General features: G+C 38.2%; 4 protein-coding genes and 1 non-coding gene across 5 annotated transcripts; 3 read left to right on the top strand and 2 right to left on the bottom strand.

Annotated features, from left to right (window-relative positions):
- Nucleotides 1-16,162: 16,162 nt before the first annotated feature.
- LOC145776477 (U6 spliceosomal RNA) lies at nt 16,163-16,265 on the bottom strand. Its single transcript, XR_014290264.1, has one exon. It is a non-coding gene; the product is annotated as a U6 spliceosomal RNA (small nuclear RNA).
- A 36,255-nt stretch (nt 16,266-52,520) lies between these two features.
- Nucleotides 52,521-55,851, top strand: LOC145775208 (putative ATP-dependent RNA helicase DDX41). Its single transcript, XM_082586448.1, has 2 exons — nt 52,521-52,698; nt 52,756-55,851. Exons 1-2 carry the CDS (start codon nt 52,521-52,523, stop codon nt 54,405-54,407), a joined length of 1,830 nt encoding a protein of 609 aa, XP_082442574.1. The 3' UTR covers nt 54,408-55,851.
- Nucleotides 55,852-58,192: 2,341 nt separating this feature from the next.
- On the top strand, nt 58,193-69,232 carry LOC145775209 (Golgi-associated PDZ and coiled-coil motif-containing protein-like). The gene is made up of 8 exons (XM_082586450.1): nt 58,193-58,489; nt 59,384-59,554; nt 63,200-63,375; nt 63,843-63,993; nt 64,886-64,981; nt 66,292-66,456; nt 66,953-67,095; nt 67,594-69,232. The coding sequence occupies exons 1-8, from the start codon at nt 58,271-58,273 to the stop codon at nt 67,769-67,771; spliced, it is 1,299 nt and encodes a 432-aa protein (XP_082442576.1). The 5' UTR covers nt 58,193-58,270; the 3' UTR covers nt 67,772-69,232.
- A 12,913-nt stretch (nt 69,233-82,145) lies between these two features.
- Nucleotides 82,146-124,117, top strand: LOC145776069 (NACHT domain- and WD repeat-containing protein 1-like). The gene is made up of 26 exons (XM_082587473.1): nt 82,146-82,160; nt 82,480-82,621; nt 85,026-85,111; nt 85,919-86,035; nt 87,277-87,401; nt 91,045-91,277; nt 92,072-92,235; nt 92,778-92,871; nt 93,817-94,047; nt 94,633-94,826; nt 94,903-95,108; nt 95,254-95,515; nt 96,484-96,647; nt 96,729-96,932; nt 97,914-98,088; nt 98,255-98,408; nt 103,564-103,668; nt 104,835-104,999; nt 115,277-115,465; nt 115,958-116,124; nt 116,620-116,767; nt 117,038-117,330; nt 118,029-118,256; nt 118,560-119,369; nt 119,706-119,850; nt 122,803-124,117. Exons 1-26 carry the CDS (start codon nt 82,146-82,148, stop codon nt 123,054-123,056), a joined length of 5,070 nt encoding a protein of 1,689 aa, XP_082443599.1. The 3' UTR covers nt 123,057-124,117.
- Nucleotides 124,118-124,613: 496 nt separating this feature from the next.
- Nucleotides 124,614-139,687, bottom strand: LOC145775295 (uncharacterized). The gene is made up of 13 exons (XM_082586559.1): nt 139,553-139,687; nt 138,694-138,803; nt 138,372-138,501; nt 134,426-134,554; nt 133,820-134,024; nt 132,383-133,435; nt 131,782-131,945; nt 128,933-129,102; nt 128,416-128,594; nt 126,028-126,774; nt 125,733-125,809; nt 125,488-125,625; nt 124,614-124,970 (listed from the first exon to the last, which is right to left on the bottom strand). Exons 1-13 carry the CDS (start codon nt 139,556-139,558, stop codon nt 124,677-124,679), a joined length of 3,402 nt encoding a protein of 1,133 aa, XP_082442685.1. The 5' UTR covers nt 139,559-139,687; the 3' UTR covers nt 124,614-124,676.
- Nucleotides 139,688-144,179: the final 4,492 nt, after the last annotated feature.

Here is a 144,179-nt window from a genome sequence, read left to right as displayed (position 1 = left end):
TAGTTTGCAAAAGATTAATGACTTTATTGTAAAAATTAAATTGCTGAGAATCGGTACAAATTGGTGAAGTTTAAGTTATTACAAGATAAAGCTAGTAGCCTACTTACTTTACAAAACGGATGGCCACTTGACAAAAATGAGCTCACCGATAATGTTAAGCCGTATTTTTCACTGCGTGACACTTTAAGTTGTGATGAGGGTTTGGTATTGAAAGGTGAACGTATTTTTGTGCCTAAAATGTGTCGTAGTCTTTTTAAAACTCACTTGCACCGAGCTCATCTTGGTTACGCCAGCATGATGCGCAGAGCGCGAGAAACCATTTTTTGGCTGGGTATGGCCAAGGAAATCAACCAAATTGCTGATAGCTGCGTCATCTGTCAGGAGCTCAAACCAAGTAACCAAAAAGAGCCTTTAAAACAGCACCATGAAGGCTCATATCCTTGGGAAAAGTGCGGTGTTGACATATTTGAAGTGAATGGTAAAAGTTTTCTTGTCGTTGTGGATTATTTTTCAAATTTTTTTGAAATTGACCTTTTCACCCAAACTACCAGTATGCAAGTTATTTGTTGTATCAAAAAGCATTTCGCACGATATGGAATTCCCAAAATAATTGTATCTGATTGTGGTTCGCAATTTTTATCTTGTGAATTTAAACGTTTCTGCAAAAAGTGGAGCATTTCACACGTTACTTCCTCACCTGGCCATCAAAGGGAAAACGGGAAAGCCGAAGCTGCGGTGAAATCAGCGAAGCACCTCCTTCGCACAACAACCCGAAACCAAAGTTTTCGACACCACATAGCCTAAAGTCCTCTTCAGAAATAATTATAAGCTACATCTAAGAGAAATAAAAAAATGAATTTAAAAATTTTAAATTAAAGATGGACAATAAGTGACACTTCTCAACTGCACCATCAAAAACTGACACACGAATTCAATGCAGGATAGCCTACACAAATTGGCGAGGGACAGATCACATGAAATGCACAACACAAAGCACCAAATAGTAGTTTTATTGCAGCCTGATACTATCATTGCGCACAGATGTCCAATTCTGCAGTAAAACGTTGTGTGGTGTGCAATACGCCTAAGCAAACATCACACTTTTTGCCCATGACAAAGGGGGCCGGAATGACTTTTCGATTTTTAACATTTACTTTAGCATTATTATTTGTAGTTCATGATATCAAATTGCGATAATTCATAAATTTTAAAAAGTTACAACCAACTCAATTAGCCTACACAAATGCAACTAGACATTTTCGTTTTAACATTGTGTTTGTATGAAGCAACTTTAGGCTACACACAGCCTGCTGTGTAAGCTATTGCTGATTGCGGTATGAAACAATTTCATGATATGGATCTATTATAGGCTATTAAGTAGGCTAGTCTGCATGCGGTCTGATTACCAGTGATCTGGCTGCTCTCTAGTAGACTTCCAGTGTAGCCCGGGAACATCGTGAATCTGGGGTGATAAAAGGATAGACCCTCGGCCCCAGAGGCTCACGTGAAGACGACCAGAGATGAATGTTCATATTAAATTAACAATAATGCTCAAGAAACTGCTTAGGCTAATATTGCCAAAAAAAGAACGTTCAGAATAGCTTTACAACTTGGAAAAAAACATACCACAGCTACGGACCCACAGTATCCTTACAGGCATATTCTGAGTAGTATCATATGTCCTGGAGTGTGAAGGTAGGCTATCCCTGGTTTTTGCTTGTTGACCTAACGGTAGGCTACTATTTATTGTCTTGAACTTTTATTAGTTGCACCGAAGCTTAAACACTTTTGCTACAAAAGTTTATTGATTTCAAAAGTTTTAATTTTTTTCTATTCTTTTTGAAACAACCAAACTAACATTTATAGCCTATTTAAATAAAACCACAGGACTTTACTTGAGTATCGCAGAAACACATGACTTTTTTTTTTTCTTTCATTTTTTACTCAACATCAGCTTATCTTGTTTCAACGTAGGCTAATTTGCCGATGCTGGACATTTGTCACATAAAGAACAGGGAAGCAGCTGACTCGATAACTGATATAGTCTTTCGCTGCTTTCGCTGCTCTGCTGTGGTATTTAGATTGCTATGGTATGGTGCTATTCTATTTGTATTGTTTATATTGGCAGCAGTGGCCGAGTGGTTAGCGCGTTAGGCTCGCAGTCGAGAGCCTGCTTGTTCGACTCCAGCCACCCTCACTTGCTGTTGTTTAAACTTTACGATAATTGCCTCTACCCAGTGATCGATTTCGAGTACTGGGTAGTACCAAATTTAAGTCATAAGCAGAGTAGACAAACGGAAACAGACATTGCCGTCGGCTACAGCGTGGGTCAGGTGTAGGCCTACGTCGGAAGGCGTATACCGATGCATAGCGCTCAAGTCTGCTTTCTCGCAATGCAGGATAAAGATAATAAACAAAATTTGTACCGTAGCCTATACTATTCTCGCAACAGACGAAATAAAACCTAAAACTTTTTTTTTCTCTTATCGCATCTAACGTATATACTTCATAATGGTCGATTCCAGAACGCGACGTTCGCAAAGACGTCATTTCTCAACAGAAGTCAGAACTCAGAACAGCATTAAATAAGGCATTACCAAATACCAATACAGGTTGGTTGGTTTTGAATCTTTATCCTAGGACGGACAGATTCATGATAGGTTATTCCTGGTAGTTTCGCATACTTGTAGAGGCTCTTTTTTTATTATTATTAAATTGTACTCTGGTCCAGTACCGTACACATGGTACTACAGAGAAAAACATTAATATACAGTAGTACTCGCAAATAACAATTAAGGAAGTGGCTATTTTTACACACTTGTTGCCATGGTTAAACTCAGGTGTTGCCAGAGTTAGGCTTAAAGTTAGGAAGGGTTAAGGGAAGGTTTAAAGTTAGGAATAAGGTTAAGGTTTTGATCTTTGCCCAGGACTAAAAAAAATTCCAAAATACAAGTTTTTGTTTTCAACAGCTTTAAACTTTTCTCAAATTAGGGCAGAATTCCTGGTGCTCTTGCACAAGACGCCCTGTTGGTCAAGTGGACAAAATGATGACGTCACACACATTGGAATATACTATTATGAAAGAGGAAGTGCGGGGTGGCAATGCAATGAAACACACCAGAAGGAAATTGTCTCCCATTTATTGATTTGTTGTTCAATTTAAACAAATATGCGATCGGTGAAAAGCACAAGCATAGATCTAACCAAAAAAGTTAATACCAAGTCCCACTATGCTACTAGCTCCATCTGGTGGCCACCTAAACTTGACCAAATTCAAACCATAACGAAAACATCATTTTAAATGATGAACAATCTAAATCAAATCCAATTAAAAGAACATGTTACTGTTTATTGAAGTGCTAACTTTCATTTTTATATCTTATTGAATATGCGAGCAATCGTTGTTCGAAGACAGCCCCCCAACGAAGCTTTTGCCCAACGCATTTCAATGGCGAATCGATCGTCTTTCAGTTCACGCCCTGCTTGTTCACGATAATTAATTGTCTCCCATTTATTCATTTCTTGCTCAATTTAAACAGATTTGCTATCGTTGAAAAGCACAAGTATAGATCTAACGAACTAAGTTAATACCAAGTCCTAAAATACTACTATCTCCATCTAGTGGCCACCTAAACTTGACCAAATTCAAACCATTATCAAAAGTTTATTTGCAATGATAAAAACATTAAACGACAACCAATTAAAAGAAAATGTTACTGTTTATTGAAGGGCTAACTTTCATTTTTATATCTTATTTAATATGCGAGCAATCGTTGTTCGGAGACAGCCCCCCAACGAAGCTTTTGCCCAATGCATTTCAATGACGAATCGATCGTCTTTCAGTTCACGCCCTGCGTGATCACGACAATTAATTGTCTCCCATTTATTCATTTCTTGCTCAATTTCAACAGATTTGCTATCGTTGAAAAGCACAAGTATAGATCTAACCAACTAAGTTAATATCAAGTCCCAAAATACTACTAGCTCCATCTAGTGGCCAACTAAACTTGACCAAATTCAAACCATTATCAAAAGTTTATTTGCAATGATAAAAACATTAAACGACAGCCAATTAAAAGAAAATGTTACTGTTTATTGAAGGGCTAACTTTCATTTTTATATCTTATTTAATATGCGAGCAATCGTTGTTCGGAGACAGCCCCCCAACGAAGCTTTTGCCCAACGCATTTCAATGACGAATCGATCGTCTTTCAGTTCACGCCCTGCGTGATCACGACAATTAATTGTCTCCCATTTATTCATTTCTTGCTCAATTTCAACAGATTTGCTATCGTTGAAAAGCACAAGTATAGATCTAACCAACTAAGTTAATAGGGCCTATCAAGTCCCAAAATATTACTACCTCCATCTAGTGGCCAACTAAACTTGACCAAATTCAAACCATTATCAAAAGTTTATTTGCAATGATAAAAACATTTAACGACAACCAATTAAAAGAAAATGTTACTGTTTATTGAAGGGCTAACTTTCATTTTTATATCTTATTTAATATGCGAGCAATCGTTGTTCGAAGACAGCCCCCCAACGAAGCTTTTGCCCAATGCATTTCAATGGCGAATCGATCGTTTTTCAGTTTACGCCCTGCTTGTTCACGATAATTAATTGTCTCCCATTTATTCATTTCTTGCTCAATTTCAACAGATTTGCTATCGTTGAAAAGCACAAGTATAGATCTAACCAACTAAGTTAATATCAAGTCCCAAAATACTACTAGCTCCATCTAGTGGCCAACTAAACTTGACCAAATTCAAACCATTATCAAAAGTTTATTTGCAATGATAAAAACATTTAACGACAACCAATTAAAAGAACATATTACTGTTTATTGAAGGGCTAACTTTCATTTTTATATCTTATTTAATATGCGAGCAATTGTTGTTCGGAGACAGCCCCCCAACGAAGCTTTTTCCCAATGCATTTCAATGGCGAATCGATCGTCTTTCAGTTCACGCCCTGCTTGTTCACGATAATTAATTGTCTCCCATTTATTCATTTCTTGCTCAATTTCAACAGATTTGCTATCGTTAAAAAGCACAAGTATAGATCTAACCAACTAAGTTAATATCAAGTCCCAAAATACTACTAGCTCCATCTAGTGGCCAACTAAACTTGACCAAATTCAAACCATTATCAAAAGTTTATTTGCAATGATAAAAACATTAAACGACAGCCAATTAAAAGAAAATGTTACTGTTTATTGAAGGGCTAACTTTCATTTTTATATCTTATTTAATATGCGAGCAATCGTTGTTCGGAGACAGCCCCCCAACGAAGCTTTTGCCCAATGCATTTCAATGACGAATCGATCGTCTTTCAGTTCACGCCCTGCGTGATCACGACAATTAATTGTCTCCCATTTATTCATTTCTTGCTCAATTTCAACAGATTTGCTATCGTTGAAAAGCACAAGTATAGATCTAACCAACTAAGTTAATATCAAGTCCCAAAATACTACTAGCTCCATCTAGTGGCCAACTAAACTTGACCAAATTCAAACCATTATCAAAAGTTTATTTGCAATGATAAAAACATTAAACGACAGCCAATTAAAAGAAAATGTTACTGTTTATTGAAGGGCTAACTTTCATTTTTATATCTTATTTAATATGCGAGCAATCGTTGTTCGGAGACAGCCCCCCAACGAAGCTTTTGCCCAACGCATTTCAATGACGAATCGATCGTCTTTCAGTTCACGCCCTGCGTGATCACGACAATTAATTGTCTCCCATTTATTCATTTCTTGCTCAATTTCAACAGATTTGCTATCGTTGAAAAGCACAAGTATAGATCTAACCAACTAAGTTAATAGGGCCTATCAAGTCCCAAAATATTACTACCTCCATCTAGTGGCCAACTAAACTTGACCAAATTCAAACCATTATCAAAAGTTTATTTGCAATGATAAAAACATTTAACGACAACCAATTAAAAGAAAATGTTACTGTTTATTGAAGGGCTAACTTTCATTTTTATATCTTATTTAATATGCGAGCAATCGTTGTTCGAAGACAGCCCCCCAACGAAGCTTTTGCCCAATGCATTTCAATGGCGAATCGATCGTTTTTCAGTTTACGCCCTGCTTGTTCACGATAATTAATTGTCTCCCATTTATTCATTTCTTGCTCAATTTCAACAGATTTGCTATCGTTGAAAAGCACAAGTATAGATCTAACCAACTAAGTTAATATCAAGTCCCAAAATACTACTAGCTCCATCTAGTGGCCAACTAAACTTGACCAAATTCAAACCATTATCAAAAGTTTATTTGCAATGATAAAAACATTTAACGACAACCAATTAAAAGAACATATTACTGTTTATTGAAGGGCTAACTTTCATTTTTATATCTTATTTAATATGCGAGCAATTGTTGTTCGGAGACAGCCCCCCAACGAAGCTTTTTCCCAATGCATTTCAATGGCGAATCGATCGTCTTTCAGTTCACGCCCTGCTTGTTCACGATAATTAATTGTCTCCCATTTATTCATTTCTTGCTCAATTTCAACAGATTTGCTATCGTTAAAAAGCACAAGTATAGATCTAACCAACTAAGTTAATATCAAGTCCCAAAATACTACTAGCTCCATCTAGTGGCCAACTAAACTTGACCAAATTCAAACCATTATCAAAAGTTTATTTGCAATGATAAAAACATTAAACGACAGCCAATTAAAAGAAAATGTTACTGTTTATTGAAGGGCTAACTTTCATTTTTATATCTTATTTAATATGCGAGCAATCGTTGTTCGGAGACAGCCCCCCAACGAAGCTTTTGCCCAACGCATTTCAATGACGAATCGATCGTCTTTCAGTTCACGCCCTGCGTGATCACGACAATTAATTGTCTCCCATTTATTCATTTCTTGCTCAATTTCAACAGATTTGCTATCGTTGAAAAGCACAAGTATAGATCTAACCAACTAAGTTAATAGGGCCTATCAAGTCCCAAAATATTACTACCTCCATCTAGTGGCCAACTAAACTTGACCAAATTCAAACCATTATCAAAAGTTTATTTGCAATGATAAAAACATTTAACGACAACCAATTAAAAGAACATATTACTGTTTATTGAAGGGCTAACTTTCATTTTTATATCTTATTTAATATGCGAGCAATTGTTGTTCGAAGACAGCCCCCCAACGAAGCTTTTTCCCAATGCATTTCAATGACGAATCGATCGTCTTTCAGTTCACGCCCTGCTTGTTCACGATAATTAATTGTCTCCCATTTATTCATTTCTTGCTCAATTTCAACAGATTTGCTATCGTTAAAAAGCACAAGTATAGATCTAACCAACTAAGTTAATACCAAGTCCTAAAATACTACTAGCTCCATCTAGTGGCCACCTAAACTTGACCAAATTCAAACCATTATCAAAAGTTTATTTGCAATGATAAAAACATTAAACGACAGCCAATTAAAAGAAAATGTTACTGTTTATTGAAGGGCTAACTTTCATTTTTATATCTTATTTAATATGCGAGCAATCGTTGTTCGGAGACAGCCCCCCAACGAAGCTTTTGCCCAACGCATTTCAATGACGAATCGATCGTCTTTCAGTTCACGCCCTGCGTGATCACGACAATTAATTGTCTCCCATTTATGCATTTCTTGCTCAATTTCAACAGATTTGCTATCGTTGAAAAGCACAAGTATAGATCTAACCAACTAAGTTAATATCAAGTCCCAAAATATTACTAGCTCTATCTAGTGGCCAACTAAACTTGACCAAATTCAAACCATTATCAAAAGTTTATTTGCAATGATAAAAACATTTAACGACAACCAATTAAAAGAACATATTACTGTTTATTGAAGGGCTAACTTTCATTTTTATATCTTATTTAATATGCGAGCAATTGTTGTTCGGAGACAGCCCCCCCAACGAAGCTTTTTCCCAATGCATTTCAATGGCGAATCGATCGTCTTTCAGTTCACGCCCTGCGTGATCACGATAATTAATTGTCTCCCATTTATTCATTTCTTGCTCAATTTAAACAGATTTGCTACCGTTGAAAAGCACAAGTGTGCGCGAACGGGCTACTTGTTCACTTTTCTTTCTTCGGTCTCAGTTTTCAACGCCTTGCACAATGAAGAGAAACAATAATTGTGCACTTTTGTTTTATTAATTCAGTTTCTTCTCTCTCGTGATAAGCAAAAAAATGAATAACCGTCCTGTAACTCAACCAACTTAAAACTCCTGCATTTTTCTCAACCTAGTCAAAAAATGAAACGTGTAACTTACAAAAAATGTGAGATCATCTGAAGGCAAGCGCGAGACTAATTTAGTTTCTCGCGCGGGCTTGCGGTGATCGAAGCCAAACGTCACACCAGCCCTCCCCCAGATGAACCATGTGATATTCCAAACAAAAATGGTGAATCGACAAAACATATGTGATGTGCACAAATGAAATCACTGGATGAACAGAAGAGATGACCATGGTACTTTTGCACGAAAGAACAAAGTAGGCCTACTTCCATTACATATCACTTTTTTTGCTACGGACAAATTGGTTTCTTGGGCGAATTACATAAATCACTTTTGAGAACGTTTTTTGTCCTGCGAATCAGCAAGAAATTGATGTTTGATTAACACATGCTAAAAGATACAGTATTTCTATCAAAACCCATGACTTTAAATAATCACTAAAAAGTAACAATCTCATATTACAAAAATAATGATGAACTACATGAGCTTTTGCCAAAAAACGCAAAAACCTTCAGACAACATAAGATTACACTAAGTCAACATGAAATCTAACTACACAATTCTTACTTTAGCTAACATGCTATGCAAAGGACGCAGAACACAATGTAAAACAAAAACCAACGCAATATATATAACTACTGTGACACAAAATAGCACTGACATCAAAAAGCATCTTCAATCATTGAAGTAAATCCTTTTTCAAAAAAAGAAAACTATTTTCACTGAACTTTACTTTGTTAAAATGTGTATTTGTGTCAGTGCGTGCATATAACAATGAATTTTTCAACAAAATCCAATCACAAAGCATCAGTTTTGATCAGCAACAATCAACATGCAAGTTGGATGACATTGCTTTATGTAGAAGATTTCCATTTGAAACTAGCATAAATATTGCCATAACATCTCCAATTACAGTACAGTATGGTAAACATTTTAAAGCATAAATCTAAAATAAATCACATGCATATCCATCAAAACCATCAGGAATGGTTATAAAAGACATTTGAGGCCTGAACTCTTGAATTTTAAAGAAAAAACTAAACAAATTTATCAACTCTTGATTACCAATAGAATGAATAAAGATAGAATGTTTCGTTGTTATCGGGGTTTACCAGACAAATTGATCCACCAACTAAGAACGGCCATGCAACCTTCCTGCAGAAAGAGAAAACGAAATCAAAGAGACTGTCGAAGACAACCCTCGAATGTTTTTATTTGTCAGCTCAGATCTCATCGGCCACGAATCCATTCTTTCTGGATGTGCCACAGCGATCTGGAATTATAAATCTGACTGGTGTGATGCCGCCAGGATTGCTATTCCTTACTTCCTGCCAGTATATCGCAATCGATCGCAGTTCTGTTATAAACTGAAATCACGTGAAAAGGATCACGTGAAAAGGATCACGTCGGGGTCACCAATGTGCGCTAAACGGGCTACTTGTTCACTTTTCTTTCTTCGGTCTCAGTTTTCAACGCCTTGCAAAATGAAGAGAAACAATAATTGTGCACTTTTGTTTTATTAATTCAGTTTCTTCTCTCTCGTGATAAGCAAAAAAATGAATAACCGTCCTGTAACTCAACCAACTTAAAACTCCTGCATTTTTCTCAACCTAGTCAAAAAATGAAACGTGTAACTTACAAAAAATGTGAGATCATCTGAAGGCAAGCGCGAGACTAATTTAGTTTCTCGCGCGGGCTTGCGGTGATCGAAGCCAAACGTCACACAAGCATAGATCTAACAAACTAAGTTAATATCAAGTCCCAAAAAACTACTAGCTCCATCTAGTGGCCACCTAAACTTGACCAAATGCAAACCATCACCAAAACTTCATTTTAAATGATAAACAATCTAAATCAAATCCAATTAAAAGAACATGTCACTGTTTATTGAAGGGCTAACCTTCATTTTTATATCTTATTTAATATATGAGCAATCGTTGTTCGAAGACAGCCCCCCAACGAAGCTTTTTCCTAATGCATTTCAATGGCGAATCGATCGTCTTTCAGTTCACGCCCTGCTTGTTCACGATAATTAATTGTCTCCCATTTATTCATTTCTTGCTCAATTTCAACAGATTTGCTATCGTTGAAAAGCACAAGTATAGATCTAACCAACTAAGTTAATATCAAGTCCCAAAATACTACTAGCTCTATCTAGTGGCCAACTAAACTTGACCAAATTCAAACCATTATCAAAAGTTTATTTGCAATGATAAAAACATTTAACGACAACCAATTAAAAGAACATATTACTGTGTATTGAAGGGCTAACTTTCATTTTTATATCTTATTTAATATGCGAGCAATCGTTGTTCGAAGACAGCCCCCCCAACGAAGCTTTTGCCCAATGCATTTCAATGGCGAATCGATCGTCTTTCAGTTCACGCCCTGCGTGTTCACGATAATTAATTGTCTCCCATTTATTCATTTCTTGCTCAATTTCAACAGATTTGCTACCGTTGAAAAGCACAAGCATAGATCTAACCAACTAAGTTAATATCAAGTCCCAAAAAACTACTAGCTCCATCTAGTGGCCACCTAAACTTGACCAAATTCAAACCATCACCAAAACTTCATTTTAAATGATAAACAATCTAAATCAAATCCAATTAAAAGAACATGTCACTGTTTATTGAAGGGCTAACCTTCATTTTTATATCTTATTTAATATATGAGCAATCGTTGTTCGAAGACAGCCCCCCAACGAAGCTTTTTCCCATTCCCAATGCATTTCAATGGCGAATCGATCGTCTTTCAGTTCACGCCCTGCGTGTTCACGATAATTAATTGTCTCCCATTTATTCATTTCTTGCTCAATTTCAACAGATTTGCTATCGTTGAAAAGCACAAGTATAGATCTAACCAACTAAGTTAATATCAAGTCCCAAAATATTACTACCTCCATCTAGTGGCCAACTAAACTTGACCAAATTCAAACCATTATCAAAAGTTTATTTGCAATGATAAAAACATTTAACGACAACCAATTAAAAGAACATATTACTGTTTATTGAAGGGCTAACTTTCATTTTTATATCTTATTTAATATGCGAGCAATCGTTGTTCGAAGACAGCCCCCCCCAACGAAGCTTTTGCCCAATGCATTTCAATGGCGAATCGATCGTCTTTCAGTTCACGCCCTGCGTGTTCACGATAGTTAATTGTCTCCCATTTATTCATTTCTTGCTCAATTTCAACAGATTTGCTACCGTTGAAAAGCACAAGCATAGATCTAACCAACTAAGTTAATATCAAGTCCCAAAATACTACTAGCTCCATCTAGTGGCCACCTAAACTTGACCAAATTCAAACCATCACCAAAACTTCATTTTAAATGATAAACAATCTAAATCAAATCCAATTAAACATACATACCAAACAGCGAATCCCACTTGACATATCCATAAGAGGTGATCTTCGAATGTTTCTCACTGGCTTTACACCGGATGTGAAGAAACTGACATTTTCTCACCAAGCCCAAGGTTCACACTGACTACCAGTAGGCCTATACTATTTTCATGCTCGCAAATATATATTGCTTTTCATCAAATATAGTTACTAGTCTCTAAAACCCTTACAGCCTGTTTCACCCTAAAAGGGGATCATCAAAAGGTCCTTATTCTAATAGAAATATAATTCTATTTGAATAAGGACCTTCTGATGATCCCCTTTTTAGGGTAAAACAGGCTGTAAGGGTTTTAGAGACTGGTAACTATATTTGATATAATTATATCGCTCTGCTTGTCTTTTTGCTTGGCATTGAGCACTTTTTGTAGAATAAATAATATTTATTGTTTTATATTCGATTTTCATAATTAATCGTTTTTGTTGGTGGGCGGTAAAATTTTGCCAGTTCATGAAGGGGGCTTTGGGCCAAAAAAGGTTGAGAAACACTGATTTAAAGTTACTTTGGGAGCAGAAAAAACAATCAACTGACCTCGCCACTTAATTGCACACCTCCTTTTCAAAAAGCACGATGGCTCATGTCAAAAGAATTATGCATCCATTAAAAATAAATTTACCAATTTAACATGTTTTTGTTCTTTCTATTTGGAAACCGTTGCAGCAAGCATTTTACGCTGAAATTTATTTAAAGTTGCTTTCGTATGTTTTTAGATCTTGGATATCGCCACTAAACGGTCAACCATCACCATCATTATGTTTCGGCCACAGAGGTTCATACGAACCAAATTGAAAACCTGTGGTTGAACTGTAAACGGAAATTTAAAAGAATGGGTGGCACCACAAGACACATGATACCTGGGTATCTTGATGAATTTATGTGGCGACATCAGTTTCCACGGGGACGACATTTTCCGGAAATTCTCCGCGCCATAAGGGAGTCCTACCCATTACTGTAGCCGCCACATCGTCCATTTGCCAAAAAACAGCCCTTTTCAGGGCTACCTAACGATGAAAAAGAGTTGCTGCCCACATACTTTGTGATGTTTATTCTATTACAAACAAACTAGGCTAACAAAAGTGCAATGTCGCATGAAACAAAATTATTTTTTTAACTTAATAAAAGTTACGTTTGTAACATGATTTTTGTGTGTCAACGTTTAAGGTTTGGACCTATGAATCATTTTGTTTACACACACGGATGCCTTTGGGAAAATGACTTCATGTGGTTATGAAAGAACACGAGAATGCAAGCCCAAGTCATTTCATTACGGTTTCGTTACTTACCTTTGATCCATATTTAAGCCTAGGTTTATTCGGCTTAGCCTATGTGTTGTGAAAAAATTATTTGGCTAAGCATTGAACAAAACATAGGTATCCGCACCCACTGTATCGCTGGTTGTTGTTTCTTTTTATTATTTGCAGAAGTTTCTCCATCCAAATAGGAACAAGTTTCTGGTTCCTGCACTTGGAGCTGACATCACTTGCTTCCTCAACCGAACTTTTCCAGTTGATGTCGACTGTGGGCCGAGTGACAAGAATTCTTCCACGACCTCACAAAGGATCAAAGTTCTACACCGCTCTAGAGCACACATCGCTTTCCTATTGATCAGTGTTTGTTACATTACTTGATTCGGACAAGCCATTACACCACCAATTAAGCTATTTGTGTGCCTGATCCTAATCCTTTGTATGACTTTAGCATTTTTTCAATATAAATGGGAGACAATTAATTATCGTGAACACGCAATGCGAATCCAAAAAGACGATCGATTCGTCATTGAAATGCATTGTGCAAAAGCTTCGTTGGGGGGCTGTCTTCGAACAACGATTGCTCATATATTCAATGAGGTATAAAAATAAAATTTAGCGCTTCAATCAGGGACCTCAGTACTTCAGAGATCCCTGGCTTCAATAAACAGTAACATATTCTTTTAAATGGTTGTCGTTTAATGTTTTTATCATTGCAAATAAACTTCTGATAATGGTTTGAATTTGGTCAAGTTTAGTTGGCCACCAGATAGAGCTAGTAGTTTTTTGGGACTTGATATTAACTTAGTTAATTAGATCTATGCTTGTGCTTTTCAACGGTAGCAAATCTGTTGAAATTGAGCAAGAAATGAATAAATGGGAGACAATTAATTATCGTGAACAGAACACGCAGGGCGTGAACTGAAAGACGATCAATTCGCCATTGAAATGCATCAGGAAAAAGCTTCGTTGGGGGGCTGTCTTCGAACAACGATTGCTCATATATTAAATAAGATGTAAAAATGAAGGTTAGCCCTTCAATAAACAGTGACATGTTCTTTTAATTGGATTTGATTTAGATTGTTTATCATTTAAAATGAAGTTTTGGTGATGGTTTGAATTTGGTCAAGTTTAGGTGGCCACTAGATGGAGCTAGTAGTATTTTGGGACTTGATATTAACTTAGTTGGTTAGATCTATACTTGTGCTTTTCAACGATAGCAAATCTGTTGAAATTGAGCAAGAAATGAATAAATGGGAGACAATTAATTATCGTGAACACGCTGGGCGTGAACTGAAAGACGATCGATTCGCCATTGAAATGCATTGGGCAAAAGCTTCGTTGGGGGGCTGTCTTCGAACAACAATTGCGCGCATATTCAATAAGATATAAAAATGAAAGTTAGCACTTCAATAAACAGTAACATGTTCTTTTAATTGGATTTGATTTAGATTGTTTATCATTTAAAATGATGTTTTCGTTATGGTTTGAATTTGGTCAAGTTTAGGTGGCCACCAGATGGAGCTAGTAGCATAGTGGGACTTGGTATTAACTTTTTTGGTTAGATCTATGCTTGTGCTTTTCACCGATCGCATATTTGTTTAAATTGAACAACAAATCAATAAATGGGAGACAATTTCCTTCTGGTGTGTTTCATTGCATTGCCACCCCGCACTTCCTCTTTCATAATAGTATATTCCAATGTGTGTGACGTCATCATTTTGTCCACTTGACCAACAGGGCGTCTTGTGCAAGAGCACCGAATTCCTTATCTGGCAATGCTATTGAGGTTATTTTTACACTATATAGTGTAAATATAGCCACAGCAAACAATTAAATGCAGGGCCAGTGACCGAGATTGACAGAGTGAAGTATTCCGATTGTTGAAGTGTTGTTGCCGAGGAATTATTCCATTTACTACCGTAGGTGCCACTGAGTCTGAATGGAGAGCAGTCCTGAAATGTGTTGCTCAAGTGCACACCCCGAGAGTCGAACCAGCGTCGCATGATCGGGTCATTCCATTATATTTCAGGTCATGAAAAAACCAATACTCTTGGAAATGTTTCATACTTTGGCAGTAAGTTCACAATCATTAACTGAGCACACCAAAAAAATTTTTTTTGAAATTGACCAAGTGGTTTAGAAGTTGTGGGGGTTTGAAACTCACCACCTGACCGGGGCATCGTGCCCCCCAAAAATTCAAATTTTGCTAATATCTTGTAATTTATAGCTAAAAAAACAACCAAAATATGTAGAATACCATTTTTGGGGGCAAGGTCCCAAGGAGTCTGAATTTCCAGTCAAAATTGGTAAAAAGATATAGGTAGATGAAAACAACGTTTCAAAAATTTTGTGGGGGATAACTTTGGGGGGTGCTTTGGCCATGTAGCCATGACCAAATTCAAAACTTTTTTTTCTGAAATTATTTACCTGTTCATGTTATGTCTTTATGATGAGTTATTTTAGTTGTTCCATGTATTTTTTGAGAGGGACTGCAGTTTAAAACTGATACTCAGTTTGGCAAAATTCCAATTTCTTTGACATGAAGTTTTGGCATTTTTGAAACAGCAAATTGTAATGTCTGTCATCTGACAGGTATTTGTTTCAATCCATATGATTAAAAAAGTTAAAAGTATAATTAACTCCCATAGGTAGCCTACAGCTTAGAAATTATTGAGTGAGCATCAAGTAATAAAAAATACACCAAATTGCACATCAGTCTAGTTCAGGGGTCCCCAAATGGCGGCCCGCGGGCCGCATGCGGCCCGCCACGCTGTATCGCTGCGGCCCGCGGAAGGTATCAGCGTACAAGTATAACCAAAAATACTTTTCTTGAGGAGTTAAAGAGCACGAAGGCAAAAATACTTTCCGGGAAGCATATTTTCGCTTTGCATACGATTCCTCCGACCGACCAATCAGATTATAGTTCTAGGTGGGGGTTGCTTAAAGCTATTCCAATGCGATGTCCAGCCACACTGTCCCAGTGGTTGATTAAAACGTCTGTTTTCGAATTTCGAAAATGTCTGTGAGCATAGGGTTGCTTATTTTAAGTTTGCAAATGTTATGTAAACACTAGTGTGCGTTTCACCGTTACTGTGTTTCACGACCAGTGTTCTCTTTATGCAAGTTTTTGTTGGCAAAATAGTTCGGTGTGCCAACTCAATTTATAATAAATTAGCAAAATATTATATATAAATTTAAAGATTTTTTCTGATTGTATTATCAAAATATTTAGCTTAGTACTGCAAAATATTTTTTTCTTCTTTTTTTAAAGAAATTAATATGGAACGCTTCACGATGTCGCGTGTCATCCTTGCGCAGGAGCCATGCTAATCTTCTCTGTATCGTTCCAATTGTAGTATATCTACTGCCGAAGCAAGTTTTGCAAAATGTTGTTAATCAACAAATTCTTGCCACGCTGATAAGCATCGCAAGTGACAGTTGTATACAACAAAAGAAAGATGGTTTTATAGACTCTCACAAAAAGATGAAAAACCAACTCATGCTTTTAGGGAAGACTGTTCATGAATTACGATAGAATTACAATTTTTGGGTGATTTCTACAAGCATTTGTTTCATGGTGCCTGGTTTCTTTTTCCCTGTTATTGGAGCCTCTTTTTTGCTTATATGTTTGTAGGTCACTATTGTTGCCTGTATTGCGATGTGTCAAACATTTCCTTGTTTACTAAAATTGTTAATTGCAAGATATTTTTTGTAAAGCGAAGTGACAACACCACTCTTGCTTGGCGATGAATATTCTGATGAAACCGCTCGCCTCGCCATAAGTGCGCAAAAGAAGTGGCTTCGTTTATTAGGCATTGTTAAAAAAAGTCAAAAGTGTTGTAAAAGGAGGTTGGCCTGGCAGTAGCGTTGTTCGATTAATTTTGTTGCTGCGGTATTCTAACATAAATATGAGCAACATGTAACGCTGGATACTGGGTACGAAATGCGTTCTTTTTTAGCATAAGAGTCAACCTACTTAGGCCGCACTAATAAAATGTTAAGAGTCAACCTACTTAACATTTTATTAGTGCGGCCCGCCACAGCTCTTCTTAGTGCCAAAGTGGCCCGCATGCAAAAAAGGTTGGTGACCCCTGGTCTAGTTAAAAGGAAGTTTGTTCAGTTCCTGCGAGCTAAAAGTGTAACTTCTACCATAGGATGTAAAAGGTGGAGTTAGTTTCAAAAGTGCAGAAGTGGGTGGCATCCAGCATATATCGTCTCTAATAAGCTGAACTATCGTAACTCCAAAAATGCAGTTTTGAGAAAATTGAATTTTAAAGTTCACGCTGTGTTTGCTGTTACGATAGTTCATCGTTCTGTATCATCAAAACTAAAGTAGATAGAGTTACGATGCTTTAACAAAATAAACTGTAGTCTATAAAGATACCAAATCAATTAAAAACGCAATTTTGAAAAATTTGGATTTACGATAGTTCAGCTTATTAGAGACGATATCGTCTTTTCCAAACCTAACTGTTTAACTCCTTCCCTGCTGAATAATAAAAACATCATAGCCAGGCAGTTTTCTAGGTGCTGGTTTGATAAGAAATGGTAGTAAAATCTTGATCAGACTAGCTGTGTGATATCAGCTGAATAATAAAACATTGGTAGTATGACACATAAAACAATTCTTAAAGAAATAGACCATAATATGGCTGAACCCTGCAAATATTGTGACAAAGCATCAGTTATATATGTTTCAATTATTTTCATTTTTTTGATATGTATATATGGGTTGATATTTTCTAAGTTGAATATTTTGGTTTATGCAAAACTTACATCAATCAAATTTCGTGAAAATATTATATTATAGCCTACTTTAATTGCTTTGTTTGAAAAAAAATTTTTTTTTGGGATTTTTTTCTCAGCGCTCCGAAATATTCCCCCAAACTTAGCGTATCAAAAATAAATTAAGAAAAACTTTAAACCTAAATTACCATTTGAAATGTTCATCTTAGCATATTTTTAATTGCAATTTAAATTAGGGGCGGATCTATCGGGTGGGCCTGATTGGTACAGGCCCACCCAGATTGATAGTGGGCCCACCCAAAATCAGATTTATGAAAAAAAACATTAATGTTTAGGGTCTGCTACTATTCGGTGAGTCCGATTCAGTGAGTTCGATTCACCGAGTTCCTAACCTCTAACCCTAACCCCTAACCTTAAAACGGCAATGATAATTAGGCTACGGTACCCGATAATTTTAAAAAAAAATTGAAAAAATCCCTCGTTAAAGGATTGAACTCACCGAATCGGACTCACCGAAACGGGCCATTCCGTAATGTTTAATGCTAGAACAACCAAGTGGCACTGAATTGTCTGCGGCATCACTATTTCACAGCATTTGTAAGAGATATTCGGTAACACTAAGTTTTTGTGTGCTGGGCCGCCGTGGCATTATTGGTGACAGGCCCACCAAGATATTTCTTAGGCCTATCCCAGATTGGAAAGTTTGAACATTGCGCGGGGGAGAAGAGTTTCAGGTGTTGCATTTGCGCGGCTTTCAACATCAAACGCTGGAAATTGCGCGGTTGTCAATATCAAACGCTGGAAATTGCGCGTTTGAAAATTATTTACAAAAACGTAAGGAAAATGCTTACTGAAACCTTAACTTTGCAATTGCAATGCTGTCCTGCCTCGTTGAGCTTCTTTTGGAAATAGCATAACAGCAGCAGCTTAATAACTGCGCTAAGCGTGCTCCTATAGAATCAAGGCGATCTCTATCGTCTTATAGGGATCGTCTTGTATATAATCCGCCTCCCTGGTTAATATGACGTCACAAAACGGACGCAGCTATTATTGGGAGGGTAAAAAAAAGGAAGGTAAAAAGCGGCGGAATGGAGATGATAAGGCGGAATGGATATGGATTTTTTTACAATTTTACTATGTTTTTACAATAAAAACATTACACCAACGTCGAGTGTTCGATATAAGGCCCTAGGATGACTTAAAACTTATCAATTTGCATCAACTCAACTAAAAAATTGTCTAATTAAAGTTTAACATCAAAGATATAAAACCTTTGCCACTATAGTCAGTAAAGATCAGTTGACTGGTAAAACGGGTCGTACCAGGGCAATTGATAGCACTTTAATTCAAGAACCTTTAGCCAGAGTACATATCGATACTCCTTACCTTACCGGAATGGTGGAAGCCTTGTGTTTGGAAAGGTGTTTGTTTGACATTGATTTAGTAATTGGTAATGTGGATGAAGCAAGGCCACCTAGTGAACCTGATCCGGAGTGGGGTATATGTGCTGCCGCTGTTACGAGGGCACAGGCAAAGAAGATGGAAGATAATGTAAAGCCTCTAAGAATAGCTGAGGTACAGTCTAAATTAACCGTTACGAGGAATAAATTGGCTGAGATTCAAGAAAACGACCTGACAGTCCAGTGGCGCCGCCAGACCTTCAACATTGGGGGGCAAAATATTGACAGTGCAAGACAGTAGCATAATCAAAAATTTTGAAAGGGGGTTGTTGACAGCCGGCGGGCGAAACCCGATGGCGTGTTCGCCGAAGGCGACATTGAGCGGCGGGGGGGTCTGGGGGGCTTCCCCCAGAAAATTTGAAAAATTACTTTCAGTTTGGTGCATTCTAAGAGCATTTTCAACAAAATTGTGGGTATGAATATTTCTGTAAAATGGTGCTGTCCGGTGGCACAGCAAAAGGATAAGATCATGTTTTCTTCGGCATTTTTCGGATATAAAGCTAAGTCTCTATGTTTTCTTGTTGCTAATTCCAGACTGAGATATTTGAATGTTTGGTATTGGCAAAACTCGCTCTTTTAATGCAGTTTGGTTTAAAATTAGGCAAACTTTGTTTTAGAGACATAGGTTGATTGCTTTTTTTTTGCGAGATTATTACAGTTTTATTATTTATCAATTTTCTCCTTGGTTGATTCAAAAAGCGATCTTATTCGGTAAGTCACTAACTTTTATGCTCTAAAGTCAACCAAAAGTTTAGAAAATGTAACGTCATAGAGGTCATACATCTTGATGAGTGTCAAACAAAAAGCTTTGAGACAATGAAGTTACTTTAGGCTATTTCTGATATATTCAAGTTTTGTATAGCGAATAGCTGTTTAGATGTTAATCTAGATCGAACAAGCGATCTCAGCAGTTGCAGATGGCTTGCATCCTTGCACAGTTTGACGAGAAAGTACATCATAGGCTAAAACTTTTCTTGTAGCCTAAACAATGTAGAACATCCGTAAATTCAATTTGAAAGGTTGAAACCCCGAACCCCCCCTCCCTTGGCTACGCCACCTGTGCAAGACAGTGGTATATTATTGGTCACAGCGGTAAACCATAATCTCTTCTTGGGAAAATTTTTACATAAAGTTCCCGAATCCGTTCGTCTGTATATAATGACCGAAGAAACACACACTTGAACTTCTTTTCAAACAGTGTATTTCTGTAAAATTAGCCCGCGGCTACCGAAAACGAGGGGGTGCAACGCCTTACACCACTGAAAAACTGTCACTACAGAACAGATTACTTGGATAAAAGACGGAACCTTTGTCCAGCTAGCAAGCACTAAGCCAACAGTTAAATGTGCGGCCAACTTTCAAACAATCATTTTACGAATGACCAGAATAGATAGCAATATCTCAAATTCACGTATGCAGTACTGTGACGCAATAATGAAAGACAATTATGAAGTCATTCCAACAGGTGTTTAAAGCTGATGTAATATTTCCTGTTTAAACAGGCCCAAACAGGTTTGACACAATTCTTATGAACGCTGGTGCAATTTTGGCTCATGTTTTAGGAATTTCCATGACGTAATATTCAGTAGACTTGAACGGTTTTTATATGACGTTTGATTTGGTGAAAATTGTCGGGAACATAGCGACCCCTAGTTATGACAGTCTGACATGGCATAACTAAAAAGAAATGACGACAATTGTGAGCCAATGAATAAAAACACACGATACACAAATTGTTTGAATCACTCACGTTTAAGTACGTAAATACAAAGGGCATGCAAAGAATGAACAACAATACGGAATAATACATGACGATACATGAAATTGGTACCATAGGTACACGCTAAAATGACGCTATATACAATTGTTGCGATAATAACCGACTGTTCTGGGCTCAGACAAGGGTCGGCCACCGCAGACAAAACCAGGCTCAAACCCTAACACTTAGGTGTTCTTTACGGGGGCGAGGCACGAAATATCCCTCAACACGTAGTCTACTTTCACTTTCCCCGTACTCTCATCATAGTTGCAGACGGCAACTTTGGCTCTACGAACCACAGGCTTCCCTTTCCTAATTTGTGGAACTACCTCATGCACCCTCCCAAGTTGATACTTCCCACGTTTACCAATGTCTTGGAGAGAACCTACCACTACAAATTGACCAGGCTCCAAATTCTCGGCCATTTTTAGCCATTTTTTCCGGCCCTGAAGACCTGGCAAGTAAAAATCGATCCATTTACTCCAAAACTGCTGAGAAAGTGACAAATTGAACCGATAATCCCTTCTTAATTGGTCACGATCATGTGGTTGCCCAACAGCACAGTATGGGTCTAAGTATGGGGTCAAAAGTGAGGCAGGGGTGATGACAGTAAAATCCCTAGGGTCGTCACTCAAAGGTACCAAAGGGCGTTCGTTCACGATCTGAACGGCACTGCCTGTATACGTAAGCAGTTCAATGAAATTGGGCTTACGTAATGAAGAGTCCAAAATGTGAAAGAAGTATTTGGTCACATCGGCCATGAAACCAAGTCTACTTAGCCGAAATCTAGCCAAGAGATCTGCCAGAGGGTTTAAGAAATCAGGACACGAAAACATTACATCATTAACACAAGTTCCTCGAAATTCAGACTTGCCATCGTAAACAATGCGCTTTTTTAATTGTGACGTCACAAAGTATGGTAAATACCATTCAAATCCCTTGACATTTCCTGCTTCACCAGCACGCTCAATATAGCCATTAGATTTAAGATCTTTCATGGTGTCAGTAAGGAAATCACGAAGTTCAGGTTGTTTTAATGCTTTCTTTCTTAAAGCAGCAGCTCTATCTGACGCCAACACAAAATTGTTAGGTAGATCAATAACTTCCTTCAACGGAACAGGTATCTCAAATCGACCATCTTTCAACTCAATATTCGGTTCGACAAGTTCTCTAGCCAAAATATCATTGCGAGACAATTCACAGGTTTCATTTTGCAAAGTCAAATCCTGAATGACTTTATTCAGGTCTGCTATTTCCATATCACGAGACTGAATTTTACGCTGAAAGCCAGAGATGACATCCGACTCTGAAGACGTCTGCACTCTGCACACTTTAGCAACGCTTTCAACTAAGGGTGACTTACCACCACAAGCCAACCAACCGAGAGGAGTGAGTAAAGCATGCGGTTCACTACGATTTTCACCAACACGTTCTTCTTTTGTCCACATCAAATAAGCGTTGTCATTGCCAATCAGTACATCTACAGTACTACAATCATTCAAATGAAACATATTCACGTCATGAAAATGACGGAAACCACTTAAATCTTGTTTATGGGGTAAAGTTTTAACATCGTCAGCCCAAGCTGGGTTAACCACCGAGGTTATATCACAAAACAGTTCATCAGTCTCTAACGACTGAATGTTGAGTTTAACAAGTTCAGCACAAGTAGGTTTCTGACCAGCCAGAGTATCCATTTTAAACGACGCTTTATCATACGGTTTAAGACCAAGTTCGCACACCAAATCACTCGAAACAAACGTCAACTGCGAACCAGGATCATGCTGACAATACACCAACTTTGATTTGCCAGTCATTGGATTCAAAACACGAGCAGCAGTAACGCGGTTAAAGGCTGCTTTAACATTTCCAATCTTAACATTACGCACAGGAACTCTGGCACCAGCCTCATCTTTACCAACCGAATCCAGAGAATCACGTGACGTCACATAAAAATCATGCAGAAGAAAATAATGTTTCCTATCGTTGGTAGGTCCACACTTACGACAGTTATTTGCATGATTACAGTCTCTAACCATATGCTGGCGCAAACAATTCAAGCATTTTCCAGCTTTCACAATGACATCTCTCCGATCTTTAGGTGTCAAGCGCAAAAATTCTTTACAATTAGACAAAAAATGATATTCAACTTGACCACGTGACGAACAACAAAAACATGCCGGTATGTCACTACGTCTGGCCACACCGCCGCGCGGTGCGCCAACAGCAGTCGAGTACTGCGAACTCCCTGAAATCACATTATCATGGGGCTTTACCGACGTCTGCCTAACCGGACATGAAGGCAATTTTCCTTTGCCAAACTTTTTAAAATGCTGCGACTCACCAGAATCGCCCATTAGCATAATGCTAAAATCAGTCGACTTGCGCGTTTCCTCCCGTACTACAAAATCAAACAAACTCTGAAAGGTAGGTTCCTCAGTGCTACCATACTGATCACCTAAAAAGTCAAGATAACGCTGCTTAGCGTCAAACGGGAGTCGCTTAGCCAAATCCAAAACAAAACGTCCTTCTAATTTATCACGCTGACCATAAGCTTTCGCGTAAAGCAAACACTGCGACAATTCATCTTTAAACTCTTTCAAATCACTGGAAGAGATAGAAGTCAATTTGCTACCATAGCGATACTTTCTAATTTCTGGTTCTGCGAAAAGACCTCCACGAACTCCAAAACGTTGGGACAAGCGAGCTAACGACATTTCTATCCTGTCTTCCTCTGACAAGCCAGGAGTGTCAGAAACCAAATTAGCAATCGTTTGTGCAGCTGTTCTAACACAAGCTGCTTGCAACAAAGTCAAACGAGTTCCCTTAAAGGGCGAAGCTGCCATCAAGGCCATAACACGATTTTTAAAGAAGACAAATGGCATATTATTACCATCGTAACCAATCAAGGCCGCCTTATCGAAGAACGTCCTACTATTTTGGTATTCATAAAAGCAATCCTGCTGTTGAGAACTCGATTTAGCGGGAGAAGACAAGCTATATCCCTTAAGGGGCTGAGTGGGCTCAGTCACATGTACAGCCCGATCACGATCCTCAAACACGTTAAAATCAGGAGACACGATACGCCTCTCACAACCACCCAAATTACGTGTAGCTGGGCGATCAGCAACTAGCGGCGCAGAAAACTTTGTAGGGGGCAAAGCATTACTGCTAATGGCGGCCCCGTGACCTGTACGCTCTGGGGGAGGAATTCGGTTGTAATTTGCAGACCTTGGCTCTACAGCCTTCGGAAGACCCTTAGCCGCGGCCCTGAGACCTCCTGAAACAGCTTGAAAAGATGTGGATTGTACTGGTCCACTTACAGATTGAACAGGCGTCTGGAAAAGGTTATGTAAATTAAACTGTGATTGATGTTCACTTCTGGAATGCCTAGAAGATCCCTTCTTAGAGCTACGCCGGGAGCCCGCCTCTGATCGATATTCAGCTAATGTCACTTCCTTACGTTGTTCAGCCCTCAACTGAGCGTCTTTGAGTGCGAACTCAGCAGCTCTCGCTTCGGCTTTCGCGGCAGCCTCAGTTCGTACGGCCTCAGCTCTCGCGGCGGCCTCAGCTGCTCTCGCTTCGGCCTCAGCTCTCGCGGCAGCCTCAGCTCGTATGGCCTCAGCTCTCGCGGCAGCCTCAGTTCGTATGGCCTCAGCTCTCATGGCAGCCTCAGCAGCTCTCGCTTCGGCTTCGGCTTGTATCTGGAGCTCCTCTCGTCTTAGCTGTAGGTTAATTTGTGCCACTATCCGTGACGAGCTCTCAGACATCCTAGTGCTTACATTTGAGGTGCTATCCTCAGGATGTATGTCAGCATCCAACCTATCTGAGAACTCACTTTCTTTTTGTTCGAAGTTATTTTTTAACGAGTTAAATTCGGGGTCTACGCTATCACGAAGTTCTGCTAAGATTGCAGAGTTAAAAATTTTACTCAAGAGAGCATGGAAATGCCGTAATTCCTCTTCTAAAGTAGATAAGTTAGATCTAAAAATTAACAGTTCCTGCTTATCACTCAAAGAACCTAGGGCCACAGAAAGTTTCCCAATTTGAGTCAAAATATCCCGTCTAAGATGCCGGGCCTCTCGAACTGACTTAGCCTCATCGTTAATGGGTCCCTCCCCAGAATGGCCTGCCCGACCGCAAAGAACATCATCAGGCTTAAACTCAGTCGAGTCGACGGCGGTCGAGTCCCTGTCACCACCGAGTGTAGACATATTAAATGTTAGGGCTAAATTTAACAATTAAAAAATTAAGTTACACAAACACACAAAATTTAAGTTATAAAAAACTTAACTGTAAAGACCGTAAAAATACAAAAAAGAATTTAAATGCACGATACCGTAGCTGTACGAGTATGAAGTCCTAACGTCCACAAAACTTGCTTGGATTCTTCCACTTGAATCTTCAAGCACAGATGGATTGCCTTTAATCTTCTTTCTTGCCAATAAATGTCAAAGTTATTTTTCTTCTGTACCAAACTGAGAAGAAATGTCTTTACTTTTTAGCTTAAAGTTCTTCAGTTGCCTACCGAGAAGAAATGTCTTTAATTTTCTTTGCTTCTTTAGACTACCAACCAATAAGACCTTCTTTTATTATTTCTTTGCTTCTAAGTGCTTCTTAGCCTACCAACTACAAACTTCGTCTTTTATTTTTTACTTCTAAGTGCTTCTGTGCCAAACACTAGACAGAGAATCGTCTTTTATTTTTTTGCTTCTAAGTGCTTCTTGGCCTACCAGCTAACAAAAACGTCTTTTATTTTTTTATGGTCACAGCGGTAAACCATAATCTCTTCTTGGGAAAATTTTTACATAAAGTTCCCGAATCCGTTCGTCTGTATATAATGACCGAAGAAACACACACTTGAACTTCTTTTCAAACAGTGTATTTCTGTAAAATTAGCCCGCGGCTACCGAAAACGAGGGGGTGCAACACCTTACACCACTGAAAAACTGTCACTACAGAACAGATTACTTGGATAAAAGACGGAACCTTTGTCCAGCTAGCAAGCACTAAGCCAACAGCTAAATGTGCGGCCAACTTTCAAACAATCATTTTACGAATGACCAGAATAGATAGCAATATCTCAAATTCACGTATGCAGTACTGTGACGCAATAATGAAAGACAATTATGAAGTCATTCCAACAGGTGTTTAAAGCTGATGTAATATTTCCTGTTTAAACAGGCCCAAACAGGCCCAAACAGGTTTGACACAATTCTTATGAACGCTGGTGCAATTTTGGCTCATGTTTTAGGAATTTCCATGACGTAATATTCAGTAGACTTGAACGGTTTTTATATGACGTTTGATTTGGTGAAAATTGTCGGGAACAATTATTTAATTTCTCTTGTTTTCTACCAGGGCTGAAAAAAATGTTTAGCTTCCCGGGAATCTGTTTTTTAGAGAAAAAATTTCCCGCGGCTTACAATCACGATAATGAGAACCTTATATTTTACTGATCTCCGGAGCTGACGTAAACCTTAAAAGTCATGTCGACATATTCTTGATGCCCCCCTTATCGAAAATTGTTCTTTGTAGGCCTAACAGTGGCGTAGCCAGGAAAAAAATTTGGGGGGGGCCAAATATTTGATGAATTGAAGAGAACGACAAAGTGTTTAATTTAAGACATCACTACCTGATGTGCAGTGGCGTATCCTGGTGGCTTGAGCAAGGGGAAGCAATGAAACTGGTGGGGGTTAGAGCGTGCCGAAGGCACGCGTATTCTAGGGGGGTCCGGGGGCATGCTCCCCCGGAAAATTTTTGCAAAATTACACTTAAATAATGGATTATAGCGCTTTCTGGAAACACTTTTAGGGTAATATTTGTATGAAATTTATTAGCAGATAAACAGCTATTAACTTATTAAAGGTAGCTCTTACACACGAACGGGCAAAATCTGCGGCTAAAATTAGAGAACACAAAAAACTCAGCTACACAAAAACCCAACAGAGTAAGCGATTCTGAAATTGCTTCCACAAATTAGTTAAAAGAAACGTAAATCGAGTAAATTTTGCGCGATTTACGATTTGCAAAATTTATTGGTGTCTTTCTGTGTGTCTAAAACAAGTCCTTGGGGTGTTAATAACCAGATGTCTTGGAAAATGTTATAAATTTCTACAAATTTCGTTATATTTTCAACAAAGGGCTCAAATTCGGAATCCAAACTTTGAAAATTTGGGGGGGCCATGGCCCCTTTCGCCCCCCCCCCTGGCTACGCCTATGAGGCCTAATACCGCTTTGAAGGAGGATTACGACTATGAACAAAAGAATAAATTTTAAACTTCATTTTGAATTGAAAAGACATGACGTAATGTCTTCCAACCTTAGTTATATATTTTTTCATTATGTAACGTCTTGTAGGAATAAATTGAAAATCAGTATAATCACTCAAAATGAAAGTAATGGGACTACGAATCCTCACTAAACCAATCAATCAATGGTCTTGTTGCACTGAAGATGACAACCTTATATTTTACTGATCTCCAGAGCTGACGTAAACCTTAAGGCATAGATCTGTTAACTCAATTCAAACCCTTTGAAAGTTGGGGGGGCTGTCAATTCAACTTTTTTGTATCAACAGTTGTATCTCTAAAACCACTGAGGCCGCGACTACGAGATTTCTTGACTTTTCCTAACTTTTATTCACTTTTATTGAGCTTAAATTTTGAGCGAATAAAGATTATAAATTGAAAGATATAAGGCATTTCTCAGCACATCCTCTGAAATATTTTCCCACCAGCTGGATGAAAGTAATTAATTTGGCCCATGTCTCGTTAATCCTAACTGTTTCACAACGTGAAGGGCATTGGCTGTATGTAAAATAATGTAAAAAAAATTAATTACAACATTACTATGCACGTTCTTCATTACTCTACCAAAAAATAATGTGTAAACTCACGCTACAAATTACACTCATAAGTGACCTCAACACTTCAACGTATAGGCCTATTAGGCTATGACCAGTTCTAAAATTCACATAGCCTACCGGTAGTTTTAATTTTCGGATATGCTCAGCGTGAATAATTTTACAAAGTGAATCCCAAATTTTGAAACCGTGCGAAAATAACAGAGATATCACTCCTAAAGCATAAAAAGAATTGACAGCTCCCCCCCAAACTGAGCAAGACTCCAGGAGCTCAAACTTCTAAGGGTTAAAAGTCATGTCGACTTATTCTTGATGCCCCTCTTAGGGAACGTTCAAATATTACGTAACGCTTTTTTTCCGAATTTTTGACCCCCCCCTCCCCCATGTAACGCCAACGTAACGCTTTTTTCAATCCCCCCCTCCCCCATGTAACGCTTTTTCAGTACGAATTCAGCACAAAAAACTACCATTCCGTACTCGAAAGCGTTACGTAACGTTTTGCTTGAACCCATCCCCCCCAATGTGACGCTAACGTAACGCTTTGCATAAACCCCCCTCCTCCCCCTCGAAGGCGTTACGTAATATTTGAACGTTCCCTTATCGAAAATTGTTCTTTGTAGTACCGCTTTGAAGGTGGATTACGACTATGAACAAAAGAATAAATTTTAAACTTCATATTTGTATTGAAAATATATGACGTAATGTCTTCCAACCTTATCACATTTTTTTCATTACGTAATATTTACCACCACCAAACCACTTTTGACGATCGAATTTGTTAATTTATTATTCGGTAAAATGTTTAGATGATGTCACGTCATTACGCCGATTTGTAATTTCATTCATGACGTCGTATGGATGAAAAACTTTTACAAGTTTTATACTCTGCTGAGATTAAAGAAGAAACATAAATGATAAATATTGGAGAAATTGAGTCTCCTTTACAACTTAAGAATCGAACAACTCAAAACTGCTGAAACAAAACGTTTTGTTTAAGTGAAAGAATCACTGCAAGCAACCAATGCCAAAATGCGCGCGGAAGAAGTCATGGGAGTGTGAGGTATCAAAAATTTAACAGGTTGTTATTTTTCTACATCAATATGTGACGTTAGTTAAAACTTTAAAAAGTCTATATCTTTGCTTCTGTAGAAAATCTTTTTATCTACTGTAACTGTACAATTTAGTCATCAAGGTTTTCCATACTTTTTTTTAAAGAGAGAGCTTTTACCCCCTCCCCCCCCCTTGCAACTTGAGGTTGGGATCCAAATATTAAAAAAATAATATTAATATGTATTAATAAAAAAAAAAATTAGAAAGATGATGCCCAAAACATTGGGGGGGCAGCTGCCCCGCCTGCCCCCCCCCCCCGCCGGCGTCACTGCCTGACACTGAAGAAATTTGTTAATATGAAAGACTCAATTAAAAGAGGAGGCAGGCGACGGCCATTTGGAGTTTGTTACAGATGCGGTAGACACGGACACTTCGCCAGGAAATGCGTTGCTGACGGCGAACATTCGGAAAACAGACGTTGCCGTGACAACCATTGCTACCGATGTGGGGAGATTGGACACATAGCTTGGAGCTGCCCTTTTGATGAAAGGCTTGCTACAATTGTCACAAAGAAGGTCATCTCGCCAAGGACTGTCCGGAGAGGAAGTGTTTCCGATTTAAGAAGATGGGTCATCTCGCTCGCCGGTGCACTGAAGACATTGAGGACGTTGGAAACTTTCGCAGAAAACGTAATTATTGTTTTGAAAAACGCCGTCCTTGGTAATTCATGCAACGATGGACTAATGAGTCGTTGAAGATAACTTATGAGAATTGTTTTATCGAGTAATTATTTGTTTTGTAATGTGTTTTGTATTGATTGTGTTGTTATATTGTTTCCAACAATATTCTAAGGGGAGGCGTATGTCACAATCAATGTGCAATGTCTCGCGATGGGTTGCTTTGTATCTTGACCGAACGCGCTGTTTTAATTATGGAATTCTTGAGCGGTATGTTATTATCGGTCAATGACCAGTAGTAACCTTTGGTTTGCCGCAAAACGTTTCATTCACCCGCAAACTGGCATAGCCTAGTAAATGATTGTGTTGGCATAATTCGTTTATACCCATAAACCCGTATCAATCGCTGGGTTACTGATTGGTTGTTGGTTGCTGTCATAAAATCTTCTTCAAAATCAGATACGGCACACTAACAAAGTTGTTGGTAGCCTACGTGTCGAGAGCTGCAATCAGATGACTAAATGCAGTCACTTGTTAGGCTATTTATCAGGGACAGTAGGCTAACACAAGGCTACTGACTTTATTCGTTGCTTTATTGCATGTTTGCGATAAAACTGAAAGATAAACAAACACTCACTGGATAAATTCGAGTATGCGCCCCATTCATCGGAATGGATTTCGGTGCCGGGAGCAATGTGGAGTATAATTTCAGCCACGAGAGTAGCTCGGTCCCGGCGCGGCACCAGTGTGATGAAACAACAAAACACTAGAATTAAAACTCCTTTTAAACAGGGTGTTTATTGACATATCATAGTCCATTGTGTCTACAAATAACAAGTAGCCTAATATGGACAACAAGATATTGACCAATTGTCATAGCTACTAACTGCGTTCGCTGGACTTAACCGCTAAGCAATTACCAAGGAGGATTTTTACCTGAAAGAATTCGACCCAAAACTGTTGTCATAACTTAGAGTTTAGCAGGCTGAGTAACCTTTCTCTTCTTTCCGATCAAAACCAGGCAATGTAAAGTCTTGTTACTGAATCAAACAGGGGTGGCTTAGAGGCTACTGATGAATGATCGATTCGCCTTTACAATGCATTGTAAAAAAGCTTCTCCAGGCGATTAAGTTTGAACGACGATTGCCCGTTTTGTAGATGAGAGATAAACTTGAAACTCTTCAGGTGCATAAAGCAAGACATATTGTTTTAGCTTGGAAAGAAATAATAGTTTTATTGCAAAAATTAAATTGCTGAGAATTGGTACAAGTTGGTGAAGTTTAAGTTATCACAAAATAAAGATAGGCTAGTATAGCCTACTTGTTTTGGGTTTGAAGCCAATTGATTCAGGTAGATGTAGGCCTACGATCGTGCTTTCCAACGATGGCAAAATTGCTAAAATCCGAGCAGTATGAGAAAGCTACAGCACATAGTGGCAAAGGTTTCATATTTTTGATGTTAAACTTTAATTAGATAAATTTTTAGTTGAGTTGATGCAAATTGATAAGCTTTAAGTTATCCTAGGGCCTTATATCGAACACTCGACGTTAGTCACTCGACGTGGTGTAGTGTTTTTATTGTGAAAAAATTGTCAAAAAATCCATATTCATTCCGCCTTATCACTTCCATTCCGCCTTATCACTTCCATTCCGCCGCTTTTTACTTTCTTTTTTTTCACCCTCCCAATAATAGTTGCGTCCGTTTTGTGACGTCATATTGACATAAGAAGCGGATTTTATACGAGCAATGGAGCACCATTGCTTGCAGTCTCGCGGCTGGCCGGAGCGATTTTGCGCGGCTGAGGCCAGTGGCGCGGGAACTATTTTTCTCTAGGGGGGGCTGAAGCTGTCGTAGTGTTGTGAGCTTCTGGGGGGCTTCGCCCCCCAGACCCCCCTTACATGGGGGGACATTTACAACTGGGCATTCGGTCTCCTCCTGTGCAAAAAAAAAACGACGCTAAAACACACACATTGCAAATTGTAACAAATGAAGAACGGCAAACAGCAAAGCAGCTGTTCAGGAAATTAAAATGAAAACGAACAAATTAGAAAGTTATATGAAAACGACAGTTTGTAGAAATGAGCTCTCACGCGCTTCCGAAGATTGATTTTCGCTCAGGTGTTTTCTCTATAAACTGTGTCATAAGTTCTTTGACATCAACAGTGTCCAAAATGTTTTGGTGGACAAGCATCAACGCAAGATGAGTAGGCCTACCGTAAGTCGTTTTTGTGTCATTGAGCTTCTCAACCACGTTTTCAGGCGTCTTAGAGCAGAAAAAGAACGTTGTGATGATGCAACCGAAACCGAGAGGCAAAAGCAGAGCTCCACGAATTTGCGCGTTTCTTTGAAAAGATTTAGTGTTTGAGGGTTTAGTTGCAATAGTATCTCAGCAACCTTTTGAACGGAGTTTGCGGTTTTTCCACTTACAACATCGCTGAGCAAAGTAGGCAAAGTTCCGTTTTTAGGCTATCTTTTCTGATGGCATTGGGTAAGCTGATCTCAGTATCAGATCTTTCCTCACCGTTTGCATAGATCAAAAAGACCTTCTCTCTGTTGGCTGCTGTAAGCAGATCCGCCTGGTCGAGTCTTCGATCAAGCTCAGCTTGAACCAAATCAAGGGCTTCGATGTATTGCCGTTTTTACGCTCCTTCTCCCGCAGACAACAAAGCATCCGATTCCTCTGTGTTTCGAAATCTTGCTGGAGTTTTTCTCACTCGGGGATCCTTTGGCGTCTTTAGGTTATTGACAGACGCAAAGACGTTCGCTGCTTCCATAAGCTTGGAAACGGATTCATCTTTTTTGAGATTTTTGATCCGTTCGCGGAGAGTGGTGATTGATTCCAAAGCTGAAGAAGCAAAGATCTTTGGAGCTGTCTTGCGACGGCTTCTGCTGGCTGAAAAACTTCCCCGCTGCAGGTAATCGCAAAATAAAGCCGCGTCGTGCGTGCTTGTTTTACCAAGCCGAATATGCTTGCACGAGCGTTTCCTCTCATTGCACTACGCAGCGTTTCTTAACCGGGGATGCTAGCACCCCTTGGGGGTGCTGGAATAGACTGTAGGGGGTGCTAAATGCATGCAGTATAATATCAAAAAATGCCATTTTAATTTTCTGCATTTTTTTGTATTCTGCCAGTATCAGCAGTTGTCATATCAATGATTGCTGTTTCGAAGTAGCCTACATGATTTGCTGTCATTGTAGTCATCTCCCAGTCAAATACTCAAATTGATCCTGAGTAGATTGTGCGAACTTATCTGGTGGGTGTTTTGTTGCAATATTGTTGCTCACCTCTCGCTTCTAGAAACCACCATGGCAAAGTATCCAGAGTGGATACAGCAGCCTTCTTGGCAGACATGAGTGATCATAGGCTAATAGACTAAAAGAGGAGCTATGATTGACATGCAGGTGAATCAGAGTTGTGGGACAAACTTTCGTCCTTCCGCTTGCTGATTTCTGGTGTGACCAGTTGACAGCACATCCTGCATTGGCACGAGCAGCAATGGAATTGATCGTCCCATTTCCGACTAACTACCTGTGTGAAAAGGCGTTCTCCACCATGCTCCAAATGAAAACAATTGGCCGGAGCCGCCTTCAACATGGATTGCTCCACGATATGAGAGTGGCTTTGACAAACACGAAGCCTCGAATAGAGAAATTGGTCACACATATGCAACAACAGAAATCACATTGATACATGTGTAACTAGATACCCAGCTGGGTAACTTAAATATGCTTAAGTTTGTCCATGTTCTTTTACTATTCTCGGGTTTTCCTATTTCTTTTATCATCAATGACGACAGTAGTTTTGAAGAATAAACAAAATGATCAATTTGTACTTCGCTTTCCTTTCAATAGTGCAGGCCAAAGTTTAATGGCGGCGTCAAAATTTTGACATGCTATTTGATCACTGGCGGTATATTTTGTATATTTTTGTCGCCTAACAAACGGTGCTGTTGTTTTAAGAGAGTTGATTCACTTACATATGGTTATAATTGAATTTCTGTTGGTGAATGAAAGCCAAATACCAAATCCTGAATCAACTTCGTTAAAACAACTGCTCAGTTTGTTAAACAACAAGAGACTTCATTACAAAATATATCTCCAGCGATCTGAAGGCATGTTAAAATTTCGGCCTGTACTAAACTTTTGGTCGGTACTGTAGTAGTCTTATGTCAATAATAGTTAGGGGGTGCTAGACTGGTCAGGCCTGTTTACAGGGGTGCTAAAGTCAGAAAAGGTTAAGAAACGCTGCACTACGGTATCTTCTGTCATGTCGGTCAGACTTGACAAAGCAATATCATGTATTATTGTAATGTTCAGAAGTAGCCTACGCATGAAATGTAAATATTGCAGAATGATGTCCAATAAACGATGTACCGCCGTGTTAGTAGGGAAGGTGGCTAGCACCGCCACTGAGAGGTATAGTTCCCTGTGATTGACGACTCTTTATTGCAAATGATGAGCGCGACACGTAACAGGAACTCGATTCATCGTAGCAATTAGTGTTCGAAAAAATTTCTGAAATTATGTTATGTAGGCCTACCTTAAATTGTCAGAATTTTCTAGGGGGGGCTGAAGCAATTATTAAAATTCCAGGGGGGGCTGAATTTTCTCTAGGGGGGGCTGCAGCCCCTTGAGCACCCCTACTTCCCGCGCCCTTGGCTGAGGCTGTGATTTTTAGTGAATTGCGCGGCTGCGCTTGTGATTTTTTGTGAATTGCGCGGCTGAAACCGCGGCTGGAATTTGAAGTGCGTGGGGGATTTATCCCCCGCGCAGGCCAAACTTTCCAATGTGGGGCCTATCCATAAATTACGTTTTGAATCCGCCACTGATTTAAATAAATTCCTTGGATCTTAAATTGGTAAAATGCATGTTTACAGTGCGAAAATTGTTCAAGGTAACGAGTTATTGTCAAAAAATGAAGGCGCAAAATGAAAAAACAGCTGTGGTCAGCTTCCAAAATCCTACTAGTGGCCGAAAATTTAAAGTGCTCTATCTCGGCCCCCAATAAAGATACTTCAAAAAAATTTTTTGCTATTTTTATCTTTTTTTAGTATGTACAAAATATGTCAAAATAAGCAAAATCTGTGACTAGTGGTTACAAAGTTTGAAAAAATCTGATGATTATAAATGGAATGCCCCACTGTACAATGTTAAAAAAGCACTTAAAATAAACAAATTTTGGAAAGAATTTTGACCACCAGTCCAGGCAAGGAACAATATGGAACAACAAAATTGGAGTGTGTTTATCAAAATATAAGTCCAACTTAACATCCCCCCCAAAAAAAATATTTTTTTTTCTTTGGCTACATGGGCAAATTTGTCCCCAAAATATACACCTCAAAAAATATTTACAATCAAATTACTCTAAAACTACATGTTTTTCTTATTCTGTTTGCAAATTTGGATTCCTCATCCCCCAAAATGGTATTCTACATATTTTCATCAACTTCCTAGCTTCAGTATAACAGATATTGGGGCATTTTTACTTTTTGGAGCTGAAATACTGCCACCGTGCGGTTAAAATTGAAAATGTTGTAACTTTAAAACCCCTCGGCCAATTTTGAAAACAAAAATTTTGTTGAGCTCAGTGGGTTGCCATCTCTCACATATGTCAAAATCAACCGAATCGGAGAATATGGGTGGCATTTCCTCTAATTTTGACCTGAAATATAATGGAATGACCCGATCTTGAGCTGGGCGCGTAACCACTGAGCTAAGGGGGCAGACAGTAGGGTGTTGCAGGCGCCCCATGAAATTTAAATCTTGGTTTCACCATACTTATTGCTTACCTTTTTTGACCACCGTCATTCTGGCAGAATAATTCTGCGCGATCCGCCTAAAAAAATGATCCGTAAAAATTTGCGCGATAAACAATGCGATGAAAGTAGCAACACTCGGAAGCTGATAAAATCACTTCTCGTTACCACATCAAAGCAAATCTTATATTTTTTCCATAGCCAAATGAACAGTGAACACAGAAATTTAAATAAAAAACTCGACTTATCAAAGATAAAGCAACTGCAATTGCGAAAAGTTAGACAAAAAATCGTATCTATTAAGACTGCTATATGTGATATGGCAAGAAAATTAAGCATCACAAAAACGACTATAAAAATACTTTCCCGAAATATTTTTCGGAATTTTATTTTTGAATCGTGTTCAGAATTAAATTTCCTTTCCAGGGATGGCAAGCTCGTGGTGGGGCAGACGAAGGAAACGCGAGCAGAATGGTTTAAAAATGGAAGAAATGTCTTGCGTATTTAAAAACAAATAGAGATTTTAACGTTGATAAACGCCTTCAATTAGGCGTCTATAAAAATATTTTCCCGATATATTTTTCGGAATTTTATTTTTGAATCGTGTTCAGAATTAAATTTCCTTTCCAGGGGTGGCAAGCTCGTGGTGGGGCAGACGAAGGAAACGCGAGCAGAATGGTTTAAAAATGGGGTAAATGTCTTACGTATTTAAAAACAAATAGAGATTTCAACGTTAAAAGACGCCTTCAATTAGGCGTCTATAAAAATATTTTCCCAATATATTTTTCGGAATTTTATTTTTGAATCGTGTTCAGAATTAAATTTCCTTTCCAGGGATGGCAAGCTCGTGGTGGGGCAGACGAAGGAAACGCGAGCAGAATGGTTTAAAAATGGGGTAAATGTCTTATGTATTTAAAAATAAATAGAGTTTTTAACGTTTATAGACGCCTTCAATTAGGCGCCTATAAAAATATTTTCCCGATATATTTTTCGGAATTTTATTTTTGAATCGTGTTCAGAATTAAATTTCCTTTCCAGGGGTGGCAAGCTCGTGGTGGGGCAGACGAAGGAAACGCGAGCAGAATGGTTTAAAAATGGGGGAAATGTCTTACGTATTTAAAAATAGAGATTTTAACGTTTATAGACGCCTTCAATCAAGCGCCTATAAAAATATTTTCCCGATATATTTTTCGGAATTTTATTTTTGAATCGTGTTCAGAATTAAATTTCCTTTCCAGGGGTGGCAAGCTCGTGGTGGGGCAGACGAAGGAAACGCGAGCAGAATGGTTTAAAAATGGAAGAAATGTCTTACGCATTTAAAAATAAATAGAGATTTTAACGTTTATAGACGCCTTCAATCAAGCGCCTATAAAAATATTTTCCCGATATATTTTTCGGAATTTTATTTTTGAATCGTGTTCAGAATTAAATTTGCTTTCCAGGGGTGGCAAGCTCGTGGTGGGGCAGACGAAGGAAACGCGAGCAGAATGGTTTAAAAATGGGGGAAATGTCTTACGTATTTAAAAATAAATAGAGATTTTAACGTTGATAAACGCCTTCAATTAGGCGCCTATAAAAATATTTTCCCGATATATTTTTTGGAATTTTATTTTTGAATCGTGTTCAGAATTAAATTTCCTTTCCAGGGGTGGCAAGCTCGTGGTGGGGCAGACGAAGGAAACGCGAGCAGAATGGTTTAAAAATGGGGGAAATGTCTTACGTATTTAAAAATAGAGATTTTAACGTTTATAGACGCCTTCAATCAAGCGCCTATAAAAATATTTTCCCGATATATTTTTCGGAATTTTATTTTTGAATCGTGTTCAGAATTAAATTTCCTTTCCAGGGGTGGCAAGCTCGTGGTGGGGCAGACGAAGGAAACGCGAGCAGAATGGCTTAAAAATGGGGGAAATGTCTTACGTATTTAAAAATAAATAGAGTTTTTAACGTATATGCACGCCTTCAATTAAGCGTCTATAAAAATATTTTCCCGATATATTTTTCGGAATTTTATTTTTGAATCGTGTTCAGAATTAAATTTCCTTTCCAGGGGTGGCAAGCTCGTGGTGGGGCAGACGAAGGAAACGCGAGCAGAATGGTTTAAAAATGGGGTAAATGTCTTATGTATTTAAAAATAAATAGAGATTTTAACGTTGATAAACGCCTTCAATTAGGCGCCTATAAAAATATTTTCCCGAAATATTTTTCGGAATTTTATTTTTGAATCATGTTCAGAATTAAATTTCCTTTCCAGGGGTGGCAAGCTCGTGGTGGGGCAGACGAAGGAAACGCGAGCAGAATGGTTTAAAAATGGGGGAAATGTCTTACGTATTTAAAAATAATAGAGATTTTAACGTTTATAGACGCCTTCAATCAAGCGCCTATAAAAATATTTTTCCGATATATTTTTCGGAATTTTATTTTTGAATCGTGTTCAAAATTAAATTTCCTTTCCAGGGATGGCAAGCTCGTGGTGGGGCAGACGAAGGAAACGCGAGCAGAATGGTTTAAAAATGGGGGAAATGTCTTACGTATTTAAAAATAGAGATTTTAACGTTTATAGACGCCTTCAATCAAGCGCCTATAAAAATATTTTCCCGATATATTTTTCGGAATTTTATTTTTGAATCGTGTTCAGAATTAAATTTCCTTTCCAGGGGTGGCAAGCTCGTGGTGGGGCAGACGAAGGAAACGCGAGCAGAATGGTTTAAAAATGGGGTAAATGTCTTACGTATTTAAAAACAAATAGAGATTTCAACGTTAAAAGACGCCTTCAATTAGGCGTCTATAAAAATATTTTCCCAATATATTTTTCGGAATTTTATTTTTGAATCGTGTTCAGAATTAAATTTCCTTTCCAGGGATGGCAAGCTCGTGGTGGGGCAGACGAAGGAAACGCGAGCAGAATGGTTTAAAAATGGGGTAAATGTCTTATGTATTTAAAAATAAATAGAGTTTTTAACGTATATAGACGCCTTCAATTAGGCGCCTATAAAAATATTTTCCCGATATATTTTTCGGAATTTTATTTTTGAATCGTGTTCAGAATTAAATTTCCTTTCCAGGGGTGGCAAGCTCGTGGTGGGGCAGACGAAGGAAACGCGAGCAGAATGGTTTAAAAATGGGGGAAATGTCTTACGTATTTAAAAATAGAGATTTTAACGTTTATAGACGCCTTCAATCAAGCGCCTATAAAAATATTTTCCCGATATATTTTTCGGAATTTTATTTTTGAATCGTGTTCAGAATTAAATTTCCTTTCCAGGGGTGGCAAGCTCGTGGTGGGGCAGACGAAGGAAACGCGAGCAGAATGGTTTAAAAATGGAAGAAATGTCTTACGTATTTAAAAATAAATAGAGATTTTAACGTTTATAGACGCCTTCAATCAAGCGCCTATAAAAATATTTTCCCGATATATTTTTCGGAATTTTATTTTTGAATCGTGTTCAGAATTAAATTTGCTTTCCAGGGGTGGCAAGCTCGTGGTGGGGCAGACGAAGGAAACGCGAGCAGAATGGTTTAAAAATGGGGGAAATGTCTTACGTATTTAAAAATAAATAGAGATTTTAACGTTGATAAACGCCTTCAATTAGGCGCCTATAAAAATATTTTCCCGATATATTTTTCGGAATTTTATTTTTGAATCGTGTTCAGAATTAAATTTCCTTTCCAGGGGTGGCAAGCTCGTGGTGGGGCAGACGAAGGAAACGCGAGCAGAATGGTTTAAAAATGGGGGAAATGTCTTACGTATTTAAAAATAGAGATTTTAACGTTTATAGACGCCTTCAATCAAGCGCCTATAAAAATATTTTCCCGATATATTTTTCGGAATTTTATTTTTGAATCGTGTTCAGAATTAAATTTCCTTTCCAGGGGTGGCAAGCTCGTGGTGGGGCAGACGAAGGAAACGCGAGCAGAATGGTTTAAAAATGGAAGAAATGTCTTACGTATTTAAAAATAAATAGAGATTTTAACGTTTATAGACGCCTTCAATCAAGCGCCTATAAAAATATTTTTCCGATATATTTTTCGGAATTTTATTTTTGAATCGTGTTCAGAATTAAATTTCCTTTCCAGGGGTGGCAAGCTCGTGGTGGGGCAGACGAAGGAAACGCGAGCAGAATGGCTTAAAAATGGGGGAAATGTCTTACGTATTTAAAAATAAATAGAGTTTTTAACGTATATGCACGCCTTCAATTAAGCGTCTATAAAAATATTTTCCCGATATATTTTTTGGAATTTTATTTTTGAATCGTGTTCAGAATTAAATTTCCTTTCCAGGGGTGGCAAGCTCGTGGTGGGGCAGACGAAGGAAACGCGAGCAGAATGGTTTAAAAATGGGGGAAATGTCTTACGTATTTAAAAATGAATAGAGTTTTTAACGTTGATAAACGCCTTCAATTAGGCGCCTATAAAAATATTTTCCCGATATATTTTTCGGAATTTTATTTTTGAATCGTGTTCAGAATTAAATTTCCTTTCCAGGGGTGGCAAGCTCGTGGTGGGGCAGACGAAGGAAACGCGAGCAGAATGGTTTAAAAATGGAGGAAATGTCTTACGTATTTAAAAATAGAGATTTTAACGTTTATAGACGCCTTCAATCAAGCGCCTATAAAAATATTTTCCCGATATATTTTTCGGAATAATATAAAATAATAATAATATAAACGTTAAAATCTCTATTTTTAAATACGTAAGAAATTTCCCCCATTTTTAAACCATTCTGCTCGCGTTTCCTTCGTCTGCCCCACCACGAGCTTGCCATCCCTGGAAAGGAAATGTAATTCTGAACACGATTCAAAAATAAAATTCCGAAAAATATATCGGGAAAATATTTTTATAGGCGCTTGATTGAAGGCGTTTATCAACGTTAAAATCTCTATTTATTTTTAAATACGTAAGACATTTCCCCCATTTTTAAACCATTCTGCTCGCGTTTCCTTCGTCTGCCCCACCACGAGCTTGCCATCCCTGGAAAGGAAATTTAATTCTGAACACGATTCAAAAATAAAATTCCGAAAAATATTTCGGAAAAATATTTTTATAGACGGTCAATTGAAGGCGTCTATAAACGTTAAAATCTCTATTTATTTTTAAATACGTAAGACATTTCTTCCATTTTTAAACCATTCTGCTCGCGTTTCCTTCGTCTGCCCCACCACGAGCTTGCCACCCCTGGAAAGGAAATTTAATTCTGAACACGATTCAAAAATAAAATTCCGAAAAATATTTCGGGAAAATATTTTTATAGACGCTTAATTGAAGGCGTGCATATACGTTAAAAACTCTATTTATTTTTAAATACGTAAGACATTTCCCCCATTTTTAAACCATTCTGCTCGCGTTTCCTTCGTCTGCCCCACCACGAGCTTGCCATCCCTGGAAAGCAAATTTAATTCTAAACACGATTCAAAAATAAAATTCCGAAAAATATTTCGGGAAAATATTTTTATAGGCGGTCAATTGAAGGCGTCTATAAACGTTAAAATCTCTATTTATTTTTAAATACGTAAGACATTTCTTCCATTTTTAAACCATTCTGCTCGCGTTTCCTTCGTCTGCCCCACCACGAGCTTGCCATCCCTGGAAAGGAAATTTAATTCTGAACACGATTCAAAAATAAAATTCCGAAAAATATTTCGGGAAAATATTTTTATAGACGGTCAATTGAAGGCGTCTATAAACGTTAAAATCTCTATTTATTTTTAAATACGTAAGACATTTCCCCCATTTTTAAACCATTCTGCTCGCGTTTCCTTCGTCTGCCCCACCACGAGCTTGCCATCCCTGGAAAGGAAATTTAATTCTGAACACGATTCAAAAATAAAATTCCGAAAAATATATCGGGAAAATATTTTTATAGACGGTCAATTGAAGGCGTCTATAAACGTTAAAATCTCTATTTATTTTTAAATACGTAAGACATTTCTTCCATTTTTAAACCATTCTGCTCGCGTTTCCTTCGTCTGCCCCACCACGAGCTTGCCACCCCTGGAAAGGAAATTTAATTCTGAACACGATTCAAAAATAAAATTCCGAAAAATATATCGGGAAAATATTTTTATAGACGCTTAATTGAAGGCGTGCATATACGTTAAAAACTCTATTTATTTTTAAATACATAAGACATTTACCCCATTTTTAAACCATTCTGCTCGCGTTTCCTTCGTCTGCCCCACCACGAGCTTGCTATCCCTGGAAAGGAAATTTAATTCTGAACACGATTCAAAAATAAAATTCCGAAAAATATTTCGGGAAAGTATTTTTATAGACGCCTAATTGAAGGCGTTTATCAACGTTAAAATCTCTATTTGTTTTTAAATGCGCAAGAAATTTCTTCCATTTTTAAACCATTCTGCTCGCGTTTCCTTCGTCTGCCCCACCACGAGCTTGCCATCCCTGGAAAGGAAATTTAATTCTGAACACGATTCAAAAATAAAATTCCGAAAAATATTTCGGGAAAGTATTTTTATAGTCGTTTTTGTGATGCTTACTTTTCTTGCCATATCACATATAGCAGTCTTAATAGATACGATTTTTTGTCTAACTTTTCGCAATTGCAGTTGCTTTATCTTTGACAAGTCGAGTTTTTTATTTGAATTTCTGTGTTCACTGTTCATTTGGCTATGGAAAAAATATAAGATTTGCTTTGATGTGGTAACGAGAAGTGATTTTATCAGCTTCCGAGTGTTGCTACTTTCATCGCATTGTTTATCGCGCAAATTTTTACGGATCATTTTTTTAGGCGGATCGCGCAGAATTATTCTGCCAGAATGACGGTGGTCCTTTTTTGTGGTACTGTGTTTAGATCAGTAGACCACAAATATGAAGTTTCATAAATTTTCATCGACGTTTACCTCCACCGCCGAGGCCATTTTGAGGCCCACTTTTTGAATTTTTTTATGTTTTTACCACTAGAGAGCAGTGTATAAGTTTTGCAATATTGGGGGTATATTTAAAAGATGCACTATGATGTTCTGAATTGTTAAAAAAAAATTGGAGAAATGGGATAAGTATATCCAAAAATATTCAAGTTTTGTCACTAATTTTTTGCAACAATACTGCCCCTAGTGGTGAAAAGAAACATTAAAATATCTTAAAAACTACTCATCATATTGTTATGGAACTTGCATGTACCATCCCATTTTCGTGGGTGAGGAATTTGATTTTAGCAATATTTTTGCAAAATATTACCACTAGAGGGTGATAATTGTAATTTTGAACTATTTTTCTGTAAAAAGGCGATATTGTTGCATTTCTTGAGCTGTGCTATCTGAAGAATACAATTTCATGGCTTATGCACAACAAAATTTATTCAATTGTAAAGAAACTGCATGCATGCCTGCACTATATCACAGGGGCGGATCCAGGTATTCACGTTAGGGGGGGCGATGTCATTGACATTCAGGCAAGTGATCAGCCAGGCACAAACAACGACGAGGGTCTCCTCTAGAAAATTTAGATCGAATTTGATGCGTTGAGAGCATTTCGAACACAAATTATGAGAAATTGAAACTTTATAACTTAAAAACCTTCAACAATGCTGTTGTTTAACAAAGGGAGAGATGAAGAGCTGATATGCCCTTGCCATGTCAAGTTGAAGCCTGAACAACCTAGCCGCATTTATAGTTGAGACTGAAGGTTGCACTCTTGATTGTTTCACGGCAATTTAAAAATTGACCTCGGAAAGATAATAACAGGTAATTCTGTCTTCCCAATATTGAAACAAACATTGAGGTTATAGATTTACTGTATAACTTCGAGGTTTTATTCATCTGACAAGTTTTGAGTTGTTACAAGAGCAATGAGGAAAGGTTATGCATACATTCAACATAATGAGCAACAAAAGTGGGGGCCAGGTCAAAACACTGGGTTATGCTTATGCTTCACCTCCTGTAGAAATGCCACTAGGCCTATAGGCTAGGTAATAGGTATCGATTATAAATTTTTATTTTGGACAAGCGAAACACTACAATTTGTACAATAGAATGGCAGTTAAACATAGTTAAATGACGACCAAAAGATATAGTCCTCTTTTAAAACGTGTCATGCACGGTCGCTGCATCAGACAAAAAAAGAAACTAACAATAACAGAAACAACTATTTCTGTGGACTTCACAAATAAAACGAAAAGAAAAAGCTACTTTGCCGGTTCGGGTAATACTAACAGGTGTCGTACCTTTGACTACAACACAAAGTCAAGTTTACGGTTTCTACTGTTGGCAAATCGATTTATCACGGAGTTTGTGTCAATTAAAATGTCCCGATGCTGGTATAGTAAGGCCAATCCATTCAATCTTTCCTCGCCGATGTTGTTCCTCAGCCAGGTTTTCAACGACCGAAGAGATGAAAAGCTTCTTTCGGCTGATGCTACGCTGACTGGCAAGGTTAATAATATTTTTAGAAGAGAGTCTACGATTGTTTACACATTTTCATCACACGGTTGTAAAGCTTCTTCCGCAGTCATCGGTAAGACTGCAGCAGTCGCTGGAACAGTTATGTTTTCCCACTTCTCCTTCCATAGTTGGATCTCTGAACTTAGAGCAGATTCCACACTATATATATGACGTAACAAGCCTTTGTAGGCATTGCAAATGACTTTTGTCAATGCTATCGAGTCGGTACTTGAGCAATTTCGTGGTAGCAATGATGTTAGGTGTCAAGATGCTAAAGTCTCATTGAAAAAAATTGAGCTTTGCTGTTTCTAGATGCAATTTCAAGGTAGAATCAGTGATTCAGTGGCCTAGCAGCCACCTGGCGGTTCTGGCTCTGCGCCAGGGGTAGCAGGCTGCAAGGGGGCGGCAACATGAGGCTGCACAATACGAGAAACGAGTTAATTAATTATAATGTACCTTATATTATTCTAGAAGCGATTCAATATTTTTCTTTCTTTTCCTTTGTATGTTTTTGGCAGGCTCATACTTAAACTTACTTGCAGAAAAAAGGACTGCTGCTAGCGCAATGCTCTAACTAACAAGATGAAAGCGTTTGGCAACTTTTTAGTGGAAGAACGAGATAATGTGGTTAAAGGTTCTGTGGATGCAGCAATCAAAAAATGCACAGAGCTAGAGATTCCAGTTGAAGATCGGAGAGTTTGCAGAAAAAAGAGAATGCCTGGCGAACACGCAGAAGATGCTGACCTTAGTGTTGTTGGAGAAGTAAGACGATGCATGTTTCAAGCTTTGGACAGATTTAAACTTGAAGCTGAAACTAGGTTTACCGGCATACACCACTTGAATGACATGTTTGGATTTTTGAATCCTCACGCGCTGCTGCAAAGCGAAAGTCACAATGGATTCACCAACGTTTTTAAAAGCACTTATGACGACGGAGTGGACTTTTTGGAGTTAGCTGTGGAAATTGACAGATTTAAGAGACTGGTGCGAAGCAGTGAAACCACGTTTGATTGTAATGCAACAGCGTTTGATGTTTTACAGTGGTTAGCTGAATCACACCTACTTGATTCGACACCATATTTGTGCTTATGTCTGAAACTTTATATTACCATTGGTGTCTCAATTGCGAGCTGTGAGAGGAGTTTCTCAAAGCTCAAAATGATAAAGTCATGTTTACGTTCTACCATGAATGATGATTGGCTATCAGCTCTATCGATTCTTTCTATAGAAAGAGACTACGTTCAAAAACTTGATTTTGAAGATATTATCGCTGATTTTGCTTCGGCGAAGGCTCGAAAACTTGAGGCGGCTATTTATCTTTTATTTGCCTAATAGCCTACATTTGTTGTCCATTTTTTGTCTTTTATTTTTGGCCATAACGCTGAGACAGTGAGGTTTCTTTCTCAAGCAATATAGAACTTCTGAGACGCGGCACATTATTTGTAATTATTTTTATTGAAAAGATTGCTTGAACATGAAACTATTTCAAAATTTGCTGTAGTCTACTTAGGGCGGCATTTTCAACGAAAGCCAGGGCGGCAGCATATGCTCCTACGCCACTGGGTAGAATTTCAATGGTTTTAGTTCCACGTCTGACCGTCAAAGTTGCCAATAACCTGCTCTGTCAACCAACTTATCTAGGCTAAGGGATTTATCGCCATGCTCTACAGTGCAGGCAAAAAGTTTAGAAACTTTTTAAATTTTAGTAATTTCGTTCGGTAATTAGACTCTGCGACAAAATAATAGCCTTGTAACTTACTATGTTATTATTATATAGCCTTCCCTAGCCTAACCTAATCTTTGAACATGGCGAAAGACTTATTCAGCATTGCTTTCGATATGTTGTTATCCAAATTGTATACATATAAATGAAGAATAAAGCTACTTTCTTGGGTTTTAGGGGGGGCGATCGCCCCAATCGCCCCCCTCTGGATCCGCCCTTGCTATATCAATACATCCAAATAGGCACGGAATGGCCCGTTTCGGCGAGTCCGATTCGACGAGTCCGATTCGACTAGTCCGATTCGGCGAGTTCCCTATTCGGCGAGAGCCTTTTTCGGCGAGTGCCCTATTCGGCGAGTTTTTGAAATTTTTAAAAGGAAATTATCGGGTACCGTAGCCTAATTACAATTGCCGTTTTTACATAGTTTTAACATCGCTAAACGTTAAAATCATGCAGAAAGGAATAAAAATAAAATGTTTGAACTATTAAATTAAAATTCGTCGTGTCAGTTCAGTTGTTTTTATTTTTGACCATCATATCAAAAACAATACACGTCGACATAGCAAAGGTGTAGAAAAAGGTAGAAGCGACAAAACGCGAACGTTAAAACGTGCTTGTGACCGAAGTAAGTTATTGAGTTGAAAGAAATTTGGCACGGTCGCAACACCTTCAGAAAAATTTAAGATATGAAGGGAAAATAAAACAAAGAAAATATTACAAAAAAAATCATGCTTATGTGTATAAGTTAGTACTTTTGAATAGTTAAAATGATTAGTTTGGTTCAACAAATGAGAACCCATTGTAGTAACAGAATGAAAAGGCTAACTAAATGTGTGGCCTATCGTTTTAACGTCGCTAAACGTTGAAATCCTGTAGAAAAGAGAACTTTGCTGACTAGGATACGTTGAAACTGAAAAACATTCACAGAAGCCCTACGATACGTTGCATTTTTAAGATAATGTATTCAGACGTTGAATCAATGTACAAATGAAATGTTATGCTAAATGGGTTCTTGGAACAATTCGAAGGGCTTCTGTGAATGTTTCTCAGCTTCAACGTATCCTAGTCAGCAAAGTTCTCTTTTCTACACGATTTCAACATTTAGCGACGTTAAAACGATGTAAAAACGGAAATTTTTGCTGGTTGGGATAACTGGGCTACGGTACCCGATAATTTCTTTTAAATCCAAGCTGTAGGCCACACATTTGTTGATCCAAACTAATCATTTTAACTATTCAAAAGTGCTAACTTACAGACATAAACATGATTTATTTTATTTTTTTTTGTAACATTTTCTTTGTTTTATTTTCCCTTCATATCTTAAATTTTTCTGAAGGTGTTGCGACCGTGCCAAATTTCTTTCCATAGGCGCCGACTTTTCAAAAAACCTTGGGGGGCGAGAAAGGTGATAACGTCATAACCATAGCGCTATTTACTCAATTAAAATAGTCTTTGATTAAGCTTAGTGTCGTGTTTATATTAACACCTAGGTCGCAAACCGAATTTATTAGAAGCGCTGCTTGAAAGGATTAGTTTTACGCATGCAGTACGCCTACGTCTAGTAAAAATTTTGATATTGTTAGCTCATAATTGGAACTGTTGGAAAACAAGCCGATTCATTTCCTTTTCGTGCGAGTGAACAACAACGATCAAAACAGTGAAGTTATCGAAATAAAACGCAAAAAATCATGATCTCAAGCAGAGTGAAAACCTGCTATCAGTTATATTAACCTCGTTTTTCTAATTACTTACTTTCAAAGCGTTGACAACGGCGAAGTGTTTTCTTTTCTGTTTTTTATCGAAAGTCTTTATAGTCTTTTATTGAATAGCCTACAGTAGGCTATACTCGAGTAAAGGTCGAGATGTTCGCAAGTGATTTTCACCTCAAAAAGGCAAGTTCAACTAACACGGGACATGCTGTTGTCTCCAGCTCAGCAATTTTCAAAATGAACGCACTAAAAATCATTGTCGACGTAGATTACGGATTGTGAAATCGCGTCGGCTTAAGTGAAAGTTTTGAATACGTTTATTTGCAGTGATTCAAACTTAATTTTCAAATTCAATGATTTCTTGTCAATTCTAAACTTTATGCACTTGTTGAGCAATATGCAAAGCTCACGAGACAAAACAGAAAGAGGAGATCATTATTTTATTTTTGCGTGTAGGATATAATCGTTCTTATTATTACGTAACATTCCATGATCGTTAAAGTCGATGTCAAACCTTAGCGGTCGCATAAAACAATGATGTCAGGTTAGCTAGGTGATAATAGCGGTAAGAGACGTCGTTAATGCAGGCAATATCTGCGACCAAGACCATTAAACACCTTTTCTTTTTTCGGTTTTCAATTTAATTCTCACACATTGCAAAAACAATGCGTTCTGTTGAATCACAATTGATCTCACAGCGGGAAGACCTCGTTGAAAATAGCGCGTCTAATTTAGCTGGTTTACTTAATATTGCAGTGAATAGTTACGTGACTATTCCAGCAGTACTCTACCATCTACTTTGAAATTTCCATACCGTATGAGATAGCCATGCGATCAGCTGCTGTTTTGCGGGCAAGAGCAACGTAGGCTTTTCTTGCTTTCGGCATTCTTTAAGTCCGTTTAAATTATCTAAATCTCCTTCGCGAAGTGTTTTATATTTGAAACACCACTTGTCATCACCATTTTTGTTGCCCCTCAACCATAAATTTACGGGGGGCGCCGGCCCCCCCTGAAGTCGGCGCGTATGTTTCTTTCAACTCAATAACTTACTTCGGTCACAAGCACGTTTTAACGTTCGCGTTTTGTCGCTTCTACCTTTTTTACACCTTTGCTATGTTGACGTGTATTGTTTTTCATATGATGGTCAGAAATAAAAACAACTGAACTGACATGACGAATTTTAATTTAATAGTTCAAACATTTTATTTTTATTCCTTTCTGCACAATTTCAACGTTTAGCGACGTTAAAACTATGTAAAAACGGCAATTATAATTAGGCTACGGTACCCGATAATTTCCTTTCAAAAATTTCAAAAACTCGCCGAATAGGGCACTCGCCGAAAAAGGCTCTCGCCGAATAGGGAACTCGCCGAATCGGACTAGTCGAATCGGACTCGCCGAATCGGACTCGCCGAATAGTAGCAGACCCAAATAGGCAATGTGAGTCTTAGTTAGCACAATTTACGCAAAGGCAGTTGTGCATCTTCATTGTGTTGATAAACGACGTTTTCTAAGATTTGGTATCTTTCTTCGATCCTCCTCCATCGCTTGAATATAGTTTTGCAGATTTTTTTCTTGCTTTGCTAGATGAAGAAAGTCGGATACTAGTTTTACCCTTCTCTCTGCTGAATCATTACAGACTCTGAGTGCACTTATGATACCATTAGCAGAAGAATAGCCATCATCTATTTCCCACTCTTTCGGGTGTTTGGCAAGAAAAGTTGTTGAAATGTGCAAAAGTTCAAAAAACATTTTGCTGCTGGCATTTGCATAGGAGCACAATGACAATGAGTTATCACAAACAATGTCTGGCAGCTCTGGCTTACCATATCCATTACCAAACCTGTTTGTAACCTGGCCATGGAAACTTGCATTTAAGCGCAGCAGAGTTCTAGCCAAAGCTTCATTTTCATCCATAGTGACTTGTTCGTCCTATAGAACTAAGCGGATCAGCTCCCCAGTTACATACCATGTGTGCCTACCAGTGTTTTGTCAGAGCAGCTATCTTGGTGGACAAATTAAGTCTCGCGTCGGACACACCAATTTTAATGTTGATTGTCATGCTTAATCAGTTTATCTTAATAATTCTTCGCCATTTGCAAACTATAGCTACGGTTTAGAAGTCACTGAAAGTCTTTCCAAGCCTTAAAACTTGTATATATTTTTTTCTGGCAGCCATCGTGGCCTACCTGGAGCTCCTTCTCGGCGGCCAAATCTGCGTGCTTGGAGGCCAAAATGCAAGTAATGATAGCACAAGTAAATAGAATTAAACTTGCAACAATGCTAAAACGATCACTTAGCGTTGTTAAAGTCTGGGTGACGTCTTGCAATAGAATCGTTGTACCACGCTATAACTGCTTTATCGGGATTGTAATCCGGTATTGCGGGACCATCTAACAACACTAAATTGTTCCAACTGCTCGCTGCTCTGTAAATTGTTTCAACTGCATACCGCCTTTCATAAAACCTGACCATTTATACCGTTATGATGTCACCATTGAGGGTGTGAAGTCACTAACACACAGCGGGAACATTTCTGAACTATGAAGATTGAAGACACGTGTTTTCCCCTCGGATCTCAACTAACCTAGTTCTCCTTTTTAACAACGATTTAATGTCCGACAACATTGAATCGATATAAAAATGACAATATTGCCAGCCGATTTAAATTAGCACTTCGGATTAACACTTTGTTAAAATAAACGGCGGGAATTACTAACAAGACTTACAGCGCTCATGATCGCAGCTGGATACATTCCATAAGCAAATGTTCCCGCACAATACAACAGTGGTGCTTATGACATGCTGACCTAATTCTTCATCACTCTTTGATACTACATATTTTCGAAAGTTAATTCACTATACTATTTTCTGCTGTGCAAATTTTCACTAGGCCTTTTTCTTTAGGTTTATTTTGCGTGTCCTGTGAGCGAAAGTAAATTTTTCTGGGGCCTTTTCTTTCTTACTACTGTATGATATAATACCGTATGAGTCATTCCCCTAACCACGAATTTTTGGTAAAATAACCCAAAACACGAATTTCAAAATAAACAGGCTAATATTTGTTCAAACTCAAAAACTGAAATGGCACAGGCAAGAAGATTGCTATCTCTATTTCTGCACTAAAAATTAGACCAAAACCGCTTTTCAGATTTCAGCAAATGTTTGACCTAGTCCCAAAACCCTGTCCCTAATAAAATTGAAAACTTTCTGACCGTCTGCACTAACTTTGCTGTTAAATCTCTTCTGGTGAACAGCAAACAGCAACCGCTAGATGGCGATAGTAAATTTCGCGTTTTGAGCAATTTTATCATTGTGCAAGAGCGGCTATGCTTTTATTATATCCGTTTTGATCTGGTCATGGAAAAGGTAAGGAAGTGTAATGAAGAGTAGCCTTTGCCTAGGATGCAGATATAATTCAGGTATATGCATTAGAGAGTGTAGAAATTTATTTAAACATGTATATTATACAGGCTAGTGTGGGGGTGTTCAGAGCCGGAGACAAATTTACAAATGTCAATCAATCAATGGTTTATTTGTCAATAACAGGAACATAGTACATGTTTGAAATATGCAAAATGTCGCGGATCATTTAAATTCGGACATCTCCATTTTCCCAGCATGTGACGTAATATCTTTTACATCCACGCTGCCTCTTAACTTTTTCGCAACCACCGAGGTCGAGACGTTTAATCTAAATAATCAGACATTTTTCACAAAAATCTTTTGTATTTACACTGTAATAACATCTCATATGAACAAGGTAGACACACAATCTTGACATGAAATGAAAGCATACATCTTCAGCTACCCGAAGATGCAAAGCTTTGCCGTAAAATTTAAAACATTCAATGTACATTGTACAATTAGCAACTTTCCAAATGGTATTTTTTCTAACTTCTAAAAACATTAAGAATTGGCAGAAAAGTATACTTCATTATAATCTTTGCTACCCAAGCATGATGCAATAATATGAAAATATATGTACTTTAATATAATGCGAAAACAATTCTGCAATCTGCATATGAGAGAATTTTTACTTTGTTTCTGCGCGCAATGCTTTAGGAGATAGAGCAGAATGACTAATTGAATATGGACAAATTTGGAAAATTTCAAGCAAAAAAGTTTACGTAATTTACAGTCTTTTTGATTGAAAAATTTTTACATTTTTTACCTGAAACACCTTTTTACCTTGGATGTATGGATACGACCTCAGTCATCATGGCAAAAATCCCAAGACGTGTATGTACGTCCGTGGCCGCGAAAGAGTTCAAGGCAACAAATGGCAATGCACTAACTATGATGCCATAGTACGTCTCGAATAAAGATTCAATCAATCAATTGATGGGTAACGTCATTACTGCTATTGTGTTCTCAAGTGTTTAAAATGTTTGGATTGATATTTTTTCAATAAATAAATAAGAATTAGGAAAATTGCGGATCCGCGGTAATTTATACATATTTTCCTATAGACCAACATCGTTTTCGGGATCCATTAAGCCAAGGTTTGTTTTTGTTTTTTTTTCGGATGAAACTATGTGAAAATAATCAGTAGGTATGCAGGAGCTAACCATGTCAAATGGAAGCAAATTTATTCCAAAATAGACGTGCAATTGAAAGGTTTGTTGTATCCACGAATTTCCCCAATTGCGCATTTACGCATTAGGGATTTTTCCCCTTCCACGAAAATCCTGCTCCCAATTCACGATCTTCATTCGTATTTTCGAAGTTGATGGAGTTTTCGCCTGAAATAAATTGTTTTGTAAGGTAGACGCAAGTAGCTAGATGTGGATTACCACCAAAAAAAAAATATCTTCAGAATTAAAGAGTGGTTGATGAAAAATATTTCGTGTTTCAGAAAAAAAAATCGTGCTTAGGGGAATGACCATACAAATCTTAACAATTTTTGTAACTAACCTTGGCTTATCAGTATTACTCGGAGATCAAAGTCAGACACTGTGACGTAAGACTTGAACTAAGTTGCACGTGATTAGCGTAGAAGTACGGGTACTACCATCAATTCTTGGCGAAGAATTTACCTTTGTGATGCAATGTCATCAATCGTTGAAGCAATGCAAAAATCGAAAGTTTTTCTGCTTGAATAGAAGCTAAGGGATACAGTATACACATTTTCTAGATGCGGACTAGAATGTGCGAGAAATTATAATATATTCTCGCAACAATTGTTCGTGCTATGCAATGATGATTTATGCCAATAGTTCGGACTGCGTTATTTCTCGGCGACAAATATGACCGATCTAAATGGTAATTTTTGCGGACATCACATGCCGTGACGTCGGACATGTCCGCCGTGAATTTCGAAGCCTGTAAGAACAGTTTTAAGATCAACATATGTCTTTCTTTGTTATTTATAGGATAGTTTCACATAAAAGCACAAAATTGTTACTAAAAAAATTTTGTTTGTGTGATACAGTCTTTATTGTTTCTACATCCTTACTTTTATCACAATTAAGGTGTGTTTAAATTGTGATGACATCAAAAAGAAGTTATAAAAGAGAAGAATCTCCGCAATCTGAGTTGGAGAGTGATGAAGACTATGTTGCATACATTCCATTAAAGAATCGTCGCAAAGAAAGGCTTACCAATATACAAAAACTGTTAAAAAGAAAAGGTGTGCTAACAGCCACTGATGATAATAGTGATCATGGTAGTGGAACATCTACTCCAATACAAGGAAATGTCAATGCAAATGCATCACCTTTAGTGGATAGAGGGGAGAATGCTATTGTTAACTCAAATGTTAGTTTGTTAGATCAACACAGTACATTAAAAAAGCAAGCTGAGGTTGTGAAAGAGACTGCAAAAGATATTCAGTTAAAAGAAGAACAAAAAATTTTGCAATCTGTTTCAGAAATGCGGGCCTTGCAATCTGTCCAAGACTTGGCTCAGGGCATTGCTTATGATAAACCTTTGAAGACTGGTTGGCGACCTCCTTTTTTTGTTCGACAGCGAACACAACAAATCAATGATAAAATTCGTTTCCATTTACGCATTGATGTGGATGGATCAGATGTTCCTCCACCCATTCGATCATTCAAGGATATGAAATTTCCTCGTCCATTATTGGTAGGCCTGAAAAAAAAGGGAATTAAAACGCCTACACCTATTCAAGCACAAGGCATACCAGTTGTAGCATCTGGCAGAGATATGATAGGAATTGCCTTTACCGGAAGTGGAAAAACTCTGGTATTTGTTCTTCCTCTTCTAATGTTTTGTGTTGAGCAGGAAACTAAACTCCCTTTTATTCAAAATGAAGGACCTTACGGTCTTATTGTTTGCCCTTCACGTGAGTTGGCAAGACAAACACACCAGGTTATGACTTACTATGCAAAGCATCTTGAAGCCAGTGGTCTGCCGCCTTTAAGAATTGTTTTATGCATGGGAGGAATGCCAGCTAAAGACTTGCTAAGTACAGTAAGAAAGGGCTGCCATGCCATGGTTGCAACTCCTGGTCGATTGATGGACATGCTGGATAAAAAACTGTTCAATTTAGATATGTGCCGATACTTGTGTCTCGATGAAGCAGACAGAATGATTGACATGGGATTTGAAGAGGACGTCCGTACCATATTTTCTTTCTTCAAAGACCAGAGACAGACTTTACTCTTTAGTGCAACAATGCCTAAAAAAATACAAAATTTTGCTCGATCAGCACTGGTGTGCCCAATCACAGTTAATGTTGGCAGAGCTGGTGCAGCGAGTTTAGATGTAAAACAGGAAGTTGAATACGTTAAAGATGAAGCCAAAGTTGTTCATTTGCTAGAGTGTTTGCAAAAGACTTCTCCACCTGTTTTGGTGTTTGCGCAAAAGAAGAATGATGTGGATGACATTCATGAGTATTTGCTTCTCAAGGGAGTTGAAGCTGTTGCAATTCATGGTGGTAAAGATCAAGAGGAAAGAAGCAGAGCAATTGACTTGTTTCAGCATAAAATGAAAGATGTTTTAGTCGCTACCGACATTGCTTCTAAAGGCTTGGATTTCGAAGAGATAAAACATGTCATTAATTACGATATGCCTGATGACATTGAAAACTATGTACATCGAATTGGCCGTACAGGTCGATCGGGTCGCACAGGAATTGCTACTACCTTTATCAACAAATCCTGTGAGCAATCCATATTACTTGACTTAAAAGCCTTACTTATTGAAGCTAATCAGGTTGTTCCACCAATGCTTGAAGAGGTGGGGCCCAATGAAGGCAACTTTCTTGAGCTTGGTGGTGAGCGAGGTTGCACATATTGTGGTGGTTTGGGACATCGTATCACTGAATGTCCTAAATTGGAAGCAGTACGGTCAAAGCAAATTTCCAATCTTGGACGTCAAGACTATTTGGCTAATAATGCTGCAGATTATTGAACACAGTGTGTTTTATTGCACTTTTAAGTCTTGAAATATGACATAACTGCTGTGATGTTCTTGCATGATCTCAACTTGTTTCTTAAAATTTCAACTGAATCATTAATATTTGGTATAATATTCTGTAAGCTATAAGTATGTAACTCTAACTTGCATTTATTACTTTAATGAAGACATTCTTAACCATTATAGAGAATACGCTAAATAATATAATTTTGGGAATGCCCTTGTTGGTTTGAGATACATATTTTCTTTGAAATATACAGAGCGTTTCACAAAAATTGACTTCATTTGTGAATTGATTGTTGTTTAATAATGTGTATTTGGTTTCCAAAATTGGGACAAAATTTTTTTATGTCCAGTTTTGGTATAGAATTTAATTCATTATTGAACTTTCATTTTCTTTTCTTCAAAGTATAACCCTCGAACACCCAAATTAGTAAATTGGTCTTGCAATTTTTCATTCTTGAAGAGTTTTCATCACTTTTATTACTAAGCTTTTTTTTCTTTTTTTGTACCCTAACCATGTAGCCTTCTAGGCTACAGTACTACACAACCTTAAAACATTACAACTCACTTAAACAATATTTATGTAACTTTATAGTAAAATCGGTCCACTTATTTAATACCATTTATGTTAAGCAAACAATTGTTGCTGTAAACTTGTTATGTTAATTGTTACTTTGTTATGTTCGTTGGCAGCTGGTGTTTGCTTTTTGTATATATACGAACAAGAAAAAAAAATTAAATTGCAATCACGGCGGCTTTAATTATATACAGAGCCTTCTGTAGGCCTTTATTTACAAGCTTTTCACAGTTTAGCTAAAACCATGCTGCTGATAAATCGTTTGCAGAGCAGTACTCTTTTAATTACTTGTTTGGGTAGGCTATAGTATTTGGGTCTGCTACTATTCGGCGAGTCCGATTCGACTAGTCCGATTCGACTAGTCCGATTCGGCGAGTTCCTTATTCGGCGAGAGCCTTATTCGGCGAGAGCCTTTTTCGGCGAGTGCCCTATTCGGCGAGTTTTTGAAATTTTTGAAAGGAAATTATCGGGTACCGTAGCCTAATTATAATTGCCGTTTTTACATCGTTTTAACGTCGCTAAACGTTGAAATCGTGCAGAAAGAAATAAAAATAAAATGTTTGAACTAATTAAAATTCGTCATGTCAGTTCAGTTGTTTTTATTTTTGACCATCATATCAAAAACAATACACGTCAACATAGCAAAGGTAGAAGCGACAAAACAAACGTTAAAACGTGCTTGAATTCGTCATGTCAGTTCAGTTGTTTTTATTTCTGATCATGATATCAAACACAATACACGTCAACATAGCAAAGGTGTAGAAAAAGGTAGAAGCGACAAAACGCGAACGTTAAAACGTGCTTGTGACCCGAAGTAAGTTATTGAGTTGAAAGAAATTTGGCACGGTCGCAACACCTTCAGAAAAATTTAAGATATGAAGGGAAAATAAAACAAAGAAAATGTTACAAAAAAATAAAAATAAATAATTCATGTTTATGTCTATAAGTTAGTACTTTTGAATAGTTAAAATGATTAGTTTGGATCAACAAATGTGTGGCCTACAGCTTGGATTGAAAGAAAATTATCGGGTACCGTAGCCTAGTTATCCCTACCAGCAAAAATTTGTTCCAAGAACACAGTTCATTTTTACATTGTAGTAACAGAATGAAAAGGCTAACCAAATGTGTGGCCTGTCGTGTTAACGTCGCTAAACGTTGAAATCGTGTAAAAAAAGGGAGCTTTTGCTGACTAGGATACTTTGAAACTGAGAAACATTCACAGAAGCCTTTCGATTTGTTCCAAGAACCCAGTTAGCCTAACAGTTCATTTTTACATTGTAGTACGGTAGCAGAATGAAAATGCTAACCAAATGTGTGGCCTACAGCTTGGATTAAAGGAAATTATCGGGTACCGTAGTTTAGTTATCCCGACCAGCAAAAATTGCCGTTTTTACATCGTTTTAACGTCGCTAAATGTTGAAATCCTGTAGAAAAGAGAACTTTGCTGACTAGGATACGTTGAAGCTGAGAAACATTCACAGAAGCCTTACGATTTGTTCCAAGAACCCATTTAGCATAACATTTCATTTGTACATTGATTCAACGTCTGAATACATTATCTTAAAAATGCAACGTATCGTAGGGCTTCTGTGAATGTTTCTCAGTTTCAACGTATCCTAGTCAGCAAAGTTTTCTTTTCTACACGATTTCAACGTTTAGTGACGTTAAAACGATAGGCCACACATTTGGTTAGCCTTTTCATTCTGTTACTACAATGTAAAAATGAGCTGTTAGGCTAACTGGGTTCTTGCAACAAATTTTTGCTGGTCGGGATAACCAGGCTACGGTACCCGATAATTTCCTTTCAATCTAAGCTGTAGGTCACACATTTGTTCCAAACTAATCATTTTAACTATTCAAAAGTACTAACTTATAGACAGAAACATGATTTTTTTTTTGTAACATTTTCTTTGTTTTATTTTTCCTTCATATCTTAAATTTTTCTGAAGGTGTTGCGAGTGAGATGTAAAAAAAACGTTTTTTTTGTTTTTAAAAAAACGAGCATGTTTTTTACCTTTTTTTTGTATTTTATTCGTTTTTTTTTTTACCTATTTTGATATTAAATGTCACAATATGCAGCAATTAGGGTAAACATTTATCGTTGTTATAACATTTATTTGCATTAGTAAATTACCACATACAAGGTAATGTGTGTTCTGAGTACTGCCGTCTTGTTTTTGCCAAAATTTTGTCAACCCATTGAGTGTGTACAAGAATAACCAATCTCGGTATACTAACATCGTAGGCTAACTTCCATAAAAGGAAAAAGAGATTAACTCATCTACATTATGTCATGTATCAAATTGCATTAATTCAATGTTTGTCAGGTCTACTGCCACAAACATGCCTGAGAATGAAGAAGAAAGCGAAACAACGTAGGACTATGCAAAAAACATATAATATGCTGCTGCCAAGCGCAAACACTTAGGAATTTCAGCACAACCATAAAACCATTTTTACTAGTTTAATGTTTTTCAAGAGCACTATAATGAAACTAAGCTGCAAATTGTAAAAAATTTGCAACTTTTCCAGAAAAATATGAAAAAAAAACAAAAAAAACGCGTGTTTTTTTTGGTCCAAGTTTTTTTTTGCATTTACAACTCTAGTTTCGACCGTGCCAAATTTCTTTCAACTCAATAACTTACTTCGGTCACAAGCACGTTTTAACGTTCGCGTTTTGTCGCTTCTACCTTTTTCTACACTTTTGCTATGTTGACGTGAATTGTTTTTGATATCATGATCAGAAATAAAAACGACTGAACTGACATGACGAATTCAAGCACGTTTTAACGTTCGCGTTTTGTCGCTTCTACCTTTGCTATGTTGACGTGTATTGTTTTTGATATGAGGGTCAAAAATAACTGAACTGACATGACGAATTTTAATTTAATAGTTCAAACATTTTATTTTTATTTCTTTCTGCACGATTTCAACGTTTAGCGACGTTAAAACGATGTAAAAACGGCAATTGTAATTAGGCTACGGTACCCGATAATTTCCTTTCAAAATTTCAAAAACTCGCCGAACAGGGCACTCGCCGAATAGGGAACTCGCCGAATCGGACTAGTCGATTCGAACTCGCCGAAACGAGCCATTCCGATAGTATTTACATTCACCATGCAATGTTCATTTGCAATCATTATGCCACCAAGATGCTTTGATAAAAATTTAAAAACTTTATTGTTTTTGTTTAGTTTCTACAACATGACAGTACTGGTTTATGTTTGAGCCATAAAAATTTGCAGTGATTTTTGAATTAGTGGAGTGGCATTGAAACATGTCTGGTGCTGCTGCTACATTCCATTGTCTTGAGTTGCTGGAAAAAGAATTTGATAAAGCATTTGTTGATCTTGATGTCTTAATTGGAGAAGCGGATTTTGAAGATCCCGAGGATTTGTTGTTAGAGGCACGAGACAAGATGAATACACTTAGCTCGTGCTTTTCGCAGCTTTGTCATAAAACTCAAACAACGGCGCAAACTAATGCTAAATTAGAGGTAAATATAAGATTCTGTTAGTCATTTTATGTGAATTAACTGATACTGGTAATTTTTTATTACAACAAAAAATATATGATATATTTATTTTGCTTTTTTGTTTTACTAGCGGTATTGCGAATTAATAATATTTTAAATGGTAAATGCAGTGTGTAGATTTAATTGCTGGAATGCTGGATGTACTTCAGAAGGTGTGATATCAAATTGAACATCATTTAAATGTTCTTAATTTAGATAATATCCATAGTTACAACACTTGCCATCACAAAAAATGTACGTTGTTTTTACCGCCTGTCAAATCAAATAGTGAGAAAAAAATGTTATGGTTCACTGGTGTGAAGTTATCGAGTGACATTTCTAATGAGCTGAAAGAAAATACATATAATGTCTTTATAGCTAAGTACAAGTGTTTTCGTCTTGGTCAATATGGTAGTTAATTCATATTTGCTTTAATGTTGATATTTCTTTGTTTTTTTTCTGTATTGGTGTTTAACTGTTCATATGTCTGTTTTTGTTTTTATTACTGTGTTACCTGCAACAGGCTAGGGTGGCAGCTGATATAGATGACCTTACAGGTCTTTCGTTGCAAACCTGTTGTGCTGATAGACACTCAATTTGTATGTATATACTTTTTGTTTGTTTATCGCCAGCAAAACAATAAACTGAACTGAACTCTCCGAGTGACAAAAGAACAACCTGTCATCAATCACTAAACTTTTTGAAAAAAATTCTAAACGTTCCCCGTTGAGTGTCAAAGACTGTTGTTTAACAAAAAAGTATGATCAATTGAAGAGTCTACGCCCCTTGCCCACTGCTTGCAAAAGTACTATGGTGCAATCTTCATGTTTTTGATTTTCTAGCTATCTTCATATTTTTCATTTTCTATGTTAACAGGCAGAAAGTATTAACACAAGAGCAGAATTACTTCAAGCCAAAGCAAACTTTGATGCTGCAAACGTGGAAACATCGAGTCTGGTTAGACAGTTGCACACACTGCAACTTCAGCTTCATTCTGCAAAAAATGGTGGAGCTGATATTGATTCTTCCAGTATCAAAGAAAAGCTGGTATGAATGCGAGTATACTATTTGACTTTGTGTATTGAAATACAGTAATTTTATTCTAAATAAAGTAAATATGCTGTATAACGAACAAATGTTGAGTATTGATGACATTCTTCTTCAATTACCTTGCCTGAACCAGGCATCGACGGCCTCAGATAAATAAATTAGACCAAATATTCCTATTATATGTTGCGTGGATGGTTGTTTCTGTCTTGTCATTGAATTGTTTCAGATGAGTTTGTCTTTGTATTCCAATTGATGACATTGGAAAAACATAATCTGCTATCGCTCAGCCGAATCACTACATTAACATTTGGCGCTTTTGCTTTGGTGACGATCACTTTAGGATGCTCATTTTGTTGGCTTGCTTTGGCGTCACCCAAAACTGTGTTATTTTACTGAGTAGCTAGATCGTTGCAAGAGATTGAAATCTCGCATAGTAAAATCCATCCTATTTACGTCGATTCAACGCATGCAGAAAGTCTGTATTAAAAACACACTTTGTATCAGAACAAATTCATCAAATTAAAATTTAGATTTTTGTAGAAACTGTTGTTTGAACGTTTGGTAAAAAATGGAATTCCTGAGGTTCGAAGGATTTCGATAACTTTTTGATGAAGTTTTGTATGTCTTGTATTGTGTTGCAAACTTTTCAGTGAAATTTCGAAAGATCGTCCAAGATATCCTCATCCGACTAGGTTAGAAAATTTGGTTGAGCGAAGTGAGCATGAAAGGATAAAATTAACAATTTTTTCGGTTTTGGGGAGGCACGTGAGGGTCACTGAATAACTCGTGAGAGTCGTTATATTTCGACCATACGTAGAGCAACATTGCTTAACGGAATAACTGTAACGTTACCACTGTCTTCATAAGTATGAAACTTGAGTTATAAGACTATTGGACAAGTAATCACACACGAAGCTTATTTTTTTTAAAATACGACCGCCGCAGCAGATTTTACTTCTGTTTCTAAACGCTTGAAGTTTTTTTCGTTCACATTATCAACATTTCCCACGGAGCCAATTCGCAATTGACACGTCATCGCTGGGCTGCATTTGTTCAACACTGTTGCTATTTTGATGTGATTTCCTTTCAGAGGAAATGATCGTTTTCTATTGTCAGTTTTATGTATTGTGTAATACTGTAAATGCAGCACCACGCCTGCACCTCCTCGTATAGCTGGGTGTTTAACTGTTCGTGGTGTATTGAAATAATGTTTGTTGTTTAGTCTCGTATTGCTAATTTTTTTCGGTGTCTATGTCACTGTCTGACAAAACTACCTGTTTCAGTTTGGCACCAAGATATATTTGCATTGATAGGGATATGGTTGATAGTATTCATTGTATTGTAAAATCTTTGAAATTGAATTGGCTCATATCTCTGAGGTAACCATTAGCGGCATTCAACACAGATAAAAGTTATTCTACGAAGTGTGGACGTTAAATGACATATATTGTTGTCGGTCGCTGTGCACCTATACACATAGGCTACAGATTATACTTGCCATATTCCAAGCAGAGCGTATTGAGCCGGAGCGAAAATACCCCATCTCGAGTCCCAAATTCGGCCTTGCGAAAATCTTTCCCATTGCACTTTCTCCTTTCCCAAGTTTTAATAAATTTACTGCCATTCTGTTTGTTTAATGACATCATCCAGCGGATTGGACAGAGCATTTGTGCACGAGGCGACAACGCTTGCTGCGCGTTGAAGTAAATGGGCCAAATGATTGCAAAGCAGTTGCCGCACCTACTACTTACGGAATGGCCCGATTCGGTGAGTCCGATTCGGTGAGAGCCTTTTTCGGTGAGAGCCCTATTCGGTGAGTTTTTTTTTTTTTTAATTATTGCGCGCCGTAGCCTAGTTATCATTGCCGTTATAGGGTTAGGGGTTAGGGGATAGGGGTAAGGGGATAGAGGTTAGGGGTTTTTTGGGGTTTGGGGATTTTGAGGTTAGGTGGTTGGGGGTTTTTGGGGTTGGGGGTTTTTGGGGTTAGGGGTTTGCGGTTTTGAGGTTGGGGGTTTTTGGGGTTGGGGTTTGGGGTTTTGGAGGACTTGGGGGTTTGGGGGTTTTTGGGGTTGGGGGTTAGGGGTTTGCGGTTTTGGGGTTGGGGGTTAGGGGGTTGGGGTTTTGGGGTTGGGGGTTAGGGGTTTGGGGACTTGGGGGGTTTGGGGGTTTTTGGGGTTGGGGGACTTGGGGGTTTTGGGGTTTGGGTTAGGGGTTTTAATTAGGCTACGATACCCGATAATTTTCAAACAAAAATTCAAAAAAAAAACACAAAAACCCCCAACCCCAAAAACCCCCTAACCCCTATCCCCCAACCCCTAACCCCTATCCCCTAACTCTATAACGGCAATGATAATTAGGCTACGGCGCGCAATAATTAAAAAAAAAAAACTCACCAAATAGGGCTCTCACCGAAAAAGGCTCTCACCGAATCGGACTCACCGAATAGTAGCAGACCCTACTACTTAGACCAGGGGTGACGAACCTTTTTGCGGTCGCGAGCCACTTTGTCAATTACACGTGAGTTATCGGGCCACACAACTTAGCGCTTGTCAAAATTCCATGACGTCATAGATTGGAATCGACCAAAAATACAAGGTGAAGTTGGTGAATAGTGTTTTCACAACTTTACCTTATAGCTTTCCTATTTTCTAACTTTAAACCCTGAAAGTTAGTGTTTAGAGCAAGAAAATAGCAAAGGAAAGGTGTACCAGTGAAGGCATAAAACAGCTTTGAGATGTCTTTTGTCTTTAAATTTAATGCATGAGCGATTGTCAAATTGTTTTGCGGGCCGCACAAAATTCTTTGACGGGGCGCAGGTTCGTCACCTCTGACTAAAGACTATGGAAGATGACATTCAGGAAAACAGTTAACTGTAATAACATATAGCAATGTTGTGACGGTGCGTAATTATTCTTTTCCTAGAAACTTTTCTGGTTACGATACTGGAACAGCCGGTTTGACATGTAGTCACTTACAACAAGTAGGCGACTGTTTCGGATTAGCGCATTGTTTCGCAGTGAAAAATTAATCGTTGGCCTAGCTCTAACTTGGGTAGAGTGCTAGTCTTAAGTATGTTGATACCTTCATTCTTACATTTTATTTTTCGTCATTAACGCGTCCGGAACGAAAAAGATACTACTAACTACAATAGTCGATATTGGACTACCAGCACGTCAATGTGCGAGAAAAGGTGGCAAAACCTTGAAAGGTTTAAAACGTGCCTGAATAGTAAATCATGTAGTAGGCTATATTCTGTAGTTAGCACGGCCACAAAACCCAAAGACAAACTTGTCTGGTTTATAGACAACATATAAAAGACTTTTCATAACATTGTATAATTTTTCTTTCTTTCATACATTGAGAAATATATTAGATATGTTTTGCTGTGTAAGATTTAAAAAAACAATCATTTTTTTTAATAAAATTGTTCAACTTACCAACTATGGAGAAGACCTTTTTTACTTTCTAGTCACAGACTTTCCACCAAAGCCACGGCTTTCACTTTTTCAGTTCCGTTCTTTGTTGATGAACCATGAAAACCCTGGCACTCGATGGAGTCGTGAACTTGAAGCTAATTTGTTTTTTGTCTTTTTATTCCTTCTCCACTGTAAGAAACCTCGCACTGCATTGTTTTGTGTTTAGGATCATGAGTTGGAAGCTTTTCGATTCGAAGCTCGCAGTCAAGCTTTGTTAAAGGAGGAAGTCTCTGCGTTGAAGAAAGATAAACTAGTTTTAAACAAGCGCGTTGCTGGACTGGAGAGTGAATTGTATGGTGCTAGATTGGCTGCGAAATATTTAGATAAAGAACTTGCTGGAAGGTTGGTAGCCTACATTGTACACTTATTACTTTTCTAATCATCTAAATCGTAAAATCTTAAGTGGCCGTTGTAGAGTTGTTGGTTTGATTGTTTAACAAATCGCCTACAGAAAGTATTTTCTGGTGTACTTGGATACTGCAAATGTCTGCTTGTGTGGCCTGCTGGGTGAGTCGTCTGGCCGATGCTCTGAAGGATGTTGGTTCGACGCATACTAAGATCACACGACTGTATGTTTTTTTTTTTCATGACTGTATCTTGGCAAAACAGTCATTGACATGCTGAAGGTGAGCACGAAGATATGGCTCATTTTTTCTTTCCGTTCACTTAATCTATTTTTACCACTAAGTTCAAGCTTGGATATGACGACAGAAGAAGTTGGTGAGCAGTAAATTCGCACGTAGACCTGTGGTTGCAATCAACGCATTCTGATCTACCGTGTTAATTGTCTGTTGATTTTTGTCTTTCAGGATACAGCAAATCCAATTAATTGGAAGGAACATCAAGCCGCCGAATTTTGAGAAAATGTGGCATCAGCTTGAAGCAGAGATTCATCTCCACCGTCATAAAACCGTGATAAAGGCTTGCCGGGGTGCAAACAATCTTGCTCAGCCAAAGCAGGTTTGTTGTTAACATTCAAATGCCCCTCTAACGCTTTCCAAAATGCTCTTCTTATGCTATTAATATCTGAAGTAAGAATTATTCACACCACCGTGTATGGAGAAGTATACCATTTACTTTTTCTTCGATTGGTGTTTTTATCACAGTTTCACAGTTCAATTTTTTTCCCGGTTCTTTTTTTCATCAGCAACTTGTTTATACATCATGAAAAGGCAGGTGCAAGTATTTCGTCTACGATCATTTGACACTATTGAGAATTTGCTCATCTGGTAGACCAACTGATCAATAGTTCATGAACGGTACTGTGACTGAAAGACTTTTCAGTTTTTTTGTAAAATTGGTGCGGCATCTAAGCAAACTATAAAGCGTCCAAAATGCAGATAACCAACTCATATGGTGCGATATATTCTGTAATTCTTGTCATCAACTTAAAAGCGTGGTCTTTGATATGTCTGCTCTACAGTAGACGTTTAATGTGGCATGTGGTTGTTTTTGTGTGCTATCCATGTCGACCTAAAATCACATGACACGCGTTTGATGGGTAAATATGGATCAGCGCACGGAAGTATGCAGTGTGCTTCTGCTCAGACAACAAATAAATCGTTTTTTACAATGTAAAAAACCGCTGGCTTGTTGTCTGGGCTTACGCAATACTAAGTTATGTACTGTGTCTTGCAAAACACTGGTCGAAAAATTGAAATGCACCTCTAATCATCCTCAAAACTCTCGGCAGTGTGTTATCTTATGTACGGAAGGTTTCAGACTGTTGGTCGGCTAGACATGAATCTCTGCATTTATTAATTTTTTGAGAAGCATTTATTAATTGGCCATCGGTTAAATAGTTTAGGTCAATTTCTTAACAAATAAAAATGTCATTGCACAACTCTCTCAGGAGAAGGCGACCAAACAACGTCGGCACGGGGTCGGCGAGGTGCGCACAGTGACCGTCGCTAAGTCGTCTGATGAAGGACTCGGAATATCAGTGACGGTTCGTAACATGTGGTTGTTAACTTCCATCAAATTTCGTTGCATGCACTCGCTTTGTTAAACTTTTTTATTGCAATACTTGTACCGGTATATAGATATTGACAACAATTTAAGGTAATTAAACGTAAATACATTTTTAACTATAGTTTCTTATTTCTGCTTTTGCATTACGATATTATAGTCGTTACTAAATGACAGCACCGGTAGGCAAGTTTCGAAAAGGTACCATTAAAAAAATACCCTTCGAATTTTGTTTGGTAATTACTGAAGAAAAGAGAGCAATAGCAGTGGTGGAAATCAAACCCACGTCAACGCAATGACTACCACCGCCCTAGCCCTCCACGCCAAGTGAGCCAGTTCCAAACCGATGAGTTAATTTTGCTATTATTTGCCTTTTTCCTTTGTTGCTCAAAGGGGATTTTTTATTGGTACCTTTTAGAAAGTTGCCACTGGTAGCTCTGCTATCTGTTTTGCATGGGATATGTATTATGTATCCAGTGACATATTTTCTTGTGAAAATAGTCGAGGAATTTAATAAACACCAAGGCAAATCCCCAGTTGTTTTGTTGTTGTTGTTTTTTCTTTGAACAGAAGACGGGCTTTTGTTTCTTTTACAAAGGCTCTTTACGAGCCAGTGCTATAGAAATTGATGTAGCATGAAATTGCCTTCAACTCTCTTGCAATGGTAGGTTTAGTAATCCATGCAGTGAAAGATACCTCAAGACACTCGGAGACAAAAGGTGCTGATACAGCATTTTAATTTTTTTGCAAGTCATTATTTGTGTCTTGCAATTATTTCGCGATGCGATATTAGCACCATATTGCGAGTTCCACGTCACTGCTGTAATTTCATCATTCGTCATGCCTTGAATGATTATTATGTGGCAACGTTGATGTGTTTCGCGGAAGCGGCGTATTTAATTATTGCTTCGAGCATATGGCATTATGGCAGCGCCTTCCAAAGTGTATTCGTCAAGCAAGGCATGGTATTGGAACAAAACTACGGGAGAGAACATGAATTGGTTAAATAAAATCCCAGACAAAAAAAAAAGAAAAGCAACACGTCTGCAAAACGTTAAATCAATGTGAAAAGCGATTGATTTGCTGTTGGGATCATCCAATGTATTAAGTACTGTAGAGTATTTGTGTACCAGACGAAAAGAGATTGGAATTAATCAGGAACTGATCATTTCACAAAACAGTTGCTGCTGCTAGCCTACTCAAAATCTGGAGTATGATGACGATGATATTTCTTAAATGAGCGTAGCTGACTGTGTAATGCAAAAACAATTAACTGTTCTTTGTCTTCAGGGTGGTAGAGAGCATGGAGTCCCTATCTTAATCTCTGAGATCCATGAGGGAGCCGCCGTCGATCGATCGGGAGGTCTCTTTGTCGGAGACGCCATTCTATCAGTTAACGGGCACGACCTGAGACACTCCAAACACCAAGAAGCTGTGGCTCTTCTTTCTCAAAAGGTGCGCCTGAGATTCCAGGAAGAAATTTTGGTTATTTTTGTCGCTCATCGATTTTTTTCTCATCCGTTGCTTAATGCTTGCGGTGATCAAGTTGAAATCCTCTCAAATATAATACTTTGAATGAATGACAGTGCGTTTTTTTTTGTGGTTTTCTTAACGTGAAAGCAACGCACAATAGCTGCAAAAAAGTTAACTCATGCGTTGGGACCACCCATCCAACAAATCAGCTCTTTCTAGTCTTATAAAAAAAATCAATGCAAAAAGTGCTGACTTGGTGAGTCAATTGCATTGATTTTTTGACATTTATCGATTTGGAATTGTTTGAAGGTGTTTTATTTTCAAATTTATCAAATTTCGTTGAGTTATGCATGCGTATTGCGTAACGTTAAATCATCACAACTTTCGAATGCAAATATAATTTCAGTAATTCACAGAGGATCACCATCGGTCCATTGTAGATATCTTCTAATTTTCTTTGTATTATTCTCACATGAAGATGGAAAACCTGACCTTGGAAGTAGTCTATGTAAGCTCAGACGATGAAGGCGACGGGGATGACTACACTTACGGTGTTGAAATTGCCGGCGAAAATGATTTGAACGAAATTTCGCCTGAAAACAAAGCAGACGATTCAACCACGTGAGTGTTTTTATTTTCTTATTTTCAGGATAAAATTTCACTAAAATCCATCAGATTGGTGCACAAGTTGACTATAGAATCCACCAAGTCTTCATCTGAAAACTTTTTTTCGATGTCGATTAGCTGGAGAAAGTCATCGTACATGCTGTAATGTAGCGCCCCACTGCCAATGGGCCTTGACCTTGTGAATGGCCAAAATTGCATAAATGAAATGTTCAACAAAACCCTCGTTTTCCAAAAGCTCTAGACTTGCCTCATCCAGACTCAACCACTCGCTGACCGCGGTTGGTCGCTTTGGTTCCAAAATGCTAAAATGCTTCGTTTGGTTCAGCGTAGACTGCTGTGACGTGCAGACGGCAAGTCATGGCTTGAGCTGTAAACTAACCACTCCATGATACAAAGGTGCTAATCTGCATAGATGAAAACACTTAACAATTGCTACTCGATGATTGCAGTGCGAGAAAGTTTATAACTCTTCTAACCCTTGCTCGCTTTCAGATCTACCCCGCGGCCCATCAACAGCAAGTCGGACTCCACCCCTCAACCATCTCCTTATCCATCAGAGTCCGACAGTGCTGGCTCTGAAGCACCAGCCTATGCGAATGGCTCTCAACCTTGCACTCCAAGCGCTGGTGGCTCCATTAAATCTCATTCCTCCGAATCCTCAGACAGATGAGAGCGCTCTTCAAGAATTTGTTCTTCAAATATGAAAATGAGTGATCGCACACAAAGTATCGCGTTCTATGATTCGTCGTTATAAGCTTTCGTCCAGTCGCCTACCCAGACAGCAAAATCCGTCATTTTTACATTGATTCAACGTCTGCAGACATTAAATCAATGTAAAGGATTTTGCTGTCTAGGTATTTAAATTATAAGCCCATTCTCAAGCAGCAAAAGCTTCTGTTTTTACACCTAGTAACGTTAAAACAACATAAAAACGTTAACTTTGCTCGCTTGGTTTTCACTTGTGGCTTGCAGTACTGTAAAATGGCCTTTTTACAGTTCTAACTCTAAGTTAACTTGTAATGTATATTTATATGTATCTATCGTACTGTTACGTTCAAATACCGTTTATGAAAAATTTTACTCTTCAAATGCTGTACACATAAACCGATTTGCTTTTTTGTCAACCAGCAAAAGTTTCTATTTCCCATCGTTGAACAGTGAACACTTCTGTTGGCTTGGTATAGGTATTAGGTAATGTTCTCTACCGTTGCTCCGTGAAACTAAAATGTAATGTTGTTGTGACTGTGACAAACAGTGGCTAGTAACGTTGTGTAACCATTATTAGACATTGCTAATGGGTGATTTGAACAAAAAATTACAACCGATTTCTATGGCTTGCATAATATAAAAGAAAGGGTCAACAAGGATCTCCCAAGATGGAGGTTTGGAAGTCTGAACCTTAGCTCCTCGAAAGTCTGAACCTTAGCTCAGTATGAACCATAGCTCCTCAATTCTCGTTGTTTTGTTTGTAGGCCTGCCCAGCTAGCAAAAGCCGACGGTTTCGCGTTGTTTCAATGTCTAACGAGATCATAGAAACTTCGTCAGTAAATGAGTTTTTTACATCGGTTCAACATTATGAGACGTTGAATACATGCATGTAAACAAGGACTGACTTGCTGGCTTGGCTATAACCCGGTTCGCGCATGACGATATTCAATTAAACTAGTAGCACATTAAAACCTTACTTAATTTTATTTGTTTAACTTGCTGCTGTCAAATGTTTAAAAAACAAAACACATCGATTTGGGGTTGTCTGGTTTGATTAGTGATAATGGAGTTGAAATTTTTATTTTGTGGCACTTCTAAAAAATATAGCCTATTTTGATTCACGTTATATGCTTAAATCAGACGTTCAATTTTCTCAACCTAGTTCAGTTAAAGATGTGTTCGCTTTACGTGCTATAGCATCAATATATCGCTATATAATCTGAGACCAATATAAATCTTTTGTTTTATTTCCAACTCCAACTGATCAACCACAGTTTATGCCATATTATTTCACGGCAGCATTAACATCATGCAGTATTCAACTTTTTCACATCTTTAATATATAATCCCATATAATCTTTACAGATTGATATATTTTTTCTTTTGGTTTTGTTAAAATAATGTAGTAAAGCAATTTATGTTAGCTGGATATTCGCTGCTGTATTCGTTGTTGGTGATGTTTAAGGAGAGTTTATCCTTTTAGGTTGTGGCTAAGTGAATGTTCCTCCACAAAACCGGCTTGTTTATATTACAACATGAATTCACGATCGAACGTTTTGTTAACGTGACGTGGTTTGCATTTTGAGCTTTATATTTTGAATCGCTGATTTAAGGTAGATTGACAGGCTCTAGATTACCTCACATAGCAAGTCTGAGTTGACAAAATTTTATGTCCGTTTGTTAAGTTTTTGCCAGGATTAAGATTTTGTGGTTTAGTTGCATTATGTATCAGATTTATTCAGCAAGAGATAAGTTAAATCATTGACATTAAGTAAAGATGAACCCCTATTTGACGAGCGAACTGTTGCGTGCATACGCATTCTTGTTACTCCATTTTCTTTGCATTTTAGTAAGCTCAAAGTTTTAACTGATCTAACTGAATTTCGCCAACGTGAAATACCCTCCACTTTTGAATGCCCGGTTAAGAAATATTATCACAGTCAGAATATGGTGTAACTATGACCTATACACAGGCCAAGCCTGTGTGATTTTGAGGTGGCGATGTATCCTGGAAAAGGTCCACCAGCTTAGGTTGCCGGAGCCAGGCTGTAGTAGAGTCGAGGTGCTTGTGGAAGAGAGTGCTGTGGATCGAAAATTTGTGGACTGTAGCAGTCCGCAAAATTTAGAATGGCGGAAGGGTCCAGGACATAGGCGTAGCCAGGGAGAGTGAAAGGGGCCATGGCTCCCCCCAAATGTTCAAAGTTTGGATTCTGAAGTTGAACCCTTTGTTGAAAATATAATATAATTTGTATAAATTTATATCGTTTGCCAAGACATCTGGCTATTAACACCCCCCAGGACTTGTTTTAGACACACAGAAAGACACCAATAAATTTTGCAAATCGTAAATCACGCAAAGTTTACTTACGCGATTTACGCTTCTTTTTTTAGAATCGCTTACTCTGTTGGGTTTTTGTGTAGCTGAGTTTTTTGTGTTCTCTAATTTTAGCCGCAGTTTTTGCCCGTTCGTGTGTAACAGCTACCTTTAATAAGCTAATAGCTGTTTATCTGCTAACAAATTTCATACAAATATTACCCTGAAAGTGTTTCTAGAAAGCGCTATAATCCATTATTTGAGTGTAATTTTGCAAATTTTTTTGTAATTGTTGATTTTTTTTGTGAGTGTAATTTTGCAAAACAAAAACCCACCAGCTTTATTGCTTCCCTTGCTTAACCCACCAGGGTACGCCACTGCAAATCAGGTGGAGATGTCTTAAATCAAACACTTTGTCGTTCTCTTCAATTCATCAAATATTTGCCCCCCCCCCCAAATTTTTTCTGGCTACGCCACTGGAGCCATGGGTGTCCGTACGTAGGGGCAAATGGGGGCAGCTGACCCCCCCTGGAAAATTGTTGGATGAAAAATGAAAAAGCGAGAACATGCAAAAATAGGCATGAATTCAATGAAGCTGTTCGTAACATTGAATCATATAGAAAAGAACAATCAGCCACCAATTTAGTTAATGAGTTCTTCAATAAAGGATGAATGAATTTTTGTCCGAGTTTATTCGGCTTCTGTGGACACTCATCATACACAGTCCAGATAGCCTGTCGTCAGACATGGTTGATCTGAGCCATGTTTTGACCCGCCTCATTGTGCTGAATGATCTTTCTACCGTACAAGTAGTAGCGGGGAAGGTCAGCAATGTTATCATCGCTTGACGTACAACTGGAAAAAGTTCCATATTTTTCACCAAGTCAACAAATTCCAATTCTTTTTGGTCTTCAGACTGAGGAAATTTTCCTTTTATGGTTATGTCATACCACGACATGGCGTCCTGCTGAAAATTGTCAAAGTTGTAGAATTGGTGTATGGTTTTGACCAGGGCTTTGTAGTCTGAATGGTCAAATTCCTCCATCTCCGCTGGATGCAGTCGGTATAACATGAATGCCGGCATGTTCGTCTCTGAGAAGCGGCTTTCAGAGACTGGATTTAAGAGTCCATGTAAGGAACGTAGGCTAAATGGAGCGGCGATAGTAGCCTATTCCTCACTGGTGCCACCAGTAGCCTATTTGCTGTGAATACTTGACGGACACATTGCAGTGGGACAGATATGGTGACACCGATTTCTTCGGCTGACTTCAATGCCGCTGTATAAATGTTTTCTGCAAAAGTGTTTCTGCATTTTGCCGATGATCACAAAACATTGATATGAGTTTGTCAATGTGCTTCTTGACACCTAACATGTTCAGTTGGACTGCCTGAAGGGCTTGGGTGCAGACTCCAAAACCTATAGCGTTAGGCTACTACAAAAGTAGCGGTTCCAGAAGCGGTCCGCAGCTGGCGTGCGGTCTGCCGTCCTTTTGCATTCGATTCGTGCTGCGCTAAATTCTCTAACTGCCTGTGAATTTCGGTGAAATTTTTCAAGAAGAGTCTTATACTTTTATATTTCGCGCTCCACCTCGTTTCAGATAACAATGGCGTGTTTGGTATTAGGCATCTTCGTTTCGGGCTCTAAAAAAATTTATTATAGCCTTCACTGTTCCAATAGTGTTCCGTACATCCGAAACTGCATTCAGATTGTTGACCACGAGGTTAAGGCGATGGGCTGAACAGTGAACAAATACTGCCAACGGATACTTGACTTGCTTCTAATAGCCTACGTGCCTGCGTACTCCATTTTCTTTGCCTGCCATAGTGGGGCATCCATCGTATCCTTGACCACGTAGTTTATTTAAATTTAGACCGTAGGCTACTTATTACACTGATTTATTATTGTCCGTGCACTCGTTTCTGCGTCCATTTCGTTCAGTGAAGCAAAACCAAGAAACTCTTCTCAAATGACGAGATTTTTTTCGTCGAAAAACCTCACTCAAATAGCCAGTTGCTCTTTTCCTGAAATGTCAGCGGTCTCACCCGCTAAGATTGAGAAGCCAACGGAATTGTTTGCTTCAGTAACAATTTCATCTCTAACCGTTTCTTCACACAAACTTATCATCTCGTTTTGTATACGAGCCGATTAGCATTGTCACTTGCGTGCTCCATGTGATCTTTCAAAATTCCATCACCAGCTTCAATTCTAAAACTTAATAAATCATTCAGATTACCGGACTTGGAATCCTTGACGGTGAAAGTGAACTCACCTTGACCCCCCCTAACCGAAAACCTGCGGACGCCCATGACTGGAGCTATTACTTAACTGTAGCCGCCCTTAACAATCTACTTATCGACCAAGTTACGGCCACCTTTACCTACTTTTCCTTAATCAATAGTACCTACTTGGGCCACATTTTGCCCCCCCCCCCCAATTTTTTTTCTGGCTACGCCGCTGGTCCAGGAGACAGGCTTAACATTCCACCATGAAAGAAAGCATTACGGCCCTAGAGTTAATTCATAAGTATTCATTTGACCGTTAGAGCAATTTGGTTATGAGCAGTGATGTACGAGTAGGCTATACAAAAAATATTGCTTGTAAAAAAAGTTTGCGGCGTCAGCGCATAGGCTACACTGGCGTAAACTCATTTTGTTTGCTAAGTGCCAAACATTCACACGGTATAAACCACTCGAAACAAACTAGTTTTATTTTGAATTTCCACGAAGAAACACAAGCATCTGAAAGTGTTCATCTGACATTTTGCTGCGTTTTGGTTTCGATATGTCTTTGCCCATTGAAAACATTCTTTCAACTGCAAAATTAAAATGCAAGCAACAGCTAAGACAGTAAAAAGTATAGCCTACGTTGACGCTATACGCTAAAAAACCGCGAAAACTTTACGGCGTAGCCTCATGCGACAACTATCTAAAAAAATGTGGCCGTAAAGCGTTAGCGTAAACAAAAAGTTTACGGCGTAGAATTTGCGGCGTATACGTACATCTCTAGTTATGAGACCCTTGGCTTAGAGCCTAAGGCTACATACAGGGCAGGCGATCTCTTTCATTTAGAATAGTGGATCCCAACCTGGGGTTCGTGGACCCCTTGGGGTCCGTGAGAAAGCATTTGGGGGTCCGTGATTACCTTGATGAATTTTGGAGAAAAAAAAAACTTTGTTTTATATGCACGGATGGAGCACCAGCTATGCTCTGGAACAAATCTGGATTTGCTGCTTTAGTAAAAAACGAAGCTCCTCGCGTAATTGTTACCCATTGCTTCTTACACAGATAGCCTACGCCTTAGCAGCAAAAATGTTACTAGCAAGTCTCAAAGAAATTCTGACGAATTGCGTGAAAGTCGTTAATTTCATCAAAAGCAGAGCTGTAAACCACCGTACTTTAGTCAAGAAGTAGGGTCAGATTACGGAGTAGGCTACTTTTGTATCATTCTGAGGTACGTTGGTTATCTAGAGAACGTTTAAAATGACTGCAGCAGCTAAAAAATGAGGTACGGTATCAACTCTTTTGAAAGCAAAAGGAAGTCCCCTCTCAAAATTGTTCGAGAGTAGCCTAAAAGTTTTCTATACGGCATGGCCTACTTAGCCGATATTTTCGGTCATATTAACAATGTTAATCGTGGCATTTAAGGACCAGGTGTGACAATAATCGATGCAGCTGAAAAACTGAAAGCGTTTTTAGCCAAGTTGCCGGTTTGGAAACGCAGATTGGAAGCAGGTAGTTACGCTAACTTTTCAATGTTAGAAGATCTTATCTTGATGGATGAAACTCAAAGAGAATGTACTCTTTTGATCTCTATGAGAGAAAAATTTTGCTCACCCTTGAAACCCTGCAAATCTCATTTCAACGTTATTTTAATTTAGAACACCTGCCGAATGAAGTTGAAACATGGATTCGAAATCCTTTTATTTTTGACTTGAACAACATTAGCGATGACGATCTCAGTAAAGATGACCTCATTAAAGATTTGAGATCAAAAGAGTTATTACGCATTGAGTTTCATTCAAAAACTGTGGAAGAATTTTGGTGTTCACAACTGCAAACCTACCCATTCTTAGCAAAGCAAGCAATTATTGTTTTGTTACCATTCATAACCACTTAACCTTTGCGAGGCAGGATTCTCAGCTCTTGTTACAATAAAAGCAACATCGAAATCGCCTGGACAGTGTACGTTGAAGATGACATGTGTGTTGCATTGTCAAAAACTCAACCGCAGTCCGCAGTTCAGTCGTTTAGTTCAGGAAAGGCAACAACAACCATCTCATTAAGTTTGCTTACGTTGAAAAAGTTTCGGCATGGCACTTTGGGTCACCTTAATATTCAAATACTGCTGACATTTCTTGAACAATTCATTCATTTTCTTATTTGAACAACTGTTTAACCGTATCTGTCACTGGCGTAGACCTTATGGTCTCGACCTCTGCTAATTCAGCAATTTCACATAGAAGCAGTGACGCTACAAACCTGAGATTTCTTGACTTTTACTTTTTTTTCTTGCCCCAAATTTTAATCCCGATTATGTTGGTATCGGATAATTGTGAAGTTCACAATAAACCTTTTGTCACAGCCAGTTATGAAATGCAAAAAATTTCCCAATATTCAATAGCTTGATTGACGGTTTACTATAAGCGTGCGGTTTCATTTTGTGTATGTCAATTATAACACGACGGCGCTAAAATTCCATTTCCTACCCAGGCGTCAAAATCCGTCATTTTTACATTGATTCAACGTCGATTTTGCTGTCTGAAGAGGGTCGGTCTCTGACGCTATACGAGTCATTCTTTGCTGGTAGACATCAATTAGGAAGGTAATTTGTTATTGGCGCAAATTGCTTTGTAGTGCAAAAATTGCATGGAATACTGTTTGCACAGAAACGGAAAAACAAAATTGATGAAATTCTGTGTTCAATGCATGAAGACTTTCAAAATAAAATGCGAATTGAGAAATTTGACCATGAAATGGCGAAAATAGGTCAAAAACCGAGTCTTTATCACCTTTTCTACCTAACATACACAATCACGAATATATTTTGCGAAATAAATTGATTGAAGTGATAGATAAGGCTTTTGACCAACGGCATACGTTTTCCCGGTGTTATTTGATATAAGCCGACGGAGTAATTAGCAATAAGAGAGACGTAGACCTGATGGTCTCGGCCAGTAACTCTTGCCGCCAAAAGGAAGCAGTGACAGATACGGTTAACCCAGTGGTTCCCAACCTGGGGTTCGCGGACCCCTTGGGGGTCTGTGAGAAAGCATTTGGGGGTCCGTGATTACCTTGATGAATTTTGGACTATATGCAATTTATGCATGCATTTGATGAATTTTGTTCTATATGCGCGGATGGAGCACCAGCTATGCTCGGGAACAAATTCGGATTTGCTGCTTTAGTAAAAAACGAAGCTCCTCGCGTGATTTTTACCCATTGCTTTTTGCACAGGTAGGCCTACGCCTTAGCAGCAAAAACTTTACCAGGAAGTCTCAAAGAAATTCTGACGAATTGCGTGAAAGTGGTTACTTTCATCAAAAGCAGAGCTGTAAACCACCGTACTTTTAAAGCGCTCTGTGAAGAAGTAGGGTCAGCGTTGGTTCACTAGACTCTAGAGAAGTTTTAACACGACTGCAGCAGCTGAAAAATGAAGTACCGTATATGTTAACTCTTTTGAAAGCAAAAAGAAGTCCCCTCTCAAAATTGTTTGAGAGTAAAATTTTTCTATACGGCATGGCCTACTTAGCCGATATTTTCGGTCATATTAACAATGTTAATCGTGGAAATCAAGGACCAGGTGTGACAATAATTGATGCAGCTGAAAAACTGAAAGCGTTTTTAGCCAAGTTGCCAGTTTAGAAACGCAGATTGGAAGCAGGGAATTACGCTAACTTTCTAATGTTAGAAGATCTTATCTTGATGGATGAAACTCAAAGAGAATGTACTCTTTTGATATCCATGAGAGAAAATTTTTGCGCACACTTGGAAATGCAAACCCTGCAAATCTCATTTCAACGTTACATTAATTTAGATTTTAGAACACCTGCCGAACGAAGTTGAAACATGGATTCGAAATCCTTTTATTTTTGACTTGAACTACATTAGCGATGACGATCTCAGTAAAGATGACCTAATTGATTTGACATTAAATGAGTTATTACGCACTGAATTTCATTCAAAAACTGTGGAAGAATTTTGGTGCTCACAACTGCAAACCCACCCATTCTTGGCAAAGCAAGCGATTATTGTTTTGTTGCCATTCATAACCACATACCTTTGCGAGGCAGGATTCCCAGCTCTTGTTACAATAAAAACTAAACATCGAAATCGCCTGGACAGTGGACGTTGAAGATGACATGCGTGTTGCATTGTCAAAAACTCAAGCACATTTCAATCGTTTAGTTCAGGAAAGGCAACAACAGCCCTTTCATTAAATTTGCTTTAGTTGAAAAAGTTTCGGCATGGCACTTTGGGTCACCTTAATATTCAAATACTGCTGACATTTCTTGAACAATTCATTCATTTTCTTATTTGAACAACTGTTTAACCTGATATTTGCCGCAGGAGTCATAGCGGCAATGCAATATGACACAGTACAGTAGTTGAGTAACACAATTATTACAATAGTCAATAGTATGTTAATTGAGTTTCAGGCAAAATTTAGGTAGGGGTCCTCAAAATTAATAATTTATTTAAAGGGGTCCGTGACAACCAAAAGGTTGGGAACCACTGCTCTACAAGTATGCGAAACTACCAGGAATAACCTATCAAGGCTCTGTCAGTCCGAAGATAAAGATTCAAAAGCTCACCAACCAAGATCGGGTTTTCTTATGTGAGTGCAACACTTGCATTTATTTTCTTAACAGTGACGTCCTGCCTGCAGTAATTTTCTAAACATGTAGGCTGTATGAATAATTTGTCTTGCTTTGGTAAGATCGGGAAGGATTGAGAAGTCATTTTTTTTTGTATATTGAGAGAAAATACACAAAAATTTTTGTAACGCAGGTCCTGCCAATGTAAAGTAGGTGATTTTGTACATTGAACGACACACCCTTGCATGTCTAATGGTGCAGAGACCAGATTCACATTGAAATTTATTCCATTTGCAAAGAGCCAGAGCAGTTGACACACAATGCAAAGTTTCTGTAGCAATGAATCTGGCATTTAATAACAAGACTAATGACTCCAACTTTTGCTTGTCTCTTCATGTTGCATGCCACCTATCTTGGGGAAGCTGGATCTGATCTGGTGTCCAAGAAACCAAACCCCAAAAATCGTTTCGAGGTAGGCTATTCAGTGAGATTTGCGTGGCACAGTCCAAGTTTGTCCGCCCCGTTCGCTTAGTGGTTAAGCGCCCGACTCAAGATCAAGCGGCGCTGGTTCGGCTCTCGAGGTGCGCGCTTGAGCAACGCATTTCAGGACTGCTCTCCATTCCGCGCCACCTAGTGGATGAAATAAATCTTCGGTAACAACAATCGGAAACGTCACTCTGGTAATCTTGGTAACCATCCCTGTGTCAGTGGTTCAAAGCCTCTACTAGGCCTACAGTCTACTAGTATGCGAAACTGCCAGGAATAACCTATCATGGCTTTGTCCGTCTGAGAATAAAGATTCAAAGCCAATTAAGACAGAGTCGAATCCGTTTAGTCCAGTGGTTCCCAAAATTTTTAGGCTTACGACAAAATTGACTGCGATTTATTTTATTCTTTGGATGTCATTTATATTGCTTATTGTCGTTTTTGTTATTGACGTGGCAAAAATAAATGAAAACATGTTAAAAAATGCTTAGGTATTTATTATTAATAAAAAAGAGTCCACAAATGTTCGGAGTCCATGGAAGAAAGCCACAGGCCATGGAAGTTGAGAACCACTGTTTTAGACGTTATCTAGTTGGCTTACCATCAGTAGCGTTAACTGGGAGTAGGCTTTACACAAGAGCCGAAATGATTTTAGGAGCTTGTTACCTTTCCAAAGAGCCTGGAAACTAAAAAAAACATCACATATTGGTATTGCTTCGATTCAGTGCGTTTTTTGTTAAAAGTGTCCTGATTTGGTGCCCGAGAATCTCATTAGCACCGGGTCCAAATTATCCTTTCAATGGTCCTGCATACCATGTTTAGTTTCTATCGAAAACCAGGTGAGCTCATTTCAGATTTGTTGAAATTACTAGTTTAAACTGACGTGGAAAATTGGCCGAAAAGTTATCCTCCAAGATAGCTTACTTTCACGACCGGCTCTTCACAGCCATGATATAATGAAGCTACTGTATAAGGTTAAAAGTGTTTGTTTGACTGGACTACAACAATGGGCCATTGTCTAAGAAGAAACTAACGCAAAGTTGGCTATTGAATTCTTTCCAGGTTGTTTGCTTTTTAGGCTCGGTGCGTCGGTGGCAGCGAACTACCATTGTTTGATTGCGATTGAGAATTGGGTCCAGATGAAATGGATTGTTATCAACTAATAAGCCTTTGTTGCAGCAGACTTTATCGTAATGGAGAAGTTTTTGCAAAAATAGATCTAAAACGGGCTACTTTAAACTTGAGAAAGAAATAACTTGTTTTTCTATAGAAATAGTCAAAATAAAATTGGTTGAACAGATCAGAGTTGGACCAGTTACAGTTGTAATTAAATGTAATTGGCCTAATTACAATTTTTCATTTAATTGTAATTGAGACTTTTTGTTATTGTGAGATTGTAGTTATGTAAGCTAATTTCAAAAAAGTTGGTCCAAATTACAATTATATTTGGTAAGTTACACGCATGACATCAGTATTTTTGTTGAGCTGCTAGTTTGGGTTCAAAAAGGATTTCTACATTGCAACTTAATCTTTATTTATAGCCTACAATTCTGCTTGTCTTTGATAAAATGGCGCATTGATTGGCGTAGCGGTCAGTGATGTAGTGCCTCACTCCACCGGCCCGTGTTCAATACTCTGTGCTGTCACGGGAAGCCTCACTTAACTCTTAAATTCACTTAACTCTTCATTCCAAAAGTTTTATGGAAGCAAATATTGGACGACCTTCATTCGTCACATAAAGGGATCGAAAGAACACAAGCAAGAGCTATAGGCTGATTGTTTATTGGTTTACCACAGCTAAAACTGTACAGTGTACAACTGTTCATGCTGGTTTGAACTTTCTCAAATATTTTCTTAGAGCGATCTTTTTTGATACTGCTGTGCCCAATAAAATATGGAGTGATCAAAATCCTCCATTCAGATCAGATAGGAAGGCGTTTTATGATTATTGGTCCATTCACCAAGTGGTCCGAAATATCCACAAGTGAACTGTTATGCTGAATTAGCAGCTGTGACGCCCTAGCACTCTCTCTGACGTCACGCGTGCTGGAATCCACCTAGTTTGGAATCACATGTTCGACATAAATCAGCAAAACTCTTGTCTCCCTGAACCTATTCAGATAAACTTACGCAGAAGTTGTAGAACACGTAAAACACCTAATCGTCTTAATTTGTAAAAAAGGGGATGTAAGATTATGACGTCACATCACGTGTTTGTTGATTGTATTCATTGTGATTTGTTTTCGTGTCACTTAGTATTCTTTTAGTAAGGTCAAGAACAGTGGCGTACGCAGGGGGGGGGGTGCATTGGGCCATGACCCACTCCTTCAAAAAATGTTGATTTTTTTTAACGTGTTGTGATTGTATAGTGCAAACATGTTCTTATTCAAGAGTGGTCTTAGGTAGCAGGGCTGTATTAACCGCTCCTCGTACCTCCTGGGGGGACACAATTGCTTAGGGGCCCACTCATTTCAGTTTGTTTAATGCTTTTTTGGCTATTTGAAATGTTGTAACTATTGCTGCAAAAGCTCGATGTTCATTAGCTTAAATCTCACAAGGCCCTATTTACTGCTTCTAAAATCTCGGTTAGTGGGCCCACATCTCTGTCTAGGGGCTCACCCTTATTCATACTTAGTTGGAGCAGCGTTTTTCGGCAATTTTAAATAAAAAAAAATCTGACAACACTGTTACAAAAAAAAACAGATATTTTATAGCTAAGGCTGCATTTATCGGTTTTGTATTGTTGATTATCATTTGGAATGACTATTTTAAATCAGCGAAACCAGTAAATCTATGCTATTTTGCTGGAGTTTAGCCTACAGAAGAAATAATACTACGTTCTCGCTTGCTTAGAAAATGTGTTTCAACGGTTGATAGCATGAGACTTGTCCAAAATTAAATGCTCGTAAAACTACAAGGATGTTCATTTCAATAGTCGCATCCAGAACCGTTGAACCGTTGACAGGAATTATCCAGCTTATACTTTTGCATTCGAGATGATTTTTTTAATTAAAAAACTTTTTAGAAGAGGAGAAAGGGCTTGCATAAGAAAGGAAACTCCACGTCGCCTAATTTTGTTTTCACTACTTTGTCGAAGTGGGCTGTTTTGCATTCAACCCAGCGTCTTACTTTTTTTCAAAACAAACACTGCGTCATTCTTTTCCCAAGTTTTTGTAGAATGTGGAACTACAAACTGGGATGAGAAACACATGATTGACTAGATTGGCAAAAAAAGGAAAGCCTTCACTCAGTAGTGGGCTACCACAGACTGAAAATGATGATGATGAAAGTTTTTTAGTTAAACCTCAAAGCCCTTTGCATTGTTATGTAGGCCTAGTTAAAGATGGAGTCCCAACAGATTGTGGAGTCAGTCCGATGTTTTTTATCTGAATTCACAACCTATGGTTTGCAAAACATTTTTTGGCACCTTTATTAATTTAAGGCACCTTTATTAAAACGTAAAGACCCACTAAGGAATTTTAGACGGGAGAGGTCGACATAATGCTCACACGCCCTGTAGAGTAGCCTAGTCCTTCTTTTTCGTTATATATGTTGAGAGTACGATAGGCTACTTTTTGTTGAAAGTACCATAATCAATAACATTTGATATTTAAACTGTCATAGAGATTCGATTTATGTTTTAATCTGAAGACATTGCCCGTTAGTCGAACTATTAGGCTACAGTTTTACTTATCTGTTTAGGCCTATCATCATGCTTTTCATATTCACATATCTAATAATTCAATCCAAAATCACAGTGACATACGTAAAGATCGTGAGAGTTTATGTTTCACCAACAGATAGCCGCGGCTACCTTAAACTGTGGTCAGACTATAAAGCTGCATTGGGCTACTTTTGATAAAAAAAAGATCAAGTTACAGTGTAATGTATCGAATGCTCTCCTCTCGCAGGAAGAAAATCCTGCGTACGCCACTGCACGCACCCTCAATACGCGTGTGACTCACTGATTTGAGTAAGCTAACTACGTCGTCCACGTAAAACATTACGGTATAGGCTATGCGACGTCAAAAATGTTATATCACATTTTTTGTTACTCATACAAAATCTATTTAAACGAGTAAACTAGTTGCTGCAAACTAAAACATTATCGTTAATGCAAGCTGAGTATGGCAGACCAATCTTTTGTGATTAGCAAATTGGAGTTTTTTCAATTCGTTTTCGTGCACTCCCCCCCCCCCCCCCTTAAGAAAATCCTGCGTACACGCATAAAATCCCACTGGTCAAGAATATAGACTGCTGTTAGTTGATTGTCCTATATGCTTAGAGCTTAGTCAAGTTCGTTCATAATAAACTGCTTAGGGCCAGTGGTTATCTTATAGTGTATGACTTGATAGGCTACACAATACACAGGCTACAAAAGTTTAGCCTACATGGAGAAAAATTGCTTAGGCTATTGTTTTGATGAGTGTACAGTAGGCTACTGTTCTGGAAACATTTCAATTTAATTCGGTTTTGTTGGTTTCGGGTTTGGGCTCAAAAACTTTATTCTGGTTTCGAGCAGTTGCTTTTTTATTACGTAATCATTTCCGAATTTTGACATGTAGGCTGATGATAAATTAATGGATCTAAGTTACTGCGGTGCACGATAGCTGCGAATCTGATGATCCTGGAAACAGCTGCTCACGCTAGCCTATACGTTAAATGGTTAAATTTACTAATGATAATGTGATGTCTTGATCTGTATTAAAAGTTGAACAACAATGAAACCCTTTGAGGTGAGTCTATTGTTTAGAAGAGATCACCACCTTTTATAGCCTATTCTTTTGTGTTTACGGTTGACTACACTGGATTTCTCATGTCAACCGCTCATCACTGTCCCGCATATCAAAATTACTGGTTTAGTGTTATTGGTATTTTCCAACAAGGAATGAATAGCCTACTATTGGCAGTAAAGTTGACAAGGCTATGCTTGTTGAAAACAAACTTAGCGTAAAAAATACTAGATAAAAATGCAAAGTTTAACATAAAGTTGAGACAGCAGCAGCAACCTTGTAGTGTAGGCTATTGTTTATTGGAATAGTTTTATTTTATTAGCCTCGAAATCGGTACGCTGCTGTCAACACCACAGAGATGAATGTCAACGAAAGAATCAACTTGTTTCGAGGAAAAGCCGTAAATATTGAGAAATTGGAGCAGTCAAATGTTATTCGTATATTTATCAGCTCAACATTTTCAGGTTTGCTATGATAGGCGGTAGACGTAGTCTACTATATAAACATTATAAAAAGTGGACTAGCACTAGATTGTAGGTTATAGCGTACCGCTTCGCTATCATATTTGTATACATTTTCTCTAAATCTAGATGGACAGTAGGCCTGCGTTAGGCTACATAAGAATCATTTTCGATTTTTCGTTATTGGTAGGTGACAGGCAGTGCTGTGTTAAGGGGAGGGCCAAGGGGGGCCCGGCCCCCGGGCCCACCATCTCAGGGGCCCACAAATAATAGACTTTTGCGTTTCAGTAAAGTTTTTTTGAGCTGCTAAAGTTCACTGCGTGTACTTATCCATTAAAAAGATGATTTAGGTCTTATTAAACTAAAACATCTCAAATTTGGGCCCTTACTACACTGAAACATCTCTAAAAACACCATTAGGCCTACTATCTTAACAGAAAGTTAAAATGCGATAACGTTAGTAACATGATTTGCAGAAATGTATTTAACAAATAACAGGTGGGATGCAATTGAATATGTGAATTCAAGAAGGGCCCAATTGCCACAAAGAGTTTTTTCACAACCGTTTTAATTATTTTGGTCATTTACTTTTATGTTGAAACTTCGATAATGATTATATTCTTAAACATACTGGTAAGAAGCATATCATTTAGAAGATATTGAAAGAAATTGGAAAGCACAAATAGTGTAATGAAAAAAAACTGGAGGGCCCTTTTCAATTCACACATTAAATTTCTTTTCATTGAAATAAGTCGAAATTTACAAAAAGTGAAATGAAAAAAAAATGGAGTTGGGCCCTTTGTGAATCCACATAGGCCATTCAATTTATTCTCATCAACAAAAGTTTTTTGTTTTTAAAAATTGTTTGGTGTAGCCAAAATAGCATTTCTGATAGTTTAATTACCGTATCATTTCATTTTCAACATTTACATACAATACCGTAATTATAAATATTTTTGACTAGTGATGGCACGAGCAGGAAAAACCTGTCCGCTACCGCACTGCAATGTCTTCCCGTACACTGCAACGCAAAACATCTCAAAATGTCACACTGTCCCTGTACCACGAAAAATAAGAGTGCACTTGCGCAAGGGCACATCAAATGCAAGAGAATCTATTAAATGAAAGCAAATTTTGGAAAAAATTTAGGGCCTATTTAGGCAATTGAGTAACTTGCAGCACTTATTATCCACTTTTGATAGCTCATCTGAGTTGCCTTTTATCGAATGTTGGGTACTTCTAGCAGAAACGTTCTTCTGTATTTACTTTTTTCTGAATATTAGCACATGAAATTGCTCTTATCTTCAAATACCTTATATGCTTGGCATATCACATGTTAATCGGACACTTCACTCTGTCAATCTCGGTGACCGGGCCTGCGTCAGTGATTCAAAGCCTCTACAAGTATGCAAAACTGCCAGGATCAAGCTCTTCAAGAAGTTTTCCCAGTCCGAGGATAAAGATTCAATCAAATCAAATCATTCTTATCACAAGTGACCTGTTTATTTTTGCCACTAACCAGGTTACCATACCCTAAAAACTTTAATTAACTTGAATGCCTGCATAAAATAATGAAAGCTTTGCCTTGGAATGAAATAATGTTGAATAAAAATAATTGAACACCTGATCCTCAAAACGCTTTACATTGTTTTGTTTACAAATTACAATCACTATGTTTTTACCTTGGTTCACAGAACAAGTAGAGTTGCCATATAAATCATAAAAATGGTGAAAAACAATAATGTTACCAGATGACCAAATCTGAATGAAAATTAATAATTTCTACAGTTTTGGTTTCATCCTCAGATTTCATCTGCGTGGTACCGCACGGCAAAGTTCAAACAGTCAAAATTACGCGTGGTATGGTGGTATTATCGCGTTGTGACCATACTCCATTGGCAGAATTTTTTTTATTAGAAATTGTTAACACTTTGAGCTTTCAATCCGAGCAAAGGTGTGGCCTAGCTAAGAAATGATAGACCTGTGTTAGCATTTAGTTTCACTTGTGCTGTTTTCTAAACTGGTGAGAAAGTTTATTTAAGTGAACCACATTCCACATAAGTGCAGTGAAAGAATAGCCTACACAACACTATAGGTCTGCTTGACGATAGAGGGCCCAAAATTATTCTGGCCCCGGGGCCCACAAAGGGTTTAACACAGCACTGGTGACAGGTGCCAATACTAGTTTCGGTTTGTTCAAACGGAATAAACAGTATCGTAGACAATAAATATTACTTTTAACAAACAATATCTTGTAAGTGCTATTATAATATTTTAATCACAAACTTTATGTTTTGTAAAACAATGACAGAACCATTGAACCAGCATGATTGCTGTAGAATGATGTAATGAAATCCGATCAGTATCCAGAAATATTTCTATTTTCTAAACAAATGCGTTTTTTTAGACATGGCGATTGAGAGAAATCTACTGCTGGAAAAGGCTTATCCTAATTTACGCACGTTTTGTCAGCAAATCGGATTGGAATTGCAGGTTACTTCTTGAAACATTAATAACCTAGGCTTACTACTGTAGGCCTTTTTTTGATAAACTAGCGACAAATAAAAAAATTAAAAGCTAACAACTATCACCGATGTGGTTATGGAGAAGTAGCCTACAGATCTGCACTAGCACTTTTGGCAAGCAAAGTGTAGACAATAGACCATCCCTTTGCTCGCCTTTAGCGTTAAAATTACATACAATGTATTGATATATATAGGGTAGTGCGGGGCAAGTCAGGTCACATTTTGGTGTTATTGTGTATATCTTTACACCACTAAGTGCGCTAAAGCATTTTTTGAGTGTATTATTTCCAAAGAAAAAGTTATGCTTGATTAAAATCAAACTGACCAGTTTTACCCGACGACTTGTTTTGCCTTAAACTACCCTATAGAACAGATGCGTAGTGTACGGTGTATTTAATGTAGGCTACGGTAACGCTTTACTTACTCATTACTCTACAATTTCACAACAATCAAACCGTTTAACTGATATTTATCCACGAAATTTTGATTGCATATTGCACATACAGTATTTTCATAAGTCGCAGATTTTTCTAAAAATCTCCATAATTTAGTGGGAAGTGAAAACTTTAGTCTCTCTTGCAATTTCGGAAGATAAATTATTACGTTATGAGACCTCAGTTGAGAACATCTGCCCTCCAAATATACCACAAGGAGCTTGGTGGTTTAACAACCGTACGGTACAGTATTTGTTTAAAAAACGCTAAGCAGATCGCTTTCACCAAGGCTGAACCAAAATTCCACCACCATTGAAAATATCTTTTTCTCCGTCTTGAAGGTTATGGATATGCGCTGGGGAATACAAGACACGGCAAATGTAGACCACTCTACGTGCGAACTTTGCCTGCGAGAGATCAAAACGTGCAGAAGACTTTCTATGGGGCCGTACTTTGTCGTAAGCTTGACCGGAGTAGCCTGACTTATTTGATTGCTGAGAGGCATTCCAGAAACACAAGCGTTAAATCGGACATAAAACTTTATTTTTAATAAATTTTTACTCTACAAAATTCAAAATTACCTATTTACCAACAAACGCATTTAAACTTGTCTATTCTTTATTTTTTCTTATTTTGAAACACCTTGAAATCACAAACCTGTTTTCGCGCCGCCTCGTAGAATGGCTGAAAAGTAGGCCTATAAGTCACCTACAATTGATAAAAAGCTACCTTCATTCTGTAACTAACACAAATGATTCAGCATCGCACACTCCTGTAAAGAGGTGTAGCACCCGTAGATGTGGTCTGTTGAGAGTAATCTTGGAGGTATCCATAAAAGACGCCCTGATAAAATTTCAAAAATTGACCCCTTCCTCCCATGTCCCCAAAAAGTCCGCAATTTGCAACCCCTTCTTGACTGCGGTCGTATTTTATGACCAGCTTTTTATCATAATGCGTTTGTAAATATTTGCTTGCTAACAATCTTTTTTAAAACATGAACTCATTGGTGACGTATTCTTATAATGTCACTTTTTTTCTTTTCATTCAAGTTTTAAAAACAGGAACGTTTCAAATGTTTAAGTTGCATAGCCTAATTACCTTTGACTCATTACCTCCTCACCCCTGATATTTCATAATCCAACTTTCAGCCAAATTTATGAAAACTTTTTTCTGAATACGTAACTTATTTTGAAAAAAATTCTTTCAATTTTAAAATGATTTGAGACACGTGTAGCCTATATTGTACTCCGTGCCAATCAAATGCCACGCTACTGTAAGGCCTATGTGTACAAATACATGATATTTCAAATTCTTCAAATTTTTAATGTATAAACCTACACTGGAATGGAATTATTATTATTAACTTATCGGCAAAAATGTTGAGTAAAATTTTTCTTGTGTTTAGTCTTATCAACTTTTATCCTATCCATCATACAGTAGGCTAATATGTTTTTGAAACCAAAAAAAGAAAACAGGTTTTGAAGACTTTTGTACATTTGCTTAAAAATTTGTAATGCTATCTAGTATTTCTAATTCTACTAAAGACAAAGTGATTGATAGGCAAACTAAGTAACGAAACAGTTTGGTATGGTTTTAGTCTAGAAACTGTTGAAAATTTTATAGTAACCGAGGATTAATTCTAGAAGCACGAGTGGAATATCACACTTTTGGTGTTTGTTTGCTCTGAATATGTTTATAGGCTTTCATTGGAAATCGCTACGGGTACAGACCGATACCATCTAGCTTATCATCGGAATGTTACAATAGTTTCTCAAAAATCATTGAGGAATACAAGTACACTAACTCAGATCTGATATCAGAATGGTAAGTCTTTCCCTAACAAAAACATACCTATTGCAACTATAGTTTTACGGTAACCTGAATAGTGAATAGGCTTACGTGTCGCAAAGGCTTAACAATTGGAGGTAGGCTACAATAGGCCAACCTATTTTATACTGTGGCCATTGCTTTTGCATATTATCACCTTAGTAATCACCGGGACTGTTTTTGAATTAAAAGTCTGTGGATGTTGTGTGCATGGCTGAGTGGTGAGCGGTGGCAGCCAGGGTTGAGATTGGCCTAATTAATCAAGGGATTTTTCTGGATTAAATTTTCGCCCTACAGACTACAACATCGAGACTTTTCACGATCAACAAAGTGACATATGACAACATCGATGAGACACGCATCGAGACACTTAATCACATGTCTGAAGGTGGGCACGAATATTGACTCTGTTCTGTAGCCTTCGTTCAGTAAATCCAAATCTTCAAGTTTACGCTTGGATGTGTCCCACAATTTACATCCATTAAGACATACATATTTGCTATTTTATAGGCTAATGATTGGTAGCTTATAGATTCAATCCCTACAGTAGATTCAATCCCTTATTCAGTGGCGCCTGCAGGGGGGGGGGCAGGCGGGGCAGCCGCCCCCCCAATGTATTATTTTTTTAATATTTGGATCCCAACCCCAAGTAAGTCAACTCAAGTTGCAAGGGGGGGGGGGGAGGAAGTAAAAGCTCTCTCTTTAAAAAAAGTATGGAAAACCTTGATGACTAAATTGTACAGTAGATAGAAAGATTTTCTACAGAAGCAAAGATATAGACTTTTAAAATTTTTAACTAACGCCACATTGATGTAGAAGAATAACAACCTGTTAAATTTTTGATACCTCACACTCAGGCCCGGATTTAGGGGGGGGCAGAGGGGGCAGTTGCCCCGGGCCCCCCGACTTTTGAAGGGCCCCCCTATGTGGAAAAAAATGTGATTTTGTGTTATTTTTTCCCTTTTGGTCTTTAAAGTTTCTGCAAAATGCTGCGCAGTACTGGACTGATGCTACTGTAAACGTAGAGATGGTTTTTCGCGCGTAGGCGCGAAAAATTTTTTTGCACGGGAGCCCCCGATCTAAAAGTGCCCCGGGCCCCCCATATGCTAAATCCGGCCCTGCTCACACTCCCATGACTTCTTCCGCGCGCATTTTGGCATTAGTTGCTTGCAGTGATTCTTTCACTTAAACAAAACGTTTTGTTTCAGCAGTTTTGAGTTGTTCGATTCAGTTGTAAAAGAGACTCAATTTCGCCAATATTTATCATTTATGTTTCTTCTTTAATCTCAGCAGAGTATAAAACTTGTAAAAGTTTTTCATCCATACGACGTCATGAATGAAATTATATCTCAAATCGGCGTAATGACGTGACATCATCTAAACATTTTACCGAATAATAAATTAACAAATTCGATCGTCAAAAGTGGTTTGGTGGTGGTAAATATTACGTAATGAAAAAATGTGATAAGGTTGGAAGATATTACGTCATGTATTTGCAATACAAATATGAAGTTTAAAATTTATTCTTTTGTTCATAGTCGTAATCCTCCTTCAAAGCGGTACTACAAAGAACAGTTTTCGATAAGGCGGGCATCAAGAATAAGTCGACATGACTTTTAACCCATAGAAGGTTGGGCTCCTGGAGTCTTGCTCAGTTTGGGGGGGCTGTCAAATCTTCTTATGCTTTAGGAGTAATATCTCTGTTATTTTGGCACGGTTTCAAAATTTGGGATTCACTTTGTAAAATTATTCACGCTGAGCATATCCGAAAATTAAAACTATGTGAATTTTAGAACTGCTCATATACGTTGAAATGTTGAGGTCACTTATGAGTGTAATTTGTAGCGTGAGTTACTCATTATTTTTTGGTAGAGTAATGAAGAACGTGCATAGTAATGTTGTAATTATTTTTTTTTACATTATTTTACATACAGCCAATGCCCTTCACGCTGTGAAATAGTTAGGATTAACGAGACATGGGCCAAATTAATTACTTTCATCCAGCTGGTGGGAAAATGTTTCACAATAGAACATGAAATATTTCAGAGGATGTGCTGAGAAATGCCTTACATCTTTCAATTTATAACCTTTATTCGCTCAAAATTTCAGCTCAATAGAGGTGAATAAAAGTTAGGAAAAGTCAAGAAATCTCGTAGTCGCAGCCTCAGTGATTTTAGAGATACAATTGTTGATACAAAAAAGTTGAATTGACAGCCCCCCCCAACCTTCTTGCATGTCTTGCACCAGTGGCGTAGCCAAGGGAGGGGGGTTCGGGGGTTTCAACCTTTCAAATTGAATTTACGGATGTTAATACATTGTTTACAAGAAAAGTTTTAGCCTATGATGTAATTTCTCGTCAAACTATGCAAGGATGCAAGCCATCTGCAACTGCTGAGATCGCTTGGTCGATCTAGATTAACATCTAAACAACTATTCGTTATACAAAACTTGAATATATCAGAAATAGCCTAAAGTAACTTTATTGTCTCAAAGCTTTTTGTTTGACACTCATCAAAATGTATGACCTCTATGACGTTACATTTTCTAAACTTTGAGTTTAATCAACCAAAGAGAAAATTGATAAATAATAAAACTGTAATAATCTCGCAAAAAAAAGCAATCAACCTATGTCTCTAAAACAAAGTTTGCCTAATTTTAAACCAAACTGCATTAAAAGAGCGAGTTTTGCCAATACCAAACATTCAAATATCTCAGTCTGGAATTAGCAACAAGAAAACATAGAGACTTAGCTTTATTTCCGAAAAATGCCGAAGAAAACATGATTTTATCCTTTTGCTGTGCCACCGGACAGCAACATTTTACAGAAATATTCATACCCACAATTTTGTTGAAAATTCTCTCAGAATGCACCAAACTGAAAGTAATTTTTCAAAATTTTCTGGCGGAGGCCCCCCAGACCCCCCGCCGCTAAGTGTCGCCTTCGGCAAACACGCCATCAGGCTTCGCCCGCCGGCTGTTAACACCCCCCCCCCCTTTCAACATTTTTGACTATGCCACTGTCTTGCACTGGCAATATTTTGCCCCTCCAATGTTGAAGGTCTGGCGGCGCCACTGCCCTTATTTGAAATGTGAATCTGTATTTTCTTCACGCACATTTTCGTTTTCTATGAAGCACGCAAGCTTATTTAAATTTTATGCAGAAAGATTTTATAAGGTGACGAGGTCAACTATGAATTGAAAGACAGCAAGAATGTTGAGAGCTTCGTATCTTACCTGTCTGCTCAAGGCCAACAACATATTTCAATAAAGTACCGGTAGCCTAAAATGTTTAAATCAGGAAACTTTTTTTTTTGTCGTATCTAGGCTTACTCCTGGTGATTGAAGATTTAGATAAAGTGGACGGGAAGGCAAGGAAGCCAATCTTCGTGTCCACCTTCAAGCATGCCTTTAAGTGTCCTACCAAAGACACAGCCGCATGCTCCAGAGCGGTGTCGAACCGGCGTCCTTTCGATTGCCGTTCCAGTGCTCTCACCACTCGGCTATGCAGCCAAACAATTAGCCTTCAGTCAAAGCACACTCAACAAAATACAGCACACTGAACATCATAGACGTGTTTCAAAATGCCTTTTGTGGAATCGTTATGATTTCAACCACTGAATAATTATTTTACTTGTTAAAGGTACAAGAGGGACGACAATGCAGTGCCACCGTGTTATATTCTACAACCAATAACAGCAAAATACCCATCGTTTGATGATGCAGACCCTGCAAATGCAGACAAAAGAATGGCAGACAGAAAAAGTTGGGAACAAATCTCAAGTCGCTTATCCGAAGTTTTACGTCAATGTGCCAAAAAGGCAATGGAAGAGGAATATTTTGAAAAAGAAAAAGGAATGCTGTTTTTTAAATCAGGTGGAATGAAATGCTCAATGCTCATATTTAGGTTAATGCATACAGTTTACTTAGCCTAACGTTGGTAACCAAACCAATATCTTCTACTTTACCAACTTTTGTCGCAGTGCAATCTCACCCCAAAACATAGCCTAACCTAAACCGATCGTTGTTATAATCATATGTCCAGATTTTTTTAAGTAGGCTAAGTTTAAGTTACCGGTATATAAATGATTTTAGGCAAATGAGCTCCGAAACATCTGGAAGAAGCTTGCGTCTACATTAATATGCTCATTTAAACTAGGCTAATTTTTATTATTTGACATAACCCATAGCGTAAATTTTGCATTTAGTTTGGGAATCTAAATTATATTAAGCTACACATTTTTATAGTGCAGGGCATGCTTCTACAGCTCACACACACATCAAACAACGTAGATTTAGAATCTCTTACAAGTCAGCAGTTGTGAACTAAGCAAATGGCAGTTGAGCAGGCGACAACTGAGCTAGCATCATTTCAGCAAGTGGCTGATAGTTGGTAAACGACAAAACTGAGAAAGTAACAACTGAGCAAACCGAAACTTGGCATGTCACAAGTCAGTAAATTCAGTTTAGCAAGCGATGACCATGCAATTCCAATGCTACCTGATAATTTAATTTGCTGACTTGGACAGTAGCTGAAATGTAATTGCTGAGTTGAAGCACTTGCTGAGTTTCCGCATGCCGAGTGGTCTGACAACCGTAGATGTCACCAATTTAACTTTGTCGTTTACATTAGTTGGCGTACCAAATTAATCCACTACATTTTCATGCAGTGACTGAGATGGAAATCGAAGAAGGATTGCTGAGTAAAAGTCCCAAAAAGTCAATTTTCATGTATCGCCGGGAAATTACTGACATCGCCGACCATGTTGAGGAGCCTGCTGCTCTGCGTTATGTTGATCTTAAAGGAAGAGGAACAGTTGACGAGGAAGCTCAGGTAGCGACCCTAGGCGTACGCCGTAGGCCTACAGTATGAGCAGTACCTGGCACAAGACACAGGAGAAACCCCAAGAAAACTAACTGTGAACTGGGCATCTTCTTGTCAAACACATATAGCCCCAAATTCCGAGTGATTACTTTACCTTCAGCTACTCACAAACCTCTAATTGCGTCATTGGCCGAGACAAAAGCCAAACAATTTTGCCTTAAAGTTAAGATTTTTTCATAGCCTACCACGTACCGTACCGGTACTTTCACCATGCTTAGTTATGGTAGCCTATTTTTTTCAAACCAAGTTAAATAGGCTAGGTCCTAATCGAGTGAATATTGTACCAAGCACATGAGTTTAGTGGTTTCCAATGCAAACGCACGAAGTTGTTTTTATATGGGCTACATGATCACTTTATCAATTTGAACATTGTAGTTTTAGCGAGTCATATGAGATAGATCTACAGTTCGTCTACCACGTAATAGCCTAATTTGTACAAAGAATAGAGTCACTAGACCTAAAGTACAAAAATCGATTGCTTATTACGTTAGACATTGCTTGAGAAGTTAAAATCCGAAATTGCCCAAGTCATGGAAGATTCAGACAGGATCAAGATTTACCCAATACAGTGGCTTTCGGATGAAGGTTGGTTTAATAGGACTGTTCGTATCATTGTAGGGACGGTACATTACGGGACGCGCAACTCCGTTGTTCCTTCAACATTAGAAGGGTCAATTGCCAATTTGACATTTTTTTACGCTTTACTGCTGGCTTGCTTTCAACTGAAAACCTTAAATTACTTTAAAACCAACTTCACTCTTCTTATATAACCCATAAAAAGTAAATTGTTTTGTAAATTACAAAAAAACGTAACCCTTCTAGTGTTGCGGATAAGCCAAAAGCGGATGAAGTTTCGCATCCCTATGATCTACCATCCCTAGTGTCATTGTAGCCTACAAATATTAGACTTTATTTTGTCCTGTTCTTAAACTAATGGTAGGCTACTGGTAGTTGACAAAAACTTAACTAAAGATAACATCGGCAGCCGTGGCCGAGTGGTTAGCGCGTTGGGCTCGCAGTCGAGAGCCTGCATGTTCGACTCCAGCCACCCGCACTTGCTGTTGTTTCTCTGAGCAAGAAACTTTACGATAATTGCCTCTACCTAGTGATCGATTTCGAGTAATGGGTAGTACTAAATTTAAGTCATAAGTACAGTAGACAATCGGAAACAGACATTGCCGTCGGCTGCAGCGTGGGTCAGGTGTACGTCGGAAGGCGTACACCGATGCATAGCGCTCAAGTCCGCTTTCCTGCAATGCAGGATAAAGATAAACAAACAAACAAACAAACAATAGCCTACACTGGAAGTGTGCGTGGTAATCTATGCAAAGATTGGCGAATGAAGTCTTTACTGCTTTTTTTTTGTAGAAAAACAAAGGTTACTGATTGCTTTTGTCAAATTTCTATTGTTTGAAAGTAACCTACACCAAATTGAAAAAAGAAAACGATAGAAGCTATGGTAGCTACTTTTCTTTAACTAACAGAATGGAGTGATAGCTAAAGCTAAAAAATTGCATATTTTGACTTCAGGAATAAACCCAAAATCAAAGATTCACATGAACTATTTGGAAAAATTTTGCAACGACTTTGTAACTGACATGAAAACCTCTATCAGTCTTTCCATCAACTCACCTGATCAGAACGACAACTCTAATGACAACCCAACGTGGACTTCTGATTGGATGTTTGAAGAAGTTGCACACCATACTTCATTCGCTCAAAAGAAATGTGAACTTTTTTGCGGAAGAACTCAACTGATAGGTAACGGCAGTTGAGCGATAGGCCATACAAGCAATGAACCTATTAGAAGCACAAAATCGATTAGAGTAGGCCTAGCCTACGGTAAGCTATTTGAAACATAGCTGTTCGTGAATGACCTCTTTTTTCAGCCGATAAACTAACTTGCGGATTTTTATTCCTGTGGTTGGAGTTTTAAATCAGATCACGTAAGCCTTGTTAGTATTAAAGCTATCTCTTATAAAATCATCACTTTGTTTATCTTCCTCTTATTGTCAATGTGGTGTTGAGAAACAGACCACAGACGACATCCTCAACGATTTCACCATCTTCAACCTACCCAACCAAGAGAAAGATCTGCATGTCGTGGGTAATGAATCCAAAGCTTGTAGCATTCCAATGTAGTTCGCGAACATCGTGAATCTGGGATGGTTATAGGATAGCCCTCGGCTCCAGCAGCTCCAAACAATGAAGAATCACTCTATTTTTAAACAAATTGAAACGAGTGAGCTCTAAACAGCGTAACCCTCCCAGTCCGAGGGAGTGGGGCGGTTAGCACGGCCCTGTATAAGACTATCTTAATAAAAATATTTATTTATATTTTGTTAGAGACAATTTACAACCATTTATTCGACAAAGACAGAACATGTCCTGTCACCGCATTTGGAGAGTCAGGAAAAGGAAAAACTGCGTTGATGGGCATGCTGACGCAATATTGTCGACAACGATCGGAGAATGATGTTGTGATTTACCGATTTCTTGGTACATCACCCAATTCCTCACACATACACAACGTTTTGCAGGTAGTAAAACAATTTTAAGATCTATTGTGACGTGTTGTCTTTATCTTTAAGTTTAACTTGTGTATTCAATTTATAGACTTTAATTTTGCAAATTACGGAAGCCTTTCAACTGCCTGTTCCTGCGTTCCACATGCTGCAAAACTTCAATTCTGTTGTTCAACGATTTTCGAAATGCCTGAACGACGTTTCTCAAGTACTGCAAAAGGACACCGGCCAGGGAGGAAATTTGATTATTATTCTTGATTCCCTTGATCAGCTTTCGCCATTAAACGGTGCATATCGGTGCGTATTTTGTGCGGAAGAACAGAAACTTAAAACCTGTGCGTAGCCTAATTTGTACTATTTGTGTATTCCTAAAGATGTTAAGAATTATACTGTAGGCTATAACATTTTTTGTTGTTGTAAATTTGAGATTATTTTTTACCAGTTTGAATTGGCTTTCAAAGAAACTTCCTCGAAATGTCAAGATTCTTCTATCGACCCTTCCTGACATGAAACTTGGAGTTTTGACGAATTTGCGCTACTCATTTCCCGGTAAAGCTTTCATTGAAGTGCCAGACTTGGATGAACAAACAGGAAAAGAAATTTTAGATGCTTGGCTGGCAAAAGAAAAGAGATCATTAACAGATGAACAACACCAATTAGTCATGGACGCTTTTTCATCTTGTCCTACCCCTTTGTTTTTGAAGGTGAGTAAAAATGTCTTTTGACGTAAACGTCGTTTCGGTATGAAGTAGGCTATTCCTTTGTCTTTGTTTCGTTTCTCAGTCGAAGTGATTTATTTTTACAATGTGATAAAACGGCGATATACGAATCGCGGGGTTTAGCCCAAAAACAAAGGGCTTGTTTCGTTATGTAGCCTACTTCGTAGGGCATTGACACTGTTTGATTCGTAAAGCGCTGAGGAACAACGCATATCTTTGACTGCTACCTTAGGCTATATAACAACACGCATTATTGTGATCAATAGTTAGGAGAGTTGGAAAATTTGTTTCGGACAATCACCAAACGGCCAATCAGTCATGACCCCTCCCGCTGATGAATTCAGCTTGCTTCAATCTATGAGATGTAGCCTGTCCCTTTGCATTAATGCTTGGATCCTACAGAATTGCTGCTGTTCTCTAGTGATCTTCTGGCGCTGTCCAGGAAACATTGCCTATCCAAGCCAGTAGAAGGACAGAGTATCGGCCCCAAAAACTAAAACGCTTTTTTTTTTTCAAAGAAAAGAAGTTACTCAGTTTTTCTTCAGCAAATTGAAAACATTGAATTGTTGTACCAGTAGGCTATATAAACTGTATTTTCAATATGCAGTAGGGTTGGTGGTCAATGGTCCATGCAGTATTAGCTGCAGGGACACACATATTTCGGACATATAGCCTATCGTATTTTTACCAAACTCATATGCAACGCGTACGTTGATCCATGCTTAGCTTCACCAATCTGTTGGACTTTGATGACCGGTTTGTAGAAATTTACCAATGGGATCTGGCCTCAGTAAAAAAAAGGTTGCCGATCCCTGACTCTTGTAGTAAGGGCAGTCCAGCCTACAAATCCGCTGACACTAAGTAGGCTAGCTCAGATAGCTACAACGAACATCGTTAACACAGTAGCCTGCTCCTTTTTGATTAAATTACTGTTGTACTCTGCATACTTTCAGCTCGCTTTTGACGAAGCAAAGCACTGGCATTCCTACACCGACGTGAGCTCTCTCAATATGGCGAAAACTGCACGAGAAGCCATTTCTTTGTTTTTTGACCGCTTGGAGCTTGTTCATGGCCACATGTTTGTCAGCAGAGCGCTCGGTTATCTCGTAGCTGCCAAGTTAGTAAAATTATGACGTTCTAATTTCAATCAATTGAGTTGCTTCCAAATTTTCATTAATTTTGTAAAAAAAATGTGCAGAAGTGGGATATCTGAAGGGGAATTGGAAGATCTTTTGTCGCTAGATAATGACGTACTGGATGGCTCTTACACGCATTGGTCTCCGCCATCTAAAAACATTGTTCGTATTCCATCACTTTTGTGGACTCGCCTTCGGTTCGACCTTGGTGGAGATATTGTAGAAAGACAAACTGTCGGACACACCGTTCTCGCCTTGTACCACAGGTAACAGACCGAATACTAGCCTAGCCAGTAGCGTATCCAGGGATGACACTTCTTCACGTGCTCCTTCAAAATCGAGGAAAAACATGCAGTATTTCTCCATTTTTGTAAAGATTTGGCTCAGTCACATGACATTAACCTGACTAACGTAACAAAGCACCAATAAAAGCGATCTTCAAGATCACAATTTTAATTTTCAAGATCACTTGTGATCTTCAAGATCAAGATCATGTCCATCTCAGTATATCCATTATCCAATTACCCCTAATCCAATGTTCAGAGGGGTATGAGGTGAAATGTGCTTTGTAGCTTGTATACCACCAGGAAAGGTGAGGACAATTCGGGGAGATTTTTTTTAATTTTCCTGCTGTGCAAACTTCATAATAAAGCTTTGTCAAAGCAGAAGTTACTGAAATGCTTCTGTGCTTAGAAAAAAAGATTTCAAACTTAAGTTTCATTTTAAACTAACTTAAACCTTGTTATAACTGCAACTTTTGCATAAATGTAGTGTTCAATTAGATAATTTCGTTTACAAAGTGAGCGTATTGGGTCACAAAACACGCCGAAGTAACTAAAACAAGATAAAATTTAGCTTTGGTGCACCATCAATGTTTTCTAGATCCGGCATACTGGGCCTGACATATGTTTATTTTGGCTTCGGCTGCACAAACAATCCGCTTACGGGCTACGACTGCGAGTCGTATATCCAATGTACCTACACGCCGCTGCCATCAGTGAGATAGCCTAGGCTTATCTATATTTGCTACCTCAAATACCGTGACAAACCATGAAGTGTTACATTAGCAAACAAATTCAACTCAGTGGCCTCTGTCACTTTTTGCAGCCTGATATTTTAGGAAAAAGTTATATTCAAGAAAATATTAATTTTTATTTGTTTAAAAATTAGACACAAAACAAAGATTTGATTCGTATTGAACATTCACCAATGTGTCCGACCCAGAATCATAAAATTCCTTTTTTCAGACAATTTGTTGAAGTAGCCCGCGAGCGCTACCTAAGTGAAGATGCACGGTTGTTGATTCATGAAGGGATAGCTGAGTATTTTCTTGGGACTTGGTCAGATGGGAAAAAGAAACCGCTAAGACTAAAAGTATGGAAAAACAAAGTGGTCCATACAAACAGACAAGTTGCTTCTCAGGTAATTAGTTTAATTTTTCTACAAACTTTTATATCGAGTAGCTGAAACATTTGATCATTTTATAGTTGTAAACTGTAGTTGACGCAAGGTGCATTCGGCTGCTTTGAATCAGCATGGACAATGGACATTACACTCCAAGTTTGACTCAAGTCTAATTTCGTTGCAGCCCTTTAAATTCAGTGATCGAGTTTTCAACTTTCGAAAGTTGGACGAGCTTCCATATCAACTATTAAAAGCTGGAATGTGGAAAAGTTTGTGTGAAATAGTGCTTTGCAACGCAACCTGGTTGGAGTTCAAAATAAAGGCATTTGCTATTAAAGGTGGGCTAAATGGAATGGTACAGGCCGCCATACGTTAACATTATAACATCACCTCATAGACAAGTAAAAAGTTTCTAGTCCTTTTAAAATGCAGCTATTGAGATTTTCGTAGCTGGTTGCTGCATTGGCGTCAATCGTCCTTTCTTCACTCGAGCTGGACACGGGCATTGATAAACTTACTGTAGCCCAGAGGTGGGGAACCTTTTTAGTATTGCGGGCCACATAAAATGAGAAATAACACAGGCGGGCCACTAAAGATTTCGAAATTCTATTTACAGATAAAAAATGCAGCGAAGACAGTTGGTAGACAATGATTTATTTCGCTTTCACAGCTAGTGGGATGGCTGAAAGTTTTTATTTTTGGTGAGTCGTGTGATGTCTGCTGACGCGGAAGATGTTGCAACTCTTAATTGTAACTCAACTCTTAACTGCAACTCTTAATCTTCTATGATGGATTAACTAGTCATAGAAGGCCATTGGCAATATACCGAGAATGCAGAGCCTACTTTTTTTTGAGCTGTTGTTTCAATATATTTTGAGTAAAGAAATTGTGACGCGGGCCACATGGAACAATCATGCGGGCCGCAGGTTCCCCACCCCTGCCGTAGCCTATAGGCTACAGGATTCTAATCTAATGCATATTTGATTAAAAATAGAATAAATATTAGGTCTATATTAGGTCTAGCCTAACTGTAACCTTCAAACACATTAAAGCTTTGTCACCTTCAAATACATTAAAGCTTTGGTAGAGATTTTGCTTTATTGAATCATAGACAAACAAAACAATGTGACTTTAGCGGGTTTAACATGTTTTATTACAAAGAGACAAAACATAATTAAAAAATCAACTCAAACGTTTTCGACGCTTACGTGTGTCCTCATCAGGAATTACTTAAATCTGCAATATACATAAATGAAATTTTCATTTTATGTATAGGCCTATTGCAGATTTTAGAAATTCTTGATGAGGACACACGTAGGCTACGTGTCGAACACTTTTGAGTTGATTTTTTAATTGTGCTATATTTCTTTGTAATAAAGCATGTTAAACCCGCTTTTTTTATGATTCAAATACATTATTAGATGATTTTATGATTGTCTACAACCAGTGCTGTGTTAAGGGGAGGGCCAAGGGGGGCCCGGCCCCCGGGCCCACCATCTCAGGGGGCCCACAAATAACAGACATTTGCGTTTCAGTGAAGTTTTTTTTGATTTTTTAAAGTTTACTGCGTGTACTTGTCCATTATAAAGATGATTTAGGTCTTATTATACTAAAACATCTCAAATTTGGGCCCTTACTACACTGAAACATCTCTAAAAACACCATTACTATCTTAAAAGAAAGTTAAAATACGATAACGTTAGTTCCGGTAACATGATCTGCAGAAATATATTTAACATATATAACAGGTGGGATGCAATTGAATATTGAATTCAAGAAGGGCCCAATTGCCACAAAGTGTTTTTGCACAACCGTTTTAATTACGGTATTTTGGTCATTTACTTTTGTGGTGAAACTTTGATAATGATTTTATGCTTACTGGTAAGAAGCATCATAGGGGAGACTCAGGTAAGTTGGCCCAGCAAAATGTAAAATTGAATTTGTGAGCTAATAACAAAACATATGTTAAAGCGAATGCTATTGAAGAGTAGAAAATTTATCACTCTAGAAGTGGACATATTCTTGCATCAAACCAACATTCTTAGGTATATAATTTTTCAAGTTTTCCGAAAAAATTAAAATGGGCCATCTTGCCTTCCTTAGCGGGTAATTTGGCCCACCATGGAAGGTACGTTGGCCACGTGGCCGACATGTCCATCTATGGTAGGCTATATTAAACAGTGGAAAAGTTCTCTTTCTCCTAAATTTTATTTTCTTTCTAATTATTTCTTGGTTTTATAGAGGCATACATACATAATTGTATGGTTTATAATATAACCTACTATTATAATGCTGTATTTTACCTCAGAAGCCTAAACCTTTTTTACATGAGTACACCAAATAAGCTTTCGAAAATAACGAAGGCTGTATCAAATATCATGTAGTTGGAACGGCATGCCTTATTTCTAACGATCTGGTCACCTTAACGATACTGATAGGTAGGACCTTGCTTGCAGTACAAACCCCGTTTTTGCATGGGTACCAACATCGGAACATTTTTTAATGTATCTCCGAAACGGGGTAGGCTACGTTTTAAACCGCCGCTTGAGAAGTGGTTGCATATTTTTGTTTGACTCACACCATTCCTCAACATCTTTAGCCCCTCTTCATACACCTGCTGAGACACATTTCCGCGATTGGTTTTCTTGATATAATTACTTATCCTTATTCTATTATTACCATATGGATTAGGAATAAGTTGTCGCAATCTGTAGCATAAAAACGATGTTAGGGAATGTATTATTGTTATTGATCGTTTAATGTCGATGTAAAGCCGCGATTTACTTACTTTGGATACTTGATACTTCATTCTTGAAAAAATAAGTCATCGTATTAATTAGTCAATTATTATTATTCTATATAATACCTCATAAAGGCAAATTGGCCATGGTGGCCAACGTACCCACCCACGAAATGGGCCAACTTCCCTGCATGGCAACCATATTGTAAAAACTAAAAATTATGTCAAACTATCGAGCTTCTAACAACGGTTTCACCGTCAAAGTGAGCCTTAATAACTACCCTAGCGTTGCACTCACTAAATAATAACCTTTCTTATATAGTAAGAAAAAATTTACTCGACATCTAAAAAATTCTAAAATCCAAAAATTTTAAAAATCATAATTTTTCATACAAAAGTTGTGCTCACATGTTTATAGTGCTTGCTAGAGCCTCCCAACCTGGTGATAAGGTAGTTTCAACACCACTTTCTCGGTATGCGTATGATACGTAACAATAACTGTTTTACTTAAAAAATTTTTTAGAGTGGGCCAACTTGCCCGTTGGGCCAACTTACCTGAGTCTCCCCTACCTAATAAGTTCACTCGGTAAAGATTCTGTGGAGAAACTATTTAGACATTGAAGTGTAATTGATGTAGTTGGGCCCATTTTAAAATCAATCGACATATTGATAGGGTATTTTTTATGTGTTTACCGATATGTTTGAAAAATTTGGCTGTTTTTTTTAGTATAATATAATTTACAAGACATTGAAACAAATTGGAAAGCACAAATAGTGAAATGAAAAAAATACTAGAGGGCCCTTTTTGAATTCACATACCGGTTTTCAATTTCTTTTGATTGAAAGAAATCGGAAAGCACAAAAAGTGAAATGAAAAAAAATGGAGTTGGGTTTTTTGTGAATTCACATACCTATATATTCGATTTATTTTATGATTTATCATATCATTTTTATTAACATTTACAATATCGTAATTATAAATATCCTTGACTAGTGATGCCACGAGCAGAAAAAACTTGTCCGCTGCCGCACTGCACATGTCTTCTTGTACACTACAACGCAAAACATCTCGAAATGTCATACTGCCTCTGCACCGTGAAGAATAAGAGTGCACTTGTGCAAGTGCACATCAAATGCAAGGGAATCTATTAAAAAAAGCAAATCTTAGAAAAAATTTAGGGACTATTTAGGCAATTGAGGAACTTGCGCCACTTGTTATCCACCTTTATAGCTCATCTGAGTTGCTTTTTATTGAATGCTGGATACTTTTAGCAGAAACATTCTTCTGTATTTACTTTTTTCTGATTATATGCACATGAAATTTCTCTTATCTTCAAATACCTTATAGGCCTGGCATATCACATGTTGTATGGTAGCCCACTGAAATTGCTTTGATCCAAAATAAAAATCATTCTTTCACAAGTGACCTGTTTAAGTGTTTATTCTTGACACTAACCAAGGTTACCATACCCTAAAAACTTTAATTAACTTGAATGCCTGCATAAAATAATGAAAGCTTTGCCTTGGAATGAAATAATGTTAAAAAAAAATAATTAAACACCTGATTCTCAAAACTCTTGACACTGCTTTTGTTTACAAATTAAAGTTTACAATTACAATGTTTATGTTTTTACCTTGGTTGACTGAACAAGTAGTGTTGCAAGATAAACCATAAAAATGGTGAAAAACAATAATGTTGCCAGACCAGATGACCAAATCTGAATGAAAATTAATAATTTCTTCAGTTTTGGTTTTATCCTCAGATTTTATCGCGGTACCGCGACGTAAAGTTCAAACAGTGAAAATTCTGCTCGGTACGGTGGTATTACCGCGTCGTGACTACACTCAATTGCCAGTATTTTTTTTATTAGAAATTGTTAACACTTTAGGCTTTCATTCCGAGCAAAGGTGTTGCTAAGAAATGATAGACCTGTGTTTGCGGTTTACTTACACTTGTGTTGTTTTCTAAACTGGTGAGAAAGTCTATTGAAGTGAACCACATTTCCATATCAGTGCAGTGAAAGTATACACAATACTATAGGTCCGCTTAACGATAGAGGGCCCAAAATTATTCTGGCCCCGGGGCCCACAAAGGGTTTAACACAGCACTGTCTACAACTATGTTGGCTAGCGTATTTTCTGTAAGTCTTGTAACGACATCCTTTCAACGATCCACAAGATGACGCCACCACTCAACCACCGAGCAGAAGTGTACTGATCCAGCTTTTTAAGATCCTGATTCGGCTTTTGCTTCTTGACATCCGGTTCCCACAATTTCTAGATATCTCAGCTCCGGAAAAGATCCAATTAATTTTACTTTTCAATAATTATTAAAACACAATTGACTACATGGCATGTTCATAATTTGTGCTAAAAGATGTTTGCAAAATGGTAGGCATACACTACTTACTACATCACACATTAGCATATCCTAGAACCTTGATTTCACTTCCCGTTTGCTTTTTCACTATTGTCACGTCCATCTTAAAATATTCAAATAACTACAGAACAGTTTAACGTGTAGCAAAGCAATAACTAAAGCATAGGCTAAATTAATCAAGTAAAATAGTCTCATTAAAAACTAGGTATACCATTATTTCTCAACGCAATGTACAAGCTTTCATCTTGTAAACTACATTCTAGCCAAGTCAATTTATTTTGCTTCCGGACCCTGTACACCTCTGCCACGTAGGCTAGCTGACTTTGATGTAACTTACACCTTACACGTAAGTTATCTGTCAAGATGTTTGCAGATGTCCTTGATGACTTCATGATGGTGTTGGAGGAAAAGCCAGACCCTGGAATTACTCTAATTCATGACGCGATAAAGCTCGCTAAGCCCACATTAGAATTCCCAGGTGAGTCGGTTGACTACAATGAAATATACCGTAGTCCAATGTGAGTAGCAGCAAGAATAGACAATATTTTTTCTAAAGGTGCACTGCTGTGAGAGTAAATGGAGCTACCATACTATAAAACGCATTCTCTCTTTACATTATAAATCAACTAGGCTAATTATATCCCTGAAGCCTTCTATTGTTGCTCTACTGCACGTTGAACCTCTCCAAATTATATAAATAAATCAGCAGCCTTTTTATTTTTCTTGGTACGGTAGGCCTACTAATTTTTTACAGAAAGAGTTGCTTCTGGGAGTGGCGACATCAGAGGACCAGGGATATCTAAAGAAGGGGATACGAAGGCTTTTATTACGTCTGACAATAGAAGGGCTTTTGTTTATCGTAAATAATCTGTGTTTATCGTAAAATGACAATTGGCACCGATACTAGTTTAATAAATCTTGTTATGATAACTTGCATTGCGATATTAGCATCAGGCCTGGATAATCACAGCATGCTCATGGTTACTTATTAATTCAACTACCCATATACTTGCTTTACATCTAGCCTACCGCATCAGGCTTTGTTAAAAAAACAGCTCACTGGTAACTTTTCAACTGTCTTTGTAAACAAGTTTTCTTTAAATATGCTCTACGTAACATTTGCTAACTGTCTTCTGTAGCTCATTGTTGCATCTTCACTACAAGACTTTCTATGATTTTAAAAAGAAACACATGTTTAAAGCACTATAAACTACCGCCCTGGTAGTGTCATGAGAATAAGGCAATCGCTTCGAGCCTTCATATCTCCTTCTCTAGATATCCCTGCAGAGGACAAACAAAAAGTGTCCATATAGCCTAGCCACTGAGTAGACGAAATATATCAATACAGACGTACCGTAGGCTTAATCACAATCGCCAAATTTGCTTCGACCTATTAATTATTTTTGAAACCAATTGTAGAAACATTTTTCAAACATGTCACGGAAACCATACAATATCTCTTGGAAATCACTATCTAGTCTCAACAAAACAATGGTTTTGCAACCACATCTGCAAAAACGATTTTTAAAATTTGACATAAAAACAAGCGTTTGAAAAGTTTTTTTTTTTTATTTGTTAAATTCGAAAAGCTCATAAAGTTACCAATTGAGTTATTTTAAATCGCCCGTTAAATACTTATTTCAGGCGGAATTCATAACCACTTATGCTCTGAACTTTATGGACGTTTAGCTTATTTTAAAAGCGACTTTCCGGAGACTGTCGGAAGACTAGTGAGAGAATCGTCGCAAATTTTAAGAGAAAGCTCTGACCCAAACTTTATCCCACTAGATGGAAGCTTCCAGCCACCAGGTAAGGTTTGCAAACTGCAAAACAGATGGTTTCCAACTATTGAAATACAGTAAATAGCCTACTACGTGGACTATGATTATAGCTATAACGAGGTTCACGCTTACTAAAACCTATGTCAAATGTATATTAGGCTATTAGTCCAGTCGTTGAAGCGAAAAAAAGGGCCGAACCTTGACTTAATTGGTGTAAAGCTGAAACTTTGCACATTGCTTCTGTTGATTATGTACATTGACCAAAAAAAAAATCCCCGTGAAAATCTTTTGGTGAAAAAAAGTTATCCGCTTTTTTTGAAAATCCGCCAATTTTTTTCTCAAATTGGCGGATAAACAAACTTTTCAAACAAAAATTTAAAAACAAAAAAAAATTTCTACAAAAGGTTTTTTCTAGTAGGCCTATTTATCATCAAGAATAATATATTAAAAATCTAGGAGAATCAGAGCACCGGAAAGTTGTCATTTTCAAGATGGCCGACAAAACAGTGTAATGACAATAATTCACTTAATATTCATGCTAGAGCTTTAATTCTGGCGTCTATCCCTAAGTTTAAGGTGGTAAAGAATTCATTAAAACAATTCAAAATCAAATTAACTCATTAGTTTAATGGAAAGGCTTATATGAAACAAAACCAATAACATGAAACATTGGCAGTACAGGAATGGCAGACCACTTATTAAGTTATTTACATTCAGTTGAATACTGAAAAGTTTGGGTGTTCATTAGGACAATTATCGCTTCTAGTACTAGTTGCAACGTTCATCTGATGAAATTGAAAGTAAAAGCTACAACAAACAGGATGGTTTATTGCTTCACTGACGTTTCGCGCACCATGAGAATGCGCATCCTCAGAGCGAATAACATTCAAAATAAAACTTCACAAGGTTATATACTGTAGTGCGGTTGAAGGCAAGAAAAAATAACAGATAACTAGTCTCGACTGCCGAGAAACACATGTATTCGGAAAAGTCTTGATGGCTAGTGTGGAGGCTACACCGGTATGGTTAGCGAAACACAATGCTCGCTGTTCTATAGTGAGTAGTCAGGTAGTGCTGACGCCAGGAAGATCGCTCCTTTTCAACAGATAACTTAAAATTGAACAACTGGCCAATGATGTGTGAGCGGTTACTTTCTACGTTAAATTACGTAAAAACCTCCATCAATTAGTCCTGGTCATCATCTTCATCCAGTAATGACTGATTGTACGTATTGTTACAGGCATCAAGTTGCACTGTCCACATGATGCGGTAGGCTACAGGGTAGATTATTCTGCCTACAGCTCCACCTGGCAGTGCTACAGCCAGTTGTACAGTTGCTGTGGGTTCTATAAGAGGGAATCTGGGTCAGCATCCATGTCCGACTCTGTTGTCACAAACTGACTGCCTTCCAGTTTCCAACCCCACCCGTAAGTTTCCATATCACCTCCTGTCCTAGCCAGACCATTATTTGGTAGTAAACCCTTAGACAGTGAAATTTTGTCGATGACTCAGTAGGTGGTAGGCGTTCTGGTAGGCGTCACAAATGATTGGGAAGAGACTACTTTTTTATTAGTAATCTGTAGCAATGACGAGAGGGAATCCGTCCGCGTGCCCCCAAAAATCACAACCATCGCTTGACAATCTTTGTTCACAATGGATGCTGCTGTCTGCTTTGGAAGAAGGAAGTAATTGGCACAGTCTTTCAGAGTAGCAGCACCCTTTACCAGCTTGTGAAAGACAAATTGCTTACCAACACCAAAGATTCTTGATGCTGTGTCACATCCAGTGTAGGCATGTAGAAAAAGTAATTGGGAACATAATTCTTCACCCATCACCATTTTCAGTTCGTTTATTTGATACACTTTGTCAGCATTTTCCTTGTCGGAACGGAAATATAGATCTTTGTTTGCTTGTTGCGCATAATGAAGAAGCAGGACCAACAGATCTGTGTCTTCTCCAATCAACGTTGTCGAGTATGACACTACATTAACAACAGTAGCCTTCACAATCGGAACATCAGCATCCCCTGGGACATTGATCACTTTGCAGCCTTTTGACTACCCCGAAGTGTTTTACTGATCAAGTCGATCATTTTTCGTTTGTTTATGCCTACATTAACGTCATCCTCGGCCACAACACCATTCACAATATTCCTCAGGGTTTGATCCTGAGAAAAAGGTACATAACCAGCCAGTGATGTATTCTGCGCTTCAGGATGCCTTCTGCGCTTCAGGATGTCTTCTGCGTCTTCAGGACCGAGATTGAGTGTCGGTTGCGTAGCGAAGTGGCGAGAACGTCTGCGCGACGTTCGAAAGGATGTGGGTTCGACACCGCTCCAGAGCACGCGGCTGTGTCTAGACACAGACACTTAATGGCAACCCAAAATAAGGAGAGAAGCTGACTCGAAGACTAAGCCTATATGTCACTTCGCTGCCTCCTGTCGTCTGTTGTAGGCTATCACATCTGTGATCGCAGTGTCATTGTATGTTATGTATCGACTTGGGCGCAAATGAAACACGATTATTATTATTATTTAGGAGTGCGTCTGTGCTTGGATAGTGATCATTAACAGTTGGAACACCATTATTGATGAGCCTTGCCGCAGTTTTAATTATTTCTCTCTTTTGTGAGTCTTCATCATCCTCATGTCTTGTTTTTAGGTAATGAGATCGGAGGATTTCGGATGTCTTCTCTCTCATAGTGACAATGCAATGAAGGCCCTGACCTTCAGCTATATAAATAGATTCACCACACTGTTTCTATAATTGGGTCTTCAGATATTTTGATCCTTAAGGAAGGCAATCATCATTTGCTAAAAACTCCTTCATTTTAGATCTGAGGTCTGATATCGTTAACTGTTCTTCATCATTTCGTTCAAGATGGGAACACATCTTTAGAAATGCCTGGTCCTGTTCCTCATCCTTAGGTCGCCCAGATTTTAGACGTTTTGCCTCAGGTACTCTGCCGCATTGCAAGGGTACGTTAAATCTACATATAAAATTAACACTACAAGAATGATGGTATAAACAGTCTGCAGCATGCAAATCACTACCGTAATATTCAATACGACCTTTCATGGCGCATGACCAATTGTCAGAACGTCTCTCACAACACTCTAATATAGTACTTGCAAAAACATCTGTTTTAACAAAACTAAAGCCAGGTCTGTCCGTGAGAACTCCAGTCCCACAAAACAAGCAATGAGTCTTACTGTGGAAATTGCCATCAAAAATTCGAACACTTCGTTTCCCCGTGAGGCAGGACCCACTTTCCTCTCTGTTCGTCTTAAGCTGTAGTGTATATCGATTGGGTTGGTATAACGTTTACGACAGTCTATGTGTACTTTTCGACCAGCTGTCGCAACAGTATTGTCCCCTCTATTAGTACTGGCAGCATTAATCCTATTAGCACCCTTTTGACGCAGTATTGCCTACTGGAGGCTTCAGAAGCTTGAATTTCCTTGTCACAGACCGTAATTTCTTTGCAGGCATTTTTTCTGAACCCTTTTTCCGTGTATCCGTAAACTTCCTCCGGCAATCACGGTGGACCAAAACTTTGCCAGTGTGAAATAATTGCAGTATGAAATTTACTTTTAAATGAGCACCAACACTAACAATAATTTCATAAAAATTGAATAATTCAGTAATTGTATATCCGCCATTTTGAAAAAAATGGCGGAATTTCGAAAATAGCGGATAACTTTTTTTCACCAAAAAATTTTGACGGGGATTTTTTTTTGGTTATTGTACATAATGAACAGAACCAATGTACAAAATTTCAGTTTTACACCAATTAAGTCAAGGTAAAACCCTTCAACGACTGGACTATATAGGTTATACAGTAAAAGCTTATACAACATTTATACATCGCAAGGCCCGAGCCTCAAAAAACCCTGGACCTAGTCAACCATCCTTCCAATGTCCATCCTGCAGCAGAAGCTTCAACGCACAGATAGGCCTCATTAGCCATCTCCGCACTCATGTAGCCTACACTGACCAAAGCCCACACTAAAAAAAAAAAAAGAAGCTTGATCTCAGTCTCATTGGCCATCTTCGGAAACGAAGGGCGACATCATCATCATCATGGCCTATATCAACATCTGCTCCCGGAAAGGCCACCCAAGTCAGGTTGGTCGAAAAGTAGAGGCCAGATAAAACGTAGCCTAGACCCCTCGACGCTAGTCTCGTAAGACAATCTCCTAATGAAAGTGACATAAATCAACACTCTCTTTCAACCTGCCTTGAGCGAGCGTGGAAGCAGTACGGCTCATGAAATCACATGGTATCAATCCGTCAATTCATAGCAACTAAGAGGAGGCTAAGTTACTCTCTCAAAATCTATGTTGCATAGGCTACATGCAACTTGGGGCACTTCAGAGATAAACCTACTGTTTCAACTATAATAGGCTAGGCCTACAGCTTGAGTAGGGTAGCCTACTCATTTGTATGGTGCTGTTTAGGTACCGTAGGCTATATGGCGTATGTCTTCAACTTAGGCTAAATGCAATATTAGGATGCTTGTAGCCTAACCCGCCAAATGCGTAACGTAGGCTAATATATGAACAGCTCCAACCATGGCCGCCTAGAGATGCGGCCTGATTTGTCACATTTTGATTACAGCTACTGCTTGTTTGACTGACATTTTTTTCCTTTTGCTGTCTCCTAAAATGATATAAAAGCTTTTTGTTGCCCTGGAGAAGCAGTAGCAAATGAGAAAAAGTAACTTGAAAAACACTGAATCAGATTGTTATTGAAAATTAAAAGTGACTAAAATCTTCGAAATCAAGTTTTCTTTGTTTTTCAACATCTGAGGATGTTAAAACCTATTGTGTCATCTGGGGAAAACAGTATAGTGCAGGCCCATAGGGGCAAAAATGAGCATCTTTAGGCTAAGGGAACGTTCAAATATTACGTAACGCTTTTTTTCCGAATTTTTGACCCCCCCCTCCCCCATGTAACGCCAACGTAACGCTTTTTTCAATCCCCCTCTCCCCCATGTAACGCTTTTTCACTACGAATTCAGCATAAAAAACAACCATTCCGTACTCGAAAGCGTTACGTAACGTTTTGCTTGAACCCCCTCCCCCCCGATGTGACGCTAACGTAACGCTTTGCATAGGTCTGCGGTGTGTTCAGTGGCACCACACTCGCATTCTGGTGAAGGAGCCAGGCCCCACTTGTGCATGTCCGAACAAAAACGGCCGACGCCAGTTTTCAGGCGGTTAAGCTTGACCCACGCAAGCCTTGCGAGGGACATCTCCGGTGGACGGGGATCGGCGTCGGGTATAAAGTCACGGAGCGTGGAGGTGTGGTTTTGCCACTTCGTGTTCCACATGAAATGCCTCTACGAAATCGGAGTGTCTAGGGAGCTGACTTTGTTCAGCCCCCATCTTATGGAGATGCCTCAACGTGGTGTAGAGGTGAACCCAGGCTGAAAACTAGGCTCATTCCTAGCAACTCCTGGGGCTAATAGACACACGTAAAAGTCTCCAACGGCAATCTCTCTTTGGCGGAAGAGGGCAGTATCTGACGGGCAGGCATCCTGTAAGGCGGGCCTCAATGAACAGAGCACCCGGCAGCCCGTTGCAACTGGTTCCCCTGAATCTGCATGTTCCGATCTTATTGGACCGCAGTGGACATGGAGTTTGCCAAGAGTGGTGCGTAGCCCTCGCGTAGTCACGACCACCTTAAACAACCACACAAGCGAATGGCCTTTGTCTCAATTTGGACCAGGACCGAACAAAGCCCAATGGCGACGACGTTCCACATTGTGGTTCGTCCAGTGTTCCGCACTTAAGCCAAGTTCTTCTGTGTTCTTAAGTAGTTGTTGTGTGGCAGGCACAAAGGGGCGTCTTGATTTCAGCCACTGCTTTGAAGGTGGTGGTTGCTTAATGTTGCATGGAGGGAATGGTCGGGGTCCAGAGCGCGGCAAGCGAGAGAAATCGTGGCTCTTTTACAGCGTAGCTCAGCGGGTTGGATGCCTGCTAGGATGGGTAGGTAGTCCGTCGGAGTGGGACGCAGGCATCCAGTCACAGTATGCAGTGCATCGTTGATGGTGGTATCAACGTGGTTGGTGTGAGAACTATGGCACCAGACTGGTACGCAATACTTAGAGGTGGAATGAACAAGGGCTAGGGTAGCTATACGAAGAGTTTTGGCATCAGCTCCCCAGCCGTAACCCGCCAATCGCCTCAAAAGTGCGACGCGTGTAGATAGTTTTTGCGCAGTGACTCCAAGTGTCGGCGGTACGTGAGTGACCTGTCCAGAGTTATCCCGAAATAAGTAGGTTCGGCACAGTAGGGCAGGCGCTCCCCATCAATGTTGATGTTTATCTCACGCTGTGCCTCCCGGTTGCTGAGGTGGAAGGCCACCGACACTGTCTTTGCCTTGCTGAGCTGTAGCTTCCATTTCTGCAAGTATGCTGATAGTGTTTGCATGTCTTGACTGAGGTTCCTCTCCACTGACTGCCAATTTCCCGCTGAGTGCAGGAGTGCCAGGTCGTCTGCGTAAGCATATTTCCTGGAGATGGTGGGGGCAAGTGATAGGTGTATATGTTGAACAGGAGAGGAGCCAAGACTGAGCCCTGTGGGACGCCGTTTTTAAGTCGGCGTAGTATGCTTCGACAACCGCTACTGGTTGTGAGGGTAAAACTGCGGTTTTGCACAAGTTCCATCATCATATGGACCATGTGTCTGTCAGGAAGCAGACGGAGTAACTTGCAGGTAAGGCCGCTATGCCATACGGTATCATAGGCAGCCGTGAGATCAACAAACACGGCGACAGCCTTCTTCTTAGCCGAAAAACTGTCCTCGATGTCTTGGGTTATAAGTGTGACCTGATCTACGGTTGATCGTCCGTGTCCGAAGCCAGCTTGCTCACGGGGGAGCTGCGGATCTATTATTGGTTCGACACGAGCGTAGATGAGTCTCTCGAGCATCTTGAAAGAACTGCAACCACAAGGGCTCTTCTCCAGATTCTGGGAATTCTCAGGTGGCGCAAACAGCAGGAAAGGAAGTCTTTTAACCAGGACTTTAAGGAGGCAGCAGCATGGAGTATCAACTCCGGGCATAGGTGGTCAGGGCCCGGGGCTTTACCTGGTTTTATGTGCTGGATGGCGGCGGAAAATTTCTCAGGGGTGAACTCACCCGAGATGTTCCCGTCTGGGGTTCACCCTCCAGGGTCCTTCATTTCTTGTAAGACGGATCTGTCTGATTCACGGCCTCTCGATTTGTATTTCCCATTCTCCACGAGTTGTGAGGCGATGGAATTTGCTGAAACCGGACGTTGTTGCCGAGAGGCACGTGATCTACCAGTTAGGTTGTTCAATGTCCTCCATGCTATGCGGCTGGAGTGCGTGAATTCGATTGATTCAACAGCTTCTGTCCAGCAATCCTTCCTCTTTGAGTCCAGTGTTGCCAACAGGGCTGTGGCTGAGCGGTTGGTATCGTTGCCATGGGGAGCGTGGAGGAAGTCGGAGTAGAGGCTTTCGCACTCCTTATCCCAGCACGGCATGTCGTTCTTTTGTCGGCCGTGGGGATGGAGTGTTTTTCCGCTGATGTTATTGCATTACAAAAGTCCTGGTGGGCTTCTTCCACGTTGTTGTTGTGTGGGGATGGGATATACTGTGTGGCTTCGTTGCTGAGGAGGCTGTAGTACTCCCAGTTAGCCATTCTGAAGTTCCATCGCTTAACAGGCTTGCTCGGGACAGGCATTGTGAGCGTTGGAGCCGTGATGAGCGAGGGTCAATGTTGGGACTGGGGGAACCTGTCTAGCACACGTCTGTCCGGTTAGCAATTATCGGGGTCATCACTTGCAAAATTGGAAAGTGTACTGCAAGTATCTGAACAGCATTAGCCCTAAATTTTTTGCATTAAATCATCACCTTTATGCTCGTTGGACATCAGTTCACATTCGTGATATTGAAGCATTTCAGCAAACTGATTCCACTTTGAAGACACATTTTGCTGAAGGGAAGTTTGTGGTACAAAATCCGGTAAGAGGTTTTCTGCAATGGCACTTGACCAGAATCATGAGCAGTGCAATGCCGTTGTTAAAGGTAAAGGAGGTACTACAGATTTGTTTCAAAACGAAGAAGCTTTGAAACGATGAATGATTTCTCAACCAATAGGCTAATTGTAGAAACGGTGACAAAATTTCATGATGAAATTGGCTTTAGTTACAAAAAACTCCAATGGCTACATCACGAAGAAAGTAAATTCTATCACGAGAGGTTTCGTGAAGAATTGATTTGTTTGGTACAAACGTTTGAAGAGCTTGGCAACCCTTTCACCGACTCGTCTGGAAAACTTTTGACAATCTGCCCAAGGCAAGCCTCCAATGATGAAGGTGTGCAACAGCTTCTAAACCTTCATAACTTTGGGAAAACAAAATTTGAATCGTTTGGATCTTCCAGTTTTCTTGAAGATGAAAATTTTGGAGAACCAATAACCAAAGTATTGTTAGACTTGTTCGGCAAAACGCGAACACCAAAAAAGAACACACAACCGATAGTCAAATATAAATCATCCCTTCTTCATAAAGTGTTTGTTTCAAGCTATGTTCGTGGCAAAGATGTTTGCTGTCCTGTTCTTCAAGCACGAAGTATCATTGTACCTTATAGCATTATTTGCGAACGGTTCTTTGAGATCTACAACAAAATCGACTCTCCTCACAGTTTTAAAACGTTTTGGGTGTCCACAATGTACCGTACCAAGTTGCAACGTCTATGTTATAGACGGTTCAGCACTCATGCAAATAATAAAATCCAGAGGTAATGTGAAAGCATTAATTTGAAGAATACATTTTTTAAATCGTTATCCCTTACGTTACTAGCAAGGCAGCGAAGTACAATCGTGTTGACATTGTCTACGATGTATAATGTATATCTGAAAAATAACATCAAATCTTCTGCAAGAAACAAGCAACGATCTGGATGTTACGTGGCTGTCACAAGTAATACTCGTCTTCCTCTCAACTGGTCTGAGTTTTTGAAAAATGACAGCAACAAAACTGCGTTATATCAACTGGTTCAACAAGCTGTGATAACTTCAGTCGATCCAAACTTGTCTACGATTGTTGTTGCATCGTTAGATACAGCTCTTAGCAATCAAACATTGGACATGTCAGAGATTTCCTCGTGTGATCACGAAAGAGGAAGAAAACCGCTAGTTTTTTCATCTTGAATTGACAGTGTTAAGATTCAGACATTGCATAATCTGGTGTCGTGTAGGCCTATTCATTTGATTTGTAGATCATAATTACATATTATTTTAAATTTTGAAGTGTAATGGCTAAAAGGGAAATTCAATCCTGGTAGTTGCTTTTCTGGTTATACCATTAATGACGTCATTATTGCGTCATACTGTACTGGTATTATTGTTATTGCTTGCAATTTCAAAATTTTAAGCATTTGCAAAACTTATAATGATAGTAGTTGATCGCTTTTTTCGGAATAAACTTACACTTGGTTCCTGAATTTCAAGTTGTCTAGTCTTTAATAATGTAATGATGACGTCATAAAGGATGCAATCATAACGATACTACTTTTGGGAATTGTGAAATGGTTCTAGTAACCGGTACTCCAACTAAAACCAACAGCAAACGACCAAAATCGGTTAAAAAATCAAAAAAAAAATTGATGACATCATAATGACGTCATCAGTCAAATTATTTTGTGTTGGTTTTGTCTCACTTATTTGTGTGTGTTTTTTAAATAAAAATATGCAAAAATCAAATATGTAATTGCACAAAAATGCCGTAAAAAGAGCTGAAACGTGATTTCTGGGGAAATCCCCGATTTGGGGGTGATCACGTGACCCAAAAAGTTGCGGCACCCACTAAAATCAAAGTTGGGTTGACCAACTGCAAAAATATGCAAAAAAACAACGTGTAACACGTTTAGCCTAAAGATTCCCCTAAGGACCTGAACTAGTAAAGAAAGCGTAAAAATATACGGTAATTTTTAGAAAAATTTATTTAAATGTTCGCCAAAAGTTAGCAAAATCTGGAAATTTCTGCAAAATGTGACAAATCAGGCCGTATCTTTAGGTAGCCATGCTCCAACCAAGTCTCAAATTTAAGAATTAAAATAGTCTACTTTGTGTTTTCAACAACTTAAACCTAGGCCTAATAACTCATTGTTTACACAGAAGCGTAGACTAATGGTTTATAAATCGGATGAAATTATTAGATCGCTTTCAGTTAAGCTTATTGTTGTGGCAATTTGTTCTTCTTTAACTTATTCTAGGCTAGGTACAAGTGTGCAGTAAATAGCCTATAGCTCAAATGAAATGTATTTGCGCCACAGGGGGACCATTGAGGACAACGTTGACCGGATTCAGCCAGCCTATTACAAGCATGAAAGCAACTCCCAACAAATCTATCTTAGTGGCAGGCTCACGTGAGGGACTGCTCATCGCTTGGCAAGTTGGTACAGATGAAATCATGTACTCCATAAAAGGTCACACCGATGAAGTGACATGCTTAGCCATATCAGGTACACAAACTGCTTATTTAGATTTCAATATCATCATTTATATTACATTTTGTGACGGTCTTGTAACCTTGTTTTGTTGTTTGTTGTTTTATTATCTTTATTCTGCATTGCGGGAAAGCGGACTTGAGCGCTATGCATCGGTGTACGCCTTCCGACGTACACCTGACCCACGCTGCAGCCGACTGCAATGTCTGTTTCCGGTTGTCTACTCTACTTATGACTTAAATTTGGTACTACCCATTACTCGAAATCGATCACTGGGTAGAGGCAATTATCGTAAAGTTTCTTGCCCAGAGAAACAACAGCAAGTGCGGGTGGCTGGAGTCGAACATGCAGGCTCTCGACTGCGAGCCCAACGCGCTAACCACTCGGCCACTGCTGCCGCTAGGCCTACAATAGCCGACACTTAGCTTCTAAAATAAATTTCGTAAAGCATAATTTTCGTGTCGCTTACACTAATTGCAACACGTTCTTTATTCCTACATGATGCAGAAACACGCCTTGTTTCTGGATCTCCTGACAACACGCTGCACGTCATAAACGTCGATTCTGGAAGCAGCGTTGCCATCATCAAGGAGAATCATTCTGGCTACAAAGATCATGGAAGCGTGGAACTGTCAAAAGATAGCAGCACACTTGTCTCAGCTTGTGGCACAAAGGTCTAATGCAATCATTTGATATTTTTAATCTGAAAGTAGCCTAATGTTGCGAAACCGAAGTCAAATTCCCACCATTCGACTACTTTTTTCCATTTCAAGTTGTATTAAAAAATTCATTAAGCCTGCGAGTTTGCTATCATCCTGAGTTAAATTCCCAATATTTATTTACTTTTATTATTCTGATAAATACTATTAGCCTAAAACATTAAATTAGCGTATCGGTGAGATTTTGCTTTTAGCATAAGCGGAGTAAATAGGATAAAATCTTGTTTAGTTGCCTAATTATGAATAAGCCGACACGCCCAACGAGTAGGAAGAAGTTTTCACCATGTTGTTGAATTGACAAGCTTAATATCAGAACGGAGATGAGTAATGACACACACGCCTAGCTATGCAAGAAAGAGAATATTGGTCCTGTTCTCCATTCTGCTTTCAATTCATAATTCACTGAATGGTACATTTTGAAGTAGAAAAAATTGATGCGTTGTTTTTCAGATCAATGTGTGGGATATCAGTGGTTTGCAGTGCAGATGCTCGTTCAATCACAGTTATCCACTATCATGCGCATTCTTGCTCGTGGAAGATGCTTACATAATTGCTGGGTACAGGAACGGAAAAGCGATTTGTTGGTCAATGACAAAAGGTAGTAGCCTATATTTTTTCTTGGGACCTTTAATTTTCCAAATTTTACTTTTTATATCATCTTTTCATTGCGCTTCAATTACATTGGCTATCTCATGCGGATTGACTATATCCTAAGCACTTTGCAAGATATGGTTTCAGCGCCACCGAGTATAGGCCTATTGTTATCCAACCGATTTTTAAAATGCAGTTAAGGTCATTTGTGAAAGTTTGTTTTTCTTTAAATCTACCGGTATTTCAATAAATTGAAGTTTGTGTACTGTATCAAAAGGTGAAAAGGCTTATGAAATATCCAATGCAAGCAACGGTGTGGAATCGCCAAGTCAGGACTGTGATGATGATTCACGGAATGAAGTCACGGCTCACAGTGTGAAAGGGAACATGTATCTTACGTGGTGGAAAAATGGTTCGATGACTTTCACTGATCCGAAAAACGGTTCACTGGTTTCGTCTTTTCGTTTGGATGTTAACGGTGTAGTCACTTTGGCACCAGAAGGAGATGTTTTTGCAATCAGTGATAAAAACACTGTTCAAGTTTGGACGATTTCAAATGACCAAATAAAGGTAAGGCTAAGCTTTGACTCACAGCATTTTCTCTCTCTTTCTCCCCATTTTGCTTCAAAAAAGCCTGGTCTTCATCCCGATACATCAGGGTTGACCAATGACCAGTTGTCTGCAGTGACTCCTCCATTTCTCTAATACACAGCCTTAACCATGGAAATTTGCTATTGCTGTCGGTGCAATTGCAAAGAACGTTTTAATAATGAAACCTAGCAATTGAAAGGAGTCACTTTTGTTTGGGTATGCTCAATCCAATGCAGAAAGATGTATTGCCGATGCATTCACTATCTATATGAGCTGCATAGGAAGTGATGTCTTTTTAGTACTGTCAATTGTTATGTGATACCCTTGAAGGGACCTATTAAAACAGTTATATTGGGTCGGTTGACGGCAAGTCATATGAATTTCTGGCGCCTTAGCTATTATATGATTTTTTCATGAATCATAAGTCCTCCAGAAATTGCTTAAAAAAATCCATTGTAATCAACAATATATTAATAAATTATTTTCTCACCATCGTCATGAAAAGCGCCCAGGAGCATAATTTGCACAATACATGTGGCGCAAAAGTTATTCTCATACCTATGATTTTAAGACAATGGCGCATATTCAAATTTGTTTACCTGATTAGATCTCAAAGGGTTACCATGCCTGTGCTGGTGACAGTGAATATTTATACTAATCACTTGATATCTTATTAGCATCTTGGTGACTTGCGTCACCATCATAGCGACGTGACTGTCATGGAGTTTTCTGCTTCCGGAAAGACTCTTGTGGTTGGGTCGAAAGATGAACAGATCACTGCTTGGTCCGTTCAAACCGAATCTTTTGAAAAGGATAAATATCCGCTGGAAGTAATACAAGGAATGGGAGCTGATGTTGATCACTTGGTTTTGTTAGAGAATGTAATTGCATCTGCATCGTCAAAGGTAATATTAAGTTGTCTCATTTATCTTGGTTATCAAATGACCTTGTGGCCATTCAATTGTTTTTATGTGTGGAAGTGTCATCAGAATGTTGTTCTTTGTATGAGTTTAAAATAAATTCACGGGATCGATAATCTTACTTCGCTTTATATATTGGTGTTACATTAAGGTAAACTCTCTACCAAACCATTATTATTTATTCAGTAACAAAAGAATTCTGGTTAGGCATTAAAAATCACATTCAGATTAATTTGTGTGTGAATGTTTATTCTATGTGAGCTTTGATGTGAAAGATGTTTATAACAGGTTTTCTACATCAAGTTATGGAACTTGGAAAGAAAAAAGATTGTAAAATATCCTACCAGCTATTTATTCGAGGTTGACAACAATCAGATCTCTCCTTGTGGACGTTTCCTGGCTATCTTTGATAATTTCTCAAAAGAAATCACCATTTACGATCTTTATCACAAAGATTCATTGAAATCGTCGCTAACATTGTTGTCGATGAGCAAGAGCTTCTCAACCAAAAGTTTAAAAATGGAGAATTGCCTTTTCACTTCAATATGTTTTCCTTCCACATCGGATTACTTGTTGTGTGGGACAAACATCGGATGTGTTTTCAAAATAGACAATTCTCTAGCTGAAACAAAACGTTCAACAGAAATTTCAACGCAGTCTGTAGATTTGTCTCACAACAATCAAGCAGCATCGATAATTGTGGTGACCAGTGGCTCAAACTGTCAAAGCTGTTTGGCGGTAACACGAAACCAAGTCGACAGCTCAGAGACTCTGCTCTTGTTCGATGCTGTTACAATGACAGTGTCACATACAGTGTCGACAAAAGATTTGAATATTTTTGGGAATATAACCGCAGCGTGTCTTGGAAACACGGAATGTACCAAATCATATATTTTTGTTGGCACAAGTGATTGCCTAATTCACGTCATCGTGCTAGAAAAGCAAAACCTTAATGGCAGTGCAGTTACTTTCAACAGTTATTTGGAGACCACATTATCAGATCATGAAAGTTCCATTACGGTTCTCTCAATGAGTCCAGATCAAAGTTTTGTTTTCTCTGGATCATTGGGAAAAACAAGAAGGCTCTGGCACTTTGTGGTAAGAACTGTCGATTCGATAACTTTTCCCAGTTACCCATATATTTAAACACCCGCTTAATTGTAAATCACTTTTTCTCTGACCCCAAATCCGTTTGTGTACAATATTTCCTATTTAATGGGACTAATTTAACTTCCTCCCGATGTGGTCCGAGAAAGTGGAGTTTTTACTAGCTTACCATTTTCTAAAGAGGATTTCATTCAAGAAACAAATCTTTTTAGCAATAATCGCCTACCTAAAGTTTATGGACGTAAATGTTTAGCAAATTTAAAAAATTAGACTGCTTTGAATGCGGGCTTGTTCACCAAATCATGCTAAATGATTGCTTTGTTAAAGGATGAAGAATGGAAGGTCCACCAAGAATTATTCTTCGAATCACTGCTGGAAACGGGAGCAACACATGCTGCTTTTACAAAGAATGGAAAGTATGTTGTTAGCGGCTCTCAAGAAAGATCCTTGAAGCTTTGGGATGTGTCATCTGGTAAGCAGGCGTAGGGTGTGCGCTGTCTATACCTCCTTTTCAACCTTTCACGATTACAGTATATCACATTTTATTGTTCTTACGCCATTTCAATGGCTATCCAAGGCTGTTTTAGGGTAGACTTAAACTTGAATTTCTATTTTTATGACTGTACCTTCTCGTTGTAAGTACTGGTTTTAAATCTAAAAGTTATCACACGTCTTGCAAGATTTCTGTCACACTTAAACCATTGATCGTATATGAGACAGAAAAATATTTTGAACATGACAGATTGAAACAGACCTAAACTCAGCCTAATCCAAGTTGGACCAGCGATTGCCTTGCGCCTCGAAAGTTAAACGATGATTAGACGTCAAACATCAAGGTTATAGTGCCCTTCATGGTCGTTCTTCATTAAAAATTGGGGAAAGCTGAACTGTAGCAGGGCCTACCAAGTAAAAAAGATACCCTTCCACTGTAAAATTTCTATATCTATTAGGGCAAGGGCAGGTTAGTTGATGCAGAAGGTTAGTTGATACATTACTAAAAACGCATTCCAGAAAACAGATTTTGTAGAAATACCGCCACCAACTGGTGAAGAATGATGATTGAGTGGTGACATGATGATTTCGCGGTTATCCAGTTTCAAGTTTGTAAAATAATGCAAAATGTTCAAAAATTGAGTCTTTTTGCAATTTTTTTCAAATTTACAATTCAGTTAATTCTTGAGTGTTTGAAAAACGATAAGAGATAAACTTATTGGCGACAGGCAGTATATAGGTGTAAAGTATAATTGCATAAATCAAAACATTTTTAACCGACTTTGTTAGATTGATGGCAGACACATTTCTGAGAAAAATTAGAAAAAGGTTAGTTGATACAGTTTAGCCCAGCCTAGTTGATACACTGTATCAACTAACCTGCATTCGTACATTCAGTAACCTGCAATATTTCAACCATATTTCCAGGTAACATACATATGAAACTAAATCAAATATAGTTATTACTATCTGAAGCCTTTACAAATTGTTTCACCTAACGGATCATCAGAAGGTCTGAAAAAACATGCAAACAGCAAAGAATTGCAAACATGCAAACAGCAAAGAAGGTGAAACAATTTGTAAAGGCTTCAGATAGTAATAACTATATTTGATTTAATTCGCTCTGCTTTGCCTTTTTGCTTGGCATTGAGCACTTTTTGTAGTATTAATAGTTTTCATTGTTTTTACATATGAAACTATGTAAATCTGTTTGGAAATACTGTAGGTCAGAGGTGTGCAACGTGCGGCCCGCGAAGAAAAATTATGTGGCCCGCGAAGATGTGCCAATTTTGAATTGTGTGCGGCCCGCGAAACGTGTTTATAATTTAGTTTAGTCTGGTACGTGTGGACAATTCATTGTGGAGTGGATTATTGTAAATTTCGCACCTTCTGTTAACCATTTTAGAAGTCTCCCACCGGCCACCGCTAATCCATTGTATTTAATTATTTGGAACGTAAAAATGTATGGTCACATAAAAGGCATTATGAACAAAGTACGACTTTGGAAAGCTCACGTACAGACAGGAAATCTTTTCCACTTTCCAACTTTAAGAGACTATGGAATGCATCCTAAGAAGAAAATTGAATTTGCTGACCAACTTGAAAAATTGTTGTATGAATTTTTGGCTCGTTTCAAGGACTTCAAATCTCATGAACATTTGTTTGGTATATTCGCTTCGCCATTCAACACAGACATTAACAAAGCACCAGAAGTAAAAACTTGAACTGATTGATCTTCAAGAGAAAACGGATTTGAAAGCAAAGTATTTAAAAATGAATCTTGGCAATTTTTACCGAAAACATTTCAACTAAGATAACTTTCCACATTTGAAAAATCCATGGCTTCAAAAATGGCACCGTTCGGCTCAACATATTTGTGCGAACATTTTTTTCTAAAACGGGCGTCATGAAATCTTCCTATTGATCGGTTCTGACAGATGAACACTTGGAAAATGGACTTCGAATTGCGATCACTTCCATTAAAGTAAATTTGGAAAAAGCCGTCGGGAAAAGAAGCCAGCAGCAAACTTCTCACTGAGCTCGTTTAAAGACGGTGTGACAATAAATTTGAATAGCAGTTTTCTTCAGAAATTTATGCGTCCTAACGTATTATTTCTGGAAGGAGATAACCCCTAATATGAAAATAATATGAATAACAAAAACACTACTCTTTTGTGCCTGCAACTAATAGAAATCATATGTTAAATAAACGTACGGCCCGCGGTTTCACCCAGTTATTCATATCTGGCCCTCCTGTAATAAAGGTTGCACACCCTTGCTGTAGGTTGTTGAACATTTAAGCTGTGTGTAAATGAAGCTACAGAACCTGGGAACTTGACAATATCACAGAATTAATAAGGCCTCTTTGACAACATTCCCCAGTTTTATAAAAGAAAAACTGATCGATGCTACAGATCAACTCAAGACTCTCTACGTAAACCTTGGCTGTCATAAGTTTGTAACAGGTTCACGTTAGGAAGAACATCCGGATGTAAAATATATTTATCACATTTTACACTCGATAACAGCACTGGACTGCAGCACTATCATGGCTTTTGGTTAACCCTGACCTCGCAATATGGTTCTACTATCTACACTACAGTAGTTTGAGTATAAATTTCAAAAGTATAAAATATAGTCTCAGTATAATTGAGGCGTATTTTGATCGTATCAACTAGGAGTTCCATGTATCAACTAACCTCATCAGTGTATCAACTAACCTTCTTAGAAGGTTAGTTGATACAAACCGGAGATGTATGTTTGATTGAGTCTGAACCGATAACCAGTGACATCAAACAGACTAAACTTTGGGGAAAGTTAGCCCAACAAACGAACTTTCTTCAGCACCATAAAAGGTGTTTCTATATCCAACAGTTTTAGTAAAATCTCACTAAACGTGAAAATTGTATCAACTAACCTGCCTTTGTCGCAGGCCAGCTTGTCACTGCGCAGTATGTGTACGCAACCGTGACGGGGATAACAACTACCGACGACAATCGCGTTGTTGCGACAACAAAGATGGGATACGTGATTGCAAATGAGTTTCATCCAGGAAAGTCAAGAGAAGAAAAAAGGAAAAGATCAATTAGTCCACAACGCACGTCACAACCCAAAACGAGGGAACAGAAAGGAAAGAAAAGTTCTTTTAAAACATCTCGCGGTTCGTCCGCCTGTCGCATCGTATGAAAGAATAGTCATCTAGAAAAACGCATTTTTTAGTAAAAATGAGCTGCGGATGTACAGTTCATTTATACCATTTTCAAATATCAAGTATTTTTCTTGATTTGTGTCCAGAGTGAGAAAACCTTTTTTAGTGTTTTGAGTAAGATGATTTTTGTGTCATATTCTAAGAATGACCTTTTTTGTGGGCGTAAGAAAATGGAGTAGCCAACATCGGATGATGTTCAGAATTTGCTATCTGGTCAAAATCAAAAAGTAACAAAAGTCTGAAGCAGACTTGACAGTCGACAAGGCCATTATATATATGATTGTATGTTAATTTGGTAGTTTAGGCATGCTTCATTTTCATGTATGACATATGTTGTCTTTGATTGATTCTCCAACTGTTGGATATTAGATGCAAGTGTTCGTGAAAACTGGACTGTCATTAGCAGTGAAAAGTAACTTGTTTTTCTCCAGAGATGTTTTTCTCTCTCACCCGCACCACTGTTGAAGTTGCTGGATTCGAATTTAACGATTTTGCAAAATATTTTATTTCAGTGATGTCATCTAAAAGAAAATGACACGCTATCACTACTTCTGGGCCAACAAACTGAAATTAAATTCTTACCTGTGTAGTAAAACGTTTTATTTCGCATTTTTTGCATAATGCATAACACCGGTGGAATATATTTTACATGTTCATCTATGCAACGATTCCTGCATGGTATTGGAACAATGTCTTCCTTTTTCAGAGCTCATGGGTATGAAGTAGGCCACAACGAAGCCACGTTTGGTGTTTATTTTGTTTATCCTAAGCGGACCAATGTATCGTCTCATCTAGAACAAAGACGGCCAATCAACTGGTAAATGCTATGGGCCTACTCAGCTGTTTAAATGGTAATAGCACATGCATTTTTCTGAATTTTCAAACACTTGATCTCTTGGATCTACCACAAACAGAAATCTTCTTATTCTCTTTCCAGTTGTGATTTAATTTATTATTTTGGATTGGATTTCGGAAATTATTTTATCAGACGTTCTGTATCGCTTTGCTTTCGATTGCGCACAATAATAGTCGGTAGCTCTTTAAACCGTGTTTGGAAACTACATGAAGAAGTGCAAAGCCAAGAGTTAGTCCAGCTAAGAGTGAGAACGTCACATGTTTGTAGCCTAACTCAGACAGCAAAATCCGTCATTTTTACATTAATTCACCTTAAAAATGTAAAATCAAAAAGGAGTCAGTGTGAAAATGACAGATTTTGCTGTCTGTGTAATTACCCAGGCCAGAAACCTTAATCGACAAAGATCTGGTTCTACAAATGAATGTGTGGCAACATCACGCAACGGTGGTTTAAACGAAAATTTGAATTGAGCAGCGCAATTTCGAAGGCAGCTCACAATTCAGCGGGACCGGATAAATGGAAACATTTACAGCTGACATTTGAACTCATGAAACTTCACAGTATCAACCCTGGTGACCGGCCTACGTTCGTTGTTCAATTTTTTTACGTACATGCAAAATTGCAAGATTCAACTTAAGCGACTGTTTCTGTCGTACAAAGAAAATATTCAGGCAAAAGATAGATTAAAACTTCATGTTTAATCCAGCAAATAGATGCTATGCTGATGCGTTTAATAAATTAATCAATTCGCTTTCACCAGTTCAATGGGAGCACTATCGATCGTTTTGTGTAAAACGGGCATATGAATTCTTCCTGCCGCAATTTTCTTATTGTAATCTTTGACATACTTCGGCACTTCGAAGTAGGAAAAGCTGTAGCTCTTGGTGAAGTTTAAGTTGGACAACATACCGAAAGAGGTAGGGACGATGTTACTTTGCACTGACTTACGCTTATTTTGAATCTGGTCTTGCAAAGGCAAACTTTGTGCACCATCTCTGCGGTCGATTTTAGCAGACGGAGCATCACTGCCTCGTTTCTGGAAGGTAATAACTTACTTGATTGGGTTGAACAGGAATGTGCAGCTTATATTCCAACACACAGTTTGTGATAAGCTCTACACTGTGTTAGACATTTGCTCCGCAAAAAGAAAATTTCACACCAAATTAGGTCTCATTAAGCGTCACATATCATAACGATGCCCTGAAAGCTACAAAGAACTACAAGCAGGCACTATCATTCCCGTTAACAAAACGAATGGTTCAAACATGTTCGATAAGGAGACTTGCTGGGTGATAAATTACATCCTAACAAGAGTGAAAAATTGAAATTATGTTGTAAATGTTTGACTGGCTGTTACCACTCACTCAAGCACATAACCACAACTGCTACATCGTTACATTTTCAAATTAGATTCTTGTGGCAACACATGTTTATCCTCTTTTGTTGGTTTACACAAACCAACGTATCAGTCCTTTTTTACATTGATTTTAATCTTGAATCGGTGTAAAAAGGAACTGATTTGAAGGCTGGGATTAAACTTTCCACAGACAAACCTTGCTTTTACTCCGTTTCTTTGTATCCTTCACCGCAAACTCTTCTGTCGAGTTATCTTTGAATTGGGCTTGCGATAAGGAATGCGGTGACATTGGTTTTTCCTCACTCTTGCCTTCGGCTGTGCGCTTGCGCATAAACTGCAAATATATCTCATCTCTTGAATGAAACTGAGCTTGTTTTTTGGCTTGATATAAAAAGATAACGCGGATAATGATCTAAAAAAGCAAGCATTTAGTGAACTCACCCAAACGTTTTTATCTTTTTCTAATTTATCCTTTTCAGTACTTTTTCTGCCATCAGTGCTTGAGGGAGATGGATCATCTAGAATGATATGACACTAGCTACATTATCCAATACAAGCAAACTGTTACTAAACAGTTTCATAGCAGGAAGAATATTTGACTCCATATTACTTTTAGTGAAAGCTGTTTGCACAACCTACTGATGCAATTAAACAATCTCTATAGTGCCAAAACTTTTGCAAAACCATTCAGAATGAAAGTGTACTCAACCCTCTACCTTAACACAGGAACACTTACTCTTTGGTTTTGAAGACTTCTTGCGACTTGCAACATTTTCTGCTACCTCACCGATGATAATCCCTCGTCTGACAATGTCAGTGTACCTGGTCGACTGTAGATTGCGGTTAGTGTATGCGTCATAATTACTTTCTAAAGCAGTTCTGTTGCCATCCATGTATTCCCTCGACATAAGGAAATTACTACCAGATCCATTTTTTGCATACCACCTTTCTGCATCAATTTTCTTTCCCTCCATGTATTCTTTTGGAAAAACATAGTTACTCCCGGGAACACTTTTAGCATATCTTTCCGCGGCAGAAATGTTGCTTTCCATCTGTTCTTTTGAAAGATGACAGATATTCCCCAATGCACTCTTGGCATGAGATCTTTCTGAAGCAATTTCCTTGCCCTTCATGTATTCTTTTGGAAGAACATCGTTACTACCGGGCGCATTTGTCCCATTCAACCTTTCCGTAGCAATTCTCTTGCCTTCCATGTATTTGTTTGGAAGAACATCGTTAACCCCGGGCGCATTTTTCCCATATAACCTTTCCAAAGCAATTCTCTTGCCTTCCATGTAATCTTTTGAAAGGGCGTAGCTACTCCCTGCGCCATGTTTTGCATGCAATCTTTCCGCAGCACTTCTCTTGCCTTCTATGTAATCCTTTGGAAGAGCGTAGCTACTCCCTGCGCCACGTTTTGCATGCAATCTTTCCGCAGCTTCGTATTCAAGTTTAGCCACCGACGATTCACCGTATGGAGTACCTAGACAAAAACAAAGCAATAGTGTAAGCAAGCAACGTTGCTTGTTCAAAGTCCATATCATACAATAAATTGAGTTTCGCTTTTAGAAGCATTATCGTGGCTTACTTTATGATCGTTGCCCGCATAAAACAACGACACACTGACTCCAACACCATTCGTCATAGTACATGACTAGAGAACTGTATTCTGAAAGCTAGTGCAAACCGCTACTACCATAGCGAACTCGCAGCATCAGGCTACTACAGATCGTTAGTATCTACTGTACATTGTGAAGTCCATATTATAACCGAAGGTGAGAGTATACCACTGCCCACGTTTGTCATTACACTAAACAACCATGTGCACACTGCACAATGATTACACGACATGTCACTAGCTTAGGCTACAATGGTGTTCCAAACAATAAACGCTTCGACAGCGCTGTCAAACTATTATGGTAAAAAACTTGAAAAGTCAGCATTTCAAAACTCTCACTAGTATTCCAAGCCGCCACAGTAAGCTTCGGTTGCATGATAATTAAGTCCATATCAACATTTCTACAAAGACATGGTCACAACAACCGAAATTCACATTTGCAACAGTGTTGATCCACAGTGTAAAAATATTATCCCAGCTAGCCAAATCCTTCGTTTTGACATTAACTCAAAGTTGAATCATTGCAAAAAGAAAGAGTTTTGACTGTAATGATTGTTTAAATATTATGATAAATAAGGTTCCCACGAATACGTCATAGTTACTTCACTATACTTTTAGATTGTGTCTCCTTATTGTCAATTTAGCATATGACTTAACCCTATCTTAATACGACACGGGGTTTTTTGAGTACGCCCCACTCTATTAGTGAAATATTTCACAGAAGGAAATATGCTAGAAATGTGAAATTTCTTGACTTTTAATTTTTATTCTTTGCGAATTTTCTAAACCAAAACTAGTCATTTTTCTACCTTCCTTCCCTTCACAATAAGCATTTCGTCTCAGGTGACTAGACATTTTCGTGCAATGGTAGTTATATATATGTTAATGTAAGTGCAATATAAATGCTAGTGCAATTACTTTGAAGTGTAGAAACGTTCAAAAATGCCTTATATTAATGAGCAAAAATAATTTTTTGTTTAATTTAGTTATAATTCAAAAATTTCAATTTTGAAGCTATTTTTGGGAAATTAGAATAAAAACCGACTTTCTGAGGTTCTTTCATCTTAAACACTTTATTTCAATAAATTTGTTGAGTAAAAATTCAATTTCTATACGCACAATACACACGGCTATTATCTTGTAAAATATTTTGGTTCTGTGATTTTTATAGCTCCCGTTATTAGGGACTAATTAGCACGGGGCTTAGATAGCCCGTGACGTGCTTTCCGCGTACGAAAACAGCTCGTATCAAGATAGGGTTAAACTTCGTGTCAATCGCTAACATTGAAAGTCATAAAACTAAAATTGAATGAAACATATTACTTTTAGATATGAAAATAGTACACATTGAGTGTTTGTATCAGAGACATTACAAAAGATACGCGATTAATTTCCACTCGCTTCAAAACGTAAATATTCGACATTGAACTGAACTAAACACTTACTGTACAAATGCAAGGAGATAAAAAAAATTAAAGTCTAATGGCCGATCGTCACTAAACTTACTAAAATAGGCCTGAATAAGTATTCCCGGCTTAGCATTGTGTTTTCCTTCTATGTTTTTCACCGATGAATTGTTTGCAGATTTGGGCGGCGCAAGAGCGCCACAAGGACTAAACACGGCTTGCTGCTCTTCTATAGGCTTATCTTCCAATTCATTGGTCGGTTCCATACCAGGAAGTTTTCTAACCACATTATCAAATTGGTTAAAAAAGTTTAATGTGACTTCAAAGCGTATCAATATATTGTACAGTAGTAAAAACAATAAAGTAATAAGTGAAAACTGTTTAAAGAGAAATCTTTATTTTTATTGCAAGGAGGGAAAATTAAGGTAGCCAGCAAGGCTACTTGAACTGAAACACGAACTGTGTTTTTAATGTTCTACTGCTAAAGCTATTTTCTTCAGGTTGGATGTTTCACGTGGATATTATGAAGTGAGTGCAACTTGTTTAATAGCATTCCATCTTTATTATATTTTACATTTGATATGCTAACAAAACCAACAACTGAAGTAAAAACCTACACGGCAAACGAAAAACCGCTTCTTCGCACAGAATCGTGTATGTCTTTGAGTTTTTTTGTTTTCAGCAATTGCAATTTAATAGGCTGGCTATGGTCATCAGCGATTGCTTGTCTTCTATCACTGTCCTGTTTGACTCTACCACGTGACTGACCTTCGTTCTGACTGACAAGCTAAAGCAGCAAAGAGTACAATTAGTGAGATTTAGAAATTTGGTGACGATTTGCGAAACCCAGTTCTACAATCAAGGATTTGTAAAAACAAGGGGTGAGAGTACTGCGGCTGAGTGTTAGGCGCATTACATAAAAAAGTGTTGCCAGATGTGTTTAAGTTTACAAAAGCTACAGGATTTTAACTAGATTCAAAATAAGACCAGGACTAACTTGGTAAAACTATATGAGGAATAATTGAAAACTTTACAAAATTAATCCACAATCAATTGAACCAAACCTAACTTACCTAATTCAATTAAACCAAAGAAGCATAAATATTAACAAGTTTACAGCAATTTGTAAACAGGAGATATGAAGCCAGTTGTTAACATAAAAGTTTCGAAAGAGAATTCTTAAGCGTTGAATACCTTGTGCACTCAGAAATCAAGCTTAGCGAAAACGACTTTTTAATAGAATTGTAATCGTTGAGTGAAAAAACGATCATGTTATGAACGATGCAACGCATTAGGCTACAAGAAACAGCATAAAGTAGGCTATTTAAAAGTAGCATAGACACTTTGCATCTATTACTATTACAAACGCATTGTAGTCTGTGTGGCTGACTACTTTAAGCAACGATCACTACACAAATATAACTTAATTTGAAACTAAATTTGTGACTGCAAAATAGTGATTTATTAACCATAGACAAAGTCTATTCTTTCTACCGCCTTGATTTTATCTGTGAAATACATCCAGCCTATTTTAGGATATTATAGGTATTTCTGCCAAATTTTTTATTAGTTAATCAATGAACGCAACTTACTATCTTAAAATATGTTATATACATGGGCTCCGTTAGAGGGGGGGCCGCGGGGGTGATTACCCCCCCACCAATTGGAGTGGGGGGGTAACTAATGCAAAATTACCCCCCACTAATGTAGAGATAAAAATTTAATTTTTATATTTCTTCTACTTTTGTGTTTTATTTTCATTTTTTTTATTTTGTTGCAAAACTTTTTAGTTGTTTGCTTGGAAACTCTGACTCGCAAGACAACGCAAATATGCAATAGAGACCTGCATAATGCTATGGGAATTGTTCAGGAGCTAAGTAGTTTGCAAAATCAGTCAGGCAAGTTCAAAATCGCCCTGCAGGAAGAATCCCACCATGGCTTGCACACTTTGTGCCAAACAAGATGGCGACATTTCTTCAGTCTTGTCAAACAACGAAGCTTTGCTAAACACACTTTAAAATTTCAACAATGCGAAATGATTAGGCCTTTATTTCCAATTATTGCAAGGCAACACATACTTTGCGTTGCAGTTTTGCCAAGTTTTAATCAAACCACTTGAAAAGATAACTGGCCTGTTGCAGACCAAGTCTTATAGCCTACCATCAGCGACATGATGGAGCTGGTTAAAAACTCAAAAGTTAATTACCAGAGTCATAGAAATGAAGAACAATTTATGCAGTTATACAAGGAATTTCAGCAGCAAGTATATAGTTTAGGCTTAGCTAAAGTCCAAATTTCAAGAAAGCGCTGTGAGCAAAGTGCTTCCCATGACCTGGCTTCTCATTACAGAAGGCAGTTCTATGCATCTATTGACAGCATAGTGCAAGGCCTCACCCACCGCTTCAATGGCGAAGAAATTAAAACTCACCAAATGCTTGAAGTTTTAGTATCTGGCACAGTCAACGACAGTGCTGTTACAGCGTTGGAACGATAATGGCTTCGACGTGAAAATTTTGGGCCAAGATGTAAGCCACTTCCATCAGAAATTTGGGCCGATCAAGTATGTGTGCGATGTTCGAAACAAGTTAATTGGATTTAAGCCTATTAATTCTTGTCAAAGAGTTTTATGCCAGTGTGGAAAAAATTGCTATTGGTCAATGGCCCTTCTTCTGCAGAAGCTAGATGCTGAAACGCTTCATTTCACTGTGGGTGTTATGGCACAGGTTGTCGTGCTGTATTCATGTAATTGTAAATTAAGTTTTATAGAATATAGCTTTGACCTTAATGCTTTTGGCCTTTTAAATCTAACCTTTTAGCGTCTGAAGTGCAAAATTTGGAGGACTTGAGCCAAGGAAGAATACAAAGAGGGATTTTGCTTACGTCCCCTCTTCCAGTCAAAATTGTCTCAAAACCTCAAAAAATGTGGCAAATGTTAAAAAGCTTTTGCTCGTGATTTCAGATTCGTTGAAAGAATTTTTCGATTTTAAATCGTGCTGAAAGGCAAAAATTTTGCGCCTTCGGCGCGAAACATGCAGCCTAAACGCGCTGTATAAGAAACTGAAACTTTCAGTAATGCGAACGGGGTCTGAAGAGCGACCTTACGGAAGTAGGCTATATGTGATAATCCAATAAGCCCTCGTCGATGTCAAAAGATCGTTCCCGCCCCTGCTTAAATTACCCCCCCACTCTCAGGAAGTGTTCGGAGCCCCTGATTATATATGTATATTTTTTGTATCTTGACAAGGCAAAGAATAACGAACAAACTGGCAAAAATTATAGTTTGCACCAGCCCAGTGAGGTCAGTAAGTTATGACAACTAAGTAGGCTACAATAATAATGATAATCATCACAACGTAAGTCGATTGGTTAAATATAGAAATATCGATTAAATATCGAAAGCTTTCATCCACCAAAAACACAATTAAACAGAATACATTAACGCGATGAAAAGCAGTGTTATTAATACCTTGTAATCCGATAAGAACATTGTCTTGGTTGATTGCATGAGAGATGGAGCTTCGTTGAGTCGCACACCAAACCTTCTAGAAAATTCTTCGACAACGGAACCCGTCGGAGTCATGTCATTGGTTAGTTCTTGAATCTTGATATCAGTCAAAACGGGAGGAGACCCTTAAAAACATCAAAACTATCTTTTTTACAATCAGAAAGCTTCTTATTTTACAAGGTAGCTAGCACGGTAGTTCAGGCTGCCAATCAAGGCCAACTATGGCAACTAAAAAGTTCAGAACGCCGTCGTTAGTCAAATGCTCAAAACAAAAAGGCCACGTTTACTGCTTTCTAAAGTTTCCTGTAAATTCCTACCGAAAATTTTAATTAATGTCTTACTAGTCAACACGATGAGAGCAGTTTTTTTTATGTGAATCGTTAATGGTCGAAGATATTAAACATAAAGTTTAAGGATTTCTGCTTTGATTCATTTTGAGACGTCAACAAGTTAATTGAAAAATACTTCACCTTGAATTTTTTAAAAAGTGAATCGAATGTTTATCCTGTTGTGTAGTAACTGACAACACGGGTAACATACTCTAATACAGGCTATAGCCTACCTGGTAAAAATTTTCCCTTATCAACATACTTTCCAAACAAGTGCAATTGCCCTTGCGAGCTTATTTCTCCGCCAACATAAATGTTAAGACTCTCACTGTCAGCAAAAAGTCCGTCTGACCGTACAGTGATACAAGTAGGATCGTCTGTGATTGTTCCGTTTCTTACACATTTCCACAAGTTGTCTTTACGGCGGAATTCAGAAGCATGTGGAAAGCGTAAGGTAGTCAAGAGTTCTCCAAAAACATCGTGCAAGTTGTCGGTCAGGTCGGGAGATGAAAAAGAAGCTGACACATTTCCATTATCAGCATATTTACACATAGGATAAAATTTCCTACGGTCATTTGTTGTTCCTGGCATCAAAAACCCATGCTCGGTGATGCAATACGCAGCTTTGAAATGTCCTTGTCCATCAAACACTCCACCAACGAAGTACTCGTTGTCACCCTCAATTTGCCAAATGCCGCTCGCAAAAACCTCGCTAAGTTTTAACTCTGACCCACCCTGAAAGCAAAAGACAGCATCTGTTTGGTTAGCTTCAGATTCTAGCAATTGTTTTTCAAGGGAACTACTGGGCGTAGACAGTTCGTATGTTTGAGATGCCATCACTTCGTGTAAAGAAGGTAGCTGCTCAAGATCTGAAATCTTTGCTACATCTTGTTCATAAGAATGGTAGAAACCTTCGTTGTCAAAAATTCCCGTTGCAATAAAAGGAAGATTTGGCAACAATTCGCGTTTGACACCTAACTTGGGTTGTTTTTGACTGGCCTTTTTTTTCATCTTGTGGCGATTATTTGGGGAAAAGAATTGCCTAAAGGAAAAGAAACCGGGAAAAAAGCATCCATCGCTGCTTCGTATTCCAACTAAATTAATCCGGTCTGAAGATTCGTCACTTAAAGAAGTCGTAGGATGACTATTGTGAACTGATTTACTTGCAGCTGGTGGCGCTGCGGAGAATAAGTATCTTCTGAGGTAATAGGCCACCTTGGTGACCATCTCTCTGTTCCTTTTGCGCTTCAAAGCACTAATTTCAGGGCCAGAAAACTTATTTGATTCTGAAAAATAAATGTGACTAGAATGATGCAAAAAAGAGTATTTTTGATGTTTAGAAGGAACAATGAACATTGAATCAAGTGGAAAAAGGTTGGTGTAATTTATAACTTTGTGTAGGCCACCGTACTCGATCGATAACCATACAAAACCAATACTGAAAGTAGCTTTACTCGGTTTATGTTTCATATGATCATGAAGCATGTGAAAAACGATTCCATTGCAACATTACATTTAAGCCTAATCTAACCCATGGCTAACCTATGGCTAATACTAACCTTGCAACATGCCGGTAGCGTGTAGCCTAATCTAACCTATCACAATTGAATCACATTTCTTTCTCTGCAGAATGTGAAATCGAACAATAGTTTTCGAGCAGATTATTTCACCTTTGTTGTTGAATAACGATTTCATTTGATGCACTGAATTCAAAATGCTGGTTGTTTCTTCTTCACTAAAAACTTGTCTCAAAGAAGGGAAAGCTTGCAATAGACTGGTGGAAGCAAATTTCTTACTCCATTGCAAAAGTGACAACAACTTTGTAGCATCAGTCGCGGAAAGAGGAAGCTTCGGCCCTTGTATGAATCGCGCTCCCTAAATCAAACAATCCTTTAAAGAAAATTATGTGCAGGTTACAGTACTTTGAAAATTTATATTACGTTATCTCCGGGAACATAAGCAGACTGCTGATACGGAACAATTCAAATTGTCACAATTTCATCAATTTTGCGGGTTTTAAAATAAACTTGACTTTTTAAACTCAATTTAACGAGCTCGAAATGAGTGCCGAACTGACATTTGGCCATACAAGGTAGCTTATGGAACACATGTTCAATGTCACATTAGCGTTAATACTGCTCAAGAGGAAAGGCATCTAGTTAAAAATGGATCCTTTGATTTCATACTCCAATAGCCGTAGTTTTGATGCAAAATAGATTCAGGGGGGAAACCCATTCATTTAGGTTGCTAGCAACACGAAAATTAAAACAAGTTACCTCATGACACCGTGATCTCAATTGATTAGTTCTCTGCCACGAAGCCAAGCATCTCGGACAATGGAAGACACCAAACACTCCAGGTGTGTACCGCTTGTAGTAGCTCGTGTCCAGTGAATCAAACGAGATCTATTGATCAAAGAAATAATAATAAGCAGTAGTTTGGAGTTAATACTCTGCTATGACTGTCACAATCAATGGGTATGGCTCGCACAGTGGGCTACATTGTGTGTCTTGACCAGCGTACTGTTTTAATTGTATAATTCTTACGAAATGTTATTATTGGTTACTGTCCAATAGTGACCTTTGATTTGGAAATCCTTATTATGTAATGTACTTCTAGAAGATTCTGCATACCTGCAAGACTAGAAGGTTATCGGACCAGATCGAGCAATTTAAGCAGTAGGTTGTTATGACGCTACAAAGATGTTTACGCGTAGTAAAACTTGACCAGAACAATGAAATCTTATGACTTAACATTATCGATGGAAGTTACTGGTCAAAACGAACCAGCTATAAATACTGGCGTAATTTGCGTAAATATTATTGACATTGAGGGTTGAAATTATTGAATACAAGCAGGGTTGGTTGATTTAAATCAAATGATTTAAATCATTGATTTAAATCATGATTTAAATCAAACAATAAAAATCAAAAAAATCAATTAAAAAAATCAAATGATTTTTTATTTGCTAAAATAAAAATAAATACATCAACAAACGTTTCACTGCTTCTCTGTAATACAAAAGTTAGGCTATATTTAAATACTTTAGGCTATAGGCTATGCATGCTTTGAAAGGCAACTTAGTTTACTTGGCAGTTCACAAACGGTGTTGTTCACTAAACATAGTTTTTGAGCGAGTTTTTTCCACTTTTGGCCTGGTTCAATTAGAAGCTCGAAATCGATTGGGCACTGCAAAAGCTGGTGAGCTTGTATTTATGTACAAACTTCTCAATGCAAAATAAACTGCAATTTTGTGTCATCTGAACTTTTATTGTTTTGGTATGGAATGTCGGTAACATAATTATATTACACCGGTAAACATTCTTTGCAAAAGCCAAAAAGAGTGGTTGTAGGCTATGCATCAGTTGAGCAAAAAAGCAAAGTGATGTGTGCTCAAACCTAAGGAAAGATCTTAGTGTAGTGAGATGACAGTCTGAGACGTACCTCAATCTCGATATGCACATTATGATTTAGTATAAAGCAACATATCACACCTACTTAAAAATATGTGCAATAGACAGGCTAGCCTACAGTATGATAATAAAAATGATTAAACACTTGCAAACCAAAGCCTTTCAATCAATCAAGGGGTTAAAAATAATTCTGCTATCTTACTACAATGATCTCTTCCCCCCAAGTAGACTCGACGCTTTTTTATATAAAAAAAATCAAAAAAATCTGATTTAAATCAAAAAAATCCGATTTAAATCAAAAAAATCCGATTTTTTTGATTTTTTTAAAAAAAGCATGATTTTTTCCAACCCTGAATACAAGTAGATGAGAGTTTGTGCTTTTAAAAGTTGTGATCGAGAATAGAGTTGTAAGAGAAGCTGTGAGTGAAGTACGTTGAAGTCGATTATAAGAGTTACAGGTGTTGGAATCTATTGCTATTCACAGTTATTTTGATTATTTGTTGAAAGTACAGAACCATTCGTTAAAGTTCTTCAAAAATTTTCATTTATCATCTCACAAGTAAAACTCTTCGACCATTTATTTGACGGTTTTACGTTGATATCCGAATAAACTACGTCATTAATCTTTCCCATGTCTCTTTCCTGGTAAGATATAGAAATTGTGACAATAAATTTAACCTACAAATGGAAAAATGTCACACGGAGGTATATATCTCCGTGGCGGTACCCAGTCTACCTACTGCACTGAGGAGGTTGGAAGGCTGAAACGGTGTGCACTGTCAGCAGTAATGGACGCTCTTGGCTTATGCCGATTGAGCACTTTACTGGAGGCACCTTGCTGTGCAATGTGCATTGCGCAAAGCTCACTGCTTGTAGTTTGAGCCCTTTGGCAAGGTTGGCGCCTGGCGGTAGTACCATTTCTTGGTGCTTGGGTTTCACAAATAGGAAAACGTAACACGGAGGTATATATATCTGTGGCCATGCTGCACTGAGGAGGCTGAAAGGCCGAAAACAATGTGCAAAAAAAGTGCACTGTCTTGCGCGAAAAAAAAGTGCATTGTCTGCAGTTACACTTATTTTATATATACATTATTCACGTTTCCGCCGATTGAGCACTTTACTGGGGGCACCTTGCTATGCATTGCGCAAAGCTCACTGCTTGCAGTTTGAGCACTTTGGCAAGGTTGGCAGTAGTACTATTTTTGGTGCTTACGTACCATAAATAGGAAAATATCACATGGAGGTATATACCTTCATGGCCATGCCAGTGTAAACACTGCACTGACGAGACCGGAAGGTCGACACGGTGTGCACTGTCTGCAGTAATACACGTTTATATATTTTACTTAAAAATACAAGTGAAAATTATGTTGAAATCTACGATGATCCAGGTACAGTACACGAGCACAGCAAAATACATACGGTAGCCTACACAAACCTGACAAGAATCAGCCTATTCTTCAATCTGCATATGGTCTTTGGACACTTAGACACATTATTACGCAAGGGGACTCAGCATCTTAAAAACGTTTTTGCATAATAATAGTAAAGCAATAGCTCCGCCCCGATAGGCGATAGCTGGTTAGTGCGCCACTTTGTGAATGCAGAAGCTTCAAGATCAAGTAGTGCTGGTTCGACTTTCGGGGTGTGCGCTAGACCAGAGCAACGCTTTCTAAGGAATAACCTATCACGGCTTCGTCAATCCGAGGATAAAGATTCAAAAACCATATTAACCAACCAAGATAAAACAAAGAAGTATTGATTTCAAGCTGAAATCTAAGTACAACTCGAAGCCAAAGCCAAAAAATAGTACTATGAAAAAGAGACCCATATATGAAGAGCTTGTTTCCAAAACCGCTTACATCCACTTTCGGTGATTTCAAGAAAACCACGAAAAACGTTTATGACAGTTTCACTTGGTAAATGTAATGCGTTTTTGATTTCTAACGATGTATAACTACCTACTGAATTGAGCCATGACGTTTGTCCAGATCTAAGGAATATTAGAGGGCTTAAAATCGCCTTTTTATAAAATTAAAAATGTGGATATAAGCGGTTTTGGAAATAAACTGGAGAATAAAAACTGCCAGAATGAAAGAAACCAATTTTTGAAACCATTTTTCCAAGCTGACCACCACTAATTCATCACCACAATCCAAATCCACTTTAAACAAAGCAAAAAAACACAGTTATAAAGCTCAAGCAGGCTACTAAGCACCGTTGGTAACTGCAACAATAGGCTACAAGCCTACAACAGTGCTTATCAGTGTTGCCAGATAGTAGGTGCTTCAAACTACCAAACACATTTCAAATTTTGCCAAACTGACCAGAGACTGACTGTCAACTCACCAAAAATGTTTGTTAAAATTCTGCCAACTCAAAATTTTACTGCCAACAACGTAAAATTCTGCCAAATCTCGAATTTGGTAGTGAAATTTGCCAAATGGTAACACTGCTGCTTATCACGAAACGATGACGAAAACAGTTTAACAATCAGCGATATGTCACGTGATACAATGGCTTCATATGATTGGTTAATTGTGGATACAAGTGGTTTTGGAAACAAAGTGTGATGGCGCGTAAGCGGTTTTGGAAGAAAACGCAATTTTTAGTGTCGAATTTGAAGCAGAAAGAGAAGGTTTTGGAAAAAAAGGAATGGATAGTAGGTACCTATGGTAATACTCTACCTAATGACACTCTAAACTCAATTTTGGTAAAAGTGGCGCCTAAGCGGTTTTGGAACTGGGCTCTTCATATGTATCATTGAATATATAGCCTATACATAGGCCACTGTAAGCTAGTCCGTTACCAATAAAGGTAGTCCAATGGCATGAAGATGAAGCAGCGCGGCTAATTCCTTGTCAAGATTTTCATTATCAGTGTCAATAGTGACCTGAAACCGGCGTGATTGTGGATGGAGTGTATAGCACTTTGTATCTCTGAAATTTTGATTAGGATTGAACCAGCATTGAAGGATTATTTGGTAACTGGTTAAGTTGCTTTAAAATCACATTAATGTGACATGGAAAAATACAGTGTGGTAACCATCAAATGGTTTAAAACATCATCAGTAATAATGCACACAAATGTTTGCATAATGAATACTAGAGTTGTGTGACATTTTAACTTACACTGTAGGAGAAACAGGTTTTCCGGTAGGCAAGTCATTAGCAATAAGCTTTGCAGGAGTAAAATAACCATCAGTGATGGGTAACGCAGACTTAGTAGAGACATGTTTTGCCTGAAAAAAAGAAACATCACAGGTGAAAAGCATTTGAATGCATATATCCTGGTACAAACAATATCTATATCTGAGTAATATATGAATTTGAACCTGGCAGTTATTAAACAGACTAGGAAGCAAGGGAAGGGGTCACAATATCATCATATGTGGTACTACAGGTGAGCTGTGAAGAAATAAAAATTTCTTTAGATCTGGAAATTTAACTTTATTTCTGTCACTTTGTGAGCTGTAGCAACTTTGTGGGCTCCGAAAATGCTTCTTTTTGTGCACTATATTCAAGTATGATTAGCAGATCAATGAAAGCTTTCAAATAAATTGTTTGTGAAAGTTTTGGCTTAAAAGTAGCCTAAAACTAGTGTTAAAACTAGGGCTTGCACATGTTGCTGCTAGGTGTTGCATCAATGCCATGTTACGGTAAGTGATATCAAACACTTCAAAAAGGTATTCCTTGTGTCCATGTCAATGCTTCAGATAAATTAACTGTACAGTATTGCAATGAAGATGACTTTGTAACTATTGTATTGTACCATAGATCAAAGTATGTCTCCAGTTGTTAATCAAATAGGTAAGTTTCAAGAATTTCATTTTTTACCCCAGAGTGCAATATCTTTTTGTGAATACAATTTTTTTGAAAAACAAGGTAGTATATATAGCATTCACTAGAGTAGTAATATGCTTAAAATAAAAACTATTCATTTTAAATTGAAATGTACACAATAACTTAGTAAATACGTTAACCAACTTACATTCATTCTATATAACGCAGAAGACAGAGCTTTGGCTTACTTTCTGAAAGCAGTCTGACAATTGTATGGTAACTTATTTGCTTAAACTTAAAGTTACTACAATATAGTGCAGTACCAGTAACTATCCTATAAACCTTCTCAACACGTTAACTGACTACATTTATTGTATATTTGCTACCTTACCTATATTAAAGACTTTAAGGAATAACCATAGCAAAAATTTTAACGTAAAAAAACACCAACATGCTATGAAACTTGTTTTTTATAAATTTATAAAAATTGCAATCATGTGTGTAAAAAATATAACAAACAGTGATAAATATACTTTATATAACGAGAACGTTGATCATATAGACTTTTTAAGATTGTTAATCATTCTAACAATTAATTGGGAAATACCATCAATTAAGTCATTTAAGCAACTACTGCCACTTCTTTCAGTTTACAACTTTGGAACCAATTGCTGTGAGAAATATAAAGACGGGTTGATCTTCCTCAATTTAATTTTTATCTGAACTGTTTCTGTCATAAACTAAATGTATTTTTGGACTGCTTTCCATTTAGTGGCACCTAGTGGATGGAATAATTTCCCAGAAATAACATAGTAAACATTCAACAACATTCAACAATTGGAAAAACTTCATTCTGTCAATCTCGGTAGCCGGCCTTGCGTCAAAAACCTCAACAAGTAAGCAAAACCACTAGGAATAACTTATGGCTTTGTCAATCCAAGGACAAAGATTCAAAACCAACCAACCACGTCGGCCTACAGGTTGTCATGTTAGTTTCACAATGACTAGCCTAAATAGTTTCAATGTCAGTTGAAGGCAGTGATTCTAAATCTTTTTTGACTGAGCCGGAGTACCATTTGGGATATTCCACAAGGTTTTTAGTATCACTTCTCAAGACTGCCCCTTTCATCTAGATGCAGAAAAGTTGTTTTATGAGTGGCAAATAGTAGTCACAAGTCACAGATCAAAACACCGACAGTCATGACAACAAAAATACTGCAAAATACCTGATATTTTCTTAATTTTCAACCCCTCATAAAAGATTCTTTATAAGCACCCTTACAAATCCTTTAATTTTTGAACTTGCTTTTGTGTGGACTTTGAATTGCACCCTTCTTGTTACTGATTCTGATTTGTGCGTAGATGAACAGAAACATATTGACTTGTAAAACATATCACCATCAGCTTTTTCCATCCTTAGACTACTTTCATGACTGCACATCAAGGAATTAAACTGTAGATGGCCCTTTGTCAGATCATTTTGGAAATAACCAGAAACTTTATCTGGCAACTCTGATGCAGACAACCTTTCAGAGACAGGGTTGCCACATTGGTGATTTTATCGCCAAATTCTAGAAATCTGGAGATTTTTGAAGGCGTTTGGCTACATGTTTGTAGTTTGGTGATTTAGCTCTTCTTAAGAACCGATTCGGCTTAATTAATTGTGTTTGGCGATATCTCAACAAATTACTTACAGCGCAATAATTTTCAAAAAATTTTGTGTAGCCACATTAAGTTTAAATCGCCCTTGCAAGTGTTAATTGTAATTGTAAGACTATTATCACAAAAAAAACATTTTATTTTTTCTATCTCTCTTCTAGGTTTAGTGGCTGTACAATTTTAAGATAATGATAATTTATCTAGTACTGTTTTATCGATGTATATTTTAAAATTTTGGGTTTTGCCATTTTGGGTTTTGGGTTTTGCCATCTTTCCCTTTTGTTGGTGTCAAATTCGTATGTTTACTTTGTCATTCTGTACATATTTGCGCCAGCAGCAAAAAATAAATTGAACTGAATTTAAAAAGTCTTTGGCAACACTTTCTGTCACATTATGATGACTACACCATAGCAAATCGGTAGGCACTTTAACATAAATAGGACAGTTTTCCTTGCGAATCAGCTGATTTCAGTCATGAGACTCAGCACGTGATATTCTGACCGATCTACTCGAAAGATTTCGATACAAAGAAAATTAAGTGAATGTATCGCCAGGTTCGATTCCCACTCTCTGCCAGTGTTGTACGCGTCATTGAAATAATTTGACGGCGTCAGCGTCAGCGCGAATTGCCTAAAAACTTTACGGCGTAAAGGACTGCGTAAGCTCTTAAAGAAATTGACGGCGTCAGCGTCAGCGCTAATTTCTAGCGCTATTTTTTGCCAGCGTCTCATAAAACGGAAATATTTCAACCAAGTTCAGCCTAACAATAGCTATAAATAAAGAGCAGGTATTATGTTTTAAGACTGTATTGTAATTAGCTGCTCAGCCTATTAGTTGTTTCCTTGCAGAAAAACAAGCATTTTAAAACGTTTGTCTGACAATCTGCTGCATTTGGAACGCATATTCAGGGGCGCCGGAGCGATTTTTGACTGGATGGGCAGGAGTACGGTATGAAAAAAGGGCACTTTTGTTGCTGAAAGGCCAATTTTTTTTGTTAGTTTTAAGATAAGATATAGCGATAATGCTCATCTATCAGCTTATTGTCGAGTAATGATACAAGTGTCCGCTATACAAAGAACAATGGCACGGAAGGGCATAATGTTACTTTATAATGATGTAATATAACTTACTGTGATGGAGAATTTTGTGTCGTGAATATTATTTTGAGGCAAAAATAGAACATTATAATTAGGCTAATAGCGAATAGCATAAATTGTTATAATGCAAAGTGTGCAGTAGCTTACATGACCTTAAAAGGGCACCATTGCCCCCTCTTCCCTCCCCATCCACAGAAATTTGAGGGCAGGGGGGCATTCGCTCCCCCTGCTCCCCCCCGCTTCCGGCGCCCCTGCGCATATTGTCCTTTCCAAGTGAAAACATGCGTTCCACAGCAGCGCTGGTTGGTATTGGTGTGTTGTATTTCAAAAACAAGTTGAAAACGTTTAGTTGGAAAGGTATCACTGTTCCAAGCGTGCTGTGATAGTTTAGCATGTATAAATCTTTTAACGAGGTCCACTGCACCAACATCGCTCTTTTCAGGGGCATAGAGCTCTTGAAATAAAGTAGGCTATATTCAACGTCCGCGATGCCATTCATGGATTTTTCGCTTTCTGTCTCTGATCCCTCGTTCTCAATACATGGGTGATCACCATTTGGCGAAGTTCTTCCGCATGTATTCCAGGGAGCCATTCCAACCAACGCAAAAGCCGGTAATTCGGATGAGTCGCGCTGGCCAGAATACATTGTGAAACTCTTATTGTGAAACGAGATTTTCCATGAAAACAAAAAATGACGCTTAGCGCTTGACGCTTAAAATCGGCAAAATAGTTGACGGCGCTATCACTTCCGTCAACTGAAAAATAATTTGACGTCGCTAGCCTCAGCGTCAACGTACAACACTGCTCTCTGCTAATGTTCTTTTTTCTTCTGCAATTGAACTAAATGCAAGAAGGATCTTAATGACTGTAATCAATTGCGTTTATAAGGAAAATTGTCCGACCTTTCTTAACCAATGCGCCGCGGCGCAATGGTGGTAGCTGGTTCGCACGGAAAACTGTCCTATGTTAAAGTGCCTACCTCGTAAATCAGCTGAAATCAGAGTTGCCAGTCCAGCGATTTTCCCGCGGAATTGGGCTAGTTTCACTTAGGAGTCGAGGAAAAATTTTGGTAATTGCGTTTTTTCGTTCCATTTTTTGTTTTTGATTATATTTTGCGCACATTTGCTATACTTTGGGCTTGTTTTAATATTTTATGACGGTTGGACTACTTAATTATCAGTACCGTAGCAATTGGGCTGGAAATTTTGAAAACATCTGGTAATCTTGGCTGGAATTGACATTTGACAGGGTCATGAGTAGTGAGTACAGTAGGCCTGTGCCAAGTAAACGTTTGGGCTGCAGCGTGACACAGTCGGTTTGGCAGCTGAATCATGCGCTTGAGCAACACACGTTAAGGACTGTTCTCCTGTTTCTCCATTCAGCGGCATCTAATGGATGGAATAATTCCACGGTAACATGACTCCAACAATCGGAAACTTCACTGTGTCAATCTCGGTGACCGGGCTTGCGTCAGTGATTCAAAGCTTCTACAAGTATGCGAAACTGCCAGGATTAAGCTCTGCAAGAAGCTTTCCCAGTGCGAGGATAAAGATTCAATCAATCAACCTTATAAAAGGTCATGGCAAGGTGAAGCTTCAAATTTGACTGAAGGCCAATGTTAGTAGCCAAAACCTCTAGCGTAAGTTGATAGTTTGAGCATAAGTTCATAATTATAGTCTTTGTGAAAAATTTGAGTTCTTTTATTACCATAAAAATAATAAATAGATTTTGACACTTGCGCTGGAAATCCAAAAAACGTCTGGCAACACTGGTAATAAGGATAGATTTGTTTGTCATTTTTTAGTAAAATTAGGAGGGATGCAGTTAACCCTTTGAAGGTTGGGGGGGGGGCTGTCAATTCAACTTTTTTGTATCAACAAGTGTATCTCTAAAACTACTGAGGCTGCGACTACGAGATTTCTTGACTTTTCCTAACTTTTATTCACCTCTATTGAGCTGAAATTTTGAGCGATTAAAAGTTATAAATTGAGAGATATAATGCATTTCTCAGCACATCCTCTGAAATATTTCATATTCTGTTATTCAAAATTTTCCCACCAGCTGGATGAAAGTAATTAA

Source organism: Aplidium turbinatum, chromosome 8, assembly GCF_918807975.1.
Source record: "Aplidium turbinatum chromosome 8, kaAplTurb1.1, whole genome shotgun sequence".
Classification (NCBI taxonomy): domain Eukaryota; kingdom Metazoa; phylum Chordata; class Ascidiacea; order Aplousobranchia; family Polyclinidae; genus Aplidium; species Aplidium turbinatum.
The sequence above is the reverse complement of the archived record's forward strand: the minus strand, read 5'-3'. Positions and strand labels throughout refer to the sequence as shown.

Bases quoted from the DNA above. Each gene is read 5' to 3' on its own strand.
- LOC145775209 (XM_082586450.1), top strand. From the start codon at position 58,271: ATGTCTGGTGCTGCTGCTACATTCCATTGTCTTGAGTTGCTGGAAAAA. The intron at 63,376-63,842 runs GTTGGTAGCCTA...TTTGTCTTTCAG, and splicing joins GATAAAGAACTTGCTGGAAG to GATACAGCAAATCCAATTAA. The intron at 64,982-66,291 runs GTTCGTAACATG...CTTTGTCTTCAG, and splicing joins GACTCGGAATATCAGTGACG to GGTGGTAGAGAGCATGGAGT.
- LOC145775295 (XM_082586559.1), bottom strand. The intron at 134,025-134,425 runs GTAACTTGTTTT...TGTTTGATTTAG, and splicing joins TGAGATCACGGTGTCATGAG to GGAGCGCGATTCATACAAGG. The intron at 124,971-125,487 runs GTTTGTCTGTGG...ATTACCTTCCAG, and splicing joins AGAAACGGAGTAAAAGCAAG to AAACGAGGCAGTGATGCTCC.
- LOC145776069 (XM_082587473.1), top strand. The intron at 116,768-117,037 runs GTAGTAGCCTAT...CTGTATCAAAAG, and splicing joins TTGTTGGTCAATGACAAAAG to GTGAAAAGGCTTATGAAATA. The intron at 119,370-119,705 runs GTAAGAACTGTC...GCTTTGTTAAAG, and splicing joins GAAGGCTCTGGCACTTTGTG to GATGAAGAATGGAAGGTCCA.
- LOC145775208 (XM_082586448.1), top strand. From the start codon at position 52,521: ATGACATCAAAAAGAAGTTATAAAAGAGAAGAATCTCCGCAATCTGAG. The intron at 52,699-52,755 runs GTAGTGGAACAT...CATCACCTTTAG, and splicing joins TGATGATAATAGTGATCATG to TGGATAGAGGGGAGAATGCT.